The following is a 144,179-nucleotide window of genomic DNA, read 5'->3' on the forward strand; positions in this document are numbered from 1 at the left end:
GCATCCTCAGTGCCCACTGGGGGACATGGTTTGGACTTCCATTGTCCTTTTTGTTGCTCTCTGTAAGGAAGCTTGTGAGGGTGCTGTTTGCCCTGGTGGAGGTTAGGGTAAGGTGGGTTGCACACTCTCTAACAGCACTTGCTGTGTGTTCCCTGTCATTACTAACACGGTCTCTCTGTGAGCAGCCCCTCCCCCACTTCTGCCTGCTCTTTCTGCTCCCACACAGTTGGCACAGTAATGACCATAGATCCTTGGCTCACGCTTCTCCCAGCCCTCCTGTCCCCTCTGTATTTCACGACCCCCCATTTCTGCTCCATGACAGACCGTCCTCTTTTACTCCCCCACCCCCACCCCCTTTTCTGGCTATTTCCCATTGGTTTCCTAGAGCGTGCCTCTGCAAGTCAGCACACACATTATAGGCGCTCAATTGGGGCAAAGCCCTTGGCCCAGCCAGCCATGGCAGAGGAGGAGCTGAGAGATTTGGCCAACTGTTTAGCAGATGCTGTGGGAGGCCCCTGCTCCCCAGCAGGCAGGGGTGGGAGGGGCATGATTGGCATCTCCACCCACAGGCAAGGGACTGAACAAACTCCATAAAAGGGAGGTTGCCTGTTCCAAAGAAGCAAGACCAGAGGAAGAAGGCCTGGTCCCACTGACTTGTCTCTCATGTGTTATCATCATGTGGCTTGTCCTGGTCCTCTGAATTGACAGGGTCTGATGCTGACCTTACAAAGTCCCCGGGTACATACACTGCCATTTGTGCTTTCTGAGCCTGCTATGATATTTACCAAGATGCTCGTGTCACTGGGAACAATCAGACCATTCTAGAACTAATCAGAAGCACTCCATTCTATTATAAATGCCTGAACAGATGAGCCTGCAGTTCTTTTAGGGGCACAGGGGTCCCCAAAAGGGAGTTCTTGGGTTATAAATATCTCTTCCTTACAAAGGCTTCTCTCTCTCTCTCTCTCTCTCTCTCTCTCTCTCTCCTGAAATACTCTGTGTGTCTATCAGGGGCTTCCAATGTTACCAGGGGAGGCACAATCTAGAGGCTCTTGCCAGAAAACAAAACAAAACCAAAAACCTGGGGTGAGGAGCAGAGGTGGGGTGGAGAAGGGAGGGAGGAAGAGAGGAGAGGGGAGGGGAAAGGGAGAGAGAATATGCTGGTACTCAATTTTCTCTTTTATTTAATCTAGGGCCCCAGCTTGTGAGACAGTACCTCCCACATCCAGGGTGGGTCTTCCTCCTGTTTGACCTCACTGAAAACTTCACAGACACACCTAGAGGTATGTTTCCATGGAGATTCCAAGTCTAATTAAGCTGACACTTTGGATGAAGGTTAATACATAGTTATGGCATGTCTCAGCCTGTGATAACTGCCTGTGGTGTGGACTTGGGAACAGGAAGTAGAGACTGACCCCGAGGGAAGCCCTGGTTAACTGTAGCTGCTGTGTGGTCATTGTCCTTGAGCCAGGCGGGAAGGACACACGCTCACTGCACAGAGGAGGAGCTGGCGGTGCCTGCGTCTTTCCTACACCATCAGCCCTCTCTAGCTTGCTTTACCTATTGAAGCCCAGCCTCAGGAAAACCCTTGGAATATACAGGCAAAGTCTGGTTTATTTACATGTGAAGCTCGTGGCCCCCTAAGGCTAGTGCCTTAACATGCCTCCGTGGTACCATTACCCCTCCAGACTTCTGGCCACCCTCGGGGTCTTCTGTGTCAAAGCTGAGAGCATCTATGACTTGAATGACGATCGCATGAGTCACCGAGAGGACAGACACATGAAACAGGCGCATGCCATCATTTTTCTGAGAACGTTTGAGGACAGAGGGGTTGTGGAATGTTGTCGCCTGATCTTGGCAGCCATTACCACCTTCATCGTAGCAGCTGTGGCTACTCACAAGAGACCCTCAAGATTTGACCTGCTGACCCATTTTCTCATTGAAGGAGGGGTTGGAGGGGGTCATTAGACCCTTAGTTGAGATTTCAGCCAATCCCTTCTGTGTTCCTTCCTAACTGTGTGTAATTCTGGCCTGGCTGCCCAAGGCCTTGGGAGGTGCTAGAGGTTACAGAGTGAGGAAGGTTAACTGAGGGCAGAGAGGGATGCCATTTTAGTAGCTATGAGGAAGTCGTTACTCATGCCACAGGGAGACTCCCATTCTGCTGTGGTCTGGGGCTCACCCATTCTCCTGCAAGTGAGCTCAATAAACCCATTGGTTCTCCAAGGTGGACTTTGCAGGGATCATTCCTTTGCTCTGATGCTTGTGCACTATCTTGGGGGAGACGTGTTTGTTTCCTTCAGGAAAATCAAACACGAGGTACCAAGAGTGGGCCTGATCCTCGGTGGCTGAGTGGTCCACAGGAAAAGTAAGGAATCTTGGAGGAAGCTGTGACCCCTGCCCTTTCTGCCTTGTCAAGCTTCTTGTAGGTCATCTGCCCTGTGAATGATCTCGTTGCTTCAAGTGGGCCGTGGAAGAGAGTGCTATCTCAGGCTTCCTGTTCTGCCACCAACTCTCTACGCCGCTCCTTTTGGATAAAGCTGGCCCTTTATGGGCAGCATCCAATTGTCCAGACACACTCACCATACGACTGCGGGAACATTTGAGGTTGTGTTCAAAACAAGGAGAACCGGCTTGTCATGAATCTGGGCACGGCTTGGAGAAGATAGACCCAGTCACGTGACACAAGTTCTGCAGACATAGACCTGTATGTCACCACAATCCATTTTTAATGGAGGAATGTCATTTCTACCACAGTTATTTCTGCTAGCTTAAGATCTCTCAGAGCTGGAGTATACAGCCCCAGGTCACTCAGGGGCGACCTCACCTCATTGTGTGTGGCTGACTTGTGGCTATCAGTAAAGATGGTGTGGGGTTATTCTGGGAGGACCAGGGGCTGGTAGGAGGCAGAAGAGACACATTGCATAGAGATCCTTGTTTACTTTCATTTAAAAAATAATAAATAAATAATTTGTGTGTATGTGTGTGTGCGTATGTATGCATGTATGTTTACGTGTGGTCAGACATATACTACAGCATGTGTGGAGGGCAGAGGACAATTTGTGGGAGGAGTCAGTTCTCTCCTTCCATCATCTGGATCTAAGGATCAAACTCAGGTCATCAGACTTGGTGGCAGGTGGGTGCCTTTTCCTGCTATCTTGCCAGCCCCTGTTTACTTCCTTTTAACAAAATTATCCCTGCTCGAACAGTTCTAATTAATTCTTGTTTTTTTTTTTTTTCCACACAGAGTTTAGTAAAAAGGAAACATTCATGTAAAAATCTGGATTTTCCTCTTCCTGGGCTCAGCCATTCCGGCACTAATTGCTGGCCAAGAAGGGCCCAAAATAGCAAGGCTGCCAGTCCCTGCCTGGGCCTGGAGCCAGATCCTCAGAGAGAATACAGGATGGAAGGGAGAGACGACTTGGGAACAGCCAAGCTCCTTCTAACGGTCTTGCTGTCTGCAGAGTCAGGCATTGCCACCTGTCCCCAGTGTTTCTGTTTAATTACTGTGAGGCTGCTCTGTGATTATCACCAAGGATGCTGTTCTCAGCATAGTAGGGCCTGAAGCAGGCTCAAGAAAGAGAGTTAATCCTAGGTAGATTTGGCCTCATTGGCAAACCCCTGTAGCATCCTTTCCCTGGGATACAGTACCAAGGACTTCTGGCTCCATCCAGGCACAGGAAGAACCTGCATCTTTGGTGTCTGAGAGAAGATGTTGCCTGGGGGAGGGGTGGAACTGGATGGATGGATGACATCAGCTGGAATCTGTCCCTAGTGAGGATGCTGATACTAGTTAATAACTAGCAGGATCCCAGTGGATGACACCATCTGCAGCTGAGCTGACGAATAAAGGCCTAAGCAGTAGGGGCTAGAGAGAACATTCTGGAAACAGGGCTGACAGGGATGCACACGTGAAGGGAATAGGGCTTTTTAAAAAACTGAACTATTCTCAAAGGCATTCTGTTCCAGCCAACTCTGCTAGGCTGTGGCGTTGTGCTCTGAGGACACAGCAGGGCAGACTGCTGTTGATGAGTCTGGGATTGTGGAATCTCATTTTCACCTTAGCCTGAAACGGTAAAGATGTATGAATTCGAAAAAGGTTTCACAAACATTTCTGGACCTTGGGGATTTTTGTTTGCTTTTTGTTTTGTTTTAGTTTTTAATTATTTATAAGATGAAGGCAGCAATGTGTATCCATCAGGATTTTTAGATTAGCATAAGAGGAGATGTGTGAAATCATCATTTCCTTTTGTTTAAAACAGCAAGGTTTCTGTCCTTAGGCAGAATTGGGGAGCAGTGTCTTAACTGGAGGAGGGAGCAACCAGCCTGGAGTAATAAATGTAGCTGCCTTGTCACAAGGGTCCCTGCACTCAGGGTCTTCCATGCTGGCTGAGGTTTCTTCCCATCTCTTACCACCCCACTTGAGGTGTAAGTTCTATGCAGACTAACTTCCTCTGCAAGACTGTTTTCAATACTCAAGTCAAAGGACAACCCTCAGACCTCCCAACTCATCCCTAGGTGGGTAAGCAGAGAGACAAGATTCTTCTGCTCCCTTCTCAGGAAAAGCATCTGATTGGCTCGTTCTTGATCAGGTGACCAGTTCTTATCCAACTAAATTCCCTGCAAGCAGTACCTCTCGGAGAGATACTACATCCCAAAAGCTTGGTAATGGATCCAGAGGGTGAAGGGCTGCTCTGCTCAGGGCTTCGTAACCTACAGAGAGCTCACTGGACACGAAGCCCGGGTGGCAATTACACCAGGACCTTTGGCATGGGTTCCTGCATTTTTGTACTTGTGCCTTTAAGAACTATCACCAGTCTGAGTTGCCCTCAGTTTAGGGGATTGACCCCCCAAGAGAGAGCCAGGACCAAATCCCTGCTCTGAATGTCAGTTGGAATGTGGACCAAGACACTACTCTGACTAACAATCCGAGGCACCGAGAGGTTTGCGCTCCAGGGGAGACATCAGCTTCTTGGTGGACTAGACAACAAAGACCCTCATCCGGAGGAGACCCTGGGCTTAGGCGCCTGTACCAGGAATAGCACTGCTGTGGTGGCCTCTACCTGCTGTCCTTCCAAAGGCATGAGCTACCAGGAAATTAGCACTTTGCAAGTATAGGGAAGAAGTTTGTGGCTTTACTGCTGGCTTCAGGGAGCTGAGCTCACTTCCTGCATAGCACGCTGGCATTTCATTCCAGTAGGTAGGGCCTGGACCCCTCTGAGCATTAGCCTGGGCACTTTGACCTCTGTTTCTCCCATGGGTTGGTTACTTTTCTCTTCTCTGTGATAAAGATCTGGATAAAGCAACTTGAGGGAAGATATATTCATTTTGGTTAAAGGGAAAACAGTCTTGCCTGGCTGGGAAGGTTCCCTGGCTAGAACAGCTTTGGCTCTGGTTGGAGGACCTTGAGGCTGATGAGGAAGCAGAGAGGGGACAGGAAGCAGAGTCTCAAAGATCTGTGCTCAGGGACCACTTCCAGCAAGACTTCTTCTCCCAAATGTTCTACAACCTCCCCAAAGAGCACCATCAATTGAAGATCAAGTGTTAAAATACAGGAGCCTGAGGAGAACCCCGACACTCTAACCCACTTGTGTATGCCCGGCATTCCCGTGGATGCATCCTTCATAGCTCAGGAACTGGGCAGGAGGTGGGTCCAGCTTTTGGGATGCTCCTCCTCCTTCTCTAGTAGATTGCCTAGATACTAAGTATCCAAAACAGTCCATGGTTGTGCAACCTGATGCTCATTTAAATACAGAAAAATAGACACAATGTATATGTCGGAGAGAGTGCTCAGGCCTGAAAAGTGTTTGTCAGGACCTGGGTTAAAGGCACAGAATCCATATGTAAAAGTCCAAATGTGGATCAGTGTTCCTGTAACCCTGATAGTAGGAGGTGCAGACAAGAGGCTCCTTATGGCTTACTAACCTCCATTCTAGCTGAGCCAGTAAAGTAAAATCAGGAAAAGTAAAACAGAGACAATGTGTCAAAAAGTTAAAAAAAAAGGTTGCAGGACAACACCCAAGGTTGCTGCTGGCTGCCACACACATGTGCACACATGTACAATATTCACAGGGCAATATCCAAGGTTGGCTGCTGGCTGCCACACATGTACACACATGTACAATATTCACAGGGTAATATCCAAGGTTGGCTGCTGGCTGCCACACATGTACACACATGTACATTTATATTTGAATACAACACAGACATATATGATCCTTTAAACTAACAATAACAATGGATATTTTAAAAACTTAGCTGAAAACTAGAAAGTGAATTTTAGCACCTCGATTCTAATATGGTTGGGCTCCTTCAGGTGGTACAGCTGTAGACAACACTCCAATCTTAATATTCAGCCTACAGAGGCCTTTGGAAGGGCATGGTAATATGCCAGCCACTCACAGTGCCCAGCCCTACCAACATGTCCACCATATTCTTGCCCTTACACCCTTGATAGACAATAGGAAACGGGACCAGTGCCCAGAAGGGGCAGGGCACCATCTTTGGTATCAGTCCAACAAGACATGGCCCAAAGCAGGAACTGATCATTTGGGCACCAGTCCTCACCCCACCTTCCCACCTGGACCAAAAGCTGTTCACAGAAGACCATCTGGACACTGTGAATATGTGTGGCCACTGAAACAGGGGATAGATGGGCATCTAAGGAAGGTTCAGAGAGGAGTAGCCAGGAACCTTGGAGGAGGGGTACTGGGACTCAGCTAACAGAATAGTGGAGCACAGGAAGGGTGAAGAATCCTATGATGAGTAGTTACCACACCAGGCTGATGGCAGAGGCTGGCCCTGTCACGCCTCGGGGGTCTGTGGAATGCAGACAGCCTAGGACCTGAGTTAAATCCATAGAATCCACAGACCTGGAGGTGAGCAAACAGGCCAGAGCCTGCTTAGGGTGACATTTCTAAGCACTGAGTCTGGATAAACCCTAAATGCAGACCCAAGGTTATCTCTGCAGGGAATGCCTGTAACTTTATTCTTTATTCAAATCCTACTTTTAATGATGGTTCTTAAATGCTTTAACCTCCCTTCTAATCCACCACCCACGAGAGGTAGTGGAAAAGAAAGGATATGGGAAGTGGGCCTGTATAGAAAGGTTCTTTGGAGCAAGTCCCGTCTGCGTTGTCAGGAAATCAGCAGTTCAGTTGGCAGGTCATTGGCGGCAGCAGCTCCACCGTCTTACAAACATGGCAGGGCGCTGATACACCAGCCGTCCAGTTCAACAGTGTCAGGATAGCAGCACGTGGTACGACCTAGCAGGAACAGCTAGGCAGGAGGGATCCAACCAGCAGGGACATCAGGAGCATTTTTTGGCTGTGCCTTTCTCAACAAAACAAAGACCAACAAAGACCAGCTATACGAGCAAGCCAAGCTCAGCCTCCATCACTGTCTCTGAGTCCTTTTTATACTTCCTCCAAACATCACGTGTCCTCCACGGGTCTTGCCTCAGCTGATATCAATCACTCTGTCAATCAGCCTGAGTCTGAGGAAGCGACAAGAAACCACAACACACCACCAGAAGCTTTTTGATGCATGTGTTGGGTGGGTGGGTGGGGGAGTTGTTCCTCTATGGCGTTCCCACAAATGCAGCTCAACTACACAATGTAAGGCAGACCAATACATGTGTATAGTGTGGTTATTGAAGAATCCCTCGTCACATGTCCTTTTGCGTGCTTGCTTGATCAGAACATTCATTCACTTGTGGCTGCTTCAGTAAAACGTTCCTTCAGGAATCGGCCTTAGCCTTTCACCTGTGTCCCCTTCAGGAAAATCCCCCTTCACGTTTGCCCCAGCAGAACACCACCCAACACAACTTTCCATAGAACCCTTAAGTTTCCACTTGAAATGCCAGCATCCTAGTGGGTGTGGTCTGGGATCCAACATCAGTTATCTAGTAGGAGGTTCTGCTGGAGAAGGGCCTGTGGCCTGAGCACATTAGCTGATAGTATACAAAGCAAAGATCGAGACAACTCGCTGAATAAAAGTGCCTGCCTAAAGAAAGAGGTGTTCCATACAGAGAGGGCAGGCACTCTCCAGGGTACCACCTGTACTGAGGCCAGTGGCTGAGACAAAGAAGAACCTGAGGTTCCTTAGGGAATATCTGGAGATGTGTCCTTGCCTTCAGATCCATCACCCTTTGCCTCTGGACAGAGACCCCTGCAGCTGAGAACACAGGACCCCGGCTGCTCCCACAGGTCTCTCTGATCTCTAAGCTGCTCTTCCCCATTCAGGTTTTGAGCCAAGTGCTATTTTTGTTGCCAGTACCATAAAACAGGAATGATGAATTGTTTGGTGCCAGGAACAAAATAAAGAAGGACAATGGAGGTGAAACCAGCCCCCACTGTGATTTATGGTGCGTCTTAGCTTCCTGTCTCCTTCCCATACTTGCCCAACCTCCATGCTCTCCTCAAACATTCCCTCCTAGCCTCTCTCCTTACTTTCTAAAGTTTGTTTTAGAATAAATATCTTTTCCTCTCGTGGCATAGTCTCTCTCTCTCTCCCTCCCTCCACCCCCCCCTCTCCTTCTCTCCCTCCACCCCCCCCCCCCGCTCTCTCCTGCACCCACCTGCAGTCCCAGAGAAGAGGGTGCTGAGCTCCGACACCCCCACCCGAACTTCCTGCTAACCCACAGGCTCTGTGTGTTCAATGTGGCTCAGCTTCTCTGTGTCTGCCTTGAGATCCACACTACCCCTCCCTCTCTCTGACTTTCTCTCTCCTCCCTCTCTTCCCCCCTTCTCCCCCCCCCCCACGTGTGTGCCTGTGTATGCTCATGTGCAGGCCAGAGGCTGGCAGAGAATGGCTTCTTCCGTTGCTCTCCATCTTAGTTTGAGGCAAGGTCTCTCACTGAACTTGGAGCTCACCCATTGGCCAGATGCCAGAACATCTGCCTGTCTCTTCCCTTCCCCCAGCACAGAGTTACAGGCATCTGCCTCCAGGCCCTGATTTTGATATGGGTGTTTGATTTTGATATCGGGTCCTCAAACCTTACTCACTGATATGCGCTAAGCAAGTCCACACTTAACTCACCAAATTCCTGCACTCAATCTTGTTCTTATTGTCAAAGTCAATTAAACAGGGGAGATTTTCAATCATTTATTGTTTTCAATGAATATTTTCTAGAAATTATGTGTCTCAGCAGATCTACTTAGTATTGGCCACTGTCTAGGGGTCTGATAACCTGGTGATAGATACAAGAAAAAAACATGACTTACTAGTCTAGGGAAGAGACACAGGAGGTGTCTGCAAGAGGCGCTGCATTGTCTGTGGAGAGAAAAGGCAGGCAAGGTGTAAGAGCATCAGCTGCTTCTGCAGACACCAGAATGAAGTGCATCCATCGGCGGGGAGAGCAGAGGAAAGGACCTCTGGGAGGAGGTTTGTGAGGGTGAATCCCTTTGGACGGGGGCGGGGCCTATGGGGGCGGTTCCCTCTGGACGGGGGCGGGGCCTATGAGGGCGGTTCCCTCTGGACGGGGGCGGGGCTGTGAGGGCTGTTCCAGGGAAAGATGCACCCCACTCTTCTAGGTGCTGCTCCCTTGACTGCACTGGAAACTTGTGGGTAGGAGAGAGAGTGAGGACAGGCAGGACTGTGACCTTACTAGAGAGCAAGAAGCTGTCTAAACCTTTGCTCAGGAATGACCATAGTTCCTCTAGCTCACCAGAGGCTGAACAGTCAGGAAGGGAAAGGCCAAGGGGCCTTGTTGGCTAGGCTGGGAGCAGCCAGAAGACTCCAGGTTTCCTCCCAGGGGTGCTCAGGCACTATTCATCTCTACAGAAAAGAGGCAAGCCTGCTGCTACAGGCCCCAGATTCGGGGTGCCACACCCAACACCCACCAATGCCTCCGCCCACGCTGGCACTCCCCGGCGGCTGGTGCCTGCCTCCCCAATGAGCTGTAATGAATTAAGAATAAAAGACGACTACTCTTGGCCTGCTGTATTCTGTACTCGACTTCCAAGCGAGCCAGCGGGTAGTAAATCAACCCCAGACCAGATTTAATGGCTCCCGGTAAAAGCCGATTTACTCACCTGCCAATCCTGAAGAAGCCAGTTGCTTTGTCAGAGGTGGGAGTTTCATTCATTGCAGACTGCACGGGCTGTACCAGACGGAAGATCACATTCTCCCGATTTAGATCAGGACGATATATCAAAGACAAGCCAAAATAAAATAAATAAATAAACCCGCCCAGGAGCAGCACGCCTGCAGTTAATAACAGCAGTCATTATTATTCGTTGTCTACTCCAGATCCAGTCACTGGGAACTGGCATCCTTCCGGAACTTTTAGTCAGAGCCTCAAAAGGCAGGGAGAAAAGACGGATAAAGACAGGCTCCTAGAAAAACTACAGCCTTCCTTCCTGGCTGTTGAGCCCTCTAGCCTCAGCCTCAGGGGAAGTTTTGGGCTTTCTAAGTGACATCTTACTATGTGGTGACCTACTGCTGAGTTTCCGGAGGACCTTTCAACCTTGTGACTTCTGGATTGACCTAAGGGAATTATGGGAATTTTTTCCTTCCCACCCAGTGATTTTGGCCCTGTGCTGTAAATAAAGGATTTCTTTGCCTTTTATTTCCAGACCCTAGTCCTTCATTGATTGAAGTCAGGACAGGAATTCAAGCAGGGACCATGGATGAGCACTTACTCAGAGGTTCATGCTTTCTTTACTGGCCTGGACTGTCCCTCAGGGAATGGTGCCACCCACAGTGGGCTGGGCCCACCTCCATCAATTAACAGACAGGCCGAATGGTAATCTGAGTTGAGCGGATCCTTCAATGGAACTCCCCTTCACAGGAAGCTATGTCAAGACGGTAGTTAAAGCTCTTTCCACCTGTCCTTTGCTTTGAGAGCTTCAGTTGTTCCAAGGGAAGATGAAATGCTTCTTGCCTCACAGCTGGGAAGGTCCTGTACCTCAGGCTGGGGAGCTGCTCACGAGGCTGACACTCGCTACACACCAAGGGAGCTGGGTTCCATCCCTAAGAACTGGCATAAAAGTTGGGTTTGGTGCCGCACACTCGTAATGTTAGCTCTAGGGAGGTGACATGGATCTCGGTGGCTAGTGGGCTGGTCATCCTAGCTTAACCGACAAGCCCCAAGCTAATGAGAAATCCTATCTTAAACAACAAAAGAAAGCAAAACACCATAACTGATGCTTCCTGACAGAAGGCACTGGAGGCTATCCTCTTGCTTCTCCATGTATCTCCATATATGTCCACACAAAAGCATGTGCACCTGCCTATACAGATCTATTCAACACACACATGTGCCCCTCCCCATCTCCTTGGCCATAATGTCCTTGAAAGTCTGCCCAGGAGACAATCCACAATTTAAGACACAGTGAACAAGGAACTTGGGGCCGACAGTGTCAAGACTCAGAGTACGGGTTGGTGTCCACAGTTACACACAGCCTGTGGACTTATATCAAAGCTAAGCCCAAGCTTAGCAAAGACTCATAGTCAACTTGCTGATCAGAGTTACACACATTTATCCCTTGCATTCTAGGCTTACACAATAGACCCTAAGGCTCTTTAGAATCTGTTCACAGCTGTAAACAAGAGGGTGTGGAGTGTGTCAGACTCTCTATTTATAGTAAAAGTCATGGTTCATGCAGAATTTTCTCAGAGTATAGTTCTCTACAGAAGATGGTTAAGCATGGCATTTCTTAAATTAGTCTGGGATGATACATTCTCAGGGGCATTTAAAGTGTTTTATTACATTAACCGGTTAATTAATTAACCAGTGCATGTGTGCGTGCACATGTGGATGGCTCTGTGCTAGAAGTCAGAAATCTCATGGAAGTCAGCTCTCGCCCTCCGCCGTGTGGGTCCCAGGTCAAACCCAGGTCATCAGTCTTGACAGCAAGTGTCTTTACCAACCAAGTCATCACAGCCTCTTTCCTTCGGATCTTATGGCATGAGATAGCCTTTGTTTGTAAAGGTTTCCTTCGTTTTATTTTATACATATGAATATTTTGCCTGCATGCAGGTCTAGACACCACATACACACAGTTTCCACAGGGGCCAGAACAGAGTGTCTGGTCTTCTGGGACTGAAGCTACAGTGGGTTGTCCTCTATGTGTGTATTAGGAACTGACCCTGAGTACCTAACCACTGAGCCATCTCTCCAACACGCAAGGTGTGGCATCTCTTAACTACGTCACCATTTTGCTCTTCCGAGCATGTGTCTTCATTACCAGTGTGGCACTTGCTCAAACTGGGCTGCACAGAAATCGGGACATGTGGTAAATACTCAAGAATTACAGGAGGTTACTTCCACTCTAAGTACACCCACACACCCCTTCAAGTCACAAAAGCACAGACTCTGGAACAACTCAACCTAGCATTCAAAGCCAGACAAAGCTCCCTCGGGTATGGGACATGAGGGACATGTCTATTCTTTTTCCAGCACAGGTGCAGTTGAGGACAGGGGTGCTCCTTCTTCCCCTGTGTAGGGCTTGGCAATTGTCACCACACCTGCCTTTTTATTGGTGGCTGAGTGTGGAACATCATGGCAAGAGCTTAGCCAAGGGAGCCATCTTGCCAGCCCTTAACTCTGGTTCAGCAAAATTGTTCTACCCTGTGACCTTGTATTCTACCATGGGACCTCATATTCTATCACTTGATCTTGTATTGTACCGTGTGACCTTGCATTGTACCATGTGACCTTGTATCCTTCACAGCTCTCTGGTTTCTGTGTTTCTACACCTTAGAATACGGAACAGAAATAATGTCGTAGCTAGGGCTCTATGAAGAGCCCAATTCTTAGTTGCTCCCACTGAAGACAAGTGTGGCAGGCCAAGGTCACCTACAATCTTCTATGTTGGCTCATTAGGCCAACTCCCTCAATATCATGTTTGCCTAGAGCCTCATTTTAATTAAGAAACAGGAACTAAATTAGGTTTTCCAGGAGCTGATCCTACCGGATCATCATATCTGGCCACGGCCTGTTTAGCCCTCTCTTTCGGACACCTGCTCCTTGTAATCTAGTGTCTTGTGGGATACTTTAATCTCCCTTTTCTAAGAGATGAGTCATATCCCAGAGTATCCCTTCAGGGGTAAAAAAGCCACAGCTGGGTGAGACGCGTAAGCAACTTTTTCTGTGATGAAGAGATTTGCCAACCAGCAATCTGAGGCAGTAGGAACTCATCATTATGTTCATAGGCGCCTGGGTACCAACTGGCCTGGGGACTCTCCTTCCACCAGTAAGAAAATAACCTTCATTAAGGTTCTGGGAAGACAAAGCCTGAGTGTTTGCCAGCCCCCCCCCCTTTTCTGTTACTCCCCCCTAGACACATACACAAACACACACACACACACACACACACACACACACACGTCCTAATTTTGATGCAATGACTTGCATTTTAATGTCTGTGGCCCCATGTTCTTCCCTAAGACCATTAACTTTGTTGAGGCAAGGGACCTCGGGTCAGCCGTTGAGACGGTTCATAGCTATTTTTTAGGACACACACAAGACATAACAAAGGCTGTTCCCTAAGTTCTCTATGCTGATAGCCACACATACATTTGGGTGGCCTTAATTCGCCGGCCTCAACCTCCCAGCCTCACCACACCTGGATTTTGGGTGGCTCTGGGGAACTGACTCAGGTACCAGCACAGCGAACACGGCACTGTCTGAACCCCCCCTCCCACCCAGTCCCTTCCCCTGAAACTGCAGAAACATCCCAGTTGCTGGGGGCAGAGTTCAGGTCTTTTCCTTGTCAGCCTGGCGAATGGAGTCAAGAAGAGACAGAAATGAGCAGAGCAGTCTGAGCAATGATGGGGTTAGATTCTGGGGTGTTCTCTAGAGTAAACACAAATGGAGCCCTGCTGCTAAATAAGGAAGTGTCAGTGACAGGCCAAAGCCGCCACAGTGAAGTAGAGAGTCCCAGGGATGGCATCTTTCTGCCTCAAGCCTGTCCCACTGTGGTGCCACGATGCATTTACCGATGGACCCTTCTCAAGGCCTCAGGAGCCTGCGAACAGATGCCCCACATCGTGGAGCAGACATACCTGTGCTGGAGACCACCCCTTACTCTGCTCTGCTGACTCCGAGGACAAGGCTCAGGACTCAGCTGGAGCTATGCTCCCTTGCAGGGCCACCAGCTACTGTGCCTCATGTTTGCTCAGTGCCATGAGAGGCCCCGTGAGAAGAGAGATGCTGTTTCATTATTGATGGCAACACCGACAGCTCAGCTTTCCTCCAGCTGTGCCACTTGTCCCCTTGAGCGGGCAGTGGAAAAGGTTGCTAACACAGAGAGCTGAGCTAATGTGGCCTCGGGTGGCCTGGCTAGGATGCACGCCCTGGGCCTGAGTGAGATGCTGGCTACCTGGATCCTTTTCCCCCCAAACATCCAGGACCTGACAGGGTCATCATGGGAAGAACCCCATGGGCCTGTTGGAGGGACAGATCTGTGAAAATATGGCCAGCTAGGTGTGATGGCCAAGTGTACCAGGCAGTCTCCTGACACTATCCACCCAGGAAGATTAATTTGCAGAGAGAGAGGGGAGGTTTTCTTTGGTTCAGTTTAGATGGTTCCAGTCTAAGATTGAGACCCAGTGAGGAGGTAGCCCTTGAAGGCGGGCGCCCATGGCCCTGCACAAATGCTCACCTCACCAGAGAAGATGCCAAAGAGAGAGGAAGGGGCTGGGTTCCCACAACCACTTTCAAGGACGCATCCCCATGACCTGAAGTCCCCGGCAGCTCCAGCATCACATGGGTGTGTGTGGGGAACCAACCCCTTTACATGTGGTCCTTTGGCAGGGCGGCCGTTCATGCATATTTGCCCCATCCCGACAGGTCTCTGAGAGGTCAGTGCACATTTGCTGAACTACTAGGGAGTGCCAGACACCTCCAGTGACAGGGATGCTGTGGAATACCGCAGGAGAGCTTTCGGATTCTGTGAGGTGTTCAGTACCTCCTGCAGCTGACAGGTGCTTTCCTGCATGCATTCCAACGGGACCCTCAATTCTCACAGCCATATTAGGAAGCAGTTACCATTATCAACTTTCCTTATACAAGGGGAAACTGAGTCACCGGGAGGCTAAGCATCTTGCCCAGCATCACAGAACTCTTGAAGATCAGTATCCTGACCTGAGCTCTTAGCATGGGGCTGGGGGTGGGGATTGGGGGGTGGAAACACTGTGCACATTGTAGTTGTGGTGGGGGAGGGGTCAAACCATTTTCCAGAGTCTGGTGTCTCTCTAGCCTTGCTGCTGAAATAGGGGACCAGCGAACTGGTCCCGACTCTCTCTTGTTCTGACCTCTCCTTTCTTCCTGGAGATGAGGAGGAAGTCAGGCCACCCTGGGAAGTTTGGTGAGCCATTTTGAAGCAGGAAGGTGATAAGGTTGAATTTGCAGAGGCAGAGCAGGCATGGGGAGGAACCAGGGTCTGTGAATCCAAATGACTTCCCAGAGGAAGCCACTTCTGAGCCTGCTGATCGGTCCTGTGGGCAGCAATGCCCCTGGGTCCCATCTGTTTAACCTTGGCATCTGCTCACCACGAGTAAGGCAGCTGCAGTGGCCCGGAAGAGAGCTTCTGCCCCTGAAGCCTGATGCTGGCACACAGGGGAGCCATCCAGGTGAAGGGGAGCTGGCGGAGGGGCATAGGTAGACAAGAAAAGTGGTTCCATGTGGTGGCTTCCTGATCCCAGTAGAGATTGTGACAAAGGTACTGAGGCAGGTATTTAAGGACCAGCGGGGCGGGACTAAGGGTATAAAATACCCAAGCTCTCTCCTATCCCAAGGGATAAAGCAGTTAAGTTACTTTCTCTTTTACCCAAGCTTGTCTGCACTAAGGAACTAACTCAGTGATCCCCAAACTGACCACCCACAGCAGTTACAAAGGACTCCACAGAGGACCTGCCATAGCAGCTCCTGTCAGAAGTCCGGGGCTAAGTTCTTTGAATGACAGGCACTCACTAGAGGTGAAGTGACCTTTGCCCTGTCCAGACTGAGCCAGCGGGTCAGCTGGGTCCCCAGCCATCCACGACTTTCTAGGAGCTGTAGGAGAACAGGACATAGCTTGCTGTCCTTTGACCCCACCCTGTGTTAAGAGGGCAGAGCAGAGGCTGCAGGCCCCTCTTTGCACAAGAGTGCTGGGTCATACACTCAGTTTGGTTTGAGTGTTCCTCAGGCTTCTGTGTTTGAACACTTGCTGTCTTAGGGTTTCTGTTCCTGCACAAAACATGACCAAGAAGCAAGTTGGGGAGGAAAGGGTTTATTCAGCTTACACTTCCATATCGCTGTTCATCACCAAAGGAAGTCAGGACTGGAACTCAAGCAGGTCAGGAAGCAGGAGCTGATGCAGAGGCCATGGAGGAATGTCACTTACTGGCTTGCTTCCCCTGGCTTGCTCACCCTGCTTTCTTATAGAACCCAGCTCTACCAGCCCAGGGATGGCACCACCCACAATGGGCTGGGTCCTTCCCCCTTGATCACTAGTTGAGAAAATGTCTTACAGCTGAATCTTATGATGGCATTTCTTCAAGAGAAGCTCCTTTCTCTGTGATAACTCCAGAGTGTGTCAAGTTGACAAAAATCCAGCCAGTACACTTGGTCTCTAGGTAGCGTTCTGTTTGGGAAAGGTTATAGAACTCTGTGGGAGAGTGATGCGTTTCGGTTTGATAGCCCAGCCTTACTCTTGTCCATCATGTTTCTGGACCCCAGACACAGTGTGAATGGCTGTGTCCTGCTTCTGTGGTGCCATCCCCTCCACAACGGGAGTGCCAGGATAAGTCTCTGAATTCTTGATCTGAAAATAAGCCTTTCTTCCATTAAGTTGCTTCCTGTAAGGAACTTGGTCCCCCTGACAAGAAAATAACTAATAGACCAGCTTATGTGCCCAGCCTGATCCCAAGGGTGCTGGTTTCAAAAGAGAAACACCAATTCATCGTTCCTGTGTTCAGGGGCACAAAACCCAAGTGTGTTCATACAGTTAACATGGAGTTCTGTTCCCCGAACTGGCTCTCAGGCTCGGTTTCTTCTGACTCTGCGTGCAGGAAGTCCCAAAAGGCTGAAGGTAGGGTGGCTCTGACACAGTGTCCCCCAAGACACAGATCCCGCCTGCCTCCCTGTTGGCTGTCAGCTGTGTTCAGGGCTGAGCCATGCTTCTCTCTCAGGTCTGACAGGGTGGGGGGTGATGGCCCCAGCACCTCTGAAGTGGTGACATGCCAAGAGGAGTCATGATACTCTTGCCCTTCACCTGTGCTGTGATTTCTCAGGAACTCAGTGTCCCTGAGATCCTGGATCACCCTGGAATTAAGGGCTACAGGTAGGCTCCATAAACACGGGGACCTGAGTTTTATTCCCAGCACTCCTGCACATACACACACACACACACACACACACACACACACAAACACAAACACACACACATACATACACACACACATACACACACATACACACACATACACACACATACATACACACACATACACACACACATACATACATACACACACACATACACACACATACACACACACATACACACACACACATACATACATACATACATACACACATACATACACACACACACACACACACACACACACACACACACACACACACACACCAGGCATCATGGTGGCTATAACAGAGCCCCGGACCTTGGTAGACTCACAGGCCTCAGCACACTGACTCCATGAAGGACGTACCGTTCAGGCTGTAAAACACAACACCACCTGCCAAAATGAAAAGAGTCCTAATCCATCAAAGCCTGTAGTTCTGGGAGAATCTCTAACTGGAACCTTTCCTTGAATCCCACTTCTGGCTAACTGTTCTTGTTAACGGAAGAATGTCAACCCAGAGTATGGGCTTTGTGCTTAAAGGCTCACACTGAGACAGGCCCCCTGGATCCCAAACACAGTGACTTTCTATGGCTTGAACCATGTCCCAGCAGTCTTCCTGGTGGATACTCTACCCGCAACAGTGGCAGCTCGAGAGCTTATGGGCCGAACTGGTGAGTTTCAGTCAGTGAGGCCAGATCTCAAAATGATGATGCTGGTGGTGATGATGATGTGGAGAACAAGTGAGGAAGACAGGCACCACTGGCTTCTGCACACACACACACACACACACACACACACACACTCACAATCTCTCTCACACTCACACAATCACAGACACACAAACACAATCTCACACATACTCACATGCCCACACATGAGTGTATGTGTACACAGGCACTCACATCACACACACACACACACATGTAGACACATATTTACACACATGCCCACACACTCGCACGTATGTACACACATACAAATATACACCTGATTAAATTTTGACTTACAGGATCCCACTTGTCCTAACACACACAGGTTAATCAAATTTTAACTGCAGACATTTTAGTCAGAATGCAAGCCATCAGGACTCTCTGCTCACTAGAGCTCCCTTTGAGGACTGACTACCTTTCTAACTCTCCATTCTGTGTAAATCTGGTTGTACAGCGGTGAGGACCTGTTCCTCCTGCCCCACGGTGCTCTTTGCTGTGAGCACCAGAGGCACCTCCACAGCTGGTCTTCTTTGAAGTGTGGTCCCTCTCCTCCTGGGAACTGTCTCTTATCCCCTCCCTGCTGCGTCCACATCTGATCTCACGCAGAACTCATCCTATCAGAGGCTGCCATTGCTGTTAGCTCAAATGTTAAAAGTTTAGGGCCTGAAGCAAATGTTCCAGAACCATCCCTCCCCTTCCTTGCATTAATTCACTAATTACTAAGTTAATACTCTTCAGAGAGTCCTCTCTTCCCTGTTGCTCTTCCTGTGGGCCCAGAGCTAAGCTTCGGAGGCACCCAGGGGGCTCATCAGTGGGGTTTCGGGTTTCCTACAAGTACTACCTTCCCTTCCCTTGGCTCTGCAGATCTGTTTTCTGTATACGTGATTCTGACCACTCCAGTACCCACCCTCCATGTAAGAGGGTCACATGAGGGAGATCCAGGGACACAGGTCTGGTGAGACTGCGGAGAGGTCTAGGCCGAGTGCACGGAAAGCGTGCCTTCCCACGGCCCCCCGATTGGTTCAGGGGAGCAGGAACTCTGCCTTAGGGACTCGGTTTCCACCCTGAGGGCCCATGCGTGCGTGCAGACCAAACGCTCAGGCCATTTGCCACCGGGAACATCGGAGATCCAGGGACACAGGCCGGTACACGGGAGAGACGGGAACCAATCACTGACAACAAGACCATGTATAACCACAGACAACAAGATGGCAAGAGGAAAGGGAAAGAACTTACCCAATCAAAACCAAGACAACCTGGCAACATCAGAACCCAGCTCTCCCATCCCAGCAAACAGCGGAATGCCAAACACTCCAGAAAAAGAAAACTCAGACCTGAAATCATACCTCAAGATGATAATGGAGATCCTTAAACAAGAACGGGAAGAAAAGCATAAAGAAATAGAAGCTTTTAAAGAGGAAACATGAAAAACACTCAAAGAAATCAAAGAACTAGAGGAAAACAGAACCAAAGAGATGAAGGAATTGAAGAAGGAATTTAAAATGGAAATAATAAAGAAAACACTAAAAGAGACAACCCTGGAGGTAGAAAACCTAAAAAAGAAATCAGGAGTCACAGATGCAAGCATCTCCAAGAGACTACAAGAGATGGAAGAGAGAATCTCGGGGGTCAAAGACAACATTGAAAATGTAGACAAAACAGTCAGAGAAGATGCAAAAGCCAAAAAGCTCCTAACCCAAAATGTCCAGAAGATCCAGGACACAATGAGAAGACCAAACCTAAGGATAATAGGAATAGAAGAGGACAAAGAATATCAACTAAGAGGCACAGTAAATATCTTCAACAAAATCCAAGAAAACTTACCTACCCTTAAGAATGAGATGACCACGAGCATAAAAGAAGCCTACAGAACTCCAAATAGAGTGGACCAGAAAAGAAATTCCTCCCGACACATAATAGTCAAAACACCAAGTGGCCAAAGCAAAGAAAGAATACTAAAAGCAGTAAGGGAAAAAGGTCATGTAACAAAGGCAGACAAATCAGAATCACACCCAACTTCTCAATAGAAACTATGAAAGCTAGAAGATCCTGGACAGACATCATGCAGACCCTAAGAGAACACAAGTGTCAGCCCAAGCTGCTGTACCTAGGAAAACTGTCAATCACCATAGATGGAAAAACCAAGATATTCCAGGACAAAACTAAATTTACACAATATCTGACCACAAATCCAGCATTACAACAAATTATGGGTGGAAACCCCAATACAAGGAGGGAAACTACATCCTAGTAAAAACAAGAAAATACCTAAGCAAGAAAACCAAAAGAAGAAAGACACACAGGCACGATTCTACCTCTAAAAGCAAAAATAGCAGGAAACAGCAACCACTATTCCTTAATATCTGTTAACATAAATGGACTCAATTCCCCACTAAAAAGACATAGACTATCAGACTGGATACATAAAGAGAATCCAGCATTTTGCTGCATACAGGAAACTCATCTCAGAGACAAAGACAGGCACTATATCAGAGTAAAAGGTTGAAAAAAAACCTTCCAAGCAAATGGCCCCAAGAAACAAGCTGAAGTAGCCATTCTAATATCGAATAAAGTAGATTTTCAACCAAAAGTTATCACAAAAGATAAGGAAGGACACTTTTTACTCATTACAGGGGAAATTTGTCAGGAGGAACTCTCAATCCTTAACATATATGTTCCAAACACAAGAGCACCCATATTTATAAAAGAAACCCTACTAAAGCTCAAAACATACATTGCATCCCACACAATAATAGTGGGAGACCTCAACACCCCACTGTCATCAATGGACAGATCATGGAAACAGAAACTGAACAAGGACACAGTGAAACTAGCAGAGGTTATGAACCAATTGGAATTAATAGACATCTACAAAACATTTCATTCTAAAACAAAAGAATATACATTCTTTTCAGCACCTCATGGCACCTTCTCCAAAACTGACCATATAATCGGCCACAAAACAAGCCTCAATAGATATAATAAGATTAAAACACTCCCATGCATTCTATCAGATCACCATGGTCTAACGCTGGTCTTTAATAACAACAAAGACAACAAAAAGCCCATATACACATGGAAACTAAACAATGCTCCATTAAATGATAGCATGGTCAAAGAAGAAAGAAAGAAAGAAATTAAGGATTTTCTAGAATTAAATGAAAATGAAAATACAACATACTCAAAACTATGGGATGCAATGAAAGCAGTACTGAGAGGAAAATTCAAAGCTCTGAGTGCTTCCAAAAAGAAACTGGAAAGAGCATACACTAGCAACTTGACAGCACAGTTGAAAGCTCTGGAACAAAAGAAAGCAGATACACCCAAGAGGAGTAGACGGCAAGAAATAATCAAACTCAGAGCAGAAATTGACCAAATAGAAACAAAAAGAACCATTCAAAGAATCAACAAAACCAAGAGCTGGTTCTTTGAGAAAATTAACAAGATTGATAAACCCTTAGCCAGACTAACTAGAGGGCAAAGAAAGAGTATCCAAATTAACAAAATCAGAAATGAAAGTGGAGACATAACAACTGAAACTGAGGAAATTCAAGAAATCATCAGATCCTAGTACAAAAGCCTTTACTCAACAAAGTTGGAAAATCTGGAGGAAATGAATGAATTCCTAGATAGATACCAGATAGATACTAAAGTTAAACCAGGACCAGGCAAACCATTTAAATAAGCCCAGAACACCAAGAGAAATAGAAGCAGTCATCAAAAGCCTCCCAACCAAAAAAAGCCCAGGTCCAGATGGGTTCAGGGCAGAATTCTATCAGACATTTATTGATGACCTAATGCCAATACTCTCCAAACTATTCCACAAAATAGAGTCAGATGAAACACTACCTAATTAATTTTTCGAGGCCACAATAACCCTTATTCCTAAACCACACAAAGACCCTACAAGAAAAGAGAACTTCAGACTAATCTCACTTATGAACATTGATGCAAAAATACTCAACAAAATCCTTGCAAACTGAATCCAAGAACACATCAAAATGATCATTCACCATGATCAAGTAGGCTTCATCCCTGGGATGCAAGGATGGTTTAATATATGGAAATCCATCAACATAATCCACCATATAAACAAACTCAAAGAAAAAAAAAAAAACCACATGGTCATCTCACTAGATGCTGAGAAAGCATTTGACAAAATTCAACACCCCTTCATGTTAAAAGTCTTGGAAAGAACAGGAATCCAAGGCCCATACCTAAACATAATAAAAGCAATATACAGCAAACCAATAGCCAACATCAAACTTAATGGTGAGAAACATAAAACAATCCCACTAAAATCAGGGACTAGTCAAGGCTGCCCACTCTCCCCCTACCTATTCAACATAGTATTGGAAGTCCTGACTGGAGCAATTAGACAGCAAAAGGAAATAGAAGGGATACAAATTGGAAAGGAAGAAGTAAAACCATCACTGTTTGCAGATGACATGATAGTGTATGTAAGTGACCCCAAAAATTCCACCAGAGAACTTCTACAGCTGATAAACAAGTTAAGCAAAGCGGCTGGATATAAAATTAACTCAAACAAATCAGTAGCCTTCCCCTACTCAAAGGACAAACATGTGGAGAAAGAAATTAGGGAAAAGATACCCTTCACAATAGTCACAAACCATATGAAATACCTTGGTGTGACTCTAGTTGAGCAAGTGAAGGACCTGTATGACAAGAACTTCAAATCTCTGAAGAAGGAAATTGAGGAAGATCTCAGAAAATGGAAAGATCTCCCATGCTCATGGATTGGAAGGATCAACATTGTAAAAATGGCCATCTTACCAAAAGCAATCTACAGATTCAATGCAACCCCCATCAAAATTCTAACCCAATTCTTCATAGAGCTGTTAAGAGCAATGTGCAATTTCATCTGGAATAACAAAAGACCTAGAATAGCGAAATCCATTCTCAATAACAAGAAAACATCTGTGGGAATCACCATCCCTGACCTCAAGCTATATTACAAGGCAACTGTGTTAAAAACTGCATGGTACTGGTACAGAGATAGGCTCGTGGATCAATGGAATAGAATAGAAGATCCAGAAATGAGCCCTCACATATATGGTCACTTGATTTTTGACAAAGGAGCTATAAACATTCAATGGAAAAAGGACAGCCTCTTCAACAAATGGTGTTGGTCCGACTGGCACTCAGCATGCAGAAGAATGAAAATAGACCCTTTCTTATCTCCTTGTACAAAGCTCAAGTGCAAGTGGATCAAAGATCTCCACATTAAACCAGGTACACTGAAACTATTAGAAGAGAAAGTAGGGAAAACCTTAGAACACATAGGCACAGGAGAAAATTTCCTGAACAGAACACCAATGGCTCATGCTCTAAGGTCAAATATCAACAAATGGGACTTAATGAGATTGCAAAGCTTCTGTAAGGCTAAGGACACTGTCAAGAAAACAAAACGGCAACCAACAGAATGGGAAAAGATCTTTACCAACCCCATATCTGATAGAGGCCTAATATCCAAGGTATACAAAGAACTCAAGAAGTTAGACACCAGAGGATCAAACAACCCTATTTAAATGGGATACAGAGCTAAACAAAAAGTTCTCAACTGAGGAATATTGAATGGCTGAGAAGTGTCTAAGGAAGTGCTCAACATCCTTAGTCATCAGGGAAATGCAAATCAAAACAACCCTGAGATTCCACCTCACACCAGTCAGAATGGCTAAGATCAAAAATTCAGATGACAGCAGATGCTGGTGAGGATGCGGAGAAAGAGGAACACTTCTCCACTGTTGGTGGGGTTGTAAACTGGTACAACCACTCTGGAAATCAGTCTGGCGATTCCTCAGAAAATTGAACATAGTACTACCTGAAGACCCAGTTATTCCACTTCTGGGCATATACCCCAGAGAAGCTCCAACATACAACAAAGACACATGCACCACAATGTTCATAGCAGCCCTATTTATAATAGACAGAAACTGGAAAGAACCCAGATGTCCTTCAGTAGATAAATGGATACAAAAATTGTGGTATATTTATACAATGGAGTACTACTCAGCTATCAGAAACAATGACTTTATGAAATTCTTAGGAAAATGGATGCATCTAGAGAATATCATTCTGAGGTGACCCAGTCACAAAAGAACAGACATAATATGCAGTCAGTGATAATTGGATACTAATCCCAGAAAGTTAAAATACGCTTGTGAATTCCTGCCTATTTAAGTCCTTAGGTAGGCCTGAAGACATTTTAGGTTCTATTCTTTTCTTTTTTAAAAGATTTGTTTATTTATTTTATGTAAATGAATACTCTATGCATAACCAGGAGAGGGTGTCAGATCCCATTACAGATGATTGTGAGCCATCATGTGGTTGCTGAGGATTGAACTCTGGACCTCTGGAAGAGCAGTGTTCTAACCACTGAGTCATCAGACTGAACACGGGGACATCATTGAAGGAGCTAGAGAAAGGGAAGAACAAAATTTTTAACTAACCAAACCCTCCACAGCTCCCAGGGACTAAAACACCACCCAATGAATTTGAATGGAGAGACCCATGGCTCCAGGTATGCAGCAGAGCATATCATTCTCTGGCATCAATGAGAGGAGAGAACTTTGGTCCAGCAAAGGGTCATTTTCTCAGTCTAGGAGAATGCTGAGGTAGGAGAGGGAGGCTGGGAGAGGGAGCACCTTCATGGAGGCAAAGGGAGGGGGACGGGGGATGGGGTTGGTGGAAAGGCAATTTGTAAATTTACACCTGAATTGTAAATACAGAGAATATCCAATAAAAATAATTAAAAAAAAAAAGATCACATGATCACTGGTCTGGGTAGCTGGCTTCTCTGCCTTTGCATAGTGTCCACATTCACATTATAGCACAAGGCTGAATAATGTGTTGGATGCTGTTTTCCCTCACTTCAGTGACAGAAGGGCAGGGCTATCTCAGTCTGGGGCTATAGTCCAGTCCTTCCTGGTGGGAAAGGCAGGGACAGGCTCGTGAGGTGGTGGCTGGTCACATGGCATCCATGGTCAGACAGGGAGATGAAGCTGGCGCTCACCTCTGTCTTCTTCCTGTTCAGTCTGTTCATACCCCAACCATGGTACGGCATCGCACACATTCAGGGTGCATCTTCCCTAAGCCAACCCAAGCTGGAGAATCTCTCACAGGCATGCACGGACACTGGTTTCCTAGGTGATCTTAGATTCTGTCAAGTTGACAGCATTAACCATCGTGTCTGTTTTGATTTCCCATGGTCCCTATGTGAGAGGTCTCCATCTTCCAGCTACTGTGAACACTGCTGTGTAACTATGGGGAAGTAGCTCTGAGCCTCTCTTCAATCCTTTTGTTCTATGTAACAGGTATGGGGACTGTCGTCACACGCTCCCCAAACACACCATTCTACCCTGGCCTCTCTCACCTAAGTACAATTTGCCTGAGCCACAACCCAGGAGGGAACAAACTCATATATGATGGAGTCCCAGAGAAGACCAAAGTTTCAGGTCTCTATAGCAAACGAGAATTATTACAGCTGGGGCTGCTGGGCCAGATTTTAACTAGAAATACAGAAAATGCTACAACCCACATGGGAGAAGGAAACAGGAGACTCCTAGAAGTTTTCTTCTGATCCCCACATACATGTTTTAACATGTATATAGACAGGCAGACACACACTTAATACTAGTGTAATAATAATAAACTAAAACAGAGATGACTTGGTGGTTAAGAGCAATGGCACCTTTCTAGAAGACCCAGGTTAGATTCCAAGTACCCATGTGGCAGCTCACAATTGTCTGTAAGTCTAGCTTCAGGGGATCCAACACCCTTTCCTGGCCTCCGAAGGTACCAGGCACCCACACAGTACACTCATGCAAGCAAACACCAGAAAATGTAAACTTTAAAAATAAAACTAAAATCTTCTGAGAATGGTCATACTTGCACATGTAAAACACATGTATGAATGCACCGATTTACTGTTCATGTCCAGTGAGTGTGCTCACACAGCAGAACTACCTTTATGAAGCTTCCATTTTTGCAGGTTCTGCTGGAGTGTCTCCTGTAGGTGTGCCTGTAGCCTGAATAACTTCGGGTTATTTACTGAAGCACCTCTACTCTGCACGGCCCCTCCCGGCTCTCAGGCTCCATGGAGACGTCCCGTACTGGCCACTCATGGGTTGATGGGTGACACCGTGGCCAGGACATCTAAGTCTGACTTTTAGTTACTTCTGTTCTTTAGTGACTTGAGGACAGTTCAGGGGTCAAAGGGAGACTTGCATGTGTCTGGTGGGAAGAGTTGGCTGTTTCTTGTTGGTGGTTTGGGCACAGGCAAGATTGATGTCAGGGATCTGCAAGATTCAGGCAGATCCCTGACATCAAGGAAGGAAAACATCCGGCTGTTTTCAGTTGACCCTAATGTCAGGTGAGCAAAGACTTAGACAACTTCAGAGGTCAGCATATCTGGCAAGTTAGGATGAACTGGATGAGGGAGGGCTCACACGTTCGGATGTGAAAGTCTACGTTGTTTGGGGCTAGGGAAGAGAGAGCTCATTGAGTGAAATGCTTTCTGTGCAGGTAGGAGGTACCACTTCACCCCCAGAACCTGCAATAAAGTAAGCCAGGGTGATGATGTGCAGATAGTCCCAGGGCTGGAGAGAGCTGTAGCCCTGGGGTTTGCTGGCCAGCCCCGCCTCACACTCCACAAGCTGGGTAGCATCTGAAGTACAGATGATGTTGTCCTCTGGCTGCCACACACGTCTGCATATTACCCCCCAATGTAACATTTGAGGTATCGCCTGTTAAAGTCTCGTATGTGCCTAATCTTCAGCAAGCTTATTTGGAGTTTGCCAGTGGAAGGCAGGCGTGTTTCTCTGGTTCGGGCCGTCTACTACTGTTTCCTGTTTCCTTCCTTAGAGCAGGCCCTGGGCTTGTCTGCATCCTTAGAATGAGGTCCTGGTTTTAAGTCCAAATGAAAGTTTCACATGAACCAAAAGGACAGACGTAGATTCCTTCTAACATGAAAGCTACAGTCTGTGTAGTCATCACTGTCTGTGGCTTCCCTCACCTCCATCTGGGGTGCTAAGAGCACAGGCTGACTCAGTTTCCAAGGATCCAGAGTTATGTCATGGCCTCCTGAGGCACAGGCTGACAGCAGGACTGGTGTGGAATTCTTCAGACTTCTCACCAGTGTATACATGGTGAGGTGGCATAGCTGTCACCGTGGCAAACTCAGGTTTGGCCATATATGGGGCTCCAAGGATATGAAGCTCCCTATTTGGCTGGAAGCACACAGTTAGCTCCATAGGAATCTCCACAGCTTCCTTTTCCAAACCGGAGAATGAACCAGAGCCTCCGTCTGTGGCTCGGCTTGACCGGCTGGGACCGTTACCTGCTGAGCCATCTCCCCAGCCCACATGCTCACAGACGGCCATCTCCCCAGCCTTAGGCTTTGCAGGTTAGAAGCTGTGTCTTCTGAGTCTGATCTCCTCCCTGGCGAATGACTTGTAACCAAACTGCATTTTGATTGACTGGCGGGGCCCTGGGCGTCTTCTATCTCATTGATAACTGAGCAGCTGAGCAAAGTAGGTTTCTGCTGTTGCCCTTTGATGGCAACTTGTGTTTTTAATAAGCCCTCTCCATACATAGTACAGAAAAAAAACCCAAATATGCTAATTACTTTCAACTGCCACATACTGGGAAGGTTTTGACACACAACTGTTCACCCCACAAGGTGAGAAACAAGCACCTGCTTAATTATTCTGAAATCAAAGATATTTCCTTTATTGGCCTGACTCCAGTATCAGTTTGTAGGAGTTCATCCTCACAGCAAGTCAACACTCGTAGTTAAGAGGTGTCAGTAACCAGGCATGTTTAGTGCAGTGCAAAGCTGTTCAGAACCACACGTCCCACAGGGACAGGAAGCCATGTTCAGTTAGCCTGGCTAAGCAGAAACATCACTTTTTAAGAGTAACAGACGAGTCACCTTGCCCCTGTGATAAGCATGGCCCAGGACTTAAGGGATGACTCTGTGCTGGTCTTAGACACATGAGGGAAGACTTAACCTCAAGAAGATACTGTTGTCCTGGGTCACGCTGATGCCTAAGAGTGGGAATGCTCTCCAGCAGGCTGTTTGCTTTCTCTAAGGCATGCTCCCTGCACCTGCTTGGCTGCACTTGGAAGAGCGTAGCTGCTCTACATCAAGGACTTGGCCAGGCGCGTGGCTGTCATGACTGAACTTTCAGACGTGTGGAACATGGTTAAGCTTCTGCTACTGTTTTGTTGCACAAACACTTTGAAAACAACTCCAAAATCCTGCAGTAAACACCAATTTATAGAACGAGTTGGTGTGGTGGCACAAATCTGTAAGTCCAGGTCTTGGGGTGCTGAGGCAGGAGAAGTGAGTTCAAGTGAACCTGGGCTACAATGGGCCTTGGCTTAAAACCAAACAACTAGTTTCCTACCCCAAAGGAAGCTTGAACAAGTTTTCACAGCAAGTCAAAGTTTATCTGTTTATAAAATGGGAACCTCCAGACCCTTCCAAGGATATATATTCTTGGGATCAAGGGACTTGAAGCTTAGAGTATAGTGTATGTGAAGTGTCATGGTGAATTCCTAGCACTCTGAACCAGCAAGAGGCTAAGAGGTGGCTAGACCGTTCTGGATACAGACCAGGGTCCAAATGACCTGCAGCAAGCTCACGGGGATGACGGACACATCACAAGCCACACAGACCAGGGAGCACCGCTTCTGATGCTGACTTCTTTTGAACATTTATTAAAAAAGCAGAATGTATGTTCATCTCAAATATAACAGTTAAAAATGGAGAAGCAATACAAACAATGTGTTAGCCAGCAGCATCCGGTCCTCAGCTTGCCCACCTGCTTCCGTCAGGTCCCGGCGAGCTCAGCCACTGCCTGCCTCCCGCCTTACAGCTAGCCCAGGTGGAACAGAATCATATAAAATTAACAAGTTAGGGTTAAATAAGCTTAAATAAGAGTGTTAAATACAAGACACTTTATCAGAGGTTCTGTACAAAGATAAACAGATCTAGTGTTGGACACAGGATCCTGCTGGTACTCAGCATCAGGGGCTCTATCAGGAGAGACTGAGTGCAGAGCGACTACAAGAAAGCAAACTACTCGCGGAAGTGACTACCGACAGGTCCAGCTGTTCACAAGGCATACGCATCTCTTAAAAAAATTCAGAACACTGTTAAGATTCAGGCACCATTTGCTCCTGCAAATAAATATGTCTCCACGGCAACAGCGTCCGCGCTAGTGTTAAACTTCAGGGCTCGTCTCTGACAGCTCTGCAGACTGCTTACTGCACCCTTCTTATTGCTATGATAATGTGGCCGTGGAAATAAAACTACTGTACAACCAAAAAAATAGAGCACCTTTAACATTAAAGTACACGTTTGATTATCTGCCTCCATATTTATTTTACAATCCCACAGCCCTGCTATAGTACACTGGCTTAGCATCTCTGCAGGTCACTTGCTTAGGTTAGTGACACCCAGTTCTCTCCTCAAGGGAAGCTGAGGCCAGAGCATCGTCAGGGGGACTACCCAGTCACAGGCTGTGTTAGCATCCATGACAGTTACATTCATCTTCTGCTGCAGCGACCCGCCTGTCCGTCCAGGCCCCTGACCTGCCTGCTGGGTGAGCAGTGAGACACAGACAGACAGTGAGACATCTACCTACAGGCGGTGGAAAGCACATGTAAAAACTGCACTGCTGACTTGAAGGGACCACAGGTAGGCAGGGTGGCAGGCAGACCAACCAGCCCATGGTCCCACGGTGAGGAGCCGTGAGCTGATCAGGCCTTTTTGTCAATGGTGCTAAAAAACCACTCAGTGAACTTGCGCAGCTGGGCTGTGGCAGTTTGTGACTCTTCCTGTAGCCGCATGTTGTCCTGCCTCAGGTGCTGGACCTCAGCCTGCAGCACCGCCTTGTCCTGCTTCTCCTGTGTGGACCAGAAACACAATGGTGTTACAAGGTCAGCTGCTCCCACTGAGCTGCATATGAGGGTCCCGGGGTCTTGCCTGAGTTTTGTTGTTCACACCGGGACCAGAGCCACCCCAGCTTCTTGGCTCCCTCCTATGCTCTTAAGAAGGACCAGGGCAGCTGCGTAGGAAGGTTATCACTCAGAGGCTATACTACCCCACACTACCGGGAAGAGACAGCTAGGCAACCCCTCCTGAGGTCTCCAGCTGCCATGCGAACCTGGGATAACTGTTTGGCCTCTCACACCAGCCTTCTGGTGCCGGCGTAGCTCCATGCTGGCCTTCAAAGTTTGCCCCTCAAGAGCATGTAATAAGACCTTAAAAATAACTGCTTTCGGTGCTTCTGCCATGAGGCAGACATGACAGGCTTCAGAGCTCCAGAGCTGAGGGGCCGAGCGGTCACAGCAGCTACTGTTCCTAGTGGTTCACTGCTATGCCTCTCAGCGGATGAGCAGGGGCCGAACCACTGGGAGATCTTTCCCTCCTCAGGGTGTCTACTTTCATCCTTCAAAGGCCCCCTGTTTCCCCAACTCTTTACCCTGTCCATGTGTCCTGTCTCTAAGACCTTCTCAACACTAATGGACAACTCCAGAGCACCACACAGTGCACCACACATCAGCACTGACACCACAGCCCCTTCTAGTGCAGATTCACGGTTTTACTTTCTGGCCCACTGCCATGTCCTGTTTTCAAAGGAAGCCTGGTGTCCACCCCTCCATGTTTTCTAAGCCTACCTGGATGATCATGTCCCGCTACCTGCCCCACACTGCCAGGCCTCCTTCCCAAGTGCTCCTGCCAGGAAGGATCTTGTTCCTTTGGCAAGCTGGCATACACCTCCTCAGGCAGCTCAAACTCTGTTTCTGGATGGACTCATCACCACTGCAGTACAACACCCTAATGTACTAACATGCCCCGGGACCCTTGTGTCTCAATTTCTTTCTTGATTTCCTATCTAGACCAAGTTAGTTAAGCTCAACTGCCTCGGTGTCCATGTCTGCCAAGGAGAAAGAGCAGTGAGCTGTGTCTGCTTGCCTGGGGCTGTGCTGGATTAGAAAAATGTCCCAGGGCCTGGGAAACCACTTATCCAGGCAGACTTGGGTAGGAGGTCCCTGCAGCTGACACACACACACACACACACACACACACACACACACACACACACACTGCTCCACCAGGATCACCTTAACATGAAGTGGAGAGCAAAGCCTTGTTGGCTCAGCTGAATATACACTGGCAGTTCCCCTTTGCCCTTGACCTTAGTTCTTTAGCTGGAGGTGGGGGACAGTGACCATCAGAGGAAAATGTGTCAACCCATGAGTGTGCGTGCACACACAGACCCACGTGCATTTAATAAAAGCTGTCCCAGTGCCCTTCCTAGGTCAGCTCCTTCCCCTTCACACTAGATAAGAACTTGACTCTTCATTTTCCTCACTGGTTCCTTCTGGCTAGGACCAACCCCAGACACTCACAGAATCTTCCTACGTGGAAACCTCATCATTTGAAGGCACAGAGAGGCCTCCACATGTCTGCAGGACTCTATGTGCCTTCAGGGAAAACCCCCACCAACTGCCGCTGAGAGGCCGAGAGGAGACCGAGAGGAGACCGAGAGGAGACCGAGAGGAGACCGAGGGAGCCTCCTTCCTGGAGCCAGGTCTGCCTCGGGTTCTTTTCCATCTATTTGCAGGAATGACAAGGGCTGGATGTGGGCACAGCGCTTTGTTGTGGACTCCAGCAATCACATACCTTCCGAAGGTCAGTCTGCAGTTGTCGGAGAATCAGTTCTAGCTGGTTAACTTTCCCAGTCAGTGTGGAGGGCGATCGCTCCCTGTAGAACGGTACAATTACGAGAACTTAAGAGACCTACGGCCAGGACATTGCTTGTGGTCATGTTAGTAAACTTTTCCCTGAAAATATTAAGTGAAAGTTGACGATTTGGGACAAGGTCCCTATAGCTACCACGGTGAACTGAGAACCAGTAAGACATTAAGGCTGATAAGAAAACAAAAGCTAGGCTTATTTAAATGGAGAAGAGGTAGGCCAGAGTTAAGTCCTGAGAACCATATTTGATACAATTTCTTTAACTTGCTTTTGTCCTGAAGACAGAACCAGGTTCCCCAGCAAGTTAACCATGACTCAGTTCACAGAGTTCATGCATCACGAATGGGAGGTGTGTCCCTCATGTATGCCAGTTGTAGGCACATAGTTGGATCAAGGGTCAGGGTCCAGGAAGAACTGTGCCCTCCTAGGTGTCCTACAGAATGAGTGGCCTGGCTTGGCCAAGACTGACTGACGAGGGGTCATTGCCTGGTGCTTTTGTAGTAATTAGGCAGCTGACTGGAGGTTGGCTTCTGTGGCATAGGCAGCCAATAGGCAGGGTCTGTCTGTGCAGTGTGATGGTCACACAGACCAGGGGTATTATTTCTGGTATCTAGGTCACTCCCATTGTAAGACTCTCTCCAGCTTGGCCTGGGACCCCTGAGTTCTGGGACAGCGGGAGGGAGGGTCTACATACCCAGGTGTATCCATGAATTCTTTGCCACTGGTGGGATCTACACACAAGGACAACTCTGGGGCCCCTTCTAGCTCTTGTCCATGCTGAAGGTCGGTCAGGGTACAGAAGGAGGCCACCCTCTGGTCTGGAGATGAAGAACATACAGACAGGTTGGTGAGAGGCACCAGGCCCCGTGACTTTGTACAGAGCAATTTACTGAATGGAATCTGCTGCCCCTCCTTACCACACTGCCCTGTTTGAAACAAAATGGAGAAACAGAAAATGAAGAAGCATGGCCTGCTGTGCTCCACGGGGAGGGTATGGTGCACACACCACAGCTCAGAGCAAGTTCTCCACACTCCAGGGAGCTAAGCTCCTGGGTGTGTGTGGTTTAGCAAGCTGGATGATGTGGCTGGTGATAAGCATGGGGATGGACCCTGCTGCAAGCTCCCATGAGCTCGACATCCCCGAGACAGGACAGCCAGGGCACACACCCTTGTGCACCACCATGCAGGCGTGCAAGACGGATGGAATGTGCACCACCATGCAGACATGGAATACAGAACAGTCTACAGAACAGCAAGAACCAGTGTCAGTCACCTAGGTAGGAGGCATGGTGACAGAGCAGCCCGAGTTCTTCATCTGAGTCAAGACCTGAAATAAGAGTGAGAATTCTCCTGTGAACAGGGAGATCTCTGACCTTGGGAATCTCAGGGACCCTTCTAAGGCGTGAAAGAGGGGGTTGTGTGAGTAGAGCATGCATAGGTGCTGACATTTGTTTGAATAGGTGTGTGTGCTTCTGTCTCTGAGTGTGTAAGAGACACAATCAGGTATTATGTAATCTCACACACTTCATGCCTTTTAGTTAGAAATAGGGTGGCAGTGTCTGATACAATGGATCGATCACAGATGCCATTATTTCAGACTGACAGGTACGATCCACACTTCAAATTTAAGAACAGTGGTGGTGACAGCAGCCAGCTGGGCCCTCTCACTAGAAACTGTGCGGAAGCTCAGAGGTCCCAGTAGTGCCAGCAGCAACAGCTGTGAGCAGGTGAGACTCAGGGCCTCTTACCACAAGGTATTATGAACTTGGAATTCAATGTTTCCAAGAAGTTGGGTTGGAAAGAAAAGGAAGCAGGCGCAGTCCAGCCTCTTGGGGGCTGAACTCTGACCCAGAACTCAGGCCAGCAATGATGCAAGGTAGGTAGGAAGCACCTTGTCGTTACAGAACAGCACCTTGCCCTGGACCGAGTGAGCGTGCATTTGCAGCTGGAAAGATGCTATCTGCCAGCACCGAGTACTGAGGAGACAGGCCCTGCTCACAGGGACTGGTTAATGGGAAGGAGCAGTACCCAGGCGCACTGGAAGCCCTGTCTCCTGCTGGCTGCTGCACGGGCCTCCTAATGAGGTGACCTGCCTGTTTGGTTGATGTAGGGTCACACACTACCAGTTAATTAAAAAGGGTAGCGAGGCTGAGGCTGCCAGGAACACATGATGGAAAGTCACTGCAGCCACACAGCTCTGAAGGCACGGAGAGTGCCCTGGGCCCTCGAAGAAGTCCTGCTGAGCCCACCCAGTGACTGGTCACATCAGGGTTCTCCAACTGCACGGCCCCCACTTAACACTTGCCATGGGCATGTGGATCCTTTAATTGACCTTCTGTGACACTCAATGTAACCTACACATGACAGAGATCCTGTACCCACTCAGCCCGACAGGGAACCGCATTACCCACGTAGCAGTTGATTATCAGCTGCAGGCACATGGTGTAGTGCCTGCAGCCTAATGAGTGTCGCACGTGGACCATCACCAACTCTTAGAGTTACACCAGTGCTCCTGACACAACTAACCCAGGACCTATGTGCATGTGCACGCTCATGTGGATGTAGGTGTGTGTGCATGCCAGAGGTCAACTCTGGCTACTATTCCTTAGGATGCTGTCAACCTTGTTTTTGGAACAGGACCTCTCATTGGCCTGGACCACTCGCTGACTAGGGTAAGCTGGCTGGCTGGTGAGATCCAAGGCTTCGAGAGCCTCTGCTTTCCAGGCACTGAGATTACGGTGCCATGGATGGCACAGCTCAGAGTGACTGTATGTGACTTTTCACATTGGTCTGTGGCTCAAACTCAGGTCCTCAAGTCTGCCTAACACTTTACTGACCACACCCTCTCCCCAGGCTTTACTGTTAGGACTTTTGTCCTTCCTGCCTCAGTTTCACCCACAGCCAGAATTTTCTACTTGGCTTTGATCCTGTTCATGAGGTCACACCATGTTAAACCTGGGTTTAAGTGAACACACTAGTAATACATGATCAGAAATGCACTTAGCACACTGCCTACAGGACACCACAGCCCTGCCACACAGCACACTGACGAGTGCCTGAAGTTTCCCATGATGGTCACAGAGTTAATGAAACTTCAGGCAGCACCTTGGGAGATGGTCCCAAAGCTCAGAAGAATCCAGACGCAGTTTCTAAGGGCGGTGTGCTGCTCTTGGAAAGTAGAAGAATTATTAAATACACAAGTATATATAAACACATCACAAGCAGCAAAGGGTAACCTGGGGACCACATGGCAGAGGCTAAAGGCTCTTGCTATGTCAGGCAAATCTACAGTTCTGTTGAGAAGCTCTGACAGGCAAAGGGCATTGACACATTCCACACCAAACGGAGTAGGGAATAATACTCACGCTTGGATGTGACCCAGCCAGGTCTTAAATGTGACTGTCACAGCACAGGACTGACACCGTTAGCACCTGGACCACCCTCTCTGAGACCAAGGAGATGGCTCCATTCTGACACTGTGCCTTCCGGGTTACAATTTGGTCACCTGCCTACTTCTGATTCATTTTAACTGTGCTATATTATTTTATACTGGCTATCAGCCAATTCTTAGGAATGAGATTTCAGGTTTAGGGAGGGGACATGGTACAGTTTTCTGCCCTGGCTATTAATTGTTCCCGTGCTTGAACAAGGAGACGATCGCTCTGTAATCCACAGAAGGACAGACCGAGTGTTTGTATGGCTTCCTGGAGCAGCGGAAGCGCTTTGCACACTAAGCAGGTGAGTGCCGTAGCTTGTTAGTACTGGAATCTACATCAACACCACTTGCACACTCAGTTACCTGGTGTGTTCTTCACTGTTTGCACAGTTAGTTACTGTGCGTCTTCTTCAGCGTGCCACACGCATACACCAGTTGTTTGTACAGAGGCAGTGTCATCTACTGCTCACACACACACTGGACACATTCTGACATTAGAAACTTTTCTCTACACTTCACATGTTCCTTTTAAAACTTACTCTTTCAGGCTCATGAAATGTTTAATACTTACACATGTTTTTATCTGGCCATATTATATTTTACATTTTCTCATTGTTCTGTAATTAAAGCTTCCAAATGGTGATATTGATTATTATTCAGTTTTATAAAGTCGACTTTTCTAGTTTCTAAATCTAAATGGTGTATATAAATTGCTTTCTCACTTAGATGTTAAATACATTCTGATGCCTATGTTCTTTATTTTTTCAAAGGACTTATTATTCTATTTTTGAATCATTATTATGCTATTTTAATTATTATTGATTTATAATAGGCTTCTTGTTGAATACTGTTCATCTTTTTTAAAATGGGTGCAATTAAGTTCTTAGCATATCTTTAGATAGCTGTATTGGAACTGCACTTATCTCAAATTAATTCAAAAAGGACTGTCTCCTGTCCTTGTCTATATAAAGACTCTACACAGAACAGAGGCTCGGTTTTCTCATTGTGTTTCTAACGATGGCTTGATTTACAAAGAACACACAGCTGGATCTCACTGATTGGCTTAAAGTGTCCTTTACTGATGCGCCTGTGACTGCATGTGGGATCTGAGCCAACCAGACCTTCCTCTGCTGTGTGAACATGCCACCCCGCCATGAGGTGTTGGCCCCAGCGCCAGCCTTGTGTATGACTGTCCTTGTGTCCTGACTGGCCCACAAGGACAGCAGATATCACAGCCTGGGACTGCTCAGATCAGACAACAAGCCATCACAGAACTGCCATTATCCTTCTGGGGATCCCGTCACATATGACAAAGTGCCATGACCCCATGTGGGTGCAGAGATCAGCCAGGGTTCGCTGTTTCAGAGACACAGGAGTGGAGTCCTCTGGATGAGCCCCACAAGGCAAGCCCCATGCACGTGCTCTGGTGGCCTATGAAGCAGAAGAACCAGCTCAGCTGAGCCACAGCCAACGCACAGCACTGGAAGGCGCAGAGCGCCAACCGCGGCGGCCACACATTTTGGAACGACTTGATATACAGAAAAAGCAGCTAAAAAAATCAGGAATACTTCGAAAAGTTGCTCATCTAGTGAATTTTAGATTTTTTGTTTGTTTTTTGAGACAGGGTTTCCTCTGTGTCACCCGGGCTGTTCTGGGACTCAATTTCCTGAGTGCTGGGATTAAAGGCATGCACCACCACTGCACGGCAATTTTAGAATCTTTAACACTTTCCATTTGGTCCTACTAGATATATAAGTATCACTACAGTTTTAAGCCACTGGAATTTATTTCCCCCTTTCCACATGATGTGGTTGATGTGTTAAGGGTGTGCTTTCAGTGGGTTCCTGTTGTGGTTTGCATGACTGTTCTTCACAAGGTCACCTGTGTGAACATTTAGTCCCACTGCTGGGGAAGGCGTGAGGAAGCACCTTTAGGAGGTGGAGCCTCGCTGGAAGAGGAATCTCTGTGGGCCCTTGGATCTAGAGCCTGGCTCTGTAACCAGTTCCTGTGGGGCAGTGGACTGTGCCACGAAACTTGGTAAAGTTTGAGCGGGTTGGAAGCCCTGAAACCCAGAGAGGACAGTAGGAGCTTCACCTGCTTCCAACCAGACCCTGTCACATGACCACACTCTCCACATACGAACGTGACCTATAGTCACATAGATCAGATCAGAGTTCTCTATGCTAATGAGATATCTAGAGGCCTTGAGGATTTAGCCAGTAAGCTTCCCTTCTTGGAAAATGTATTTAATCTCTGGGAGGTGGTATGCACCCATTTACTACGATGAGCACTCAGTAAACAGTTTGGAATCAAGGAGAAAATCTTTGTCTACAGAGTCACAACATCTAAGTTGCCCACAGAAGGCCTATTCATGCTCCTTGACAATTGCCCATGAGCCATGCTGGAGTTTCCCATCCCCCTGTCCCTGACACAACTCAGTTCCCAACTTCCCGAGACCCAGGAGTGTCTAATGTCCAGGAGTATGAGAACCCCTGGCCCCAGCTCCTTATCACCAGCCTGTGGACCTGGACCCTCCCTTTCAACTTCTCTTCGTGGTTTTCAGTGGTGACTGAACACCCGGGAGTCAGGGAACCCCACTTTGGCCTCTTAGGCTGTGTTTTCCCACCCCTGAGCAGTGTAATGGGGCAAAATGCAGAACTACACCACATCCAGTTCCTTGTCTTGTGTCCTGTGTGTGGACACAATAGGACCAACCAGTTTCCAATGCTGTGGGTGGTCACACCACACCTTCTCTAGTGATTGGAATATGTTTGGCCCAGGGAGTGGCATTACGAGAAGGTGTGGCCTTGTTGGAGGAAGTATGTCACTGAGAGGTGTGGGCTTTAAGACCCTTAACCCTAACTGCCTGGAAGCCAGTGTTCTAGTGGCCTTCAGATGAATAGAACTCTCAGCTTCTCCTGTACCATGTTTGTCTGGATGCTGCCCTACTCCTTCATTGATGATGATGGACTGAATCTCTGAACCTATAAACCAGCCCCAATTAAATGTTGTCCTTATAAGAGTTGCCTTGGTCATGGCATCTGTTCCCAGCAGTGGAACCCTGACTAAGACACCTTCTCTGCCACTGAGGACTATTAGCTCTTAGGAACTGTGACTCTGAGCAAACGCTTTTCCCTTACACTGCTCTGTCAGGGCATCTTATTTCAGCAGTGAGAAAGAAACTAAGGCAGCTGCCTTGTTTAACTTCTGATGAAGCTCTGCTCATTGACAGATCCCCAACTGCATCATGTAGACTATCTGGGAATAAGGATGCATCCTTCCTGAGACTGTGGTGGGATCTCTCAAATCCTATCTTTTATTAGAAATCCGTCCCAATTCCATTAGACATACGTTTAGGAAATTAGTATAATCACTCTTAATTACTTCACCTACTATAACTTACTATAATTAAAGCTTTTCTTTTATTAAACTAGTTAAACTCTTGACTGTAACAATGAATAATCTCAGTCTATTTCATGTATGCTTTCTCACTGCGATCTTACAGACCAAGGCTGTCTAAATGGGGCTCTTTTTAAGAGATTTGAAAAAGAAAGAATTCTATTACACAGAAAGCTGCCAGATCTCAGGAAAGCCTTGCACAAGGGCACCATTATTCTCTGAAACTAAAAACAATTCACTGAGCTTGGTAGTCCTGAGTGATACTTGGTTTTGGAACATTCTCGACGGCTTTTTGGTGACCTCCACACTTTGCCCTTTGTTCTTCATCCCCCATTGTCTCTTGCAATAAATAGTCAATTATGTCACCATGGAGTTTATTCCTATGCAGTTGACATTCCTCAATAACTTCTTTTAATCTTTCCTTAGTGTCACCCAGAGAACATGTAATGAGAAAGTGTGAAGGAATGAGGGGTGGGGAGAGGTGGCACCTCAAATTCAGTGCAAATGGAGCCAGTCCAGCAGAGGCCTCAGAAGAGGACCAGGTGCACTGTCTACCTTCATTGAGAAGGTGGCCCAACAGCACTGTGTTGAGGGAGAGCCCCACAGGAAGTCAGAAAGACCCCTAGAGCCCCACAGATAGTCAAGGGTGTCAGGAAGAGCCCTACTGGAAGTCAGCTAAGGCACGGGCAGAGGGGAGCGTTGGCCAAGGAACGTTCTGAGTTGCCATCTAAAGATTGTCTGGTGACAGGTTCCCATTAGTCTTGAAGCTAATTCTTGTGGAATTCCTGGGGAACTATGTCTGAGTTTCCTAGGGAAAATTCTGTTTCTTGTGATACTAGATATGAAGCCCAGAGCCCTCACTTCTGAGGCAGGATCTCCAGCTGCCCAGGCAGGTTCTGAAGCTGTGCCTCACCTCCTGCTCAGGTTTTCAAGAAGCCAGGATGACAGGCCTGGGCCAAGGTCAGTATTCTGCAGGGAACAGCAAGACCCCAAACACCTCAAGTCTCAGGACACAAGCCCAAGAGAGGTCCTGCAGAGCCTATGTCTTCTCTGGGAGATGAAGATCTGCTGCAGCCCCAGGGACCTTCTCTCACATTAATTCCATCTTGCTCAACTTCTACCATTTGGGAACATAGCTGCTAGATGTTAATCAACATTCAAAGAAAAAGTCTTTATTGATCGGTTACACAATGCACTGATACTTTAATTGCTACTGTATTTTAAAATAAATTTTTTATTACATTCCTTCTTTAGCAAGCTACTGGATCTGCCTATTTTTGCTTCACCCAACAAGGCTGGGTGACAGGCGAGTCAGCGTGCAGCTCTGACGGAGTGCTGGGATTCAAACTCAGAGCTTGCATGATGTGCAAAGCTCAGTTACCACCGGCAGGCTCCCAGCCCCTCTGCACTTTTCTGGAATCTTTTCAAGTACAGTTAAATTAGTTTTCATACTTTTTCCAATTAAAATGTTGTGGACATTGTATATTTCTTTAAGAACTACTCTTTGGCTTTAGGCCAAATATTTACCAGGTACCACCTTTCTCATGATTACTCAGTAATAAAAAAAAAAGAGAACTATGCTTTCTTAATTCTTCTCAGACAGTTATCAGAGTAATATTTCATATACTTCCAAAGTTCAGATTTCAAGTTTCATCTCAAGTTTCTTGAATTGTTTCCCTGCCTGTGGTCAGCAAGCCCTGGGAACACGTTGCTCTCTGGTGGGTGCTCATGGACTGGTGACTTATCTGGGTCTCAGTAATAGGTACCCTTCTCCACACTAACCATATTTAAACATTCTAACAGGTGTAACGGGGTGGGGTGAACCTGCTTCCCTGCCCACACTCTCCACTAACACCAGAATCCAAGCACCTAAGCTCACTGGAGATGAACACGACCTTTCCAGAGATGAATGAGGCAAGTCAAGGGCACACATGACCGCCAGAGGTGAATTCTCATTTTGATTTTCTAAGAATCGTGTTGTTTGTCGTGTGACTTTTCCTAAGCTGATGAAAGAACATGTAACATCCCAGATGCAGAGATGGCCTTGACAAACCAAAGGGAAGACCCCGTTCAAGGAGGCGTGGTGAGCCAGTGAGTTTCCTGGCGTGACTTAGGTGAAATGCCCCACCCCACACTTCTTCCTCTCATGTGCTCGGGTAAGAGGGCAGGGTCCCACTAGTCTCTGCTTTCTGAGGGAGTGCCGGTGGGTTCAACCTGGCAAACTTCCTGAGTGGCTCCAGGGCTGCTGACTTAAGACCTCTGACCCAGGAATCAGTTACCCTGATGCTTCACCCTAATAGGCTGATACATTTATTTTAAAAATCCTGTTTGCAGATGTGCCAGCTGCTGCTTACATCAACACAGTGCTAAGGTCTGAATCCACCCCTTCAGCAGTTTGTAACAGTGAAATACTGAAGGATATGGACACCGTGCAAACTACTTCTCGGAGGCAGAGATTCACTAGTGGGAGGCTGGGAGGACATGCTGACTTAGTGTCCCCTCTCAGCTGTCATGCCCCAGCCCAGTAGACAGAAGGCCTCTTCAGCAGGCTAGGTCACAAGAGGAGAGGATAGGGTACAGTACCAGACTTTGTCTTCTGTATCCTGACACCCCTCTGGGAGATGATTCAACCTGCTTTCCTGAAACCTGATGTCACAGGGGCTAATGGGGGCTCTGAGCCCTAGGGCTGCATACCCTAATTAGGCTGGAAGGCCCTGAGTCTCACAGTGGGCAGAAGGCAAGACAGCATGTTGCTCAGCTCCTTATCAATTCATCCACTGTAAAGTGGGAGCAGAAAGAATGCTGGAGTGTCATGTAGATAAGACTTCCTGTGGGCTAGTGTGTAAAATGTCCCCATGGGCTAGTGTGGAGATCTCCCATTAGCTAGTGTGTCTAAAATGTCCTTGTGAGCTAGTATGTAAAATGTCCCTGTGGGTTAATGTGTCTGAGATATCCCAGTGGGCTAGTGTGTAAAATGTCCTCATGGGCTAGTGTGTACTTATCCCCAGCCGGGGATGGTGCTTTGGGAAGTTGTAGAAACATGAGGTGGGGTCATGTTGGAGGGAGGAGGTGAGGAATGAAGTTTATAGCCCACCCACTTCCTGGCCCACTGAGGTGTGAACTAACACTCACTGCCCACTCCCCAGCCAAGGCCTGCCCACCACGCCATCAAGGGTCCTCTCAGACCACAAGCTAAGGGAGGTTTGTCCTCTCGTAAGCCATTGCTTGTCAGGTTTTGGTCAGTCATGAGAAAAACAATACACGTGAATACTAGCCAAAGTTCCTCAGAGTTGTGGCTCCATGTCCCACAAGGGGAAGCAGGTTCTTCATCTACTGTGTGGACAGCTCCAAAAGCTGGAGAAGGATGTTCCCCAGCTGGCAGCTCCAACTGGGCAGTCACTGCATTGGTGGTTACCAAGAGCAGCACAGCAGCTGAAGGAATCTCAGAAATCAGCCAACCCAGGTGGCCCACTGACCCGCGGCGGCCCACTGACCACAGGGTCAACTGACCCACGGTGGCCCACTGACCACACACTTAGAAGGAGCAAAGACCCACACAGGTAGAGACCTGCAAGCGGCAAACAATCCTGCTGGAATCATCAAACTCTGAAGCTCTGGCCTCAGTGGGTTCCATCCCATGTCATCTTCAAGGACAGTGACAATATGAAAAAGGAAGCATGTTTGCTTGTGGGTTAGGTGGCAGTTGGCTCGAGAAACAGAATTTAGGGATTTAGCCCTCTGCCAAGTACTTATTAAGTGACTGGTCACCTCTAGATGCTTCCCCTCCTGCCATTTTTAAAGATGGGCAAAGCATTCAACATTTGCCAGATGATCCAACACATAGATGTGTTCCTAAGCTGCAGTACAGGCCCTGCAGGAGCATGCTCCCTGGGCACACAGAAGGACCCTGGGTGTGGGTGAATCTTTACCTTCAAATGCCCGTGCAGCATCCACAAGGTGGGACCAGTCTAACCCTGCAGCCGTGTCTGGCAGCGGCATCAGGCCAGGATCTGCACACTTCGACTTGTCTGATAAGGACCCGTCGGAGAACCAGAACTCATCTAAGTAAAAACAAAATCAGAGTGTAAGTCAGTAAGCCTGTCATCACCAGAGTCACGGCATGGGTGCCACTGTCCCAGAGTCTGACAGTCTATGAGTCAGTCAGTCAGTCAGAACATGGGTGCCGCTGCCCTCAGAGTCAGTCACAGTATGGGAACCGTAGATCCTACATGTACATTAATAGGAGCAGCACAGGCCCCAGTACAGACAACCTGTCTCAATCCATCAGTCACGGTCTACACGTGCACTTACAACCCAGGGTCAGTAGGTCACAGCTCTGCTGCACCATCTGCACATAGCCAGTCAGAGCACGGTACAACCACCATCAGTCAGTGTGAGCACCACTGGTCCCTAAGTAGAGTCTGTTCTGTGATCTTTAGCCCATCAGTCCCTGGGTGAGTCACAGCATCAGCAGTGCTGACCCTCCAGGGTCAGAGTCAGTCAGTGTGGAAAGCATGTCCAGACTCAGTCATGGCGTGTGTTTGGTTACAGCACAGACACAACATCCACTCTCACAAAGTAGCCCAGAAACCTGTAGAAAACATGGCCTGCTCAAATAGGGACCCCTGAGATGCTATCGCCCAAAAGAGACAGAGCCTTGTCATAAGGAGCCAACCCGAGACCAACTGTTGGAGAGCAGCCAGTGGTGAGCATGGAGCCCTGTGGAGCATCCGCTCTCTTGCAGAAGCTTTCTGGAAGTGCCCAAGTCTGCGTGACCTGGGATCAGCTCCTGTTTTCTCAGGGTAGCTGTTCCCCTTTAAAAAGTGCCACAGCCTCACGCTGCCTTGAGACAGGGGACAGCACCTCTTTCCTGACAGAGTCTGAGGAACAAGGTTTGCAAAGCTGAATGGTAAAGATCTCAGGCAGTGCAAGGGCCTCTTCTCATCTGTGCACTGAGGCTGCTTCAGTTATCTGACTGGAAGGAAAGGGAAGGGTCTCATGACCTATGCGCAGGGCTGGCTGCTGGCTTACTTTTCTGACTCCACAGGACAGTCCTACCACTGTCTTACCAGGAGCCAGCCCTCCCTCACTTCCTGAAATGCAGTTCTCCGTGAGTGCTCAGGTCATTAATAACACTCATTGTTAAGAACTCATTATTCATCTGGGAATAAATTCTGAAAGGGCCTGACCGGACACCTTCAAAGTGCCTTTTCTGAACCGGCCCAGAGCACTGCATGCAGCTGCCTGTGGCTGCATCTGACTAATGAGACCAATCAAAGCAATGCCACCTGGCTGGCTGAACCTGCAATTAACTTCAGGGGCGCAATTAAGCAAATGCACCTGTGATTTGTGCACCTCCATCCTTCAGGGGCACTGTGAGGTGCTGGCATCTGGAATGGGACAGGCAGCATTTGCAAAGGTGGCCTTGAAGGACACCCACAGTCTGCTCCCACTCCACACAGTGACAGTGACACCAACCAGACAGGGCTGTTTCCAGGCGACCATGCTGAGATGTGGTGATGTCTGCCAATGAGCTTGCAGTCTCTCCTACAAGGGACACATGGAGCCTCGCTACCTCTGGACAGAGTGCGCGCCTGCGCTCGGCCCCGTGTGTGTTAAGCCAGCAGTGAGGTCCCTCGTCTGAGGCCTTCTCTGGCCTTCTCTGGGGTACAATGGAGGGGCCACTGGCCAGTGCTGGGAAGAGAAAGACAGTGGCTGGAATCATCAGAGTAAGGACACAGGCTGGCAGGCTTGACAAAGGAAGGAAGGGAAGGGACAGTGGCTCGTCCTAATTTAGAAGGTGAGGTGCTGTTAACATTCTCCTGTGGAAAGATCACTCCCTCAGCTACTCAAAGCAGCAAACAGTTGGCAGACTTGGACTAGATACGTCAAGCTCTGTTTCTGTGAGAACTGGAGCATGGGGTGGGTGACTGGGTATACAGACAGGCGTGCCTTGGCCAGCCTGGAGTCTGCTCCCAGGAGCACACAGGGCAGACGCTGCTAAGTGGCACTGGGAACTTGGGAAGTACCCTGTGTAACTAGAGGTGAGTGTCGGCACCCTCGCCTCCTCCAGCTTTTGGACATGCAGGGCACAAGGGTGGAATACCACAAAGCTGCTCAGTGTCACTGTCCCCCACTGTGAGGGGGACTCTGCCGACTGACACTGAGGAATGGAGGGACAGGAGACTGAGAAGTCCCCTCTAGCTAATCCCCTCCTGTGATGTCTTTAGATGGTGACTGCTCCATCATACTATGGGAGTGGGACAGCTGAGACACAGCTGGGGCTCAGCGCTGAGGCTATGTCACTGCGATACAGAAGACAGGCGAGGTGTTGTGCTGTGACACAGTCCTGTCTAAGGAGGTGACATTTGGCTGAGTGACAAGGGGGAGCTGGCAGACGTCTGACACACTACTGGCATAAGCTAAGGCTGAGTGTGGGTAGATTTGAACCTCTGCCTGAGGCTTGACCTGATCAGGGAGAGCCTCAGGCTCTGGCTGCCTCTCAGACAACCCAGCATGTACCTGTGCCCTTTGCAATAATCAAAATCAGGTACACTTAACAATTTTTTCTTCCACTGAGTAGAAATGATGTTATTAGGAATAAGATCTGCCTTTTAAAATTAATTTTTTGTCCAAATTTTCAAATCAGTAAGCCTGTTACGTGTCTTTAACTGACACGAACACCTCTGTCAGCATCACTGGGCTCTACACCGGGAAGCCAGCAAGTGAGCCGGCATGACAGAGGACCCGTGTGGAGGCAGCGCTGTGCCTCTGATGTCACACTGCACCTGCTCTGTTCTCCGGGCTTCAGGGCTTCGAGAGAAGACCCTCTTGCCATGGCTACCCACGGCTACTCTTCAAATCCAACTCTCTAAAGCCTTGGGGCACCTCAGGAGACTCGGAAAGTGACCAGCTGGTGACAGCACCAACAAGCTCCCTGACCAGCAGCTCCATAGGCACAATCACAGAGTATATGGCAGCATGTGACTGACTCTTAGAACAGCATCTGGGGTCACACAGAGCCAAGAAGGCCCATGCTATCTATAGAGAGATAAACAAAATGGTAACTTCCTGGGGGCCCCGAGGGGGTGAGAACAGAGCGGCATGGCTGGCCTGAGCGCATTCAAGGGTACAAGAGGGCAATGTCAGCTTAACCCTGTCTGAATGGACAGGACCTGGCAAGGTCTCTGATCATTCTTGCCCACATTGCATGAGAACCTAGATCTTGAGGAATGGCTAGTGTGAAGGCCCTGCTGCCCACCCAACATACTTTCTGTGTCTGGACACCAGTCTTGTGGATTCCTATTGTCACTCCAGTCTTGATGGACCTTATTGGTATTGTTATAAATGCTAAGGGTCCTGACAGCAACCATACCCTTGAATGTGAGCTTCATAGGTGACAATGTTGTATCCCAATGCCAAAGGTTTGGATCAGTCTAACGAAAACTGCTACCCAAGCTAGAAGATGTCACAAGGACACTGCAAGTCTTCATATGACACAATGTTTAGGTCTCTCTGAGAATCTAAGAGGTACTCCTAGGCACTTGCTCCTGGGAATCAGGGTTTACACTGTAGCAACTCAGTCTGTGGCCACATTTTCACAGGGCTGTGTCCCCTTTTTGCATCTGTGGAACAACCAGGAGGAGGGTAAATGATTTGGAGGGTGGATGAGAACAGTCGTGGTTCCTCAGGTGGTGATGAACTAGGAACTAGCTCCTTCCAACTGAATCCCTGATGCTTAAGGTTCGTGGGGATGCAGTGGGAAGGGACTCGGGTTCGTGGGGAGATGAGTCACACGTGTTATTTCTCATTTATACACTTACACATTTCAGCTCTCACTTGTCCCAGAGCAGTGTCTGAGCAGCTTCAAGCTCCCACATTGCCAGGTAAGAGAGAGCACCCGAGAGTCAGGCCCTGAGAGGAGCCACAGGGGCGGCGCATCTGTCTCTTTCCTCCTTAGGCTGTGCACAGTTCCAGGAGCAGGAACACAGGAAAACTGTAGTCTTCCCTGCTTAGAGACTGTGAAAACCTAATACCTACATTGTGATAATCACCATCATCACCATCACTATTGATTTTAAGAAACTGAACCCTAAGACACTCTGTCTGTCATAGGAGAAAAGAAAGAAGAGCTGAATAGAAACTCTGGCTACACAGAACCCAAGGGTTAGTCACACTTATACTGTGGAAAATGGAGCTTCACAAAAGCTCTCAAGAGACACTCAGTGGCCATCCTGAGCTATGGGAGACCCTGTCTCAAAAGAGGCAGTGGGGGTAAGATGGAGGAGTGTAGGGAACTCCGGGGACACAGGTGTGTCTGTCTGAACTTTTGCTATTGAGAAACTCAGAGGCTTTATAACGGGCAGGGCACCATGTTCCACTAAGCAATGCACAAGATGAGGTTCACCCCAGCTTGTTAAACATTATTAGAAGCCTTATGTCAGATAGCCTGGGATGTTTACATACACTGCAGAAATTAAACTGGTTCTCAAGACAGTTCTTTCTATGATAAAGTTTTAAAAACAACCTGAATATAAATTTATAGTTCAACTGCCATCCTCTCTGTAACAGGAATGGAAGCCGGGGATAGAAACTAACGCATGGAGGCTGCAGAGATGGCTCAGTGGGTCAAAGGCTTGCTGTGAAAACAGGAGGACCCAAGTCTGGGTCCCCAGTCCCCACGTGATGCATGCCTGCATACACAGTGCTAGCAGGGGAGACAAGTAGATCCCAGGGAACCGGTGGCCAGCCAGGATAGCTGAGATGGAAAACTCCAGAATCAGTGAGAGACCCTGCCTCTACACATATATGTGCTTGTGTGTGTATGTGCGTTTTTGTGTATGTGTGTTTTGTGTATGTGTTCACACAGATATACAAGACAGTAAAAATTATAGTTTTTAAATGTGACCTGTAACCATGGTGCTGGGGTGAGCTGGGACACAGGGACACAGGTTATATGCAGAGGGTCATAAAGCTGTAGCTAGGTCTCTCAACACCCACCTGTTACCACCTGCTACCTGGACCATGAAGAGGAGGGCTAGAATGCTTGGCACAACCTGAAAGGTCACCCTATGCCTTTGTTCCTCTTTGAAAGCGTTACTGAGTCTACACATTGCTTCCTTCAGAGATAAAGTAAAAGCAGCATTTGATAATGTTTAATGTAAACCACCTTGAAGTCTGCTACTTGGAAATGACTTAGGAAACGGAGAGATGGTGCCAAACGGTTGACAACACACCCCACATGTATACCTAGATCTAACTCGAGGATCACATGGAAACACAGGAACCCATGAGCACTCCCACACAGCCTTCACTTACTCCTTAGGCTCCCCATGCTGGGTGCAGGGTGGGTTCTCGGAGGCAGCGTACTATGGTAGGGTGGAGTTGTGCTGAACAGAATGTCGTTGGGCAGAGCCTGGTCCAGGATGGAGCTTCGAGAGCTGGCGAAGGAAGAGCCCCTCCTGTTGCTGCACACACTCTCATCAGACAAGGTTCGGTACAGTGACCTCCGTGGAGACAGGTTCCCGTAGAATGAAAACTAGGGTCAGAAAGGCAGGGTGTTGACAATGGGAAGGTCTGAGGAGTCATGCTGCACACCTATAATCCCAAATACGTAGGAAGCTGAGGCAGGGCCACTGCTGAGAGTTCAAGGCATCTTGGGTTATATGGCAAGTAAAGACCAGTTTCGGCTACCAAGACCATCTCAAAACCAAACCAAACACCCACAGTAAATATGCAATTAGAGTTATTTGCTTGTGCTATGGCTTTCTCAAGTTTTCTGGTTCAGGAAAGTCAAGCATCCTGGAAGGCTCCTGGGCCATGCCTGGATTTCAGAGTTTCCCCTCTGACAGTCTATGAAATACTAGCACTGAGTAGACAGGCATGGCTTTATTAATTCTGAAACGTTAAGTAGAGCTGTAGAGAGGCCAGTGCTCCTGGAATTACGCAAGGTCATCATTTCAGGCAACTGATATTCACAGACGCTCACACTGCACTGACGGTCATTGGAAATGACTAGATTTTAATATCGGGTAACCGACAGCAGGGAGGTCCAACTGAGTGTAAATAACTGAACTTCACTAATTCTAAACGCTGACATTTCCAGAGCCATATACATGTGCTCAAGAGAAGGAAGTTAAATCCAGCAAATCCTGTTGTCCACTTGAAAATTACCACTTGCAAATGTCTGTATAATTTCTGGAAACTGAATTACAGTTAACAGGACAAAACCATTGCAAGGGTTAGCTTTGTCAACTGACATAACTCTAGGGCCACCTGGGAAGAGTGTTTCAAATGTCTATTTTGGGATAGCTTGTGACATGTATGTGGAGGTTGTCTTAAGTTAAGCAACATGGGATAACTCAGCCCTTTGTAGGCAGTACCAATCCCTAGGCATGGACTCCCGAGAGTGGAGACACTGAGCACAGGCCACACCCACCCATTTCCCTCTGTTCTTGTCTGTGGGTGTGCTGTAACCAGCTGTCTGAGGGTCCTGCCTTGCTTTCCACACACTTGTGAACTGTAATCTGAAATTGCAACATTAAATAAATCCCCATTTCTCTCCTTCAAAAAAAAAAAAAAAAAAAAACCCAGCAAGAGACATGAGAGAAGAACAGTCAGCTATGAGAAAGGCACTGACGTCACTGTGTTAAATCTCAGATACACTAAAACAATTCCAACCAAAGAAGCAGGGACCCGATTGAACCTGCAGCACTTCCTTGGCATTGAACCACGATTGTCTTACACCAGTACTGTTTCTAACACACTCAGAAGTGGCCATTAACATTTCTGGATGTGGGCAGGAGGCTAGAGACCCTGCTATTGCCCATGTTCTACCCATTTTGTCTGGCCTCTCCAGTGAAAACTGTAAGAGGTGTGTGTGTTAGCTGCCTGGTACTGGGGAAGCAATTTGCCTTTGAAGAAAGCACACATGTCAAGCACAAGCTCAGCTACTCTGAGAAGATGCTTGCACACACAGTTCCCTAACTGGGATCTGATACAAGCATTGAGAAAAGGCCCTTGTGAAACCTTCTTTAGAGCTGAGACCACAGTGGACAGGGACAGGCATAGTGTCTGATGGCACCGCTGCTCCGGAAAGTCAAGGCAGCTAACTGTGGTAAGATTCACAGGTCAGCGCTCACGGCCATCCTCGGCAATGCCTCACTTCCCCAGGGAACCACAGAAGTCTGGGTTACAAGTGTGAGAGGGGTTCTGTGCTAGAACCAAATATTAGTGTGTGTTTCACAGTCAGTTACCAGAGTCTCGGTGACTTGAAAAAGAAGTGATCGGCCCAAACTTATTTAGGCTCTTTTAATTACTCTGCATTATTCTAAACATTGCTTTGTGACACTCATTCATGCGGGGCACGTATAGCCATGGCAGCCTGGGGGAGGGCAGTTGGTCTTTTCCAGAATCCAGGTCATCAGGCTTAGCAGCTTCTGCTTAATAATTTTAAGAAGAGACTTAGGGAGGAGAAGCTGGGGAGCAAAGCAAAGCTGTGAATTCCTGAGAAGAACTGCTGCCTTGAGCAGGAGGGCCTTCTCTGAGAGCCGCAGCCTCTGGCGGAATACAAGGCTTGAGAGACAGGGCTGCAACAACCAACCTCCATCCACCTCTGGAGCAGACGGCCTCTCGGGACGACCTGGGTTAATGAAGCAGTGTGACGGCACAGGCTGAGGCTTGATAGCCAGTTGTGTCAGGCACCGTGCTAGGCTCCTGTGTGTCACTTCCCAGCATCCCTCTGACCCTGCAGCACAGCTACTGTCACAGTCTTTGTCATGTAAGCACACAGGCCACCTGCATAAGCTCATCTGACAGGTCAGCTGGAGCCAAGACCTGAGGGGAGCCTGCCTGGTATTCAGAGCAACTCCAAGAATACAATGCCCCAGTCTCCTCGGTTTGTCGTCTGAAGGAACTGGAGTGGCAAGGGTCAGGGCTGGGCTGCAGCTCTTGCTGAGAATGTGCAAGGCCCCGGCGTTCCATCCTCAGTACTAAAACAAACCAAACCAACACCCATAACAGGGCAATGGCCACTCTACACTGGGCTGTTGGTGGGAGCACATGAGTACCCACAGTTGCACCAAAGCCCTCACTGGTCACTCACCTTCCGTCTTCCCTCCTCCACTAAGGGGCTGTCTGGCAGCATCAACTTCAGAAAGTCATCTTTGGATAGGACATGTTGAGTTTCCGAAACAGAGTCTCCCACCACTGCCGGGTGCTGAGTGTCTGTGGACATGATGCCCATCTCACCATATATCCTGAGAGACAAACCAGAACACAGGCTCAGAGGAGCTACAGCCTGCCTACAAGGTGCCCCTCGGCGTCATATCAAATGTCCAGGAAGCATCTGAAGCTGAGGTGATTGCTCAGTATGAGAACTTGAATTCCATGTCCCAGAACACAGACTTAAAAAAAAGACAGGTTGGTGGTCTGCTTGGTACTGGAGAGAAAGGAGGGGAGTGGGGAGGGGAAGGGGAGGAGGGGAAGGGAAGGGGGTGGAAGGGCAGGGGAGGGGAGAAGGGGAGGGGAGGAAAGCAGATCCTTGGGCTCACTGCTCAGCCAGTCTAGACTTAGTGAGCTCCACACCAGTGACAGACACTATCTCTAAAATCACAGTGGGTAGAGTCTAAGGCACATCGGTCAAGGTGATTCCCTGGCCTACACGTACCTACACGCATGCACACACTCCACTGTGTGGAGGCCCATAATTCTCAGCTGTGGCAGTTCACTGTGGTTATGCACACGCCATCTCTACAGGGTCTCATATCCGTGTAATGCACTTAAACACAGTTAGATCTCCAAGTAATTCAGAGACACCTCAGATCCCCAATGCTAGGCCAACCCTGCCCCCAACCTTCAAGAGTCTGTGCACTCTCTCATAAGCCGTGCACTCAGAGGCACACGCAGCCCACGTCCACACCATGGCACACTCCTATAGCAGAGCATATGATTCAGACCTACAATACAGGGTTTCTTGGGCTTCTCTAAACAATACCAAACCTTCTGTTTTTCCACCTTTTTTTCACAAACATGGGTATCCTCCCCCACTTGCCCACAAAACAACCAGGCATTTGCTTTTATGTTTTCTACAGTGGGGTTGATGCTGCCCTTGGCCTTGAGACACCACTGAGACTACGCCACCCCACCCTCAGCTGTTGCCATGACTCCACTACAAACAGCTTTCTGGATATAGGGTCAAAGACAGCAGAGCTTCACACTTTGCTAAGGGCCAGAGAGGTGGCTTAGCAGGTGAAGGAAGGGCTAGCCTTCTCCAAGTTCAAGCCTGATGAGCTGACCTCAATTCCAGAATCCCTATGGTGGATCGAGGGAGTCAACTCTACACGCACAGCAGCTTCTGCACATCATCAGAGCATCAGCAGTACCACCACCACCACCACCACCACCACCACCGCCACCACTTCCACCACAGCTACCACCTCCATCACCACCACAGCTACCATTGCCATCACAATAAAGTGAAGACTTTAAAGAAAGAAACAAATCCCAACATTAGAGTTTAAAGCAGAGGCCAGGAATGAAGATGGCCCATCGGGTAAATGCTTGCCTTATAAGCACAGAGACCTGAGTCCCAGCCCCAGTACCCACGTGAGCAGCTGAGCACGTGGTCTGCACCTGTAACCTCAGTGTTGGGCAGATGGAGACAGGAGGGTCACTGGGGCCCAAGGGCTGGCAAGCCTCACCTGCCTGTGTGTTCCAGGTCAACAACAGGACCCATCTCAAAGAAGGCAGGCAGCACCTGAAGGGTCATATCAGAGGGTCTCCTCTGGACTCACATGGCTGTGTACTCTGTGCTGGCTGGTTTTATGTCAACTAGACACAAGCTATAGTCATCTGAGAGAAAGGGTCATTGACTGAGATGGAAATGCCTCCATGAAATCCAGCTGTAAGGCATTTTTTCAACTAGTGATCAAGGGGGGAGGGTCCAGCCCACTGTGTGTGGTGCCATCCCTGGGCTGGTAGACCTGGGTTCTATAAGAAAGCAAGCTGAGCAAGCTAGTGAGCAGCACTCCTCCAGGGCCTCTGCGTCGGTTCCTGCCTTCAGGATTCTGCCCTGCCTTCCTTCCACGACCAACAGTGACGAGGAACACTGACGTGGCAGTGTAGCCAAATGAACACTTTCCTTCCCAAGTTGCTTTTGGTCATGGTGTTTTGTTACAGCAACAAAAACCCAACTAGGGGACAGATGGACAGACAGACAGTAGGAAGGGTATACAATGAATATAGTTACAGACAGGAAGCCACTTGCCTGGGGCATTCAGTCACTTCAGGTTCCTCGGGTGGTGGGCTGCCGTCTGACTTTTTCCAGCCAATGACATATTTGTTTGCTGCCCCTTGTCTGTGGTAAGGCTTTGCCACAGCTCCAGGTAGCTGCTGACCGCTGCTATGAGTGACAATATAGACTTTGGAGCTGTCCAGAGACCCAGTGCTTTTGGAGCAGTGAGCAGAGGGGCTTCCTGAATGGTGAGAGCCACTGTGGAGACAGGCAAAGGTGGTGTCATATCAGTTGCAGCAGTGACTTGTGGTCCCTGGCCACTGAGCTGGGAAGGCAGGTGACCTCTCTACCACATAGCTTGCTGGATGGGAAGCCTCCATGTCCAGAGGCTCCCTGTGCTCAGATGTGGGCTCTCTCGTGGCAGGAGCAAGCTAAGAAAATACAACTGGAGGAAATACAGAAGAAAGGCAAGCAAGTGGCAGTCCGCTCACTCAGTGCCTGGCCTTCCAACTCCAGTCTCATGAGCACAAAAGCCCTAGGCCAGCTCCTCATGGGCTCTAACCCCCTAACCAGTCAAGTTAATAGACAGCTGCTGTAGAACTCCCCTGAACACCCGTCCTCTACCTAATGAAGGGTGTGCAGCAAAGGTACGTGTCCAAGAACACTGGGCAGTTTCCACTTAGTGACATAAAACTCTGCCACACATTCCAGGCGTCCCCGATGTACCCTACTCTTGACACCAGGTCTCTTACAAGTGGCCTGAACTTTGAAAAGATGCTACAGGGCTACAAGACCCCAAGGTGACTTTTATAGAATGGCCAACTTTTATCCAATCCTGAGGAGGGTGGGACTCATCCAGAACTAAATTTCTGAATGCAATGTTATCTCGAACTGAACTTCATTAAACAGCAGAGTGAAAAAAAAGCAGGAATGTCTCCTTGGCACACAGCCCCATTCTCTGTTCCCGCCACCCTGGCCAACAGGGGCTAGCTCTGGGCTTTCTTCCCCTTCCCTAGCATGGTGGCTGTCTCACCACAGCACAGCAACCCACCCCCAGCAGAGGTCCTAGCTGTCCTCTGAGAGGTCACCTCAGCCATGGTGGTTTAAAGCCGAGGATAATGGAGAAGACACAAGGGTGTTGGGTGTGATGTTTAGTTTTGTCAACTTGACTCGATTTGTGATTTCTGAGGTGCAGGCATGTCCATCTGAGATATGTTGAAAACCCACCCTAAAAGTAGCCAGCACATGGGTCCTGGACTGACTAAAAAGGAGACAGTGGGCTGAAGGCCAGTGCTCACCTCTGCTTCCTGATTGCAGGCACCATGTGACCTTGTTCTGCCTTCATGTCTTCTCGCCACAACAGACTGTATCCCTCACACCAGCAGCCACAACAAACCCTTCTTTCCTAACTGGTACAGGAACCTCTCTCTCAAGGGAGTCCCGTGTCCTCTGTAGACACTAGAGAAGAACCCCTTCTCACTTGGGGACAGCCATGAACACAGGGCCAGCAAGTGACAATAAGTTTTAGTCACAAGGGAAAAAAGACAGGGAACCTGGTGTTGAGCAATGTCACTTGGCCTGCTGGGCCAAGCCGAACCTCAAGACGTTTGGGTTGGATGAGTTAAACTCACAGAAAGTTACCCCTTGGTTACATGACCTACAGGACATGGGCTCACTCTGCTGACTGTTACCCAGCGGGCACTGTGCTTCCATGAAGTTCAAGAAAGGGCAGAGGAGGGTTCCTGGGAGAACTCTGGTGTCCTCTGCTCAGGATCAGAGGCCTATCACCAGAAACTAGGGGCTAGCAGGCACCACCCCTTGGGGACACGCCTATCAGAGTTCTAGGTCCCAGCGGACTGTCCCATTATGGTTTGTCCAGCCATGTTCTGTGGTTGGAGGCTCTGAAAAGCCAGGGAATGACCCAGAATAGTACCAGGGACAGGTCGGGAATGTGAGTAGGTCACATCTCCTGATTAGATCCACTGAGACACACTGACACCAGCTTCTTCTCTGAGTCTAAGAGAATGCAGAAACCTGAAATTCTAACCTTTTAAACCAGCATATAAATGTCTGTCAGGCAGGGGTACAGAACCATACACAGACATGTATTATGTATATATCTATATTTAGAGTATAATTCCTTATATTTAGCTCTCCTTTACCCCCAACACCTGGAGGTTGAATCCCCAAAGCCTCCAGCTACTTTACAAACAAATCAATTACATTTGAGACAGGTAACTCACTAACATGCCTGAGTTGACCTTTAAATGGGATATGCCCCAGGAGGCCTTGACAAAGCTCTGAGTTGGGATTATAGGCCATCGGGCTCAGTCAGCTGTTCACTGAGGGCTGGGGAGACAGTTCAGCATTAGGAGTCTGCCTTTCCAGAAGACCCAAGTTTCGTCCCAGAACCCACACTGGATGTATGACAACTGCTTAAAACTCCAGCTCAAGGTGGTCCAACTCCCGTTCTGCTCTCTGAGGTCAATTTCCTATGCGCACACACCAAACTAAACCCCAGATGTACATGACCTGCTATGAGGCTTCGGGGACAGGGACGGGGATGTGCTCACAAGCTTACACAAGGGGGTGAGGTGAGTCCCCAACAAGGAGCCTGCTGCTATTCCTTCCCTCCTCCAGGGTCTACAGCAGTTTGTGACAGGTGAGATGACATCATGTACACGTGAGCTGCACTGTGTTCACAGATGCACTGGGCAGGTGGCCTGCAGGCGGATTAGCCAGTGCACAGCTCTCGGTCACAGGCTGAGTGAGGAGAGACAAGGGGCATTATCCTCCAATTAAAAGGAAGATTAGAGTCCCAGGACAAGGTAAACATGCACACCTTGACAGTTCAGGAGATGAGCTCTCTGTGAGGTCAGACAGCTGGGTAGCCAGCAGTGACAGCCTCAGACCCTGCCCATACTGCTCCAGGCAGAGCAGGTGCAGCTTGGCACATGTGGCTCACCTGGAGTGAGACGAGACCTCACTGAGGTCACCCATGCTGCCATCTGCAGCGCTGCTGGAGACGGCGGAGGCGTAGCCATGCAGGGTGTACATCTTGGCAGGTTCATCATCAGCTCCCGGGACGTCAGCAGCATCTGCCCACTGTTCGGCCCGGCTGTGGATCAGGGACCTGCTGCCCGTCAGATGCACTGGGCCCAGGATGGTGGCTGGGATGCACGGTGTGGTATCGATGCCACTGTCAGTGGACGCGCCTTTGATATAGGTCAGTCCCAGCATCTCGGGGTCCATCAGGTCCCCTGACCCAAAGTGCTTGTCATCGCTGTTGCTAGAGGTGTTACTAGAGAGGGTGTTGCTGCTGGAGTGGCTGGAGCAACTCTTATCCCCAATCTGGAGAAGAGGACAGATGGCTTTTGGGTAAACCCCATGTACTGCCCTCCCCAAGCATTAGTCAAGGCCTGGGCTGAATTCTATGTGCTTCCTACATCAGCAATCAAAATAGAAATGACTTGTCTTCTCAATAGCCTAGTCATGCGTGTGTGTGTGTGTGTGTGTGTGTGTGTGTGTGTGTGTGTGTGTGTGTGTACATGGTGTCTGTGTATGTATGTGTTTATATGCATGTGCATGCTTGTGTGTTTGCATCAACAGTCAGGCCCTGCTTTGATCCTGTGGGTACTAGTCTATTTCCTTTTGGAGTCAGATTCTCTGACTTTTACCAGTTCAGCTGGTGAGTCCCAGAGACCTGCCTGCCTCCCAGTGCTGGGCTTACACATGTGCACCCACAACCAGCTTTCAGAGGGTGTTGGGGATTGAACTCTGGCTCTCAAGTTCACACAGCAGGCACTTCACCCAGTAAGCCATCCTCCCCACCTCACGCAGATGTCCTGCCTCCAGTTTCCTCCCATCACTGACAGGAGCTCAGCATCCTGTCTTTAGTCAGCCACTGAGAAGGATTATACAGACGGAGAAGGATATAAAAACCAGGTAGAGGGGATCAGCTAGTACAGCCTTTCTTGTAAAAGTTTAGAGAGATTCTGCCTGTCACCATCTGAGAACCAGCAGGACCGGAGCCTTGGGGCTGGGACAGTGTACCCTGGCCAGACCATTTCCTGGGGTTTGGATAGCTCTCTCTTTCCTCCATACTACTGGACCCTTGTGCAAACCCTGGATTCTCTGGTGTCAGCCTGGTCCCCCCATACTGTCCTCTACAGAACTGCTCTGGACGACTGTAGACATGGGGGTGAGTGCACTTGGGAAGTGGGAAGAGGCGTGCCCAGGAGTTTGTAAGTTTCTTTCACCAGAACATTTTCAAACCAAACAACTGCAGCTCCTTTGTATGGGGTCTCACTGAAAGCTGTTTCTCCTACAGGACTCGCCTCACAGAGACTTCATAGGGTAGATAAGTCAGTGTGTGGGATTAGCAGTAGACTGTTAGCATGCTGCTCGGCCGCTATGGTTACGGACATCTGAGTGACGTCAGCAGAGGACCCTCGCTGCAGCCCCTCTGGCAAGATGCCTCTTTCAGTTTCTACTACTGCGCTGTCCATTAAGTAGCTAAATGGTTGACCCGCTAAACCTGGGGGCAGGATCTCATCTCTATCACCCTGGGCAGCAAGGTTGGGGGGCTGATGTGCGTGTACAGCCTTTCTGCATACTTCATGGACTGAGAAAATAAAAACAAAAACTTTCCCATTTCCCTTCTCTTTTTATCCTTTCATGAGTGTCCTGTGTGGAAAACAACATGCGCTCAATCCCTGCCACAGGTGTGCCACCTACTGTGTGCTGGAGTGTGTTTATGTTCTTAATCCTTGCTACAGGTGTGCTGCCTGCCCTACTCTGTACTGGGATGTACCCCAGGCTGCACTGAATACCACATGTTCCCCACACTCCCAGGCAGGGAGACACCATATGGAGTCCTACTATGCACTGAAACACCCTATGTTCTTGAGCACTGCGGACAGGTGTGCTGACATACATCAATCCTACTAAAGGGGCGCTCGGCGGTAGGACTTACATGAGATAGCTTATTGGGGGAATCTTTGCAGCTTCCATCTTTCTGCAGTGCCCTTTCCTTATAGGAGCTCAGGACTTTGGAAGGTGGGCCATGCCATTTGGTTTCTGTGACATAAAGAGAAACTCTCAATTTCCAAGAATTAGCAAGAGGGAGAAAAGCGGGGTTCTGACAGTTTGGAACAATCAAGCAGGCTAACTTTACTACAACATCCCTGGGTACCAGGTACACAGGTGGCAGCAGAGCTCCCACACAGGGGCTGATTTCTCCAGGCGTCAGAGCCAGAGCCACACTGTAACCATAGCTACCCCAGAGCCACTCAGTCACACCAGAGCCAACCACGGGCACTGCCTCTTATGGTGGGAGTCAGCCAAGCCCTCTCACCTGGCTCACGCAGAAGCTCATCAACTATGGTAGTCCGTGAATGAGTGGGGACAGGGAAAAAGTACAGGTCACGGGTGGCCCTGGAGGCCGGGTCCCCAGGCTGCGTTACCTGGAAGCCTGCCTCCCTCCATGAGGTCCTCATGCTCCGTGGTTCCATCGCACTCCACGGAGCCTGCGCCCTGGTGCTCCAGCAGGAGAGGGGATGGGCACCTGCAAAGGAGTCCAACCGTTCTTATCTCACACCACCAGCCAGCAGAGGACAGGACACAAGGGCTTAGGTACAAGATGGTGAGGTTTCCTACAGAAGCTACCACCATTCCAGGGTGTCATCCCTAGCCAGTGGAAACTCAGTATCCTGGCTGATCTTTCCAGAGCACAGGATGCTGTTTCACCAGGGCTGACACACAACAGGCTTCAATAGACAAACACACACCACCAGCACAGGGGCTACAGGTCATCCTGCTCTGGTGGAGTACAGTGATCGGCCTTACTTTTGACTAATATGCGTGGCAGTGATACATCTGAATACCAATGCTTTTAAAGGAAAGAAAACCTGACTGAGTCTAGATTCTGCCCATTATGGAAACCGGAAAAGGAAAACATAACTTAGAAATAAAGGAAGTGAAGAAAATGTGTTTGTACTGAAACATGACTCTCATGGACTGAATCCAGGCTGTAGATCTGAAACTATACAAAAATTTCCATTTATATAAAAACAAATTAAAGCACTACTCTCCTTGTTTAACCATGGCTTCATTTAGAAAAACGCTGATATTTAGCTGTTAAGAACTCTGTCTACCATCTGAGGTAAGAAGCGTCATGTCTGCTTCCAAGCCCAAACTGGACAGCACAATGCCTGGACTCCAGTTCTGCTCCGTACCTGAAGACAGCACCAGGATCCCAGGGTCTCCCATGGACAGGCGTTTTCTGTCCACGACAGCTGTGGCCTACACGGATGACTGTGGTCTGTCCACAAAAGGGCCCAGGTGCCGACCATCACGAATGGACTGTCGTCACCACACACACATCCAGAACCTGACTGCTGTGCTACATGCCACCTCAGGAGTCCCACAGAAGGTCAGCGTGCTTGTGCGCGTGCGTGTGTGCATCCACAGGGTCTCCAGTTGTACCCACACTGCTGACTCGTGGAGGCCTCTCTGGCCAAGGGAGTTACTATGTCGCTTCTCCAATAGGAAGTGGAGACGCTTCAATGATAACCTCATTCTCTGGCTCTCGGGAGTGTTTCCTCTTAGCAGGTTGAATGAGGGGAACTCCCTGAGAGTTCTTGTCCATAAAACCCTCAGATCTTCTCTCGTGATCAAAAGTCCATTCCATGTCATAAAGAAAACAGGGAAGACCTCAAAAACAGGGTTTCCTAGCAGGGCATGGTGACACACACCTGCCATCTCAGCACTTGAGAGGCTGACACGGGTAGATTACCATGAGGTAAAGACAGCATAGGCTACAGGGTGAGCCTCTGACTCATCAGAAGACTCTGCACTTGCTAAAGTACTTGTTACAGGTGGCCTTCCATGCAACTCATACACAGGAAAGCTTGTGAATAAGTCCTAGGTACAGACGCAGGCTCCCCTAGGGATACAGAAAGTCAGGAAGGAGCCATACCCATCGTAGCCCACTTGTGGTCGCCAAGGTCCGCTCCCACCAGGTCCTGGGTCACTGGATGATGACTGGTTGCTGGGAGAGCTTCTGAAAGGGGAAAGACAAGCAGCAGGGTTATGGACCCTGCAGTCCCAGTCCAGCTTCCCCCCCCCCCCAGCTGTTTACAAACAAATCCCTACGCCATTCACATCACAGTGGGAAACGGAACTGATCATGGATAGATAATCTGAGTATTGGGGAAGCCCCAAGATTTCTGGGATTTATGACAGAAATCCACCACAGGAAGGAGATGTGAATAAGTGGATATTTGTTGTCTAAAGAGAAAGGTGCAAAGATGAGTCCAGAGGACCGAGACCAGGCACACGGAGGGAGCATAGTCAGAACAGCTCTCATGCCTGTTACAGAGCCTAGTGCAGGCCATATCTGGGTCCAGTGCACAAGTCAGCAGGAACAAAGCTGTAATGTGGCAAAGCCATTGACTTTCACATACCTATTGTGAATTCTATAGATCCTTTTCCACACACTCTAGAGAAGCCACTTGATAGAGATAATACTCACCAGGATCCCTCTGGTTTCCTCTGGAATTCTCTAGACTATGTGATTAAGGGGGCTCTGCTGACTCTTGCCCAGGTGTTACTGTGTGTGCCTTTAGTGCAGGGAGGCTGCATTATAAACCCTGTGATCTTCAAGTACGAGGGCTTGGAGCTCAGATGACTTGATTAATGTTAAGTTAAAAGATTTTGCACTTACTGGGAGTACAAATTAGAAGAGGCAAGAAGGGCTACATGTCTTTTTAGTTCTGGTAAATACTTGAATAGGTGTACAGTGTGTGCTTGGTTCTAAGCCCTTCAATGATGCTGAGCTGGATGTTCTTTAGGAGGTCCTGCCCAGGTCTGCATCTTTCTCCTTATTTTCCTGATGAGGGAAATACATCAGAGAGGCCCAGGGGACAGCCCAACAGGCAAGCAAGACCCTGGCTTCTGGTATGTACTGACAGGCCTACTAGATCAGAGAGCTCAGAGCTCAGCTGTCCAGAGTAAAGGCGCATCTCTGTGGTGTAGGCCACACAAACGTTTAGACAGGAACCACACACACACAATAACCTCAAACCATGAAATCTCAAACATAACCCATGCAAGCTATGTGCCCTGAGCTCTCATCACTTCCTCGTATTACTGGATTTAATTTTAAAAGCTGTGTCCCGAGAGGGCAGAGGACATCTCTGACACCAGGACAAGGCTGGACTCTGAGCACCACTGTGCCTGAAGCTACCCCATTGCGCTGCTTGCCGAAACTCTCAACAAGCCATCACAGAACCGGCCAGGCTGCTTAGTTAGCATCTGAGGAGGGCTGTGGTGTTACCTGGTGCCGTCAGGCAGCTTCCGATCAAAGGATGTGCTTCGTGGGATGGCAGCCTGGGCCTGCTGCAGCAGTGGCTGGCACTGTAGTCGGTCAGGTGTGCCAGGCACAGGTGAGGCTCTGGAAACTGGCTGTAGGGCAGGGGTGGGCACGCGATGCCACGTGGTGTTCCTCCTAAAAGGTGTCTTGTACTCACAGGGCGTGCCCTCGCTGTCCAGCTTGTACTCTACCATGGGGATCCGGCAGAGCTCCGAGCAACCCCTGTGGAGCCAAGAAGAGGACCCAGGTCAGGCCTGCTCATGGCTGAGGGGATTCTCCTGCAAGTGCACTTGTGTTTACTGGGGCCTAACTGGATGGGACCTTACATCCGCCCTAAGAAGCATCATTCTCTCAATGCTCCAAACTGTTCAGCTGCTGTCTGGCCAGCAGTCAGACAGATTCTAAAAGATCCAATTGTGGCTCTCTCCTGTCTGCTGACATACCACAGACTGGTTGGGTGGGAAGCGATGCGCAGTGGGAGGGACCACAACCCTTTGGATGCCATGGGTTATTAGTTGTTTTCAAAGCCCTTCCGTGCTCCTCCACGTTCTGCCTACTGTCACGACACGTCAAAGCTGCAAACCTGCTTGGTATTAAACGGCAGGGTCATGGCCAGACCACAAGTGCTACAAATGCTGTCCACAGAGCTGGACATGGACACGACATTGTTCACCAGGGCCCGGGTATCAGTGCCATTACCTGAGTGGCCAGGCTGGCTCAGCAGTCAGCTCCTAAGAAGGTGATGGCCCTCTAGACACTCAATGTGAAAAACTGTCTCCTAGCCAGCCTTTGAAAGAGCTGCTCTAAGAACACCCATTCATTAGCAGATGCTGGAGTAAAGCTTTCCGGTCCCCTTCAGAAGCATTGCAGAAGAACAGCAGGAGCTTAGAGCACCACCCAGAACCAGCATGCCCTATACAGCCCAGAGGCTCAGGGAAGAGATGGCAGCATGACCCGCTGGCAGAGGGAAGGCAGAGACTTTAGACAGAGAGCTGCTGAGAAAGCAGGTCCATGAGAAGTTCAACTCTAGGCCCTGAGGTCCAATGGGCAGGGAACCCAGAGGGTCCTGGAGAGCAGGGCTCTTCAGTGCTCTGCAGAAAGATGGGTACTTGGGTCAGTGGCACTGAGTGGATAGGAAAGAGAAAAATTGAGACTCAGTCTCACAGCTTTTTATGTAAATCTAGCCTGAACAGCCTGAAAGACTGAACAGGGACCATTCCCAGCAGAAAGGCAACAGATGTCTGTTCCAGTCTTAGAGAGGCTCCCCAGCAGCCATGGCTCTGACACTGACAGACATTATAACTGGGTATTAAAGTCCAGAAAAAAATCTAGCCCAACAGTAGAATGGTAAAATGAGGTACTCTTCCGAAGTACTTAGAGCCATGGGAAAATTCAAGGTGATTCCAAAACACCCATCTTTCACCAAAAGTGGGGGGGGGGGTGAAGGGAAGGTAGGAAATTAATAAGAAACACTACCAAAAGGCCAAACTATGAGAACCAAAAAAACATGAAAACTAGATTTGAAGGCCATAGGGCACAAAGTTTGGATGGACAAAGAACCAACTATACTATAACTCACCCTGTGAAGTTCAGATCCCCGATCAAAGGTTGAAGCCAGGACTGAGAAAGAAGTGCCACAAAGAACAGCCTGGTTTGCATCTCACAAACTAGAGCAGATGACAGTGCCGCCCTTGGGGCAGCAGCATGGAAGAAACCCACCAGGAAACAGATCCACGCTGTCTTCCCTCATACCACCACACACCCATTCGCCACCATCTAACTCCACTGCCTTCCCCCAAAGCCAAGCTTGGTGCATATGCTAGCTTAAATTTCTCTAGATATTCTGAGTTTGAGTCAATGTTTAAGTTCAGATTTGTCCTGGATTGTGTTGTTTGATTCTGAATGGAATCTAAGGGATATTTACCAAAGAACTTTAGTTTATGAATATTTTGCTATGTATCTAGATTCAACTCCTGCTGGGTCTGCAGATTTGTCCACATGGCCAACGACCTGACTGAAAAACATAAAATGGGATAATACAGTAGGAAGTACTCAGGAGGGTCACAGCTGTGTCTGTTGTCACTTTCCATGAGTGGTCCCCTGGTGCAGGAGAGCCCAGGCTGTGTGTCTCTATGACTCTGCCCACACTTCTGAGGCCTATGCTTGCAAAGAGAAGGTAGATGGCTGAGAACAGGGTGGTGTACTTAATTCATGCCTGTGGAATCTAGCGGAAATCCAGGAAGCAAGAACTGATGGGAAGTGTGACTGCGCCTTGTCTTTGAGGGAGCGTCATGCATAAGGGAAAGTGAGGGCCAGCAGAGCTACATTTTTCCAAACACTCCAAAGAAAGTTCTGTGCAAGAGGCTTTTCAAATGCAAATAAATAAATAAATAATAAATAAGTGTGCAGTCTTCTGCCATGAGAGTTAGCCATTCTGTCAGACTGTAAATAAGGCTCAGTCATTGAGGTGCTCACACTGTACAAGCAAAGAAGCCAAGGTCAACTCCTTAAACCTACCCAAAATGCATAGGAGGTGGAGACCGGCAGCCCCTGGGCTGACTGACCAATGCAGGGGAGACAGAGATAGTCAGGCCCAGGACTGACTGACCAATGCAGGGGAGACAGAGATAGGCGGGCCCAGGGCTGAATGACCAGCTACTCTAACAAATCACTGCAGGTTCCCTGAGGGACACTGTCTTAAAAAGCAGGGCAAAGAGCACTGAGGGAGAGATCTGACATGGACCTCTGGTTTCTACACACATGTGCATCCACATTTATTCATTTACCTGTACACATATGAATACATACATGTGCACACTCATGTAATTGCTATTAAGGGAGAGTTTTTTTTGTACTAACTCTAAAGACCAAGCCTTTTTTTTTTTTTTTTTTTTTTTTAACTCTTGTGGCTAATTTGTCAAACTTCATAGATTGTAATGGAAGTTACCAGACCTGCTCAACCTTGGCTCTGTTCCACAAGTCTGACGGAATTGTCAAAGAATGCATATACAGAAAAATTGCAGGGTAGCCCTCAGAGACCCCCTTGCAGAGGTGGACCTGTAGAAGCCTTGACTTCATCATCCCTGCAAGTTTGTGTGTTTGAACACATGGTCTCCAGGTGGTGGTGCTGTTTTGGGAGGTGAGGCCTAATGAGGAAATGGATTTCCAGCAGACAGGCCTTGAGGTTGATGGCCCAGGTTCTATTTCCTGCTCGCCTCTGCTTCTATTCTGAGATGTGAGGAGGCCTAGAGTGTTCCTGCTGTATCTCCTCAGACCATGAGCCAAGACAAGCCCGCCTCTCTTAAGCTGCACTGACCAGATGTTTTGCCATAGTGACAAGAAAGCAGGGCTTATGTGGCTCCCACAATGCACTTCAGGGACATCCTGGGTCCTCTAGATGACCACACAAACTACTGTAGGTGGCCAGCAGAGATCCACCTATGTCAAAGAGACCTCTCAGAAAATGACATTTGTTAAGGGAGATGGGAGAAGTTCTACTACTCTTGTGTGTAAGTGAAATCTCTGTCAAGCAAAGATGGTGCACACACTCAGACAGCATCAGTACATGGTGGCTTCCTTTCCACACAGAGAACCAAATCAATGGGCAAGAGCACACTGCCAGCATTAGACAAACTGTGAGCTTTCTTGCCAATGAGATGCTATAACATGATGGCTTAGGCTATGGATGTGATCTCTAACTTATCAACACACCAATTTCGTCTTTGCTCCACAACATCCATACACATCAGCTTCAGCATTCAATTCCCAGCCTAGGTAAAAATCAATAGAGATGTAGCCTCTGGGTTAAAAATAAAGTTGATTTTAACATTTTTCTTTTCTCTCCAGTGACTTCTCTGACTGAAATTTCTTCACCATGCAACCTGAGAGCCAATGCATTGCAAGCCAGGGTCACTATGATACACTGGATAGAGTGGGGGCTTGCAGGGGGCTTGAGAAGTACCTGCACTTTGGTGTTGTATTTAAAAAGCAATACTGACCTCAGAACTCAGCATGAGGACTTTTGGGATAGTATCAGCCTGTACAGGAATGCCTGTTGATGCTCTCTAACACTGGGTTCCTGTTGACTAACATCAAAGGCCCCCCTGCTCCTAACACTGGGCTTCCATCTTCACCACTTCTTTTTCCTCATTGTTGACAAAATACCTGAAGAAAGCAACCCACAGAAGCTTCCAGGTTTGTTTCTCAGGTAACTCCACATTCTGTCAAATTGACTGTTAACTTCACCCTATAGAAGACTTCTTGGCTCTATAGTGACCTCCCTCCAGCCCCTCACATTCCCTGACTTGTACCATATCTAACAAAGAGGGGACGTACACTGCCAGTCATGGGTGACAGACACCCACACTAAGTGCCTGAGCACAACATGGCTTCAGAGATTCAGAAAGGCCCCCATAACAATATCACCCGCACAGCCTCCCTACAGCAACCTTCCTTCCTAGCAGAGTCTCATTTGCCCTCCATAGTTTAAGCACTTGAAACATTGTCACCAATGGTCAAGCTGGACTCTTGGATCTGAAGTAGGGTCCCATTATTCACAGCGCCCCTCAAGATGACCAATGCATCCTAAAGTCTCTCCCACTCCCCCTCAGATACTCAATACCCTGCAAGCTTCCCCCTGAAGAGTGAGTTTGGACTTGGGCCTAAAATCCTAACCTGCCAGTATATGATACTGACAATGACTTTAGGCTGAAAATGTCGTGGCAGCAGAGAGCAGTCTGGACTGGATCATACAACACACAGATGCCGGACATGCCAGCAGAGCTCTATGGAGAGAAGTCTTCTGAAGGAAGGCTGCACTGGGCAGCAAGCAAGAAGCATAAAGAAGATAGAGCTGCCTCAGAATAAAGCACAGCACTGCACACAGACAACCCACTTTCAGTTTCTACACAAGAGAGAAAACACAGACCCTTATAAAGTTCTTGACCATGAGTATTTCTAAGTTTATAGAATTGCGGAATATATATATATATTCCCCTCCCCCGGAGGTTGGAGAGAGACAGCTCAGCAGTTCAAGATGCTTGCAAGCCGGGCTGAGTTTGAGCCTTGAAAGCCAAGTAAAGGTTTCAAAACCAGCTCCACAAGTTGTCCCAGACCTCCACATGCACCCAAGAAGCATGGCTACGTATACACACATAAATATGAATTAACAACTGTGTTGCGCTACAGTAGCTGTGGCCTATGCTCAGTTACTTGATAGTGACACCTGACCACACCTGGCACAGGTACTGGCACCAGTTAGCTGACTGTCAACAAGTGTTCCTCAATGACTTTCCCTGGTGCTCCTGGGAACCCAGTGCCTCACCTCATGCAGCACACATCACATACTATGTGTGTCATGTGTGAGTGTGAGGGACCAAGGAAGTCATTAGAGTTTTCTCAGAAAACTCAAGAGCAGAAAAAAAATGTTTACTGCATTGTAATACCTAAGTTACATGGAGAAGGCTCCTGGTAGCTACAGATAACGAAGGGTTATCTAAGAAGGGAGCACCAGCTGTCCACCATCTAGGCCATGAGTAACCTGGCTGGCATGGGATGGCCACCATGTTGTCCCTGCATTCCTGTTATCAAGCAGTAATAGTGTCACGTAAAATACAAGATGGAGCTGTCCAACAGGAAGGTGGCAGTTTCTTACAAACAGCTGCACAATCTGTTATCAGGTAAAGGGTGCTGTTCCAGTTAGCATATCCCTGTTTTAAATAGACAAAGCATGCAGCAGAAGAACTAACTGTGTAAGAACATTGGGCAGACTAAAGGGACCACTCAAAGTGAAGACGAGGCTGTCCCATCAACAGAACAAGTGATCGGCAATTTCTGGCACCTGTTTTTGGGAAATACAACTGAATGGACTGAACCAACCAACAACTGCACAGATGAACAAGTGAACAGATGAACTAATGGATAAGCAAATGGACGGCAGAGGAAAGGAGTGAATGATGAAAACACGCAGTGTGACAATGGCTCTGGGATCCCAGGCTCACACTTAGGCACGTGTCTCACTGCACTGGTGGGCACACCAGGACTGAGCATGTGCCAGGTGGCTGGGCGGCCGCTAGAGCTCAAGTCCTGAGCGGCTCTACATTTTACACCAAGACTCATTAGAGGGTTAGTAAGGCAGGAATGACACAACAGCCATTTTATTATCTATATAAACAGTTAGAATTGTAATCTAAAATCTTACCTGAGCCCAGATTCCCCCCCCCCCACACTACCAAGCTGTTAAAACAGAATTTTCTTCCTGTTTCTCATTTCCTACCCTTCCTTCTCCCTGTACTTCAGGGAGTTGGGCAGTCAGGCAACAGATAAAGGCATGGTACACAAAGCTTTAAGATACTGTGAGGAATCATTGTGGCTGCAGATAACTCATGGAAATCTCTGTCCTGTGTCGCATGGAAACGTGGACCTTTGTCAACAAAGCACAAAGAATCACAGGAGCTGGATGCACAGCCCGGTGGACTCATTACTTTTCACAGAAAGTGGCCTTTGAAGGAGGCCTCTTCCTGCCCAGTAGCCTGAAGGAGCCCTTTCCTCATCTCATTTCCATTTGAAGAGTCATCCCACAAATTTACTCAAGGGTCCTGGCCCCAGCAGGAGATCCCTTAACAAGCTCCCACCCTTCCTCCCCATCAGCTTCATCAAGAAACCAAAAGTGACCCTGGTTTCTTCCAACTGGGAGCAGGGTTGGGGCAGGCAGCTGGACTGAGGTTGGATCCTTGAGGTTGGATCATGGCTTTCGATGCACACAAACACCTTCCCCACAGAAGACTTCAGTGAACTCAGCAGTGAAGGGCTTAAGCAGACAATGCTGACCTGAGGTTCAGAAGGAGATGGGTTCTCAGTTAAATTATTGTAACTGATACCCTGTAAGACTATTACTGATCTGATCTGTCTGCCTATCTATCTATCTATCCATCCATCCATCCATCCATCCATCCATCTATCTATGAACAAAGCCCTTCCCCCAGCAGTGAGGTAAGATTCTTTATAATGAGCTAGTTTTGCCATGTCTGTCATCCTCGTGGAACTTGCACAGAGGATCATCACTGCATAGTAAAAAACTCACACAGATGTGTGCATATGCATATAACTGCTCATTTAATTCCTTTCATTCCTGACAGGCTCTAAGAGCCAATTTATGAAAGAAGATGGAGGTAATTTTCACACCACAAATCAAATGTGATGTCAGAGCCTCTGGCAAATCCTGTATCCTTAACTATAGCACTATGGAGCCAAAGTAAGCTGCCCTTAAAAAGAGTCTCCACTTTATTTAAAAGATTTATTATTTATTGGTGTGCATGTGCATGCAGACATCAGGCGGACACCGGGGAGGGCACTGGATCCCCAGGACAGTGAAAGGCAGTTTTGAGCAGCCACATGGGTGCAGGAAACTAACCTTGTGTGTCTTGCAAGAGTGACAGGTGCTCTAGCTCCCCAGCCCTCCATGTTGTCATGCCCAAGTTTTTCAGATTATAAAGTGAACTGAACCATGGCTAGGATTCTAGCACTTACGAGGCTAAGATGAGAAGATGGAGCATTTCAAGCCAGTCTGGGCTAATATGTAGTGGGCTCTGTTCTCCACTAAGAAATGCAAACCAAATTAAACCCAAACACGGAAAAGCCAACAGCTACACATTCTCCTTTCAGCAACTCCTCTGGTTTCTTAATGTTCACATATGCAAGTTGGAAGTGTGGGGTGTAGCTCAAGGCCAGGGCGTCAAAACTATGGGTCTGGGGATGCAGTTGATACTTGCCTAGTGTTCCTGAGGCCTTGGACTTGATCTCTAGCAGTACATGCACACAGATGCGTGTGTGACACACTATGCACACAGCTGCATGTATGACACACATGCACTCCCTCTTTCCAACAGGGCCTGACTGTGCCTAAACATGCTGGAACATGCTAGAGCATGACTGGGGCACACAGAACTACACTCTTGCTCAGCTAAGAGCTGGTGTAACAGGGCTGCAGGCCAGAGGACATCTGAACACAGCGTGCACCATTATCTGACCCATACATATCAGAAGTGAAAATGAATCAGGAAGAATAAAAATACTAACTTTTAAAAAGCCCAAATTAAGATTCACAAAGAACAAGGAACAGCAGAGAATCCTGCTTATGTGGGCTAGGTTAGCTCCTTCCCTGGAGGAGGTGAGGACAAAGAGAGGGTGACTGTGTGCTCGGGGAAGGACATCAGCAAAGGCGGAGTCTCTGAATAAGTATCCTGGCTATTTTCAATTGCATTTAAAACAGAGAATTAATTACAGGCAGATCCAGGCAGATAAGAAAGTCTCTTTAGAAGAAAAATACGCTCTTGAGGAAAAGACAGCAGCAAAAATATCCACTCTGTAGTTTTGTTTATTTTAGCTGAAAAACAATTCAATATTCTTTAGGAAATTCTATTCTTTGAAATCATGTGCTCAAAACACCAGGCATAATGCGAATGTTACTATTTTTATTATCCCACATTCTTCGAAGCTTCTAGAGTTTCTTACAGAGCAACAGCAGACCGAACCTACACACGCTCTGGAAACGTTTTTATTCGGCTCTGCAGTGGTCAGTCTCCAGAAGAAACTGAAGACCTGACCTTGACTGACAGAGGAGACACACATCTGTATTCCCAGCACAGATGTTCTTCAAAGTTGCTGTCAAAGATGTTCACTTACAAGATACACTAACTTCTAGAAAGGCCGAGAAGAAGCCATGCTCTTACTTAATCTGAGTCTTGTTTTATGAAACAGTTTTTTTTATCTTCCATTGTGTCTTCTTTATCTGAAGTGTGGCTCCTGGGGTCCTGGGGCAAGGCAGTGGGTCTAATGGGCAGAGTCTGGCAATGGGAGGCTGTGAGAAGCCCCTTGAGGCAGCTTTAACACCATGAAGGATTTCAGCTCTTCAAACCTTTATTCTATAAACCTATTGGCAAATGTAGGAAACATGGCCCCTGAAGACTGGAGGCCAGGGCTGCAGCTCAGGGGTGGAGTCCGTGCCTAGTGTACACAAGGCCTCTGGTCCTATCCACAGCATCACACAAACAAACACTCCAGGCTGGGAGCAAACGCTAAGCAATCTCACAGACCTTACAACTGGCAGGTTAACCACAGAGACCAAGATGACACAAGAGGGGTTTGTTTTCTAAAAGCTCCCCATTTAGGGATGCGCTCCCCAAAAGGGAAACCATTAGAGCCACCTGTGGTTAATTAAACTGAATTAATTAAAGTGAAAAACTCAGGCACACTTCAAGTGTGTGGCAGCTGCCTATGGCTTGGGCATGGCACAGATGTGACCAGGTGTGTGCTGCTCGGAGTGTGTCAGGAGTCCAGAAGGTAGATACAGCCAATACACTGCCCTCCTAAGAGGGCCCCCCTTAATATGACAGAAATTTGTTGGGGGAGGGGACCAGGGAATGGGGAAGGGAAACTGAAGCCGGGAAATAATAAATAATTAAAATTAAAAAGTGACAGAAACGTGAGCAAATTTAAAACAATTGTTCCCCCCTCACCTAAATGTAGAGGGAACACTAATCGTGCTAGTAAGTCCTGAGGACTCTAAGAGGTTAGGGTCCCTATGATACAGATGTGAAAGGAACTTTAGGATGTCTTGTTCCTCATGACCACACAGCAGGGCCCCAACCTCCACCTCCTGCATCCTCCCACCTCATGACAAACTGGGCGGGGCCACGAGCTGCACAGCAAGATGGCCCCCAGAGCCCCACCACACCCGCCTGAGGGGCTGTGGTCTTTAGGGAGCACAGTTTTAACTAGAGTCCTCTGCCTTATGGTCTGACTGGCAGGCAAACTACTAACACTGAAATATGACCTCGACATCCATGCACAAGCACTAAAAGACACACACAAAGAGTAAAATGTCAGTGCCCCTTCCTACCACCTGTGTGTGGTGCGGATGCTCCTTCCCCACCCCAACACCTCTGAGGCTTCAGTGTGAGAACAGCATGGCCCCCAGAATCTGCCTGCTGTCCCACATTCCTCCAGCAGGCAGCCCTGTCTTGTTAATCATCCTGATTTGAGGTGTGCAGGCTGCGAAGGCTGTACTGTGCATACTCACACCCAATAGGCCAGGTAAGTCAAATGGACCCACCCCCTGGTCTTGGTGACTCAGGTTATAGTCAATATATGGCGTCACTCTTCAGAGTGTCAGTGATGCATGTCTCTGACCATCTGAAGCCTTAACTATTGCACTGATGGCTCTTGTGGTTCACAGAGACATCTCACTAGCTCTTTGAGGATCCTGCAGGCAGGCAGTGGACACTGCCCAGCCTTCTGGTCTTACCTGCGGGGAGAGCCATCCTCGTGGGGCTGGATGATAACCACTTTCACAGTCACAGATGTCCGCAGTAGGTCAATCATCTGCTCGTGGGTCAGCGTGGCCACAGCCACCTTGCAGATCTCCACGAGCCGGCTCCCTTGGCGAAGGCCTGCCTTCCAGGCAAAGCCAAAAGGTTCCACGTCGGCAACAATTCCTTCAAAGTTCACATGGAAGCCAAGCTGACCGAGCCCATTCCTTCTCAGGGTCATTTCCACAGTCTCGCAGCCTCTCGTTACTATCTAAGGGGGAAGGAAGCTGTTAGGCAGATTTGGTCTTTCTTCCTGGCTACCATGGATGGGACCCTACTGGGGACCCACATGCACATATCTAAGCAAGCCCTTCTCCCCCTTGGCTCTATCCTCAGCCACCCCTGTCCTTCCAAGTGATCAGGAAGGTATCTGAATCCAAAGTTCACCATGGCTGCCCGTGACAAAGAACAGAACCAAAGCTTGGTGTCACCATGGCTCAGCGGGCAGGCTGCCTGGCTGGAGAAGCCACTGAGCTGCAGCCTGGGAGCTCTGCATGCATTCTGCCATCCCCCACTTCCTGTCATTAAAAGGACTCCAAAGCACTTGAATTCCTCTCTTCTGGATGCAGGACAGGAGAAAGAAGGAGGAGACTCAGGCCTCCTGGGTACTTTTATCTAACTCAAAACAGCCACGCGTGGCCTGAAGTGAGTCTGGTCTCCTACTCAGTGACTGCCCCTGTATTCAGGAATGGCCCAGGAGAGACCAGACTGTGGGAAAAGCCCTAACTGCCCTCCATGCACTGGCCTGAAGACTTCCTAGCCTGTCCTACTTGGCCTCCTGGGAGTGACCACCTATGTCCATCTGGTACCAAGGGCCGTTCTGAGCAACGTTGGGGCTTTTCAGGTAACAGAGGAGCCTTCTGTTCCTGAAGTCACCCTTCCTTCTGTCGCTTGTGCCATGAAGGCTAAGGGCCATCCCAGGAAGTTCCAATGACACTCCTCTGGAAGACTAGGAGTCTACACAGTAGCCCAAGAAGAACATGAAAGAGCCAGTTTGGCGGCTCAGTGCCACCGTGAGGTAATTAGCTACTGTAACCCTCAGAGGCACTGATGGAATGTGGCTTGCAATGCCATGAAAGGAAAACATGGGTCATTAAACATCATTTGAAGACGATGACATCACTTTTTGTGAGAAATTTCAAGTTGGGAGGTATTATCCTCCATCCCCAAAGCCCTAGGGGCAGTGTACAGGAGTTTCAGTTCAATAAAGTCTCCCGACCAGGAACCTGGCTCTGAACACACACATTCCTATTATCCAGCCCCATGGCTGTGAGCACAGCTGGGGAGCTGCAGCTTGCTCCCCGCATCAGCATCTGGCCTAGGTTTCCATGGTTACAAAAGTGCACACACTGCCAGTTGGCTTCTCCCAGACCAGCAAGATGCTGATGCCAGGGACTCAGCAGAAAGGGAGCGCTGGTGCCAGCCAGGAGGGAAGTTCCAAAAGGTTCAAGTTTTCAGTGATCTGAACTGTTAACCAAGCAGTCTCTCGGAGTCTAACATCCATAGATACTTTCTCACCTCCTTTCTAGCTTGGCTCTAAGCACCCCACCCCCTCAACACAGGTGGCATCTAAGATGCCTATGTTCTGGCAGATGAGAATGTAGCTGCTACCTGAAACTTAATTGGGGATACCTGCTAAACTGCATCAGCTGGTGCTGTCCCTGACTTCCTCCCTATTGTCCTCACGTCATCGCCCCGGCTTTCAGACATCCCGAAGGCAGAGCAGACTCTCCTTGTCTCTCAAGTGCCCCATGTACTTATGCTGACTCAATAACCCTGTGAAAATAGCAGTCTCCCACCCACGTACCTGGGATCAGCTCTGTGATTCGTGGGGCCTACTGGACGGTACAAATAGAGGGTCTTCATTCAAAGTCTGTTAGGTTGAAATGTGATGGGGAAATGTCTATTCAAGCATGACCCTCTGAGGATGGCTTTCCAGGACTCAGGTGGCATGCCCAAGGTCCCCCTGGGAGTGAGCTCTCCTCCTGTATGTACTGAGTACACCTCTGGCCATGCTCTGTGGGGTCCCTACAACCTCTAACTTGACGGTCTCATGTAGGCGTTGCCTGCAATGACTGTAGCCACTCCAACACCGACATACCGGCTGATTTAACTCTCTCACGCTAGCCTTGCTAATAAGGAAAGAGACTCACTCTGTGGGAAGAAAGGACAGGAAGTGTAATCCACATCCCCCTTTAATGATTCTCAGTTGACTCTGGGAGAGGATTTACCAATGAGATGTAAGCAGTCCACACAGCAAATCATCTCTATTGCTCTACTGCACACCCAAAGAAAATCTGAATGTTGCTTTGTTAACGTTGGAAACATAAATGTGACTATTTCCCAACTTGGGCACATGCTGGAGTTTAGTGTTAAAAAAATCACATTAAGTCATGGTGGCACACACTTGTAATCTCAGCACTTGAGAGGCTGAGGCAGGAGGATCTCAAGTTTGAAGCTGGCCTGGGATATACTGTAAACTCCAGATGGCCTGGGTACATGGAAAGACCCCATCTTTTAATCTGTGTGGTGTGTATGCGAGCATGCGTGTGTGCATGTGTGTGGAGGCCAGAGGTCAGCCTTGCACGTCACCCCTCAGATGTCCACCTTGATCTTGGCTAGCAGGCCCCAGGGACTCTTGACTCTGCCGGCTCCGTGTTGGGCTCACAGGTACACAGCACCACGCTATCCAGGATGCTCAGGAGAAAATGAGGTCCTCGTGTCTGTGCAGCAAGCGCGTGCTGCCTGACTTACTGGCCTTGTCCCAGACTAAAGGGCCTCCTCCTCTTTTCACAAGTCTCCTGATGAGGACTGTTTTCATTTTCTAACGTAATGTCCAATTTTGTGAAAAATGAGATATTAGAATCACATTTAACATTTTTAAATGAAAATATATGGTATACATGCAAAAAAAGGGGAGGGAGGGCCCAGTCATCAGTAAACAACAGATCTGTGTTTGTAAGGGTGTGCAGTGCTCAGCACACTAACTTATAATCTCCTGGTTTTTCTTCAACTATTACAGAAATAGTTCCTAACACTTTTTGAGGTTGGCTCAGCTTTCCTAGTCACATGGTTGTGGGTGTTGTTCACTGCTTGTGTTTGCTGATTCTTGTTTAAAAACAAGCAAGACTGTAGGTTGTGGATGGTCAGTCAGTGGATTGCTCAACTACCATGCAATGAGCGCACCCTGGGTGTGGTCTTCAGCACCATACAAAATCGGACACTGGAGGCTACAGCTGGGATCCCAGCACTTATGAGGGGAAGGAGGCAGGTGGATTACAAGTTCAAGGTCACCCTTGGCTACTTGGTGAGTTCAAAACTGTCCTGGGCCTTGATAGACTGTCTCAAAAGAAAACCAAAGTACTCTCTGGAATAGCAGCTGCTTTCCCAAGCCCCGGGACTGCGGTGGGTTCCCGGTACAACCTGCCAGGGCTCTGAGGCTGAAGCACAGACAGGGAGACACAAGCCATACTTACTACCAGTCGTTGTACTATTTCTCGGATGTCTTCGGAACAGTTATCCACTGAGGACAGCAGGATACACTCTCCCCTTTCATAGAAGACTTTGATGCTCACTAACCCTGAAGTCCAGCCAATCACATCCCTACAGGAACAGTTAAACACGACATTCTTGGAATCCTTCTCTATCAGCATGATGAACTCATTGGAGATCCCCAGAAGACACTCAATGTCTGCTGACTGGCCAAAGTCCCGTGCCACCACGTGCCACATGATAGCCCCAATGCTGAACAGGTGCGCGTCTTTCCTTGGCTTTACCCGCTCTTTCTTCTTTGCCCCCAGGGTGATGAAACTGAATTTTGCAGAAGTGTCCACTGTGGCAGTTGTAACAAAGTTTTCTGCTAAATCCTTCAAGTATTCTTGCCTTGTTCGGGTAGCCATGGCCCGGAATTTCTCTGACTTATGGGCAGCGTTTTCTGCATTGATCACTTTGGCTAAAAGGAAGTCCCGGAAGACAGCTGACTTTGGAAAAGTTACACCTTTGGGAATTGGGGGACCGAAGGGAGGGACATCCTTTGACCTGGAAACTCCAACGCTGAGGAAGGAAATGACATGGGATGAGCTATGAGGTGACATATTTCCCCACCCGCTGCACAAACCTGATGACCAGAGTTTAGACCCCCAAAAACCACATCAGTGAGCTCAGGGCTTTACTGAGAGCTCTGTCCAAGGAAAAAGAACCACTGAGAAGGAGTTCTGACATTAACCTTAGCCTTCATATGCATGCATGCACACAGGAATTGTGCACCTCCCCCAGCAGGTGTGTACCCATACGTGCTCGCTCGCGCGCGCACACAAACACACACACACACACACACATTATTAAAGTTAAGAAAATAAACTCCTATATTCCTAAGACAAGCAGTCAGGTAGGAGTGTTCTTATCAATGTACACAGAACAGTCATTCATCTTAGTGGCCTCCTAAGGCACAGCCCCAAACAGAAGCAAGGACTCAGGGCAGGCCTAACAGATGGCCTTGGGACTCTGAAGCCTTTAAAGTCATCAAAGCAAGTGTGGGCTCTGGGCCCCAGTGACCCAGCCTGGAAGTCTCTAGGATTTCGCTTGCCATTCACTTCCCTGGTGGCGGTGGATGGACCGTACCATCCTACAGAGAGGCTGGTGTCAGCCATGGGCCCTGTTTAGCCTCTCAGGAAAGCAGGAAATTGAACCCCACTCCCTTGAGTCACCATGCACTTCCTTTCTCAAGGGAAGAAGGCAATTACTGCTTGCAAAAATATAATAGAATATTATGAGGCTGGCTAGGAAATGTAGCTTCAATGGTGAAGCATGTGGATCACATACACAAAGCCCTGGGCTTAATTCCCAGCACTACCAAAAATAAATAACAATTATTATCAGGCAGGCTACAGTGCCAGCACTTGAGAGGTTGAGTTCCTGTCCAGCCTAGGCTATGCAAAGTGAGAGGAAGGAGGATGGAAGGAGGGAGGGAGGTTAGGTAGCTATGAAGCTAAGAGAATTGAAAGCCACATGGGAGGGGCCTCAGGCTCACCTGTAGCACACGCTTTCTGTGCAGGGGTTGTGCACCTTCACTATGACGAAGACATGCTGGAAGTGTGAACGAATGTTCTTGGGGGTGAATGGGAGGGCGCCTGGCTCTTGGAAGACGATGGTGACGATGTCGTTGCCGATGTGCCTCTTTCTCAGAAGCTGTTTAGGGAAGGGACACCCAGAGTGACATAAAGTACACTAATGTATACAGCCTGCTCCTCTCTGCTGAGGAAGAACAGAGACAAGCAGAGCCCTTCCTGGGGTCCAGCAGCCTTGAACATCCTGACAACCAGGTGGTCCACAAGCAGAAGACCCCCAGAAAGAGAAACGCAACATACAATGTTATCAGGGAGAGAGCATGGTCCTAAGAGGGAAGTGGGCTACCCTGGGCTACATCCCAACCTATCCCTTTTACGTAAAATTCTGCTTCTATTTTCTCTCCTTTTACCCAGCTAGTTCTTTCATCCTACAATCACACTCTAGTGACCCAAATGCTTTGTAAGATATGCTATAGTTTAAGCATGTCAACTTAGAGAGGTGACAGCTCGAGGAGGAATGACCTACCACACAGAGAGCCCTGGCTTAGACCACAGGCTCCCAGGCTGGCTTGCATTTCTGTAAAACAACAAACAACAAAACACAAAATAGGAGGCTGCCTCTGGGGGCAGCCTGGATCTTTGAACTAATTAACTCAAAGTTGGCCTTTTGATGCAATCTAGATTAATTAATGAATCCAGAATTCCACTACATTAAAAGCCAGAAAACCTAATTTTTTGTAATCTTGCAAAACTCAAAGTCCAGGGGAGATCTCAGAGCGGCAATCTAAATCCACCTTTGTTTCTGACTTACTTCTGACTGACAAGAATGCGCTCACTGCAAGCTCTTCCGGGACAGTTCCTGTCTGTGTGGAGTGACACCTCACCTGGACAACCCTCTCTGTTCTTCAAGTTTGGATCTGAAATGTCTCCCAAAAGTTCATGCAGAAAAGCTTGGTCCCTATACAGCAGTGTTCACCATGGAACTCTGGCAAGTCAGGGAAGCCTCAGGGCACTGAGCTCCAGTAGAGAGATCTACAGAAGGCTTCATGGGAAGCACTATGGAGATGAGGGGGCCTGGCTGGAGGAGGCAGGCCACTGGGAAGTGCCTTGGAGGCAGCTTGTGTTCACTTGTCTCCCAGAGGCCAAGGGGGCACAGAAGTTTCCTCTGATAGACCATGGGCTGTGACAGTAAATCTTTCCTCACCCACACTGATTTCCTCAGATGTCCTCTCAGTGAGAAGTCTGTCACCTAGGTGCCCCAGATCCCTATTGGCTGGTGCACATTTCTATAACTGCACCTTCCCAAGGACAGGAGGTATGCTGGCTGGCTTCCTGCGTTCCAAAGGCAGTGCCCAGCACCAAGGAGGCACCCAACCCAGGTTCCTTTTACTGTGGGTTAAAACCACGCTCGCTTCCCTGTGACCACATGCCAAGACCTGCACAGGAGGCCCCCTGGAAGTGCTGGCAAGCATCGTGTAAGTGGGCACCTGCACTTCAGATTCAGCCAGTGGTCCTCAGGAGAGCTGGTGCTGTCACTCCAGGGATGGGCCTGTCTGCGGCAGTAAGTTGTCCTTCACTGGCAACAACAAAGGCCGTACCTTTGCCCTTCAGCTTAGTTGTTACCTACAGAGCATGTCTCACTTTCCAGAGCATTAAGTTCAACTTTTAGGAAAATCAATAGGTCCACAGTGAGCTCCCCAGCTTAGGGAGTGAACAGGAACTGTTCCTCCAGAAGGAGCTCTCCATGGCCAGGGATGCCCATGGCACGGCCGGGGAGCATCCTGCCTGGATCCTGTGGTTAAACCTCTGAGCACAGGGGAATCACTGTACTGTGAGAGGAAAGTTTTGAAGCATGTTTTAATATACAGTAGCAGATTCACTGAACTCCCCCCTGTTCAAATCTCTAGTTTTAACAGAGTTTTATGCACCTCTAAGTAAAATGTACCATTTCACATTCATGTAAAAAAATACAGCGAAAACTATACTCGGCAAAATTGGCAAAACAATTCTCCTTCTTTTGTGACATCTGAATTGCTTATTTTCATATGTTGTGACCAGACATGGGAAGATCAGAAATGAAAGAACTACTGAAGCAGAGCCCAGCCTCACGCTGTCGTTGGGCAAATCTGTGGAACACAGGGCGGTACCTGTCCCAAACACCACTCATTCAGAATCCCCAGAGAACAGGACTCCTGAGAGTGCTGTGAGGAGAGCCCAGAGATGTTGGGGTGACCTTTACTTTTACACAGAGTGAAAGCATGCCTCTGATTGTCAGTGGTGAGCTCTGTGTCAGCACCAGCAGAGAGCTATGGGATGGCAGGACTGTGTGTAAATGCTTGTGTTCCCACAGCTGCTCACCTGGATGCCTACAGGCAATCCAGAATGGATCAGAGATGGTCTCACTGTTGATTGGTTTGTAATAAAGATTGATGGACAATAGCCAGGAGGGGGCAGAACTTCCAGGCAGAGAGGGGAAGAAAGCAGAGGAGATTAAGAGCTCAGATTTGGAGAGGAACAAGCAGACCAAAGGCCAGCAGAGAAAGGTATAGAGCCTAGGAGTAGCCAGGAGACTGCCCAAGAAAAGGGCCTTGGCTTTGAACCATAACAGAAGCCTCCTTGTTATCATTTATACGGAGAATGTCCCACGAAGAGAACCAAAGGCTGGGCAGGAGGGCTCTGCGCCACCTGTGTGCAGAACCATTGTGTGCACTGTGTTCCTGGCACTCAGACAACTGACCTATGGGCATGTGGCAAGACCCTAACTCAAAGCACCAACAAACTAAGGGAGGCAGGCAACCTCTGTATAGTTGAACAAGGCCTTTAGATCCAAAGACAGCCTTCTTGCTCCCCACAGAAGCACACAGTGAGCCGGCAGCTCTTGCCTCCCACCAAGCCCACCACAAACTTGACTGATGGCTCAAACATTCCTCAGTGACTTACTGTCTCCGATGCCACAGTTTGCTGACAGCGAGTAAATACACAAACTAGCTAAGCAATGGCACTCTACAGTGAAGATGAAGACAGACTGAAGTTTGGTTAGCCCAGCCCTCAGCTTCCTCAGCAACCTCCAGCTGTGTCATTCCTACCCAGGGGTGGGGAGGAAGCTGAACACAGAGCCACCTCTGCACTTTGTCCTGGCTGTGACAGCAGAGGGGACACAGACAAAAGCACAACATGCTGAGGAAGTGCTGAACCGCCCGGCTGCTCTGCCAACCCACAGTCCTCATCAGCTGAGGCAACCAGGACAACAGCAGGGCTTGCCGCCAGTCTCAGCAGCCCAGGCCCAGCCCAAGCATCGCCGCCTGTAAGTCCGCTTTGAACATAATACTGAAACCCGCAGGACCTGGTCACTCCTCAGGTAATTCATGGGTGCAATGCCCCTTCTCTGCAGGGCCACACATGCACTAGGAAAGAAAAGGTTATGGTAGTCTAGGCACTACTCCGTCTCCTCTTTTATGAGCCTACTCTGAAGAAAGGGTGTCTCAGCCAAGGTGAAGTTTGAAGTTGCCTTGTGGAGTTCTTGGTGATGATATCACATGATGGCGGAGCTGTGATCTGCTCAGAGAAGGGACACACAGGAAATACAGCCTCAGGAGAGGCCAGTGTGAGCTTATCTGTGTGGAGATGTGGGATACAGGAGCATCTGTAATCCCTGGGGCAGGTAAGGCTTCCTCTGTGGGAGGGGGCACAGGACACAGGCCTGCTGAAGACTCCCAGGTCTTTACTGCCTCAAACAAGCAGTTCCTGGACGAATTTATTACAGGAACAAACCCATGAAAACAGATCCTCTGAGGAGTCTGGGTCAGTTAACAAGTACGCACACTCTGGGGCTAATGCAACCAAGGGTATAGGCAGGGCCGGGTTCCAGCTGGGCTGAGTCCTGTGGCAGTTGCCAAGAGTCTGGCTGGTCCTTCAGACTTTCCTGTTCTTGGTATTATGTTTGTGGGCGTCATTTGTGGGATAAGAGACATAAGAAGAGTCAAGAGGAATCCAGATCAGAGAGAACCACAGCTCAGCCACAGACAGAACAACGACAGGCTGCTATCAGGTCTATTAGAGTCAGGGTGAGAAAGTCTCCAGAGTTCCTGACGTATCCAGGCCTCACCTTTACACACCATTATTAGAAATGGTGACAAAGCCAACAAGCAAATCTAGCCACCTAAAAATACTGGGATCATACAATAGCATCCATAAAACTCGGGCACACTGCACAGGACACTGTTTTTGGGGCTCAAAGCCAGAACTGGTAGTGAAGGCTAGTGATCCCAAGAATCTAGAGACAGATCTTCCAAAGGTGAGGGGAGAAGAAAAAAACATACTAGAAAATACTGTGGATAGTTCAGGAAGCTCGAGGGATGGAGCTAGGAGCCTGAAAGAAAATGTTCAGCTAGTGAGCACCAAGAAAGATGGAAAGTGAAGTCGAAGCGTCTGTGCCTCCCGTGCTCCCCAGTGGTCTTCCCAGTGGAAGGACCTTTAGGGCTTAGAAGCAGTGAGAGGGAAACAGGCGTTGGCTTCTTCTTTGGGAAAAATGTAAGTTTTGACTCAACCCATGCATTTCACAAGTGTTTAAGAAATTAGAGAACTCAGGCTGGGGAGCCGGCTGCTCTCCCAGATAATCACCTGGGTTGGGCTCCCAACACCCTTCATGGTAGCTCATAACAATCTGCAGTGTCACCCCCAGCAAGCACCATACACACTGTGCTGGTCTGAATAAAAATGCCTCAAAGGCCCAAAGGGAGTGACACTACTATGAGGTGTGGCCTTGTTGGAGGAAGTGTGTCACTGTGAGGGTAGGCTTTGAGGTCTCAGATGTTCAGTGTAGGCCAGTATGCCAGTGTTTTCCTGCTGCGCCATGTCTGCCCGCATGCCGCCATGCTTCCTGCCACGATAATGGACTAAACCTCTGAACCTATAAGCCTGCCTCAATGAAATATTTTCCCTTATAAGAGTTGCTGTGGTCACGGTGTCTCTTAACAGCAATAAGACCCTGACACCAGCAATAAGACCCTAACTAAGACACACATAAAATAAAATAAGCAGGTCTAAACATTAAAATAAAATAAAAAAGGAAGTGAGATCGTTCTTTGCCGTTTACCATGTTCATCCTTCCGATGCATCACGGCCAGGCCACACTGTGCTCTCCGTGCCCCCATCCACACAGGAAGGCAGGTGTGGTACCCGGAATGTAGGCACCCACGCTCAGAGACAAATGTGTCTCAGTCCCCCCTTAACTCCAATACAAATGCCCTAAGCTACATCCCGACAGCTCAGGCCCTTCCCTAGGGGGCTCCAGACATGCGGGCAGCACTCCTCCCTCTGTCCATCTTTACTCATCTTGGACAAAGCACAGACTCTAGAGGTGCTGAGGGTGGAGCTGCTGCCCCAGGGGACCACCTTAAACCCCCAAACCAAGTTCCTGGAGTGGCCACACCACTGCCAGTATTTGCTGTCATTTCTACAAAGCTCAACTCATCTGATAGCCATGGAAAGCAGCCTGCTAATTACCTCATGATGTTTTAGGCATCGTTAAGCTTTCAACATTTCCTAAGTCTGTGGGAGTGACGGCCAGCACAGTAGAACCCTCTCCTCACACAAACGGTCAACACTCTATGTCATCAGAACAAGGAACTAACACCCTGGTGAGGAGAGAAACAGCGGCAACAAGAGCTCCAGGCTACACTGCAGTAACTGTTCTCTATAAATAAGCTATGAACCCACGTGTAGAAACCTGTCTGGTCGGCTCAGCTGTTCTCATCATTAGCACGGTCAACATGGGTTCTTGTAAAGAGTCTGTGATCTGTGTAGCCAGCTCCTCGGTTTCCTGATCAATGGAAAATACAGTAACAGCCCAATGAAGGCTGAGATCCCAGGCACCAGCCAGAGATGGTCGGCTTGCCAGGAGCAGCCTACGACATATAAACTGAGTCTCAGTCTCACTCAGGGTCACCTGATGGCGGACATGGGAAGCTGGAAGGATGGACCGGCGGACACAGGTTGGGGGAGGGGCATACCATGATGTACACAGGAGGCCTTACCTGCTGCCTGTTGTTTGGCATATACGGAAGCAGTGTGGACACATGGAACATGAGTTCGAAGTCTTTATAAGTGGTGTAGAGGGAGTGAGTCCCTGTGGAATCCGCTGAAAACAAAGTAATTATAAAACTAGTTAGGCAAGCACAGAATCTGGGCTCTTCCACTTGGATGTGATTTCTGCAGAGGGTGTTTGGGTTGAAAAGCACAAGGCACACTGTGTGCAACCCTGAATGTAATGCCTTAGGCACACTGTGCTCAGCTGTCATCAGCTCCCCTGGAGCTGCCCCCACCCCTACTTTCCAGTCAACTCTCTACTGAGTATGAGTCAACTCAGGGACCAGGAGGAGAGGCTGTTCCCTTTCTGTCTGTCCTTCCTGCACCAACACACGTTAAGATGCTAATGTGAGGCTAGGGAGATGGTTCAGTTGGTAAAGTGCTTGCCAAATGAGTGTGGGGACCTGAGTTGGAACGGCAGCACCCATGCAAAAACTCATTGAGGCAGTGAATGGCTGCATGTGATGGTGTGGAGACAGGCCGACGCAGGGTGCTGCCTGCCAGTGTGACCTTCTCAGTGAGTTCTAGGTTCAGAAAAAGCCAAGTGGATGGAGCAGTGAGATAGTCCACTGAGTGACAGACACGGCCACACAAACCAGACAACCCAAGCCGGATCTCTGGGACCCTCGCAAACTAGCGGGGTATCAGCCTGATGCACCCATAACATGTCTATGGCAAGACAGGATGTGGAACAGAGCTGCCCATACACAAGGGTCAGAGAGCCTGGGATACTTCATGGAGCAATGGGAATGAGACATCCTTTCTCGGTAACATGGAAAAGAAAATCAACTGCTCAGAGTTGTCCTATGACCTCCACAAGCCCCTCATAGTGTGTGTGTGTGTTCAGATCCAGGAGGATACTGACATAACCTCTGGTCTCCACATGAACATGCATGTACCTACCATAATGTACACAAACATGTATCATATTCCGCACATAAATATTTTAAACAAGAAATGGTGACATCTGAACTGTTGACTACAAAGCTAATCATCTGTTGTTTTTAAATGTATATAAATACACAAATGTGTATATCATAAGCATACAGGCTACTCACATACACATGCATATAAACATGCACTCACACAAACACACAGAACTTGCACACATGCTTACTCTTATTGTCCAACTGTGCACGGTACTTGCTGAAGCCCCTCAGCCTCACTCTCTGGCCGAGGAGGTCCAGGAACTCCTCGAAGGCCGGCCCCGCTGTCTCGTTGTTGTACATTTCCTCTTCCGTGCTCTGTCCAGCTTTGCAGTACAGGATCCCAATTTTGTGCTGGAAGCTGAGCTGCAATGAGAGGAAACACGCTGAACTTGGCAGGGACTCCAGACCCACTTGCTTCTACCAAGTCCAAGCTGCGGAAGCCTGGGATCCGGTTCCCAGGAAAGCATGCTGGAAACAGTCCCAAAACCAGCTCTAGGAGTGAAAGCCCTGAGGAGCAGCGTCTGTGGCCCGCGCCACGTGGGAATGGAGAAAGAGAGTGGGCAGCCCTGTTGAGACATGAAGCTAAAAATGCTGCTACACAAACACCTCATCTAACACACTGAAAGGCATAATTAGGATTCCCTTCCAACTGCAGAACAGGGAAAGGCCAAGGACTTAGAAAAATCCTCTCTGCCTCTCCTCTCTTTTTGTTCTGTAATTTATTTGAACATGCATGAAAAAGTCTTGGCTCAAAGGAGGGAAATCAAATCGAATTAAGGTCGGGTAAGAAAAGAATTCCAGCGAGGATGTGATACGTGTGTGTGCATAGAAAATGTTTCTTTCCACCACGGTAAGTTCGGTTGCACAGTCATAGTCATTTCTCACATTGTAGGCTATTCGGAAGAGAAGACGTTGGCTGTAGACACAATACTCCAGGAAGAGCTGTGGCAGCCTTTGAACAGTTCCTGTCGCAATTCTACCTCAGAGTCGATGCTGTGCTGAGGTGGAAGCCACAGATGTCCTCCAGAACCAGAGAGACTAGCTACAGCTTCAGCAATTGCTTATTTTCCCGAAAGACCTACTTCTCAGCCCTGCCAGCAGAGGCCTTGAGCATCCTAGCAGCAAGGAGCCTGAGAGACTGGCAGGCCTTAAACATCACCAACTCGCTGCAGATGCAGATCCGTAACATGCTGGGCTCCAGTACTGAGACGGGAAGCTCGGCCTCTATAGACCCCACAGTAAAGAAGGCAGAGGGACAGGAAGTTCTTGGAACAAGAACACAGAATGGGTTGTCTCATCCACCTCATTATCCGTGGCAGACAGTGCTGGCGGAAGTCTCCCTAACTCTTTGATGGGTGCCCACAGCATGACAGAATCATCTTTCTCTGCTGACAGACACTAGGGTGGGTGGGGAGTGTGGGGCCACAGCTCCTTCTTCATCACAAAGATGGCAATGATGACTCTGGCCTCGGCTGTGGGCTGAGAGAGGCTGTGCACCAGCTACTGAGCACCTGGTATTATGGGCTTATTCTTTGCTGTGCTCAAAAAGAAAAAAAAATCCCCCTCAAAAGAAGAAATATCACCTAATTTAAAGTTGCTTTGTTGTTTCTTTATGAATGGCAGTTGGGCCTAGGTAGCTTGGGAGATGGTTTAGGACCTTCAGAACTTTGGGGACACTGAGGGAGATGACTTAACTGGGAGTCCAAGCTGACATCAAGATGCTACACACATACACAGTGGGTAACCATTAGCAAAGGGTCTGCAGTGTCCACTTTAAGCACCGGAGCATCAGGTGCCACGCCCCGTATCCCGAGGTGTGCTTCAGGCGGGCCGAGCAGAGCCTCCACGGGAGTCACTCCCTGATTCCCCACACCTGGCAGACTTAATGAATCCTTGGGACTGAGAACCGGGGCGGCTCCCTGCTCAGTACTGGCCGATTCTCCCTCTGCCATCCAGGCACTCAACACCCTACTGTCTAGATCCAAACTGAGAAGGCGGTGGAGTTTCCAAACACGAGGCCTGCATCATGGGTACCAAGACCGCTGGGCACAACAACAGTTAGAATTTTGATCTTGCAAATGCAGGGTAACATACAATGTGAACAGGGATAGGGCTGTACCCTGGCTGTCAGCACCACACCTCCCTCACTTGCTCTCCAGTGAGTTGCCAGCAAGATGGAACATTAGGGAGAAATTGTCACAGGAATCCAGAACTACTGCCAACAATGTAACCATATCTGGGAAGCGACTTACTGTCACTTGGACTCTTAGGAAACTAAAACACGGTTAAAATGGCTTCTCGTCTACTAGAAGGCAGCAGCAGGCTCTGCTGCTCACTGCCACAGACAAGCAAACATTGACTCCCTTCTTCCCAGATCACTCTTCCAGCCCTCATCTGCTCACCCCAGGCTGATCTCAACACTTCTGCAAACTCCAGGCCAACCTAACCCACAAGAGAAACCACAGGCAGGTGTGAGGAAAACAGCAGATGGGACCTGAGGGCAGGGCACACTCACTGGGACCTGAGGGCAGGGCACACTCACTGGGACCTGAGGCCAGGGGCACACTCACTGGGACCTGAGGGCTGGGGCACACTCACTGGGACCTGAGAGCTGGGGCACACTCTCTGGGACATGAGAGAGTGACACACTCAAACACTAGATTGCCAGTTTCCCAGGCTCAGGGCTGAGAGCAGGAAACACACAGAGACAGCAGGGGACTCAGCCACATCTCTTTCTCCTGGGTCGTGATCAAGGCTGGCCACTCTGTTTCCACCAGCTCCCTGTTTGAATGCTTAGTCAGCAGGGGTGGTGCTACTGAGGAAGGTAAAAGAGGCGGTGCAGCCTTGTTAGAGGAAGTGTGTCACTGGGGTGGGCTTTGAAGTTTCAAAAGCCCACACTAAGCCAACCTCCCCCTCCCCTCTGTTCATGAACCAAGATGTACAACACTCAGCTCCTTCTCCAGCACCATGTGTCCCAGCATGCCACCATGCTTCCTGCCATGACAATTGAATCTGTAAGCAAGCCCATGATTCAATGCTTTCTTTTACAGGAGCTGCCGTGGTTGTCTCTTCCGAGCAGCAGAACAGTGACTAAGACAGTTTGTCATTATCAACAAGATTTAAACACAAATGAAGGGAACAGGCAGGCTACACAGTTTCTGGGCTCCTCCCCACGGCTCAGTGGGCGGGGCAAACGTGATGTCCGTCTGCCATGTCTGGGCCATGTGGCCAAGAACACTAGCCTTCAGGACAGACTCTGTCACAGACGCTATACTGAGGTGTGTGTCCGGACACTATCCCAGAAGACCAGCCTGTGAATCACCTGCTGTGTAAACTAGAAGAATCTCTTTGAGAAGGAAAAGAAAAAAACAGTGTAAAAAGCACTTGTTGCCCGTACAGAGGACCCAACTTCAACTCCTAGCACCCAGATCACCACTCAGAGTCACCGCTAACTCCAGTTTTAGGGAAATGATCCCCTCTTTAGGTATCATACCCACACACAGAAAAAGAACATTTCTTTAACAAACACAGGGAGAGGGGCTCCACGCCATGAGCACCTGCTGCTCTTCCAGAGAAGCTCAACTCCAGCGCCCATGTGGGTGACTCCTCGGGCTCTCCATAGCACTCCGGCCCCTGCCTAAAACATCTCAAACTAATGAACAAGCTTCAGTCTCCACACTGTGTCCTGAAGGGAAATATGGCCAGAAGCCAATCACAGAAGACCAGCAAGGCTACAGACCCTGAGAAAGAGGCGCCACAGCGAGGTTAATTACTGCGTAGATATCTGAACTACTTTTTCTGTGTAGGTGCCCTCACAGACAGATTTGCTTTCAGGAAAATAAACACAGCAGCCACAGCCAGTTAGAAGCGGGGAGTCAGCTGGGCGGTGCAGACAGTGTTTCTTTCAGGGGTGAACGTCTCAAAAGCTGTTTCTCAGCAGCCCTTTGTTTCCATGTTGCAGGAGGAGCAGTCAGAGCCGAGAGGTCAGCTGACGCTCAGGTGTATATGTCACCACAGAATAAAGCCACGTCAGCATGCAGCAGGCAGGAAACAACTGGAGCCTGTGTCCATGACTGGCTCCTTGTCATCCAATTCTCACACAGTGTCGCCCAAGGGCTCACAACACCAGGCAAAACTTCTTTCGGGACCTGCCTGGCTTATGGCCTCACCATGGGAACACAGCGGGCTCCAGCTGTCATGTGGTCTGTTCCCACAAAGCAAAACCACATGGGTTTGGGAAACATGGAGCCTCTGTGGAATTGGCTAGAGTGGTCTTTGGGGCCACACACTTCACTTAGAGGCATTTATTATAAATGGATTCAAAGGAAAGAACATGAGAATCCAGTGTGACAGCTCATGTTTCTAATTCTGGCTACCTGGGAGACTGGGACAGGAAGGTTCTCAGTTCAAGACCAGCCAAAGACACAGTAAACACTTGTCTGGGGGCGGGTTACACAAACAGAAAATTTCATTTTTACTTGTGCAGTCCAGGCTTGCATGAGCTTTCTGGTCACACACTTTACGTACCCCTTGCTCGTCCAGCTTGAGCAGCTGTTCTGGGACCTTGGGGGAGTTGGCTGCTTGCCGCAGACACTGGATACTCAGCTCCGGGATAACATACTCTAGGACTTCCTTGAGGGGCAGGCCCCGGGCGGTGCCGTGCCGGGCTGTGGAGGGGACGGCGTCTTCTAGGATTGCTCCTCTCAGAGTTGTGAGCTGTGGCAAATGAGACTCCGGTTAGTACTGGTTGCTGGTTATTCACAAGGGGATCTAACAGTTTATCAAATGGAAGCAAGGTGCTCTATCTGAAAACATAAAACAAATATGTCTTTTATCAACAACATCCCTACAGAGGGAAGGGAAGACATCAGGAGGGCCAAGACAAACAGATGAGAGCCTAAGAAAGGAGTCAGAGCCTCACCAGACAATTGAAGCTCTGAAGCCCCAGCACATCCCCCTCCTCTCATCTGTGCACTTCCGTTTATCCCTTCCATGTCTTCTGTTGAAGACTAAACCTACACGGAACACCCCTGGGGCTGCGTGTGGGTGGCTAAGAGGAGGGCCATGGAACCCAGTCTTGTGTTTTGTTCTATACCTTGGAAGCCTGGGGTGGTGTTCTGGATGAGAATATAGGCTTATATATTTGAATGCTTGGATCCTGTTGGTGGAACTGTTTGAAAAGGATTAGGAGGTGTGGCCTTGCTAGCCTGGAGGCAGGCTTTGAGGTTTCAAAAGCTTAAGCCTTTCTGTTAGCCCTCTCTCCCTCCTGCTTATAGGTCAAGGATGTGAGCTCTTAGCTACTGTTCCAGTGCCATGCCTGCCTGCTACCATGGTTCCTCCCATGATGATCATGGACTCTAACCCTTGGTAACCATGAGCCCCAATAAATGTTTCTTTTATACTGTCTTGGCCGTGGTGTCATCACAGAAAAAGAAAAGTAAGGAAGACACCTAGGCCACCATCCCAGCTGTCATAATAGAGAAAGCCACTGCCCTGTGGTCTAAGAGATCTTACTGTTTGACCATGGGAACAGAGTGTCATCCCAGAGACACATGGCACACACACTAGCCATGCTGTCAACAGATGGAAAGAAGGTGACTAGTGTGAAAGCCATCATGACAGCTGGGTTCATCAATTATTTAAATTCAGTTACTATCCTAACCTTTAGTGTGCACAGGTCTCTCTTCAAAGCTGTCACTCAAGGAAGGGTTTAGCTCATATGAACATAGTCAGCCTCAGGTCATCAGCATCAGCACCTAGTCAGTCTAGCTCAGCAGGACATCTGCAAATACCAGCTGAGACACAGTGTCCCTATGCTTACAGAAGCAAAGAAAGTAGAAAAGCCTCTTTTGTGTCTGACCCGAAGTGGTGAGCTGGCACATTTTGAAAGATATGCCAAACAGGTCCCACTCTGATTATGTGGGTCAAAGGACCAAGACCTGCTATGCAGGAAGCCCTGAGTCCTTGGGATGATTGGTATCTGCTGTTTAGCTATACAATGTGTGTAATGACCTCAGTTTTTACTCAGTATGAGGTCCACGGGCACAGCAATCTGCTCTCCAGGGTGTGGGCTGGAGAGACAAGTGGTCACCTTGGTTATGCCTGCCTGTCACACACCAGTCCCACTGCAGGCTGCCTCACCTTTTGCATTTGGTTTTAAACTCATCTCTACCTTCTATGTAGATCTCATCTGTTCTCATGTCTCAGCCCCAGAGCTGCCCACCTTCACCATGCTGTCCTGCTATGCAATGTGGTGAGACTGTGGTCACCTGAGATCCAGGACAGGTTTCCAAGTATTTACTTACTTAGGATGAAACCACATAGCCACCTCTCAGTGTCCTTATTCAGTGACAGACATCAAAATTAGGCTTTCTAAAACATAAGTAGTGTGCAATGGCGGGAGAGCTCTGACAGCAGCTTCTTACCTCACTTGTCCTGAAGGCGACCCTGTAGTTGAACTGTGATCCTTCTTTCTCCCTGGGATCTTCCACCTTCTCCCTCCGGATACTGACTGCCACAGGGCCAAGATTTTCATCTATTCCGAAGTAGTTCTGGTGCTCTGTGAATCAGAGGAGCAGATGGGGGAGCGGTGCTGTAGCAGCAGTTAATGTTGTGAGTCCGAGAGCAGGGCCACAGGCTACACCATGATCCTTCCCACAGCCGGAATCTACTGGCTTTCAGATCTAGGCAAGCCCGCCTAGCTTGTCCTGTCCCGTGGGCTACCCCTCTGCACTCCTACTCTGCTTCACGCTGCCACAGTATACTCAAGTCCCACCTCAAAGCTGCTGTACTGTACCAGCACCGTTAGGAACACGGGTCAGCATCCTCACACTGTGGAGGGGGAGGAGCATGGCTCCTCAAGACCCAGCAAGGAGTCTGCACTCCGTTCCATATGGAAGGTGACCTCACGCTGAATGAGACTCCTGAGGTCACCCAATGAGCCATTCAGACTAGTCAGAGTAATCTTAGCTATCAGTGGAGTGGCAAAGGCCACCATGCCATTAAACTGTCCCTAATGTCTGAGGAGAGATTTAGAGACAGGAAGCACATGTGGTCTCTGGGCTGTGAAGGTCACTGCTCCTGCAAATCCAGTAACTCCCTCCGCCAAGCTGTCAGTTCAGCTTTGCTTTCCCATAAATCCCTGGTCCTTGAAAAAACACCCAAGTCCATAATCCCATGGCAGGGATGGACCTTGGGGTGTCCCATCTACCAAACAGAGTATATCACAGGACACATCCATTGGAGTATATCTAATGGACAGTCACCAGCCTGCACTCTTCTGTATACAAGCCACATGGAAGGGGACATTTAGCAGCGTGGACACAGGAGAACATTCTAGGAAGCAATCCCCACTCACAATGTGACCCTTTTCCCAGTAACGGGTACTCCCTGCTCTCTGGACAACTCTCTGGAACACAGAATGAGGAGTCACCATGTCTCACTGTAGCTTCCCTACTGACATTTCTTCGGGAAGCTCATCTTACCACACAGCAGAGGCAGTCGGGCCTTGCCAAACACAGGAACAATGGCCAGGTGCCCATGATACATGTTAAGAGAATGTCTGTCATTAGCAGTCACATCAGACAGATTCATGCAGAACCGGGGGAGGGGTAGACAGGACCCCCAGGAACTGTTCACTCACCCTCTGGAAACCAGCCTGGTCATTTCTCTAGGGGCCACATCCTTCAACCCTGATTGTCCCCCACCCTAACACAAAACACCACATTTATCCCCTCTAAATGCTACCTTCAAGCTTTTGGCTTCTCTTGCCCAACTCTCAGGTCAGAGTTGGGAAGCCTATGCTCTGCAAGGGTCCTGGCTGTGCTTCTGTGCTCTGAGAATGTCTGGAGCAGCCTGAGGCCAAAGGGGCAACTGCCTGCGCTCTGCTCCGGCCGACACTGCCTAGTTGGGTCTGAAATACAGGCCGTTTGTTTTACATTTCTTGGGGAGCAGACTCCTGTAACACAGATATTCGGTCCCTCTAGAACCAGGCAGAGGCAGAAACCACAAGGAGGCTACTTTTGGGGTGAAGGTGGATCAGTTTCAGAATGGAGAAAGTCTGTGTGGCAGATACAGTACTTGCTGCCAACAGCCAAGGCAGTGAACAAGACAGTGTCACCAAACACACATCAGGCTTGAAGAAGCTGAACAGCCTTTTAAATCAGTAGTTTAACTTGACTTCAGTGTGTCTTGTTCTCTTGAGATGCATTCGTGATAAGGGGCCCAGGACACGGCATGAAACCTGCCTTTATGGCTTCAGTCTAGAGCGGTCCACACTGTGTCTGGTTATCCTTCCACATGTTTGGTGTTTGGCCTCTACTGCTCCTGGCAATGCTCTGTGGCACTGTGGGTTGGTCATTGGTCTGTTGTCCTGTGACGACTCCCTGGGCAAATGCAGTTGTGAACACAGCCCTCTGTTTAAATGACAGTGGCACACAATACTCCACTGAATAAGAAACCAAGTTTTGAAAACTGGGGAACTGTCAGAGATGACAAGGAGCACAGCCTAGTGAGCAGAGAGCACAGGATGGCCCCCTCTCACTCCTGTAGACCTATGTTCCAGCCACATCTGGCTTCCATTTCTGGCTCTGACTCACACACATGCATTTCTGAATACAGATGGGGGCTGAGGTCCCTATAGTCCGCGCCTGTGCCTGCAGACCCCATATTGGTTCTGCCTTACCAGTCTTTGCTAGGAACCTCCTGGTGGTGCCTTTAGTTTCAGAAAGCAGTCTGTGAGAAGCCTGCATGTGTTTCTAAAGAAACTAAAAATTTCCCAGGATTTGGGAACATGCTGTTTAGCTCTTATATAGAACATGCCCACAGACCATGAAGACGTGAACACAGCCCATGCTCTGTACCCCCCCCCCCTTTCTCCAGAGGGAACAAAGGCAACTCTTTTAAAGGACATCATGCATCCCTTTCAGGAAAGATCTGTTAATTTTGTTCTGAGAAGCCCAGCCACTCTGGACAGAGGCTCATGAGCAAGGCCCTCATAGCTGTGTGCATTCAGACCATGGCCCCCCACAGTCAATGAGCTGATGATTTCCATAAAATTGTTTCAAGGGTGAATCAAATGAAATCCTTCCCAGGCAGGGTGGAAACCATGAGGAAAGCTGTTGATAAGTTGAATGAAAATCCACACATCATCCGAATACAATAGAACATGATAAAAAAGGTGCTTAACCAGACATCAGTGTGGGAATGAGAGTCAGCATCCTGGTGTTGTTCCATCAGGACAGTGGCTGGGGGGTGGGGCAGGAAGATGACAAAGAACTGGGGGGAGCCTGGGACCCCAGCCCAATGTCGTTTCTAGAGACTTATTAATGGTAAGTCGCCAATGAGTAGAGCAGGTGAGGAAGGGGGAATGGAGAGATGGATGAGGGCAGGGCAGGTCCGCCAGGAAGCTGCTGCAGCACACGGCAGACCACAGAAGCTCTCTGCCTTTCGGCAACTGCTGGTCACTTTGTTTTCGAATGCTGACAGGGTGACAGGGCACAACTGGTCGCCTTTTCTAGTCAGCTATGTGCCTGCATTCCAGACCACCAGCTAGCACCACACTTTAGGAGCTGCAGTCAAAAGACAATAAAAGTGCAGGAAATGGGCAAATGAAAATCCTGCCTCAGAAGACTACTGTAAAGTCATACCCAACCTTGAGAAACCCATACTCCTGCTTTATGAGCCCATTCTCTAGGCAGGAAGACTGAGTTATTGGTGTCATCAAATGCCTTTGACCCAAACTTAACCAAACTACTAATAAGCTTGGAGAACCCACAGCATTGAAATGAAATAATAAAATGTTTAAAAATATTACAGTTGCTTCCTATAAAACCAATGAAGGCCCATGTTTTAGAAAGGGTCAAAGGTGAGAGGTTATGTGACCTGCTATAGGGGCACAGCAGATTACTGCTGTAAATGTCCGCATGCAGGCAGCCTGGCAGCAGCACTTCCATAACACACAAGAGGTGAAACCTAAGCCAGGGGCTGGGAAGATGGCTCTGGATAAGATGCTCACCACACCCGTCTCCATAGAAACATTCATGAAGACTGAATTCCTAAACCCACCCAAATGCCATCTAATCCCTGACAGGGAGGAAGGCAGAGGCAGGAGGTCCCTAAGGCGACATGAAGCCAGCCCAGTGGCACCAGTAAGCACTGGTTTCAGCTGGGAGACCCTGCCTCTAAAAGAAGGGTAAAGAGTCTAGAAGGACTCCTCAGCTCTCCAAGTGCATGGGCACAGGTGTGACAGCACACAAGGGACGGAGAGAGCCATCACCCGCCACTTCTGCTCGATGCGGTTCTCAGTGGAGTGATCTCAGAAGGAGGAAGAGGAGGAGGAGGAGGAGGAGGAGGACGAGGAGGGGGAGAAAGTATCTCAAGAGAGGCAACAGGCTGCTGGGGAAGCTCAGTTGTCCAGCCAGCTTCTGTGCATTTTGAGATGGGAGGGGCATGGAGCTTGGAGCGGAGCAGATGCCAAGTGGGCTTTACTAGGATCCCAGAACCTGTGGGACCGTCCATGATGGTGGCCTTCACTTCCAGCTCACTGGACCAGAGCAGAGCACCTCTGAGCTCTCCACTTTGCCCATCAAGCAAGCCTCACAGAAAAAGCAGCACCTTCCTTCCTGTTTCTCCAAGGCTGACCTAAGACCTGCTGAGGTCTGGTGTGAACAGGCCTTTGCAGGACCTTACACTGACTCCCTGTGCCCTCACTGCCTGTGCAGGAGAGCAAGTGCCTGGCATTGTGCCACTCTGAAACTCTCTGCTCTTTCAAGTTGCCTCCACCCCTGAAGAAAGTCAAGTGTCCTGTCAGGTGCCATTTTATACAGGAAGGAGGTGGAGAAAGAGGAAGGAAAGGGGAGGCTAAAAGATGGAAGAAAAAGTGAGGCAGGGAAAGGGAGCTTGAAGTTAGTGTTGTCAACCTGACAAAATCTGGAGCACCTGAAAGATGGGTCTGTGGGCACACCTGTGGGGACCACCGTGACATCAGAGGATCCATCTGGTGCCAACAGTCAGGGGCAGTAAACTTGGTTCCTCTCACACAATCTGACGTGAGACAAACTTGAGTGGGAGCTGTTAAGAACCTTTCCTCCTGATGCCCTACCTCGCCAGCACCCAGCCTGGATGCTGAGCCGCTTACAGACTTGACTTCACACGCCAGCTTCATGCTAGGACAACAGTCTTGGGGAGGAAGCCTGTTTCTCTGAGGTTGTTTTTGAAAGCCAAATGCAATTGTCTTCTTCCTTCCCAGAGCTCCTACCTGAGGGCACAGCACGAGGTGTCAGTCAAACCCCAGACTGAAACACAGTTCAGAGGTTCTGGGCTTTCCTGTGACAGGGACTGAATTAAACAGGAGAGCTGAGAATGGGGAAAGGAGCAACTGGTGGCAAAGCCTGTGTTGCAGATGGTCAGACAGAGAAAAGCAAAAATAATTTATTCTATACTATATGAAAGACTTCCATAAAAACAGCAGAAGGAACTCTAACTCTGTGTCTGCCTGTCTGACCCCGTTTCAGAACCATGCACATCCGGTCAATTCATGAATTCTTTCAGCAGGACTTTGGTACATCCAGTCTCTGAATTAACGAGGCAAGAGCAGAGAATAGTGGGAAACCCACAGTTCTCTAGTTACACAGTGTAGGAGCTACACAGAGGATAGCACAGGACACACAGTAAGAGGGGTAAAATTTAAATGAAGCTTGATGTCAGAGGGGGAGGGAGCATGTCACCACGGCCAGGTGATGGGTCTCTAACAGGCTGCAGTGGACAACTCCTGACCAAGAACCCGAGCTGTGGGCCATGGCCCTGGACCCCGAGGAAGCTGATCTAAAGTAGTGCGGCCCACAGCAGTGCCTGGACTGGAATGATCCAGCATCTTCTACAGCTCATATGGTGGACAAAAGGTCTGTAGCTGCTGCTACTTGGAAGGGTCCTAGAAACGTAACAAGGGAGAACTTAGCTGGAAGACCAGGTCACTGACGTTTGTCACCGCCTGTCTGTCCCTCCCTGCCCACTGTGTGAGGAAATATTCTTTGCACAACATGATCCCATGTTCACCCCAAGAGCACACAGACACTTGACTATGGCCTGCACTCTCTGAAACATGTCAGAACAAACCCTTCCTCCTCCTAAGCTGTCCCCTGGGGTGCTGGGTATTTTGATCACAGCGTGACTGTCCTCTGAGCTAAACTTCTGCCTTCTTCATGGGATCAGGAATGCCTGCTTCAAAAGACTGTCACAGATGGGTTTTTGGACTACTGATAACTTGTAAAAGGAATGTCAGGGAGGGTGAGGGCCCCTCACCAGGATACCCAGTCATCCATCAGCTGTGTGTTAATTCTGCTCTAACTCAGAGAGGGTTTAACCCCTCTGATACAAGGTGGGACAAGAACTGGGGAAGAGGACTCCCATCGGAGTCATCCATGCTGGGTGCAGACCTTTCCACATGGCTGCTATAAGGCACCTTGCTTACAACCTCTTCCTTACCCATGCTCTGTTAGTAAATCTAATAGACTCACTCACTGATTCCCCAGTGAATGCTGACAGAATTGTAACTTGGTTTGACCTTAGAATGTTGGGGAGGTTGTGTGTGTGTGTGTGTGTGTGTGTGTGTGTGTGTGTGTGTGTGCGTGCGTGTGTCCCAGAGCCCCTGCAGGAAGCCAGGTGCCTACCTTTGCCGTAGAAGAACTTGCGGTAGTAGTAGGCGCCAAGGTCAACATGCTCTATGATGTAGCGTTTGACCTTCTCCCTGTGGATGGGCTGGTTCTCCCGTGGCACCTCCAGGACAGAGACACCTGCATTGGTACAGTGTGAGCTGAGGGAAGACTCAAAGGAGCAGCTCTCCCCAGAGCTGAAAGAGGCTGAGCTGGCCCGAGAGAGTGCGATGCGCCTGTCGCCCTCCCCACCAGTCTCATTGCGAAAGTACGGACAGCTGAGGACCAGGTCATTGCTCTTCCCGTCGCCCTCATCAGCATCTGGGTTCTCCTTGGAGTTGAGGTCCTCCTTGCTGCCCAGTGGGGACTCGCAGCCTCCAGCTGGGCCCACGGGAACCGGGGTCTGTGACGCAGCTGAGGCCCCCGTGGTGATGTTCTTTCTCTTCCCCACACTGGCCCGCGTGGCCATGGCTTCATTGATGTTGAAGAGGATACTCTGCACATCATAATGGGCAAAGCACCTCTGGCAACTCCATGGGCGGACGCCCCGGTCCAGGCGGCCCTCCTCCAGGTCGGAAGTGAACTTGAAGGTCTCATGCTCACTCTTGACTGTCCGAAGTTTTCGGAAGAGTGAGGTTTCCACGGACTCTGACTTTAACCTGCGCTTGAAGGGCTTGTCTCTGTCCCTCCCCATCAAGAGACCGCCATCCATGTAGTCCAACCCTGAGATGCGGACAAACTCTCCTCTGGAAATCTGGGCTGCAGCATGGAGACTGGGGGAGATGGCAGTGTCACAGGGAAAGAAATCCGGAAACCCAAAGGAGCTGGTCACTTTAGGGTCGTAACTCTCTATCCGATACCCTCGGAGCATGGCAAAAACATTCTCTCCAGACAGCCCCTGCCTGTCAATAGAAGAAGTGCTCCCGTACTCTCTGTGCAGAGCTGCTCCCGTGTTGGGGTTGACTGCGTGTTGGTCTAGGACGTCCTCGGTATCAATGTCACTGATGGTGATGTCACTGTTGCTCCTCTGTCGTATGGGGTGGAGCCCTCTCTGGGGAGAATGCACAAAGATGTCTCCAATGGTGTACTTTGCCTCCACAAAGTCCAGGTCCAGCTGTTCCTCTTGCTGCCTGTCACCCTGGTCATTTTGGCCATTCTGGATGATGGAGGTGACACTCTCATAGCTGGACTGAGAACGGCTCTCCCATAGTGTCTTACAAGCCAGGTCCTTGGAGCAGTCCTTTTTAGGAGGCCACTCCGACACTCTGGCCCTCACGCCCATCTTGGGCACTGCTGGGGTACCATTGGCTGGCCCGCCACCACCTCCACCACCCTCACTCGGACTGGAAGTGTTTAAAGTCGCAGGTCCCATGCTGCCATTGATGGCTTTAAATTTCCGAGCAAAATAATCATCAGACTGCATGGCTCTGGAAGGGTCCTTGAATTTGGAGGCAGCTCTGCCAAGCTTGTGCTTCTCTGCCTGTGGTGGCCTTGGGTCACTCATGTCCACAGAGGCAAGCAGCAGTTATCAGCAACAGTGGTGCGAGCCTCCCTCCATGGTTATCACACCACACTACAACAAACACAGACAGAAAGGTTGGCTGCCTAAAGTCTCTTTTTCACCAAAAGCAAACAGCATCCTCAAAGCTCGGTCTCTCCAAAGTCACGGCAAGTGCTTTCCGAAGGCTGTGGTGACACCGTCCTGCCTCAGCAACACTCTGTGACTTGTCTGCCCATTAGCATTGCTTCGTCTGAAACACAAGACAGGAGTCGATTGTGATCAACACAGCTGAGGTCAGTGACAGTCTACAGGACAATTTCTCATCTCTCGCCCCTGCCTCTGCTGATATCCCCCCTCCTTCCACGGTTCACACAGCACAGGTGCGCCTGATGATGCTCTTGTGCAAGGCTGACTGGAGCCCTCACAGAAAACCAACACCACCAGTCTTAGAGAGACAGGATACAGGATTCACTTCAGGCCCCACACATGAAGTGCTGTAGCAGATACACATGTACGGAGCAGAAATGTGATCAAATGTATTTGTCTTTCTTTGTTTTATCTTTAACCATGCAAAACTGTTGCTAACACTGCATACTTTCTCAGCTCTGACAGGCTAGGTGACTTAATCATGGACCTGAGGAAGAAATAGCTCTGTCCTTCTGATAAGTACATATTCAACTATGGTTCAGTTGGCCAAGATTAAAGTCTTGATCAGCTAAATAGTTTGAGAACTTTTGGACTCCTGGTGGCCAGGATGAACAGACAGCATCCTTGAGATGTGCAGACGTTTCCCTAGGGTAGTAGTTGCTATGTCCAATACTAAAGAAAGCTACCAGTCTGTGCACGGCCTCATGCTATTTACCCCAGAGCCATTACGTAACCAGGGAGATAAGGGATCTTAGGATATGACAAACCAGGAAGAAAATACAAGCAGATACGCACATAGCCTGATCTGTGCTCTCAGACACAAGGGAATGACTGCCTCTTCTCGATCACCTAGAATTACTATTTTCAAGAGGATTGTAGACTGCTGTGAATTGCTGTTATTTCCTATACAATTTAGACTCTTATGAAACAGACCCTGGGAACCACGGGAGCGACAGCAGAAAAGCAATGATGCTGGCCCTCCTCAACTGAAACGCCTTTGATTCTGTGAAGCAGGCCTCCGCAGAACCCATCAGTTCTTTGGATGACTGTTTTTTACAGACAATAAGAACTTAAACTTAAAAACACTGCTGGCTAGGGAGCCGCCTTGGTGGGTGTTTATATGACAGCATGAGGACCTGGACTTAGATCCCGAGAAGCCGTGTAAAAGTAGCCACGACTGAAGTATCTGTAGCTTCAACAATGGCAGATGGAAGCAGGGGCGTCTTGGAGCCATCCCTGCTATCCCTGCCAAAATGGCAAGCTCCAGGTTCAGTAAGAGATCTTGTGAGAAGAAGTGAGCTGTTATACTCCTTTGTCCTCTCAAGAGCACTCCTGGGCACACACCCACATACATATGCATGTGTGTGTCCCCACGTCCTTTCTCTTTAATGTTTGGTATAGAGCTACATCAATCCCCAACCAGGAAACTCATCTGTAGGTCTTCTGTGTAGCGCATCCTGCCCTGGTACCTCATTCTCGCTCAGTGAGCTAACTGGAGTCACAGCCGGAAGTGCTCACCACTCTGGCCTGTTTCAAGGACAACAATGAAATGTCGCAGAAGAGCCCAAGACTGTCAGAAGAGATGTGGATGGGATAAACAAGTCAGAGCTGGTTCAAAAAATAAACAAAAATGTGTTCCTTCTCCAGCTCACAGAAGACCCATACAGCACAGCACGCAGGCTTTACAGGACGAGGGAGGCATGAAGGACATACATTCAAAGCATCGATGTTGATATAAGCATAAGATAATGCCTGAAGAAACCAGGTGACAAAATCCAAAACCAATAATGAATGTCCTAGGAAAACACAACTTCTCCAAACTGACCCCGGAATGGAAAATCCAAATAGATTCACTAGCATCGAAAAGAACAGAAACTTATTCCTAACAAAGACATGACAAAATACCTACGGAATGCTAAGGGCCACCCTGACACCTTCTCTGAGATGTCCATCTTCCTATCCCTCTTCCATCCCCCATGTCCTGCACACACTGAAGGACCAGAGCCTAACCCGTAAGACCCTGCACAGCCAACAAGGAGTCCAACTCTAGCACTGCAGAGCTGAGTCAAACAGGGTCTCTTGGAGAGATGTGGGGAGTGCTGAGGCTCAGCTACCTCACAGACCCACTAAAGCCATGCCACCCAACAGACCTGCTAAAGCCATGTCAAGTATCAGCATCATGCCCAGGACTAGTGAGGACAAGATGTCAACCAGAAAGACAAACCACGAAGCTATATAAATTAGGGGCTGATCTTACTTAGAATCTTCCTGGCTGGACCATCAGCCACATGCCAGAACACTGGATTCTGGTGAGCTCTCTCCGTCATCCTCTCCCTTTCTCTGTGTGGCTCTCCAGTGTGGTTGTTCTCTCCCATCTCTGTGTCAGTGACATCATACTAAGCACCTTTCGAGTCTTCTAGCACCCCCACATTTTAGGCTGCTGCCCAGGCTGACCACATCACCAATCTCCTCTTAGGAGCTGCGTGACCAGCTAGGTTCCCAAGGTGTTAGCTTTCTCTCTCTTTAGTAGTTCATAGCAGATTTCTGACTGTGTGAATCTCCCCTCATAGCAGCCCTGTGGGTCCGGGGTTATCATTTTGTTCACCACTTCTTTTGTGGGGATTAGTACAGTTTCTAGTATGTGGTAAATATACCAAAACCAAACAAATGAATAACCAACCAAGCAAATCAACAAATAACTAAAGGAATGCACCGGGCGGTGGCACTCGATGGTACAGGAGACTCTGTTAAATTGGCTTTAACTGTCAGGGTTCAGGGCTGGGATGCAGCTCAGTTGGTAGTTTGTGCCTGGTGTGCATGAAGCCCTGGAGTGGGAAGGCTGAAGGAGCAAAAAGGTCAAGGTCACCTCAGCTACAAAGGGAATTTGAGGTCAGTCTGGACTACAAGACACTTTGGTTCACTGTAACTTTACAGACATGTTTACAAGGTCGATAAGTTTAAACACGTGGGAAGCCAGGGTTCCTCAGACCCTTACAGTGTACGAACTTAATACCCAGCAGCCATTCCACTGTGTAAAGGGTCATCCTATCCCACTGAGGTTCCAGAAAAAGACCTGCCGACAGCTCAGTGGGCAAAGGCTGCCATCAATCCGTCCACATGCCAGCAACTCCCCCTGGCAAGGCGGTGTCCCAGAGAATCAACAGCCCGGAGCCTGTCTACCCCGGGTCTCTGAGCCCTCTTCTGTTAGGTAGCTTCCTGGCAGAAACTCCCAGTGCATGCTCCGAACAGTTCCATTACAAACAAAGACTTGGAAAACTGAATACCCAGGGGACTTGCTATCTGTCTGTCAAGCTTCATGTCAGAATTAGGAGCGAAAGCCTGTGCGACGAGAAGCCCACAACCTTCTCACAATCCACCATGAGCTTACTCTTTTTGGCTAGTTACAAACACTGGCTTTGATAGCATAGTGGCAAATTTGGGGGCTCAGATGAAACATGAAAGGCACCAACATAAGGTGCTGTGAAGCACAGCAGCTTTGAATGGACTTGAGAAGGAAAAGTAATAATCTGGGAGGCCCGTGTCTTCCCCTCTCTGGGTGTCAGCCGGATAAGGAAACATTAGTCCTAAGCAGGATGGAGCGGTTAGGAGGCTCTACAGCTATTTCCTCCCTCCCTCCCTCCCTCCCTCCTTCCCTCCCTCCCTCCCTCCCTCCCTCCCTCCCTCCCCCCAACTCTTCATTGTGTCTTTTTATTTTGTGTAGCACTAGCTACCTTCAAACTCACTAATGTAGCCAAAGATGGCCCAGAACTCCAGATCCTCCTGCCTCTACCTCTCCAATGTGGGAAGACTGTTCCACACACACTTCATGCTGAGGATGGAACCCAGGGCTTTGTGCACATCAGCTGAGCAAGTCTACCAACTACATCCTCAGCTACAATGAGTTTTGCAGTGTGTCAGTCCTATGGCTCCTGCTGCCAGTCAAGAGTAAACAACCAGCCCTCTGTGGGCATTAGGACAAAGGGAAAAAGGAAGCTACATGGCCTCCAGAGCTTGACCAGGAGACCTGCAGTGAGGAGCTGGGGGGAGGGGTGGAGCCAGCTCAAGGAAAAACTCCAAACTCTGGGACTGGCCCTCAGCTACCACCCAAGGAGCCACAGCACCACACTCCCTCGCCTCTCAAGCACAACTGTAGGTAAATAAGATGAACATCCACGTCTCCCATGAGCCATCAGTGAGTCAAAGACTAACACTGTGTTTATAATTGGGCCTCTTATCAGGACTGCAGCTGTAGCAAATGACTGAAACCCACAAAACTGCACAAATTATGAGTCCCATTCATAGAAAAAGAGTGGTTAGAATTATATAGCACATTGAAAATACAAGGATAAATGAGGGAAATGCTTACTCTCCACAGCAGAATCCGATCAGAGCATGTCTGGGGAATGCGCAGAGAAACAAAGGTATACCACTTTGACCCTCTCTGTGGCCAACAGGACAAGAACTAGGCTGTGGCCTTCTCTGAAGCCTATCACCTGAGCCACTCAGATGTTCAGCCTGTTCAGCCAGGCATCATAGGGAGCCAAGGCCAAACGCTCATCAAACAGCCTTTAGTGCACATGCAGGTGTGTAGTGACCTCAGGAATGGGTTTCTGCAGTGCTCCATCTTCTCTGTCCACCTGCCTGCTTTGGAATCACCTGAGAGACGTACCTCTCAGCCTGCCTCTGAGGGGATGGATGCTCAGAGAGGGTTAGCTGAGGAGGATCCCCCTGGAATATGGGCAGCAGCGCCCCATGAGCTGGGTCCTAAACTGAAGAAAAAAAAGGAAGTGAGCTGAGCACCAACATCTATGTCTCTCTGCTTGCAGACTGAGACACAATGTGGCCAACTGCCTCACACAGCAGAGCCCACCTCCGACCGACATGTCCCCACCATGACAGACAGTACTTTCCAATGAGTTAAAACCTTCTTTAAATTGGCTTTATCAAACATTTTGTCTCCAAAATGAGAAAAGTAGCCAAGACAGCTGTTATTAAATAGCAACCATGATTGACAGGCAAGTTCAGTCAGATATGACAACTTTTTGTTAAGTCTGGGCAGGAAAATAAGTGCTTTATTCAGAGACTCCCCAAGTACAGCTAGTATGTTTTCCATCAAAGTTCAAGACTTCATGATGAACCTGGAATATTTAATCCCTAGAGAAACCCCTCACGACGAGCCCATGATTTACAGCCTTGGAGGACCAAGGTAAAAGAGGGAACATTAGCCCCAGGAATTATCAGGTGGGATAGTAGGGTGACTACAGACTAGGTACCAGCTAAGCTAGTTCCACATGACGGGCAGGTCCCTGGACTGTTACACAAACTGCCACCCTCCCTGCTGCCCTCCAGCCAGTGTCCCTTCTCACAATGTGCCTGGCCCTGGGCTGGAACTCATGATCAGCTTCCATCTAAATCTACAGGTGCAGGCCCAGGAGCCAGGGTGGAGAGGAAGTGGCGTCACACACAGGGGTCAACCTGAGGTACCATGTTTGCATCTTTGTAACTATGGCCTGCTGGCTCCTCCTCCTGGGGCTTCTGCCTTCTCTAGACTGGGAATGCATCCTGGAGGCTCCACACACCCTCTCTGTGCTGAGGGTTCAGTATTTACCCACAGGGCTCCTTCACTCAGTCCTTCCCATCTGCACGGTGGCTCCTGCTTATGGTGCAGCCTCTTCAGCCCTGTCCAGCACCACCACACAGCAAACTCTCATGCAGGTCTTCTCACGTCCACATAAAACCACAGCTGGTCAAGTTCACCATGCCGTCTTCCTTTGAGACGTGCTTCCTGCCCCCCTACTTCCGTTGCCACCAACCTAGTCGGACCCTGTTGTTGGGATTCTGTAAACCCCACTCCTCAGTTACTTAGCAACAGCCAGGTATACCCCACCTCTCAATTACCCAGCAGTGGCCAGGTATACTCCGCCCCAGTGACCTGACACTATAAAAGGGACTGCTTTACCCCTCCTCTCTCTCTTGGCCTCTCTTGCCCTTGTTCTCTTGCAGCCTTGCTCGCCCCTTTCCCTTCCCCCACTCTGTCCCACGTGCTCATGGCCGGCCTCTACTCCTCTACTTCTCTCTCTCTCTCTCTCTGCCTCTACCACCCTCTTAACCCTCCCATGACCTGAATAAACTCTATTCCGTACTATACTGTTGTGTGGCTGGTCCCTCAGGGAAGGGATTCCCAACATGGACCCCCCAGAGGCATCTCCCTTGCCCCCAGGCCTCGCCGCACCTCCATGGGCCATGTGCCCCCCACTTTCTTCATCCTTCTCCTAACATTGGTGCCGTGACTCGGATCGTTATCCTTTCACAACATTGGTGCCCTGTGACTTTTCCTTTCATTGGTGCCCTGTCATCTTTTCCTTACACCTGTCATATTCCCTCAGAACAAAGCTGCTTGATTAAGTCAGCATGGAGCACCATACCTATCCGGATCCTTGCCTTCCTGGGCGTCCTGCCTGTGTCCACACATGCTAACTTCATGTTATTATCCAGTGTGTTTTGCATGCTTCCTACTCAAAGACTCGGCAAGGCCTTCTTCCCTGTCCTTAACCATGTCTGACGATTTAAGTCCTGAATACAGCACGTCTGTCAGAAGTTGACTCTGTGGCAAGTTCTCAGACGAACTGTCAAGTCTTCTTCAATATGTACGGTAGGAATCCAGTGGGGAAAACGTTTCCAACAAGAGAAACTAGATGTGCATTTCCAAAATATGAAATTGGACCCTACCTAACTCCACATATAAAAATCACTCACAAAAAGATTAAATAGAAAAGTGCAAAAACTATAAAACTCACAGAAGACAAACACCAGGTCTGGGGAGATGGCTGGGAAGTAGTTTGTCCTGCAAGTATGAGGCCCCCCAACACTCATGTAAAAGCCACATTTCCTGGCACATGACTTAAACCTGAGGTGACCAGGGGTGTGGAGACAGGAGGATCCTTTGGCCTACTGGCCAGCCACACTGAATAGAAAAACTCCAGGACAGTAGGAGACCATGACTTAAACATTATGGAGAATGACTGAAAAGATGTGCAATGTTGACCTCTGTCCTCACCCCTCACACACACTAACCTCCCCGCTACCCCCCCACCAGCCCCCCCACACTAACCCCCCACACCAACCCTAACCTGCAACCCCCACACCCCCATACACAGAAGCACAGCTCCCGCAAGCTGGAAGTATAAATGCAGCCTTGGCTGCAGCTTCCTGGACAGAGCACCAACAGCACTGTCAACCAAAGAAAATGCTTGGGGATTGGACTTTGTGTCCAGAAGACCACAGCAGAGTGAGGGAGTCAGGCAGCCCTGGCACATCTGGGCACATCTGGGCACATCAGGTCAGGGTAGAGGCCCAGGGTGTCCAGGTCCCAACCACAGCAGGAAGCCTGTGCCCCTTGCCAATAGGTCCAAGTGCCTCTCTGGGAGTTCCTTGCCCTCACATCTACGTGGTCAGTGGTAACTGGGAGCCCCACCGTCACCGTCTATGGCCTTTTAAACTCACACAGACTGCACACTGTGACATGACACAATCTCATCTACCCACAACAGTCAGTTTGATCCTGCAGGAATGTGCAACAACCACCAGACTGCAGACCATACGTTTTGGGGTCTGGTAAGTCCAAAGACAGATACAAGAATGTTTAATAAAGGCCTCAAACATCAAGGAGACGCCTTCTGAGAAGCGCAAATAGCATGTGCCTTTTAGGCCTCTAACATCTACTGTTTAATCTAATTCTTCTTCATGAAATGTCTGGCTTTGGCTCAAATTGAATCAGCATTTCCATTATAAATCTCTATTTCCACATTTTCCAGGTTTGACTGTAAAATGTCTTTTGTATGAAATCAGACATGAGCAGAAGCCTGAATTTTAATGCTTTCCATTGGCAAAACGTGTCCTCCCCTCCCCTCCCTGCCAAAACCAGAATCACAGTTTTTATAAGTCAAACACCTGGAAACGTGTCTACAAGAGAAAGAGACCCAGAGCGGATCCTCCAATGTCCAATTCCTACTGAGTTCTAAAACTTCTGCAGGTTTCTATCAACACCAGACATCCCCAGACTCATAAACGGACGTGGCCTCCTGTCTGAGCGATGAATGAGTGCCGAGGCTGCGCGGCTCTCCTGAGGATGGGGACACACTGCTGCTAGACCAGGGGTTCCAGCTCTAGGGGCTGGGGGATGGGGTGGGAGGTGTTCTGGCTTCTAGGTCAGAGTCAGAGCTATAATATAACAAAATGGGTCTTGGTGCCCAGAGGATGGAGCCCAAAAGGGAGGGAAACAGAGACCAGTCATCACTACCTAGAACAAGCCAGTCTCTCTCAGGACGGTCAGAGAAATTTCCCATCTCTTATCCCAAACAATGGTCTCTGATAGCCACACAGCCAAGACACAAAAATTCCCCCGATGTTTTAAACATACAGTGTTGCCCACACATGAGACACCTATACAGAGAACCAGAGGAAATCTGCTGAACCAGAAAAGTCTGCAGACACTTAAGGCCACAATGTGGCTTTGAGGATGAAACCACAGCTCTGCAGACCTCTTTGGTCACTCTACTGAGGGACAAGATCCCTTCACCAGCTTCACATGATACCTGTCATTAACAAAAGCTCTCAGGATAAGAGAAAACAGGTGTTAAATCCCCCCCTGTATCCCCCCTCCCGCTGAGGAGGCTCATGTGCTTCAGAGCACAGATAGCTCTTCCAGAGGTCCTCCAATATGAATAACCAGAACCTACTATGGCAGCTAACAACTGTCTGCAACTACAGTTTCATGAGATCCAACACCTTCCCTGGCCTCAGCACACATGAAGCACACATGAATACATGCTAGTGAGCACTCAAGAAAATAAAGGATAGGCTTTAGCAGAACTAAGAGACAGCCCACGCCACCCCTATAAAACTGCATGGATAGTTTTCAAGAATCAACGCCATAGAAGTCCTTGGCTATGTGTTCCCTTTGTGCAGACTATAATCACATTACTTTAAAAGTCAGTAATCAATAACCAACTTTTTCACAGAGGTTCACAACAAGTGAGAGAAGAGTGAACCAACAGAAAGCAGATGTCAGAACCCATCTTCTCTGTGTCCCAATGGCTGAGCAGCCTAACTTCTCAAATGCTTCCAACCAAAGAAAGGAGGTGTGAGGCTGCGGGCTGGCCAGCCTGACAGGTGAGGCTTCTCTTACCTCAGGGCTGAGGACAAGAAAGGAAGAGAGAAACTGCAAGAGAACCGGCAGGTCTCTTCCTCCCTGTGTGGTTGTGAGCAGTGAGTGAAACACACCTTGTTTGTACACACTGGAAGCTGCACGTGACAAAACCAGGCTTCACCACCTACTATTTTTGCAGACACGGAGAAACAGCCAAGCTGTCCAAGAATCAGTAAGAAGCTATTCTAGGGAAGCTTGTGCTCTCCGGCTGTGCTGCAAGAGGCAGCATTGTGGTGTCTCTGTCTAGCTCCAAGTGTCCCCACTGCCCAAAGGACAATCTGTAGCCACACAGTACCATGAACTGAGGAGACACATGGAAGCCAATACCCTTCTATGCCTCCACTCCAGATGGGTCCCACTGTGTGGTCTACAAATACAGTCCCATGACCTGGAGAAAACTTTCTGTCATGAAAACCAAACCAAACCAAAAAACTAGTATTAATATTCAAGATGATTTAATTCTAAGATTACTATAAACACCAAGTGTCTTAAACACATCTAAGTACACCTACCCACAAATCCACACATCTCTGTAACCCCCAACATAACCTTTCTTTTCTAAAATAGTCTTTTTTCTTGTGTACATGTGCTCATGTGTGTGTGCGCGCGCGCGTGTGTACTGGGGGCGGGGTCTGTAGAGGCCACTGTTCAAACTCGGGCATCATCCTTCAGGTGCTAGCCAACGTGCTTTTGAGTCAAGGTCTCTCCCTTGTCCTGGGGTTCCCAGATGACGATGAGGCTAGGTTGGCTGGCAGCAAGCCTAGGATCCCCCTGTGCCTGGCTCCCAAGGCAGGGATCAAGGGTGCATCGCCATGCCCGGCTTTTTAAGGTGAGTGCTGGAGATCAAGCTGGGGTCACCATGCTGGCAGAGCACATACTTTACCTCCTGAACCATGTCCTAAGCTCCCAAGTTTTGTCTTCTTATCCATGGGCAAGCAGCTGAGCTGCTCCCACATTCTAGGCCATGGTGGACTAGAAAGGACAGTACACAGGCTTTCTAATGTTGAGAGACTTAGATGGCTCCACCATCTTCTCTCCAAAAGAGCATGATCCCAGACACACCTGCTACCAGTTTGTTCAAAATAGGCCAGTGGGTAGAAGGACAACATGGAAGCATTAGCCCTGCCCACCTACCTGCTTTCCAGCCAGTACAGGCTTCTGAGGAGCACAAGAGCTGGGTCTTGATACATGAAAAGGGATATAAAGGCCTGAAATAGCAAAACTGACCTCAGCAGTCCCTACCTCACCACATAGGCTCAGAAATCAGATGGCCCCTTCTGTAATGGCATGTGTTCACATTCGTATGTAGGCTGGTGTGTGTGTGTGTGTGTGTGTGTGTGTGTGTGTGTGTGTGTGTGTGTGTGTGAATGGGTGTGTATAGGCACTCTTAAACTTCCATGACAGTGACTTGCTTGCTTATTTTGTGTGCACACAAGAGTGCATGGCATGTATGTGAAGACTTGTCAGGAGACCACTTGCAGGAGGTACTTCTCAAATTCCATTACAAGGCCACTGTAACCTCATCAGTGAGCTTCAGGCTGAATGGCAAATCCTGTCTCCAACACCCAGCTGGACAGAGCCCGAGGAACAACCCCGAAGGAGGTTGCTGTCTGGCCTACCCCACACATGCTCACTCGGGATGCCCAGCACAAACACAGGAAACACACAGACATAAATATCCAAGACTCAGATGGAAACAACAGGCAGAAGGCTGTAGGAGGAAGAGGCTGGCTTCCCCAGCTTGTGTCTTAAAAACCAGTCAGCTTTCTGTTACTGACATGAGGTTCCTGCAGCTGGTGCTCAATAGGGGAGAGTTAGTTCCAGGTCTGGAGATTTCTGAGCAGAAAGCCAGGAGCTCAGGGTTAGGGTCCCTTCTGTAACAGCTCACTCTTAAGAGAACTAGGACAAGGGCCTTGGGTCAAGACCTTCATCTCCCTGAAGGAAGCAACCAGGGATCTTTCCTGGGCCCTACCTAACCTTCAGAATTCAGATTAAGCCTCTGCTCTTGGACTGTCTTCCAATCACCTGTCTGATGAACCCTGCCTTGCAAGATATGTTCTGTGTAAAGTTGTTGGAAATTATTCTATAATTATGGTCACCTACACCCCTTCTTTTGAGACGTGCCTGTGCTTCATTTGTGACTTACTGGGTATTTCCAGGTGCTGAATTTCTTTTAGTTTATCACACACTTTAGACATTAATCCTTTATTTGATACACAGCATGCAGTTTCCCCCATTCTAGAGGCTGCTGCTCAGTCAGCTACATTGTTTCCTTTGATGTAAGAGCCTTTGTAAATTCAGCTACTTTGGGAAAAGAGAGAATAGTAATACAAACAAACAGACCCATCTGTGCCCACCCAGAACATACCAAGAAAGCTGGGTGTGGAACACACATCCCAGCACTCAGGAAACAGTGACAGGAAGATCAGAAGTTCAAGGCCAACCTCAGCTATGTAGGAAGGGCTACATGAGATCCCATGTCAAAATAAGCAAAGTAACTCAAACCTAGTTCCCTTCAGAGACAGCATGAGCCGCGGTAACCCAGCCAAGACTCAGTCTTGTCTGCAATCCTCTCCTCTCAGTCTCTCCTCCGCTTCCTTAAGACCCTCCATCTGCCTGTGCAGCACCAAAGGCTCCTGACCTGTCTGCCCGGAATGGGTGAATAAGGAGGCTCCAGGCACGTCTTCCCAATTAAGATGCAGAAAGTGATTTCACAGTGTAGTAACTGTCAGCCCACCTGACAGATACAGCTGAAGCCCAGAGGCTGGGTCAATGGGAGTGCGACCACTCCTGTATTTTGCCTGCTGAGATGTGAACATCCCCAGCCCCTGTCTAGGAACCTAAAGACAGACTTGGGGGTTTTCCTGAATCTCTTTGCCCCTCTTGCCAAAGTAGCCACATAATATGAATCTTGTTTTTCTGTTTTCCACTTTTGACACTTCTGACTGGTTAGACCTCAGGCTGGACCTAAGTGGTAACCCCCCAAGTTAAATGATACCACAGGGGCCATGGAACACCCATGCTGTGCAGAGGGGATCTCCAGATACACAACAGCCCAGGAAAGACCCAGCATGAGTCCCACAGCAGAATCTCAGTCTTTTCAAACACTAATCCCAAGTGCAAGTTGAAAGCCAATTTTCTAGAGAGGTAATTACATAATCCACTTTTTCCAGTCAAGCTTTGCTACAGCATAATTACTTGAGCAAAAGGAAAATAAATACTCAAATGAATATTAGTGCAGTAATCATGGAGATGCTGAAGGCAGAGCCTCTCTGGCTTTAATGACTTCTTGGAGGCTCAGACACAACTGTTCTGGAGCTGTGCTGGGCTTGGAGAATGATCAGGCACAATAGAGGAGCCCCACCCCCACCCCACCAGCACAGACTGCAAACAGCCCTCTGCGTCCTTCCTGTCTCCTGGCAGCCTTTGCTCAATTCACAATAAACTTGGAACCCAAATGGCTCTATTGTGTGGCAGGTACCTTCCCACAGAGTGAAGACTCACAGAAGACACAAACAAACAAGAACAAGCTCAATAAAGACACTGTTCTTTTACTCCTGCAACAAACAAGAACTAAGCCCTTTCCCAGACTGGTAGCAAGCCAGCACTGCAGTAGTGTCCCCGAAGAGAGACAGTTGCTCACGCTGTGAAGACCACATTCAAAGTGGAACACAGTACAATGCCTGTGTTAGGACAAACTGTAAGGAGGTTGCATATCACATGGGATGGCGTCCACCCAGAGAGGAGGGCTGCAAGTAGGGTTAGTATAGGACTGGTAAATATAGGCAGGTAAATGTCAGCAGAGGCATGGAGAACTGACAAGGGACAGAGATGCTTGCAGAGGGTGCAGGACGCAGCCCTGTGTGCCAAACGTGGCACAGGAGCAGAGCCCGGCACCTCGCGTGGCTCCAGCACATTCATGCCGAGGCTGTCCTCTGATTCTTCCCTTCCTTGTCCACCTGCCTGTTTGCTCTTCCAGCAGCAGCTCTAACTGTTCCCTGAAAGACACCTGCTTTGGGCTAGAGAAAGTATCCCAAATGAAAACATCTGTGGAGCCTTGGGGTGACCATCAGCTACAGAAGGGAGTAGGTCACAGAGGTGCCAAAACTGCTTCAGAAGGCCCCGGGATGAACGCAGTGCCCTATTTGTGGAAAGTTCATGCAGATAGATATTGCTTTTGGAATAAGCGAGGTCACTGTCGGCCTGACAGGGGACAGATGAGTGAACTTAAGAGAAAAACCTCTTTTATGAACCAGCACCCGGCTGGTCCAACTTTTTTTTTTTTTTTTTTTTTGAGCATGCAAAAATATGATCAGCTTCCCTCGCTGCTTCTTCGAGTTAACCTTGATTGTATGTGTTTTGCGTGTGTGGTATTTGCACATGTGGAAGGATGGTCTATCACTGTCTACAATAGTCCCTTGGAACAAACCCCTTTCACTAAGCTTGGGACTAGCCTGGTAGCCTGCAAACCCGTGAGCCTCATGACCCCACCTTCCACAGTGCCGGGGCCACAGGTCATGACCTGTGGCCATGTCCAGCTTTTACAAGAACACTGGGGTCTTTGCACTCAGGTCTTCAGGCTTACAGATGGAGAACTGTGCTTGAAGGAGGAAACCCATAGGGAATCTTTTCATGGCAGGCATGGAGACCACACATGCAAATCCTTGAAAAGGGTCTAGTCTCATACTGCAAACCCGCTGCTGCTGTCTGTCCAGCTTTGCTGCAGTGTGGAAATCCTTTCTAATAAAGCCACTTCGTCGGTTCATCCGTGGGACCTTGCTGCAGACAGAGGAAAGTGCTCACTCCTCCCAGGAACAGCTCACTGGAAGCCTGGCAGAGGCTGAAAGAACCAAGATACAGCGCAGGAGGGAGCAGGAGGAAGCAGGAGGAAGAAGGAGGGAAAAGGAAGGAGCAGGAGAAACAGGAGAGAGCAGGAGGAAGAAGGAGGAAGCAGGAGAAAAAAGGAGGAAGCAGGAAGAAGTAGGAGGAAGCAGGAGTGAGCAGGAGGAAGCAAGAGGGAACAGGAGGAAGCAGGAGGAACAGGAGGGAACAGGAGGAAGCAGGAGGAAGCAGGAGGGAAAAGGAGGAAGCAGGAGAGAAAAGGAAGCAAGAGGGAAAAGGAGGAAGCAGGAGGGAAAAGAGGGAAGCAGGAGGGAGCAGGAGGGAACAGGAGGGAGCAGGAGAGAACAGGAGGAAGCAGGAGTGAGTAGGAGGAAGCAGGAGGGAAAAGGAGGAAGCAGGAGGAACAGGAGGGAACAGGAGGAAGCAGGAGGAAGCAGGAGGGAAAAGGAGGGAGCAGAGGGAAAAAGAGGAAGCAGGAAGGGAGCGGGAGGGAGGCTGAGCTACAGCAAGTCAAATATTTACTGTTCTCAGGGTTTTAAATGTGGAACATTCTTATTCAGTCACCCATGAGCCAGACTTATCACAGCTCTTTGAGCTTGGGGTATTTTTTGTGTTCTTCTATATTTTCCAAAGCAATAGAGAAATCTCAATGCCAGGGCAGCTTAGCTTAGGCAAACAGGACAGTCAGCTTCAGGAGCCTCACAGCCACCTTCATTTGCACAAGAAATACGCATCATCCCACCAGCTAAAGGAAAACAGCTGACTGTGCCTTTGTGAGCTGTTGTCAGTCACTGCAGGCAGAAGCAGCCTGTCACTCTCTGGGGCATCACCAATGGCTCCATCAACTCCTCTAACATCCACACGGACAAGCCACACACCCAGGATGGCCCATCCTCAGGAAAGGCACAAGACACACAGCAAGTGTGGCTTAAGACAGAGGCTCTAATAAAAACTCTGTAATTTTTTTAAAATACTCAAGAGCTCGAGACATTCGAGAGTATTTCAGACGGGTGCCAGGGAGATGGGCCAGTCAGCAAAGTGCTTGTCTTGCAAGTACAAGGAAGGAGCTAAGAGTGAACCCGAGACCCACATGAAAGAGCGGGACGTCAAGCAGCTGCTCCTGATCCTGCTGCTGCAGAGAGGCTAGAGGGCCGGTGAGTTCTGGGCCAGCGAGAGACTATCTCTCAAAAAAACGAAAAAAAGAAAAGAAAAGAAAATCGCCATGGAATGGCGCACTGAGGATCAATTTGTGCTTTTGCTTCTATCACTCTGTGACCACTGGAGACATCTGAATGCAGTCTGGGAGGGACACAAAGACAAGACAAGGAGACGGAAATCTGGGAGTTAGCATAGCCTGCCAGCGAACAGAGCCTTGGACACAGGAGCTGCACAGAGATGCCCACACACACTGGCACATGCTCTTCCAGAGACCCCCTGCCCATGGCTGTGCTAAAAGAAGGGTCCAAGACACAAGTGTTTGCACTTCAGGTCCTATTTTTAACAAACTGTGTTCCTAGACTCTGTGCCAAAGCCTTTCTGTTGTGCTCCCCTAAAAATAGTGATGTTTTTACTCCTGTTCAGCATGCCGCCCCCCCCCCCCACGCTGTTTCTGCGATGGGGATGCACTCAAGAAGAACGGAGCACTTACTATTTTCATGACAACATGGTCCTTAGGTACCACACTGAGCTAATACAGCTACATTGGGAGGCTGACTTCCTCGTGGCAACACAGGTTTGCAGCAACCACGCTTGGTGTGTATCCGGACCTTGACGCTGCAGAGCCGATGACTTACACAGTCCCAGAGTTTGGTAGTCTATTTTTGTCAACAGGCTCCCAAAGTCAACTACTTTCTATTACAGTGACAGTAAGAGAGTCATTTCCAGTGACAAAGTTAAGGGAAGAATCGGCATGCTGTTCTAGCTAGCTGTCTTTCCCACAGAGCTTGACACAGCCCAGAGTTAGCTGAGAGAAACTGCCTACATCAGGCTGGACTACCAGCATGTGTGGGGGGACAGGCTTGGTAGGAGGCCCAGCCCAAGTGCTTCCCAGGGCAGGTTCACTAGTAAGAGCTCTTCTGCTGCTGAGAAAGCATTAGCTGGAGAATAAGCCAGCAAGCAGTGTCCTTCTTGGTGTTGGCTGCACTTCTCAGCCCTACAGTGAGTTCCTCCTGCCTGGGATGCCTGAGACATGCCAACAAGGAAAAACAGACTCTGATAGAGCAGCAGAGCCCTAACCTGTACTGCTGTTTACAGGGCCTCAGCAACTGTTATCCAGTCCTATCTATATAAGAGACACATATAGAAGAGAAATATGGTCCACCCCAAGGTAAGCATGATGATACACATCTGAAATCCCAGCACTCTAGATGCTAAGAGATTCACCACAAGGTCAAGGCCAACTTGGGCTACACAGTTAAATTCCATAACAATCCGAGGCACAGACAGACAGATAGACACATGAGGTGGGGGAGGTAGAGGGAGAGAGATGTAGAGGATGGGTCTGCCTTTGGAAAGGATAAGGAAATATCAAGGAAAGGACCTTTGAGACTGAGAACTCCCTCGTATAAAGAGTTGTAGAAAGTACATCACGTCCTAATTAAACTACCTCATGACTAAGTCATGTCCATCACAGGAGGAGAAGAGGGAAGATCTACCCATCACAAGGCATGAACCAGCAAGCTGACAGCCAGCCTCCTGAAGATAGCCACAAGGTCCTCAAAGGGCTCATTGAAGTAAATAACTGACCAGGGTCATAGACAGTCTTGGATGGTTCCAGTAGCACACAGGCTCAGCTAGAACAGTGGTCTCTGGAAGAATGATCAGAGCCCAGAGAATGTTGTGCTGGCCTGTTCTATGTCAACTTGACACATGCTAGACTCATTTCAGGGGAGGGAACCTCAACTGAGAAGCTGCCTCCATAAAAGCCAGGCTGTAGTCAAGCCCGTAGTGCATCTTAATCAGTGACATAGGAAGACTTATTTAGCTCCCTGTGGGCAGGGCCATCCCTGGGCTGGTGGTCCAGGTTCTATAAGAAAGTAAGCTGAGCAAGTCAAGAGGAGCAAGCCAATAAGCAGCACCCCTCCATTAGCTCCATGAGACCTCTGTATCAGCTCCTGCCTCTAGGTTCCCACCCTGCTTGAGTTCCTGCCTTGGCTTCCAGCAACCCACTAGGATTTAGAATATGAAAGGCAAACAAGCCCTTTCCTCCCAAGGATAAACTTTGATCACAGTGTTTTGTCACAGCAATAAAAACTATAACAAAGACAAGCATGCCATCTAAAGAGCTATGGCAGGGGCTCTCAGAGGTGCAGGGCCCTTTGCTACAAAGGCAGGTGTCAGAGCCAGAGGGCGATCGCCTGTCCTAAAAATCATTGGCCGATGTACTGGAGACAGACCGGGTCGTCTGAAATCCCAAGTGGCCAGGAGCCCTCAGCCTCTGATCTCTACATCTCCTTTTGCAGGCCAGCTCCAAACTGCTGCTGAAGTCAGGGTTTGTGATAGTTTAAGATGTCCTCAGAGGTTCATATATTAAGCACCTGGTCCCGAACTCCTTATCTTTGGAGGATTCTGGAAAGTTCAGGAGATGAAACCTAGTTGGAGGACATAGGTCACTGGAGATGTGCACCTATAAAGTTACACCTGGTCCCTTGTAACTTCCTTGCTGTTTCCTGTCCACCATCAGGTGAAGAATCTTTTCCCCATATGTTCTGGTCACCATAATGTTTGCTCCGGATAGATGAGGCCAAGGAACCATAGGCTGTGCCCTCTGAACCCACAAACCAAGCAACATCCTTTCTCCTCAGTGCCCCTCACTTCCCGCCATGGGCTTGCTGCCTCACCCATCCTCCTTAATGTTTCTGTCCCTCCCAAATGCTGCCTCTCAGCTGCTGTCTTTGATATGTCTCACAGCCTCAGAAAGCTCTCAGTGTTACCATTATCAATAACACACTTGTTTGCCTCACAGAAGCAAGGATTAAGAAATCTGAGAACTTTATTCCTGGCTTCATTTTCTTACCTGCCTAACACAAAGGACTAGCCAAATAAATTACTGCTAGGAACTGCTCAAGAGTGACAGAAGCCCCTGGTGCCTGCATGACCACAGTTTTATCTCCAGTCTACAGATAAATCACAAGTTCAAGTATTCAGACAAGGACTTTCTATGTGAATTACTATCCTACGTCAACAGAGCGCCGTTGGCTTGGAGATCAAGCCCAAACAAAGTAGCAGCTGCTGCCCTGGAAAAGACATACCAGACACGCTGTGCAAACAGAGTCCTGCCTACAGCTCCCACAGGGAAACCTGACCTCCTCCCCAGCACAGGACCTAAAAGGATCAGCCCCTAGGACTCCAACTGAAAACAACAAAAGCCTCCAACAGGTAAGGTAAAGACACCATCCTAAGTGACAAGAGACATATGGAAGAGGTTTGAAGAGTTGGGGAGATGGCTCAGTAGGTAGACACATGAAGACCAGAGTTCAGCATCCCAGCACTATAAAAGCCCATTTGCTCCCAGTGTGGCTCACTCGTTATCTCCTGAAGAGGCAGAAGCAAGTGGATCCTTGGGGCCTACTGGACAGCCTAGCTGAACTGGTAAGCTCAAGGCCAAAAACTCAAAAAACAAGGAGGTGTTAGGATGGCTGAGCAGTTAAGGGTACCCATGCTGTTCCAGAGGACCCAGGTTCGGTTCCCAGCACACACCACGTGCTGCTCATAACTGCCTGTAACTCCCCTCTGAGGGATCCAACCCCTCCCCTGCACTCCGCAGGCCCTGGCACTACATGAGCAAATGCACACACAAATACATAAAGAATTTAAAAATATTGGACAGTGAGAAACCCAGGGCTGATCTCTGGCCTCTACACACGTGTGCACACATGTATATGAATAAACACACAAGACAAGACAAAGACTTGAGGCATGGACAAAGAACAAGTTTTGGCATCCAGACAGGAAGGGACCCTGGGTGGGCAGTCCCATCCTGAAGCCTCTGCACAGCTGACTTGTGTCCTGGCCTTCAGGTGCACAAGTGACGCCATGCACTGCGGGTCCCGATGCAGGCGTTCTCATCAGAGTCAAGACACCGAGCTTCACCACCACAGCAGAGATGCAGACCCACCTCAGAAGGAGAACCAGCCTTTCTTTCCTAAAGGCCCTTAGTCAAAGTCTCTCAAACCCGTTTCTTCCTTTGCAGCCCCTTCTCAGCCTCCTCCTCCTGTCCACTGTCTTAAGTTGTACAGGGCTTGCTGGAGTTTCACTGGCCAAGCCTTTCCAGACAATGGCTTTTTCTTCCTTTTAAATCAAACAGAAAATTTACACAGCCAGGGTCCTTCATTATCCTGGAGTGAAACCACCCTCCCTCTCAAGGAAACAGTTCAGTGTCAACAGCACTAAATTAATGCTGCCTTTGCTGGGCTGACGCTAATTTCTGCAAAATTTAATTTGCAAAACCTAGCCCAAGGCTACTGCAATATCAAATTCACTTGATGTGTTAATTTCACACTCCAGGGTCTTCATCCCCTGGGTGGGGGGAGGGGAGACAGTAATTATATAAAGTAGCATAGTGCCTGACCTTACCCAAGAGACTCCAGAAAGTAGTCCTCCCAGCCCAGCGGACAGCCAAGGCCCATCTTGCCTGCTGCCAGCCCCTGGGAGCAGGGAGAGCTCCAGAAACCCACCAGGCTGTCAGCCTCTGTGGAGCTCAGCTCCGAGGACCAGCATCCCACTTATTAAACGGTCTTTCACCAAAAGAATTCAGTTTGCATTGAAAAGACAAATGCACAGGCTTCCTGGATGGCTAGAGGGGCAGGTGAGCCTGCTGCACAAAATGCAGAGCTGAGTTTGCAGCTGGACCACCTACGGCTGTGATCCCAGCAATTGGGACACAGACCTGGGGCTATGGCCAGCTACCCTAGCCTCACCAATGACCTTAGACTTGATACTCTCAAAGTATAAGCTGGAGACCTTCCAAGAAGAGTCTTAGGCTCTTACCTCCAGATGCACATATATGAACATATATACTCATACATGAATATGTACACACACCCCCCAAGTTCTCAGTTCTGACACAGGTAACTTTGGAGGCTGCAATGTCATCCTCCAATGGAGACTGTTGAGGAAGATGTCACTTGTGTACCACAGACCCTTCATATGAACCTCCTAGTTGTAGACATGAATCCAGAAAGTCAGGCAGAAACTGGAAACCTGACTATCAAAGTGACTTATTTAGTCAAATCAGACCTTTCAAAAGTTTCTTCAGGGCTGGAGAGATGGCTCAGTGGTTAAGAGCACTGACTGCTCTTCCAGAGGCCCTGAGTTCAATTCCCAGCAACCACATGGTGGCTCACAACCATCTGTAGTGAGATCCGATGCCTCTTCTGGAGTGTGTGAAGACGGCTGCACTGCACTCATACATAAAATAATAAATATATTAAAATACAGTTTCTCCATTGTCATATTGTATCCCACCAGTCATTGAGACTTCTCAGCCTTCCTAAGGCTGTGTCCCTTCAATAGACCCCAACCATAAAATTATTGTGTTGCTATGTCCTAACTGTAATTTTGTTACTGTTATGAATCATAATGCATATATATATATATTATATTGTATATATAATATATATATTATATATATATATAAATCAGGTAAGATTTCCGAGGCCATCTTTACTGCACCTGCGCACTGAGCTGGTGCTCACCTCAGGCCGAGGCTCAGATGGAGGCTGCTGTCCAGGGCTCTCAGAGGAGAACAGCAGCCAGTTGCCTCGGCCTCTCCAAGTGTCTCATGTGGGCAGGAGGCTAGCTAGCACCAAGTGGGCCAGGCCCAGACAGAGCCAGAGGCTTCTACTGGGTGGAAGTCATGGCTGTAGGCCCTGTTAGCCAGAAATGGAAGAGAGGACAGAGACAGATCTCTGCAAGAAAGAATGGAAGTGAGCACGGCCGAGAGATAAACACAGCCAGCTGAGGTGTGTGGACAGTGTGCGTTCCAGAGTCATCCACCTTTGCTCCTGAAATGTCATCCAGTCATTCTCGGTGGCACAGGCTTGTCAGCTCTGTGACTCTGAAGACAGAAGCAGGGGAGCAAAGGCTGGTATGACCAACTCTGTGGTATGCACAACTCTGTGAGACCATCCTCACATTTAAAACACGGAACAGTGTTTTCCTAGCGTGTGCCTAAGTTCAATCCCTAGCAGTAAAGAAAAAAAGCCAGCACGGCATCTTAATGTGCACATCCTTGCCACGTGTATAAAGAGTCATTCCCAGGCGTCCCCACCTCCCATTTTCCAGGAGGAAGGCCGTCTCCATGTGACAAGGTCAGGACAACGCTGAAAGGGAAAGAACACTGGGTCCTTCCCACCACATCCTCGAGTGTCTACCCCTCTCCCTAAGCTCATTCAAGCTAAGATAGAGTGAGGGTCAGATCAATGCTGAGACATTGTTCTTTGATAAGCTAAACAGATTTATAAGCTAGGCATAGTGGCTTACATCTGGAATACCAGCACCTAGGAGGCTGAGGCCAGAGGACATTTATATTTGGGGGGTTATCCTGGGCGACAAACTGAGTCTTTCTCAGCAAACAAAAACAATCAAAAATGTTTTGAGTTTTTGTTTTTACAAAACAAAATACCTGTCACCATGAAATGTAAATTAATCTACAGTTTAGACATGTCCCTAGCAGGCTCTGGATCATCCCGAAGTGGACCTATGTCTTCTAATAAAACATGTTCACAGTTCATATAAAAGTGAGCACAACAGGAGACACAAAAAGGCCAAGATGGTGGTCATAGTATGACCACTACCAGCAGTAACTCAGCACACAAACATACTCAGTGAAATTCTACTCAGCCTGTAGTCTGGGGCAGAAGGACACCTACACAGTCACCCTGTGTCACAGGCTCTCCAGAAAGAGAAAATCCAGACAGGCAAGGCCAGACCCCCGAATCTGGGTGGGCAGCTAAGAAGCCTGTGGGCCCTTCTGCACTGCAAACAGGTATGGAGTGAAGAGACAGTAGGTCTGACCTTCCATGCCCTGGGGTGAGTTACTTATCGTCCCAGGCTTTTATGGTTGCCCTGTCTCATTTTCTTTTTGATTCTGCTGAGATATGGTCTCACAAAGACCAGGCTGGCTTTGAACTCACTGTGCAGCCAAGTGTGACCATGAACCTGTCATCTTCCCACTCCTACCTGCCAAGTGCTGGGATGTCAGGCCTGGGTCACCACCTGATTTACATGGCACTGGGAATGGAATCCAGGGCTTCCTTCAAGCTAGCCCAGTATGCTGCTAACTAAGCTAGCCACATCCCTGCCCAAGTGGTCTTTTAAAAACAAATGTAAAGTTGGTCACCAAGCAAAGTCAATGGGATCCCTTCCTTAGAGAAAACAGCGCAAGACACAAAAGACTCGGAAGAAGGAAACACCTCCCTGGTTCACTTTTCCCAGCAGCACCACTAACTGTGCATATTGTATCACGTTTTAAAAGGAGGAGAAATAAAAAACTGCAACTTAACTAGTGTGTGTGAATCAGAGCTGGAGAAACTGCACAGACTGCTCCAGACACCAAGTGATCTATCCACAGACACCGGAGTGCTCCACAGACACCGGAGTGCTCCACAGACACCTGAGTGCTCCACAGACACCAGAGATCTACAGACGCCTGGCACAGCCAGTCAGGACCAGCAGACCTCTGGGTCTCCAAGTACTTTCCAAGGGAGAAAAACAAATAAATAAAAGAAAGAAAGAAGAGATGATGTAGAAGAAAAGAAAGTCCTACACACCTGAACGGTGAGGCGGGAAAGCCTGCTTGTAACTCAAGCCTTGTCAGACAGAACACAGCAGGCTCAAAAGGTTCAATAGCCTTTTTATAAACCTATTGTGTGAAGAAGTTCCTAAAAATAGTGCGGTTCCCGGGTAGGCAGATCACTGCATGCTAAGCTTCACACAATAGACAAAGGACAGGAAAGGAGGGCAGAATGGAGCTCCCTCAGTACCAGGCTCTTGAGGCTGGCTGCCTTCCTCCCCAGACACTGCCCCAGGATCGGTGTGCTCTGACAACTGGGTGAACTGGCAGCCCTCACATCCTCTCCATGGTGATGAGATGACAGGCAGGTGATGTCGGAAGTCAAGTCAGGACCCATGACTCATTCATCCGTGGCCACCAATGAGAACTTTCTAGTCCCTTGAAGGCAATGCCTGCGCTATGACTATTCCCATGGCTCTTGGTAGTTTTCCCTTGAGCCAAAGCAGCTTTTCCACCTTCACTGCCTGTGGGAATCACCCAGAAAAGCCTTGGAAAATACAGATGGTGGCAGTTCACTGGTGATGATTTGCTTCTCAAATACCAAATACAGGATTTTCAAGTTTCTTAGTGGCAAGATGGTTCAGCAGGTGAAGGTATTTGCAGGCCTGATGACACGGTTGGGTTCAGAACACGTAAAGGTGGAAAGGCAGAACTGACTATGTGGTCACATACTGCCGCACACACTGGCATGAGGTTTCCCTTCTCTGACACATAGACTGTACTATTACATTGATTCCCCTCAGCACAATATGCTTTTAAAAAGCATCTAGATTGAGCAACTAAGAGCTTAAGGCAACATCAGACTCCTGACCAATCCAGCAAAGCAGGTAACAAAACACTTGGGTCTAGAGCTCTCAAGGTGCCTACCATACAAGGACCCATGTTAAAAAGCCCAGCACGACACACACACACACACACACACACACACACACACACACACACACACACACACACACACACCAGTCCAGAGTGAGCCATTATCACTCAGAATGTGGAAGCCTGTAGATTCTACACAACCAAGAGAGCACTAGCACTGCCTTTGTGGAACACTGGCCTTGTGGAGACCACAGAGGGACTGAACAGATTCCATGCCGAGAAGCAGGAAACACATAACAAAGTAAAAACTTAAATACACATTTCAATAATCCGACATCCCTAATACTAACTTAATATTCACATTTTCTTGTTCTCAATACAGAAGTTGGCATCCTTGCCATGAATTCGTGTTAAGGAGACAGGGTGTGCCCAAGATGGAGAAATGACTGCGCTGAAGCTCTCTGAGCACTTCATTTGTCTGCAGTAGGAAGCTGCAGATGGTCCACCCCAAGCCCTGGAGGATATCCTGGCCCTGTGAGCATCCTGGGACAGGCTAATGGGGGAATTCTGTAGATGCTGTGTCCTCGTCCCATGTCCTAGCTATCAGAACCCTGAACGAATGGACCCTGAGAGACTGGAATTTCTAAGTAATCTCATGAAGGAAAAGGCTGACATCCCATGCCAGCCAGAGGGAAGAGCTTGTCTCCCAGGTAGAGATGTCACACAGCTCTGACAACCTGTCAGATCACTGTGCAGGGCAGACTGGAGCTGAGAGGAGGACCGTCAGTGATGTGCAGGACCACACATGGCCAGCACTGCTAAGCTACGCACACCCGTGTGTCCTCACTTCAACCTAAACCTCCTGTCAGGGCTCTGAAGAATGGAAGCTGGGAGAAGGGGTCACTGGACATCTGGGTCCTCTTCTCCCTCTGTGCGGCAACATGGAGTTAATCTTCTTTCTTGGCTTTTCCTGTCACTTGTCCCTCTAAGTGGTCTAGTGAGGGACAGTAGCCCAGCTGAGGCAGCCTAGGGCCTCCACCCCTAACATTACCATAACAGTCCCTTCAATGTGGAATGCTGCAGGTCCAGAGCCAAAGTTATCCTAGGTCTTTCAAAAGCAGATTAACTTTTAACTTCTGTGTCAGAAGTTACTGAATCTCCAGGCTTAGCAGCTCCAGACTACTCCAAACCCAGAGGACAAAGACTCTGAGACAGCCCTGGACACCCTGGAGGCTCTCACCAGGCTGTCTCAGCAGAACAAATGAAGGCCATAAAATGCAAGTCATCTCTTCCCAGGTGGAAGACATCATTCAGGGTCACTAGTGCTGGCTGCCTGTGGTCAGTCCCACCTGCCTCAGACTGAATTCTCACCATATTCCCTCAGAACAGCGATTATGCCCCATGAACATACAGACCACCTTAAGTGTTCTTACAAGCAAGTGAGATATTTTCTTTCCAGAAATTAGTTAAATAGCCATATCAGTAGTGCCAAGTGCTCCCATTAATAAACTCATCAGAAACCTTCAGAGTGACAGCTGTATAGGTCCTTCTCCAAGCTGGGCATGAGCATTCCAATCCTGAGGCCCAGCAGCTGAGATCACCCACAGAAGATGCTACCCACCCCCACCCCTGTCAGGTATGTTCTGCCCAGTTACCTGACACTATAAAGGGGGGTGCTTACCCCCTCCTCTTGGTCTCTTCCTCTCTCTCCCTCCTCTCTTACCCTTTGTCCCTCATCTCCCCATTCCCTTCCCCCCCCCATGTGCTCATGGTCAGCCTCTACTTTTCTACTCTTCTCTCTCTTTGCCTCTACTGCCCTCTTAACTCCCCTCCCCATGCCCTGAATAAACCCTATTCTGTACTATACCATCATGTAGCTGGTCCCTCAGGGGGAAGGGATTCCCAACATGGGTTCCCCAGAGACATCATCCTTGTCCCCAGGCCTCGCTGCACCTCCATGAAGCATATCCCCACCCCCCATCTTTTTCCTAACATTGGTGCCAAAACCCGGGACATCTCTTTTCTTTCAGTAGTTCCTCCAGCCAGAAATGCAACCCTTCTGTCACTCTGAGGCCTTGGCAAGATTCCAAGCATCTCATCTCCACCCTCCAAGGTTTCGGAGCAGAAGTAGCAATGCCAAGCACACAGAGATAGACTTAAAGCCAAAGATGATGGCTGTTAAGTGCAGTGTTTAATGTAAACAGAGAAGCTTGTCAGTCTCTGATTCCAGGCTATAGTCCCCAGGCTGGACCACATGCTTAGGTGAAGGTCCATTTACCCTTCAAAGTGGGGGATGGCCAGGCAGGTGTGGAGGGGACCAAATGACCCAAGGTCTCAACGACTTCACCCTGGGCTGGAGAGATGGCTCAGTGGTTAAGAACACTGGCTGCTCTTCCAGAGGTCCTGAGTTCAAATCCCAGCAACCACATGGTGGCTCACAACCATCTGTAATGAGATCTGATGCCCTCTTCTGGTCTGTCTGAAGACAGATACAGTATACTTATATATAATAAATAAGTTTTAAAAAGAAAGAACTCTGCCTCTAGAAAGTCGGAGGCATAAAAGCCTGGGATGGAAGTACTCGGGATGTGGCAGATTCCCCAACTGCTCTCAGACACATGGTTAATTAACAGAGACAAGCCTCCATGGAACAAAAACAGTTATTTCACCAAGGAATCAAAGTCTGAACGCTACCCATTGTTCCTCAGTGAATGCCTCCTTCAGGAAACCTTCTACTGCTGCTGCCACCAAACAAACGCTCCATATAAACAAACAAACCAAAGAAAGGAAACAGCTTATGAAATTACAATGTGTTCTGTGACAGAGCCCAGCCCTGGAATTTGTAAACCCAGAGCCGACTCAGCGACTCAGCTGCTCTTCACAATGGGAGAACACAACAGTCTGTCTTTATAATGCAGGACTGTAAACACCTTCCCAACTGAAGCACACTAGAAGTCTGGTATGTCCTTCCTTATATTAGAATATATGTGCACACGTGTACATATGTGTATAGAGGTCAGAGGGGGCACACATGTGCCACTGCATGTACGTGGAGATCAGAGTTCTTTACTTCAGTTATTTCTGGGGGCTGAGCTCAGGAAGTCAGGTCTGCATGGCGTGTTCTTTTAACCACTGAGCTATCAGTCCCTCTGGGGACGGGTTGGGTGGGTGTCAATAATTCTGGCTGAACTCAAATGGAATTCAATATGCAAATCAGGCTGGCCTTTAACTCACCTTCCTCAGATTCTGAGAGCTGAATCAGAGGTCAGCAAAACCACACCCAGGTAATTCCACTTTATAAATTTGTCTGGATTTTAAATGTGACTAGATTTACAGGAAGTCTATGGGTATCTTTGAAGAGTTATCCTCTATTGCATGTCTGGTTGTATGATGCAATACTCTTATATATATATAAAACACAATAAACTATGGTCTAACACACTACAGATGCCTAACATGTCAAGAAGGCATCAAAACCACTCACCTTCAAGTACACATAGGACCTGCCCAGGTCCTCCCATCCCATGGTGGCCCACTAAGCACTGATCTGGAGAAACTCAAGCACAGTGCTTTCCACAGCTCTCCTAGGTGAGAAGACACCAAAGGGTGCTCAGCTGTGTCCAGGGAGCTCCAGCCTCAGCCGGCCACCTGGCTTTGAAAGCACCAACTTGTCACCCAGCTGGAGAGGAGCTCACAGCACTGGAAGGACAGATGCAACGTCACAAGGTTCCTTCCTTAAAGTAAAACCCTGCAGTCCTGCCTACTTCCTGTTCTGGAACATTCCTCACCTCTCTGCACTGTTACTTCCACATCCGAAATAGGCTGAGGCTCGAGGGCTTCCCTGAGCACAGGAAATGAACTGGGCTTTCTGGTTCCCATCAGGAGGGAACAAGGCCATGTCAGAAAAGCCATCCCGGCCTCGGCTGCTCCTCAGCAGTCACTCCTTTCTGTAGAGGCTTCACAGTCTCAGCACCCATGAGCTTCGTACACTGACCCCGTGCAATGTGGTGATGCTGGCATCTCTGATGGTGATACCCTGTTCTTACTCAAACACCTGCCTGACAACATTATAAAGGCAAGCCCAGCTACAGCTGCCAAAGGCGCACACAGACTGACAGACCGACTGACCGACACACACACAGAAACCAACAGACAGACAGACAGGCAAACAGAGGAAACATAACAGTTACGCGTAGCACCGAGCCCTGGACTGGTCACTGGATGGAGGTGTATGATGCCAAGCAGGACAGGCACTGTGTGTCAGACGAGGAACTGAACTACACTGGTAACAGACAGAGCACAGATGGGTTAGTATGAAATAACTCAGGGTTGATAACCGAACTGCTGTGACCCCACACGCACAATTTATTCCTGAGATACACACACTGATGTTCTCAGGGGCAAAGTGTGGAATGTACATGTGAGGTGCAGATGTGCCTGTGTGTGACTTGGCATGAGGCAGGGTGGACACGGGCTCCTTCAGAGACCTGTCTCACTCCTGCTGTTCCCATGTGTTCTGTAATTCGTGTGAGGAAGGGGGAAGCACCATCTTCACTCAAGGCTGAAAGGATCAGCCGATAGTCATTCCCATGGGGCCCATCCATCTTACAGCCATTCACCGCAGCACCCCCTACCATGTCCTAGACTCTCCGGACTGTGGACTTCAGGCAGCCCTTTGCCCACAATATGCTCACCTGGTCCCTGTTACCTAAGGGACACTCTCAGCACAGATATGCACAAACTGATTATAAAATGGATATCCTCAAAAACACACCAAAGAACACACAGAAACTCGGTGACTTAGTTTGAACACCACCACACCCCATTAGGTAACTCGAAAGTTCGGAGGAGTCTGTGTGAGTCCTGCTCACCAAACCTGCTACAGCATTCACTGCACCAAAAGATAACACAACCTTTCCACAGAACCATTAGAGGGATGCAGGAGTCCAATTAAAACATCAACAGCTGTAGAGGGAACTTGGTCTCCATGGTTTGTACAGCAGCCTGCAGCAACTTACCTAAAAAGACTGCAACTTCCAATGGCAAAGCCTGGAGCTCACACAGCCCTCAGCAAGAACCTGCAGGAGACAGAAACCTGGTCAGATTCCTGAGGGAAATTCCAACAATCGTTTGTAGTGTTTTTAGAATCCCTGGGTGACCAGATCTCCTTCCAGAGACCTCGGGATGTCAGATCCAGGCCAAAGGCTGACCAACAGTAGGTAAGAGAACCCAGCAGTCTGCTCTGCAGCCAGGGCAGAGGCCTGCAAATGCAGTCTCTCTGGGCAATGCCACTCTGGCCTTGGACAAGTTATTTTTGTAAAGTATTGTTTAAAACAGAAGGTAAAGGGCTTGTTGTCAGTTTTTCCACACATCCCTACTGTTCACTGTCATTTCAGGAAGTACTTGAAAGGCTATTTATCTGTGTATGAATGTATTGCCTGCATGTATGTGCATAAGCGCTAGAGGTCAGAAGAGGGCGTGAGGTTCTGCAATTATGTTGTTGTGTGACATATGTGGGTGCTAGGAACCTGTTAAATCACAAACCCAGGATAAATGGCTGAGGGGCCTATTTAACATATGAAAGCCAACACTGACCACCAGGTTCTCCCAGCATCCCACAGTTCCTACCTGTTATAGGACCCTTCTGGCTAGCTAGGACCCTGCCCCCTACCCTGAACTCTCCAGCCTAGGGAGCTGCGCTGCTTCTTCCTACATAACCCAACCATTTTGGTTACTTGCTCTTTGTATCTTTGGGCCTCCAGGCTGTTGTACCTGGTTCCCTCTCCCCACAGGGCTCAGGGTCAGGCCCACTCTGGACTCTCCCCATGTCCAACTCTGGTTACACTCTCCCTCATGTCTGTAAAAGACGTTCTCCTCCATCATCCCTAGGAGTGATCATGTATCTGTGCTTTTTCTTTCTTTCTTTCTTTTTCCTCTTTCAGAACCTAGACCCTTATCACTGAGCCATTTTTCCAGCCTCAGCAAATACTCTTAAAACACCTGAGTTCTGGTTCTACCACAGGAAACTAACACAAATCAACCAATCATCCAACAGCCTTTGGGAATGAAGTCATGTCTAAGTGTTAGGGAGGCAGCACCAAGACCAGAAGGAGAAGGTGTTCCAGATTAGCCTGTTAACCACATCTGCTTCTAGCAACAGTTCTGATGCTGTCTGTAAAGTCACACTTACTATAAAGGAAAGGAAAGAAGGGAGTGGCAGAGTGCTTACCTAGTGTGCATGCAGCCCGGGTTCCATCCTCAACCTCTCCTAAACCATGCACAGCAACACACACTTGAGATTCAGCACAAAAGGGGTGGAGACAAGGGAGAAAGAAAGGGAGAGGGAGAGAAAAAGGGAGAGGGGGAGGGAGAGAGGAAAAGAGGAAGAGAGAGGGAGAGGAAGAGGGAGAGAGGAAAAGAGAGAGGGAGAGGAAGGAGAGAGGAAAGAGGGAGAGGGAGAGGAAGAGGGAGGGGGAGCGGAAAAGAGGGAGAGGAAGAGAGGGAAAGGAAGAGGGAGAGAGTAAAAGAGAGAGGGAGGGGAAGAGGGAGAGAGGGAGAGAGAGAGGGAGAGGAAGGAGAGAGGAAAGAGGGAGAGGGAGCGGAAAAGAGGGAGAGGAAGAGAGGGAAAGGAAGAGGGAGAGAGTAAAAGAGAGAGGGAGGGGAAGAGGGAGAGAGTAAAAGAGAGAGGGAGGGGAAGAGGGAGAGAGGGAGAGAGAGAGGGAGAGGAAGAAGGAGAGAAGAAAAGAGGGAGAGGGAGAGGAAGAGGGAGACAGGAAAAGAGAGAGGGAGAGGAAGAGGGAAAGAGTAAAAGAGAGAGGGAGAGGAAGAGGGAGAGAGTAAAAGGAAGAGGGAGAGGGAGAGAGGGAGAGAGAGAGGGAGAGGAAGAAGGAGAGAGGAAAAGAGGGAGAGGGAGAGGAAGAGGGAGACAGGGAAAGAGAGAAGGAGAGGAAGAGGGAAAGAGAGGGAGAGAGAGAAAAGAGGGAGAGGGAGAGGAAGGAAAGAGGAAAAGAGGGAGAGGGGAGAGAAAGAGGGAGAGAGGGAGACTATGAATGAGTATGAACTGAAGACAGGCTGCTCCTCCAATCACGAGCTCCTCCATCCACAACTCATTTTTAAAGCACTAGTTATAAGAGTTTCTTTGAAGTAAAGCTTCTGAAAATCCACGCTCCTGTATGACAGCACAAGGACCCAAGATGGCACATCGAGGGGACACAGACCAGAAGGAACCCAGGAGCAGGCTTCCTGCATGATGGGGCAGCTGCCAGTAAGGAGACTCCCACTGTTCTGTTCAGTAGCTGCTGAGCTGGCTTGGTACCATCATGAACCACATCCATATGACATAAAGACAAGCTTGTCACTTACTCAGAAAGCTGTCACTGGCCTGTTTTAGAAAGCCGACCTTCCTCAGTCTGCCTCCATTTTTAGGAAGCCTGAAGCAGCCAACGAGGTGCTACTGAGGCCCCTCAGTAGCAGCTGGATTTCTCACTGCATTCAGTGACTTCACTCAATGATATTCTGAGGTTCAGAATCAAAAGCACAGTCAGCAGGTCGCTCAGCCTTGCTTTGGAATCCAGGATTTGCATCTGAAGAGCTTACAGGCTCTAGAGTGAGCAGTGGTTCTCAACCTTCCTAATGCTGCGACCCTATGACACAGTTCTTCCTAATGTGGTGGCCATACATTTTTACTGCTACTTCGTAACTGTCATTTCGGTACTGTTATGGATTGTAAACCTCCGTGTTTTCTGATGGTCTTAGGTGAACCCGGGGAGACGGTCATTCGACCCCACATGGGTCGTGACCCACAGGTTGAGAACTGCTGCTCTAGAGGTATGATTCCAGCCATTGACAACAGCTCTTTCCAGTCCACTTATACAAATAGGCAGAGTATGACCCATTCATAGGACAGAAATACCCAGCCTTAAGGAAGAAGGGAGTCGGAGGTCACTGCGGCTGAAGCGGCTAAGATGCATGAGCCACAAAGGGACAAAGGCTGAGGCACAGGTTCAGGAGGGAAGAAGAGGAGGTTCAGAATTCTCGGACAGACGGACAGATACAATGACTACATAAATACATGAATTTACTGCAGAACTGCGTATTTTACAATGTAATACCCCAAATACCAAAACATGTGTGAAACATTTCCTATCTGAGTGTTCACTGGCCTGTCTGTCTGTCTATCACAGGCTGCCTCTTGGCCTCTAGCTGTTGTAATAGGACAAGAGCACACTGCGTGTGTGATGGTCTCTGCCAGAGGCTGTGCAAGAGGAACACTCCGTGTGACACACTGAGCCGTCACCAGGGAAACACCATATGACCTCCCAGACTTTAAGAGAGAGGCGCTTCTGAAGCATCCATGTTTCTCAAAAATCAATATTCTTATTCTCCTGTAAGGAGGGATCTGCTCTTGCACGTCCTTGTGTGCACTGTGAGATCCTGACAAGTTCGCAAAGTCTTGCTGCTAGAGTCAGCTTCACACACACTTCTGGGTTACTGTCTGTAATCTGTGGTGAGGCCCCCTACAGGATGAACATTCTGGAAAAGCTCCTTCCCTTCCCTGACGCAGCAAGCATCTCATAATGAGCAAAGCCCACTCTTTCAGCTGCTTTTGTTTATGGCCCAGAAAGGAAGCCACAGATGCTCTGAGTAGCAATGAGGACTCAGGAACCTGGTCACACTTCCTCCTTTACAGGTGGCGGAAGGAGGTAAGGGCTTGGTCTGGGGGTTGGGGCATAAAGCTGGGTTTCCAGCAAAGCAGTCTTCCCCAGCAACTGTTAGGTGCTAAGGCACAAGGGAAGGGGCAGGAAGGTCCCCATTCCTAGGTCTGAGCTGGGACACATCACAAGGTGCTCTGCATAGAAACAAACCATGCAGACACGCCCCTCCCCCATGCCTTGTTCCTCCCATCAGGCTTCCTGATGAAGTGAAGTTCTGAGGAAGTGCAGTCAGCACCAACCCACAGTAATTCCTTTAGCTCTTCCTCCAACTGGTAGAAAGACAACCTGCCAGTATTCAGGGAAAGCCAACACCCAAGCACAGCTATGTTTTGTTTTGTTTTCTTGCTTTAACAGTAAAATTCTTGGGGCTGAGTAGAGGGCTTGCCATGTAAGCCTTGAGGCCCTGAGTTTGATCCCCAGAACCCAGGAAGAAAAGTCAGGCATAACAGTGTGCTTCTATAAACCCAGTGCTGGGATTTAGAGGCAAAGAGACAGGTAAGGTAAGAGCCCAGCTGGACCGTTGAACCCCAGGCCAATGGGAGACCCTGTTTCATAAAATGATATGAACAGAATCTAAGGAAAGACATGCTTCTGCACGCCTACACGTTAAGAACATTCACATGTACATACACACAAAGGAAAACCAAAGAAACCAAAGTTCCTTGTCAATATACTGAGATCACTCCAAGACAAGGCAGGCGGAGTCATCCATCTCGGCCCCCAGCCCGGAAGCTCCATCATCTCCCCCTGAGCATCCTGTGCAGCTGTGATGGCGCCACACTGCCGTCATCGCTGAGATACAATGACACCAACCCGGGCTTAGTCCAGCTTGCTCAGTCCCCATGAGCCCTCAAAGCCCAGTTCACACCTCAGGAGACAAGTTGAGAACAGGAGGAACAATAGGAGCTGGGTATAGACCACACACACTAGAACTGTGGGTACCTGGGGACTTTAGTACAACAGGTGACATCAGTCTTCCTGGAACTGTGCTTTGAACACTAATGTTCCTGATCATAGTATGTGTTCAGCATGCTGACCTCTTGCATGTGCATGTGCGCGTGCACATGTGCACACACACACACACACAGTGCACTGAGGCCTATCAAGATCTTGTGAAATTCCCAAGTAGATTTGGCTGGCTAACGTATAGGATTACTCTGGTTCCTTTCAAGTTACTCAGGAAAAGGAACAGAAACTGGACACAGAGACCCTTTGAAGCCATTTAATATCCAACAAATATTTATGTAGCAAATCTAGCACCAGCATGCAGCCCTACATGCTGTCTACATCAAGATGAAATTCTTGGCACCAGAATCACTGCTTAGAGCCTGGCTTCCCACAGAATAAATCCAAGTGTCCTCAGATGGCACCAGAAGAGATTTCTGGTGGGTTACTCCTCACTGGAGAGGAGGAAGTCATATTTGACTTGGAAGATACAGAGAAAGGGTAGGGAACAGCAGACAGGCCCCCATTCCTTCACCTGAAGACTGTTAGGACACGACCAGTCACACTCACACTGACTTTACTATCCTCCTAGTAAATACAGTCAGACCTGCCCTTTCATCTCAGCCCAGAGCTAATAAAGACACACTGGGACCTGGATCACCACTCACGCCTCAGACACAGGGCACTCTGAGCTCCAAATCACTTCACAGGACACTTTTAGTCTGAGAGCACCAGGGTTACAGGGCATTCTCTCAGCTCTTCAGTTCTTGACCACACAGAGCAGTCTCTCAGGCCTACAGCTCACCTCACAGGGCCTCAGGTCTCTGTAACATCCTCCATGGCCTCAAAGGCCTTCACTCTCTACTTCCCTGGCATCTCTAAGGGAACACGGTTAAAGAGCTTCCTGGTACCTTGTTCCACACCGCACTCCAAGGATGCTGTGCTTTCTGCTCCAACATTTTCAGTTTCTAACATGAATCCTTTTAATGCCTATGCCACTCGGCTGTGAGTTTTTAATAGGCAGTAGCCTGAGGTGCATTTGGCAGGAATCAACAAATAGTTGTAAAGTCAATTAACAAAAGCAGGCAAGCTTCTTAGACTCAAAAACCACTGTCTGCTACCACTGTTTTTTATCCTGTCCCCAACTTTATGATATTAACTCTTTTCAGGAATTAGTGTATTATTATTACAACCATATGTGGATTAGGAAATTCTCTGCCTCTTTCAGAATTTACTATACACAAAATGATAAGGAAAACTTCAGAACCAAAACATTCCTGCTACACTAATGTTAAATACATTCTTGCTACGCTACTGCTAAAAAGCTCTATCCCATAATAAACACAAAAGGCAAACAGCTCAGCCCTGCAGCCTTCCTACCTATGCTCTGCCCACCAGCTACTGACCCACACTCTGCTTCTCCCGCCCAGACAGTGGGAAAGGCCACTAGGCACCTGGGAATCCTCATCTCCACCACCTGGAAAACACTACGGACAGGTGCCATTTTGGTAATGGGCAGCAGGCTCACGCACAGGATGTTCTGTGTCAAGAAGGCAGCACCACACAGGCGCCCCTACCTGGGGACAGCAACGGACCTGGCATGCGCAGCTGACCTAGGTTTCTGAAATCATCTGCTACTTTGCATCAGCACCTGCTTACAGACAATGGAAACATTAGAGACGAGAAGGTATCATTGATATTCATCATCTAAAGAGCTGAGCACAGTGGGAGCCATGCTGTGCTGTGCTCTGTGCAGTGCTGATCCCAACGCCAACTGAACAATGTCTTTAACGCATTCAGCCCGAGCGCTCATAACCTTCAGTGGTGCTCATTAAATCAAGGAGAATGAATCAGACTTGTGAAATCTAAGTGTATTTTCTATTTTAAGGATGCAAATTAAGAGCAACCATAACAAACTAAGAAAAGAGCAGCTTAAACAATTGCCTGTAGGTGTCCCACACAGGCACTGGGGCTGCGGCTGACAATCTTCCCAATTCTGCTGCCCCTTCGTCTATGCACTCAGTGGGGCAGAGCTCAGGCCCCATGAATTTCCTGAACATGGCCTGCTTACCATTCCCTCCAAACACAAATGAGAATCCTTGAGCTCCCCATGAGCTCCATGAACAAAAGGAAGGTAGAAAGAGAAAATAAGCTTATATGGCTGTGTCCCCACAGGCTGAACCACTCTGGGGAAAGAGTCAGTGTTTGAAATTACAGGAAGGTGTTGGCTGAGGAATACTGAGTATTTCCTCACAGAACAGGGTTCCTAAGTTCAAACTGCTCACACTTTAACCCTGTGCACACCTAGGGTGTAGGCCATCACTTACATACATCCCCAGCGTCTGCAACCAATTACGTGAGAGAAAAGTTCCAAGAAAGCTTTGGAGATGGAATGCAAGAGTCAGCTTTTACATCGTTTGGTAGCTCACTGCATCAGGGACATGCTAATTTTATCCCGATCTCCCTGTAACAGGTGAGTACTCTATTGCTCTGGTGAAGGTAGAGAGCTGTTTTCTCCTCTGGATCCTGTGCTTTCTTCCACTCCCCACTTCCTACTCCACAAAGGCTGGGCAAAGCTCGGAGTGTCCACCAGACAGCAAACCGCAGCACCGCACCAATCCAGAGCAGAGAGGAAGAGGGAGCCTGGACCACTCAGCTTCTGAGGAGGCTCTCAGCTTTAACGACCCACCGAGGGAGAGCAAGTGGGGCAAGTTCTGCACTCACTGGTGGGAACATGCAAATCAAAGGGCTTCGGGCAACTTGGAAAACAAGGAGGCAGGTTTGTAATAATGCAGCTACCGTGCAAACACCCCATAAACACACACGGAACTGAACTAAACCTCTCCCAGCTTCAGTTAGGAAACTGGGATAAGAAAGACTAAGAAAGGCAGTGCCTCGAACTGCAAAAGGAATGACTGCACAGCCAGCCGGGAGGACAGCCACATTGGAACATCTCAAAACAGCACGAGGCCAACACCAAAAGCTAAGGATTCAGGAGCCAGCCCAGGAAGATTCCACAGGAAAGAGCAAGTGAGGCTCACTGTGCCTCAGAGCTGCTGCTGCTCCTCGCAGTGTGTAGCCAGGGGACTCACGCTCATGTCCTCTCACAGGGAACCTGTTACCACAAAGACTTCAAGACATATGATAATACCACAGCACAGGGTGACGGCTTTGACCCACAAAAGAGCAAATTAACGACTGCCATCACCAGGATAGTCTGTCAAAGGCGGAGGAACCACAGAAACACTGACTGAGAAATCCTTCTAGGAAAGCCACACACAAATAGAGTTCCCTCCTCTGTGCACACATGCAGACAGCCCACAGAGCTGGTCACAGGGCAGAAACATTACGGAACTGAGAGTGAGGGCAGCGGTCACCAACAGGAAGTCCGTCACGCTCGGTGCATCCCAGTCAGAATCCTATGGCCGGTTTGTCTTGAACTCCAGGAGAGCCCTGCACAGCTGCTGCAGGTTAGGGGCCGTGGTCAAGACTGAGCACCTGAGCACCCAGGAAAGAAGACGGAGCCAGAGGAAGCTGGGGGCTGGGCAGGTGCCGCTCACGACACTTATTTTATTGCATAGCATATTTTACCCTTGACTCATTTTTACGCACTAACACAAAATTGATTTTTTACACCCTCCATCTGTGGATCTAATTCCCTCAAACTGTTCAGACTTCTAAAGATATTCACTGGGTCATGTGCCAGGCACTTAGTCACTGCCCAGAGCACAGGGCTGCTGGCACCCTTAGCAGTTCACAACTCCTGCTGCTATAACGAAAGGCCACAGACCACATCATTTAAAAACACAAGTCTATGTGCCTCTGCATCTGCAAAGTCCAGGATCCAGTAACTATGCTGGGGAGGGCTCCGTGCTGTCACACAGCCATGGAGGTCACTCAGTCCCCACAAGATAGCATCTGTTCAGCAGCTACCCCTAGAAGGTCGCAGGGGATTGGGGATTAAATGTCCATGATGTAGACTCTTGCCCACAAAGGGACACCAGATTTCTAGTCTATTTCTGTAATACTGAATTGATACATAGTCAAATCCTGATCTTTTCACTTACCAAGCCTCCTATGTGCTTTTGTATGTGTGTTTTACATGTGTGCAGGCTAATGTGTGTGTGGGGTGGGGTGGGTACACGTGTGCCCAGCCTGGTCGCACTGACTAGCCAGCAGCCTCAGAGACCTGCTGCCCTGTGCCTCCAAGGTGCTGGGATCATAGGCACCATTGCCCCAGATAAAGCTCCAATTAAAGTCCTCCAGCATCTACAGTAGATTTACCAACTGTGCCATTTTCTCTAGCTGCTCTGAATCTGAAGGTAGAGGCTCTCAAACCATGTGCCGTGGACCACACTTTGGGATAGATCTAGGAGTCACAGAGCTACTGTGTCCCAGGACACTGAGTAAACTATTGAGCACGTACCCAAAGAGGCCACTCAGAGACAGTTTAAAGAGAAGGAATGAAGTGCCTATTTTAAAGGAAAATAGAAGTGCCATGTTTCTTGTACGAAACACAGCCCTTCTGAAAGGTGACACCACCCACCAGGCCCCTGGCTGGTACCTGACATCTGGAGCCTTGCCTGGGCTCTGCAGTGCTCTGACTGGACGGGTGCTGAGTCTCAGCCTTTCCTCACACCTAAGCAAATTATTTCCAACATGATGTCCACTGACACATCTCACATAAACAAAAAAATCATCTGGAGGTCCTCAATCATTTGTAAAGATGGAAAAACCCCACAAACAAGAATCTGCGATTAAACTGGCCAGAAGTCGGTATCCGGAAACATCATTAAGTTCCTGTGAGGAGACACAGAGAGGTGATGAATGGGAAAGGCTTCGTGGTGAAGAGAGGGAGTGAGCAGACATTTTCTAATTGTCTGACTGACAATGCAAAGGTGGTCCCATTTTAATTCACCGAGTCAGGTATATATTCACTGAGGCTTCTCTCAGGGTCAAACGCTTAAGAGGTTTGAACGTCTGGGTCTCTGAGTCTCAGACAGATTTCCAGCCTGACTAGCACCTTAGGGCACTACAGAGCATGCGGTATGGAAATTCATCAATTAGCTCCCTGCCCCTGGTGCTGCCTCCCAGGTTCACAAGCATATCTCACTGCTTGGCTCTGTCACCACTGACTGAGAGACTTCTCACTCAATTATTGATTTTTCTGCCAATTAATTAACATAGCAGGAATCACTGAGACTTAGCTTTGCAGGGATCTTTTCCTCAGTCTCCTTTCTGGAGTCGGGGGAGGGAGAAGGCATCAAAATAATTGAAACCCTGAGGATAAGACAAGTTCTAAAAAACATCTTCTGCATAACCTGCAAACAGTTCAGTTGTCACCCAACACTTGAGTGGGCGTAGACTTGTTTCCTACTTGGTCCCAGGCTTGGATGTTTTCCAGGGAGAACTTTGCTCAATCCTGCCAACAGCTCTACTACACGACTCTCTCGGGAGAAACGAGGTTTCTGAGTCCCAGGGAGAGATGCTAAGACTGTCTTGTTCCTAAGACTGAGATGCATGAGGTGTGCACGTGAGAAAGAGAAATAACTTCTCATTATCACCTCCAAAGGAAAGGCAGCTTCACTTCCTGGAGTAATAACTGCACAGCCAAGGGTGCTTCCTGCTGTGAGACATATGGGGTGACAGGGATGCCACACACGAAGATTTGCTCTGTCTCCAGCAAAGGCTTCCTCCACAGGGTCTCCTGAGTTCATGAGGTATGTGTGATCCAGACACCCACTTCCTACTGTCCAGCTCTCTGCCTCACCAGGGAACTGAGACCCCAGGACACTTTACAGAACACACAATGTGACAGGCCACCCCATCTCCTGAAGGGGTTTTATTGTGAAATGTGCCCCACAGGCTCAGGGATTTGAACATCAGGTCTCTAGTTGACACTTTGTTTTGGGAGGTTGTGGAACCTTTAGGAGGCGGGGCCTTGAAGGAGAAAGCAGATTTCTAGGAGCCTTGAGGTTTACAGCCCAGCACTCTTCCTGTCCTGTGTTCATTTCCTGGTCCACTGAGATGTAAGCAAACAGCTCTGTGTTCCTGCCGCATGCCTTACTCCCGTGATGGACCACATCCTGAAACGGTAACCAAGAGTAAGTCCTCACCCCACTAAGTTGCTTCTGTCTATATCCACAGCAACAAGAATAGTAATGAACCTCACCACCCACCCTTACACTCAGTCCAGGGTCTTAGCACCGCCTGCTTCTGCAGCCTGTCTCAGGAACGCCCACAAAGGACTATGCCTCAACAACTGACTGCTAGATACAGCAAGGGGAAATTATGTTTGCACACAGCCTGAGTTTGCAGACAGTAAACAAGTTACACCAAAGCTCAATACAGCTAAAGAGAAAGAAACTTAATTCAGTGAGAGCAAGCAACAGCAAGGCTAACAGAGGAGGAAAGCAAGCCTGTGTTTTCAGACACTCTTCTGGGGGGAGGGCACAGAGAAAAAACACAGAGGACTTGACAGCTAGTGAATCCAACTCCAGCATCTCTCCTCCAGATGCAGCAGCCAGTCTGTAGACGCAGCCACTCACTAACAGTCCCTCCTCACCCCTCCCAAGGTCTATCTGTTCCACCTCAAACTGGAATGAGACCCTGTAATTCCTGCACACCAGAGTGAGACACTATGTCCAGTGTGGTACACATGTACCAGGACAGTAACTGGAGGGAACCAAGCTCTACCAGGTGCACATGCAGACAGACAGACAGACCGGGCTCCTAGGTTCTATCCATGTGATTTACAATACAAGACAGGCAATTGGGCTCATTGAAGGTCTCGCAAAAAAAAAAAAAAAAAAAAAAAAAAGGCCAGCAACTCAGTGTGTGTGTGTGTGGGGGGGGCTCTTGGTTCTGGACTACAGACAACAGAGGGGAAACTGCAGAGCCCCCAGCCTTGTGTGGGCCCTACCTTCAGACACTGGTCTAAAGGAGAACCAGGAGCATCTCAATGGGAAGAGTTAGCAACTGCCTGGAGCTCAAGTGTTTGGGGCTCTCCCACTTCCCAGACCAAACCAGAAAGTGGCCCAGCTATTTGCACTGCAGAGCAGAGGTTTAAAGAGCTGTCAAAAGGTGGTGGTACATTTTCCACTAGAGCAGGTCAGAGGTGGAGTCAGCCCTGTGGGAGGTGCACTGACCAACCCAAGGCTGCTATAACTGCACAGCAGACACGAGGTGGCCAGCTCTGACCCTGCCTGCCTCATAGGCTTTGGAATTCCCAGGGCCAACTGTCTCCACAGCCAGGACGCAGTTGGTTGGGTCCTCGGGGGCCAGAGGCAGAGTTGTGCTTGATTTCTAACCCATGCCTGGTGGGACCGAGTGCTGCTGTAGTGTCTTGTCTGTAAGCCTTGAGCTTTCTCTTAGCTGTGTGTGTGTGTGTGTCCATCTGTCCGTCCATCTGTCTGTTTGTCAGAGAGGGGTGCACACTAGGTCAAAGCATAAGAAGTCCAGGAAGCTCCTAAATCCCGGGGCTACCACAGTGGGGGGAATGTCACACCACACCAGTTTCACCTGCTGGACCAAGAAGAACATGTCCACTTTTCATGTCTACACACACACAGGTGTGCACACTCATATGGTGAGGTCACCATAGGGTGTTGTTCCCCATTCAGCTTGCTTTCTGGGACAGTCTATCAATGGACCTGGGGCTCAGGGTTAGGCTAAGGAATCTACTTGTCGCTGCCACCCAGGACGTGGCTTTCTATTTGGGTCCTGGGGCCAGTCAGCGCTCACACTTCCACAGCATGCATCCTACAGCCTTTCCAGGGCTTTCCCATCCTCACTTTTCATTTCCTAACATGCGCTCCGACTCTTACGAAGAAATACAACACAGTTGAAAAGGCAAGAGCCCTGGCCTCTGAGGGCCACCGGTCACAGGAGGCCACTCCTACAGGAGCTGAGCCAGGGACTGCGTCCTGTGTCCTCTCTGAAAGAGTATTCCCATAAATTGGCTACTGGGAACAAACCATGGAGGAGGAGGGGGAGGGGAGGAGGAGGAGAAGGAGGAGGAGGAAAGGAGGAGGAGGAGGAGGAGGAGAGGAGGAGAATGAGGAGGAGGAGGGAAGGAATATAAAATTATTGGTTCTCACACACAGGCACGAAACCTGACTGGAGGCTGTCTGATAGCAAGAGGAATATTTAGCAGACATTCGCAGACGCTTACTGCCAGAATTAAAAATGGGAAGCTGGGCAGACAGAAGTCACTGAGGAATGAGCAGCCAAGACACGTTTGGTCTGTACTCTCTGCTGGAGCAGTGAGTGGTAGTCATGTCTCCAGAGGTGAACATTTCTAAACTGGTGTAGCGGAGCAGGGCCACCTGCTGATGGCTTCTCAAAGGTTCTTATTTGGGGAAAAGACTTACATCATCTAAAACATTCACCTCTTTTAAAAACCCAACAACAACCACAAAAAAAGTGTATTTTATTGTACGTAGAGTCTACTGGCTTCAAATGGAAATAGTTCCTATGTAAAAATAAAACAAATGGTGATTCCTTAGGCATTCAACAGACTCCAGGCCTTCAGACACAAGAGGATCAGAAAACCTTTCATGTTTGTGTCTGTGTGTGTCTGTGTGTGTAATGTTGAGCCAGGGAAATAGCTCAGTGAGTAAAATGTGTGCTGGTCAACCATGAGGACCTGAGTTTGGGTTCCCAGTACCCAGAAGAAATCCAGGGGTGGTGGCATGTGTCAGGGAGCTCAGGCTGGGGTGGGGCTGAGACAGGCGGATCCTGCAGGCTCCTTGGCCAACCAGTCTGGCTGACAGAGCGAGCGCCAGACACACCAGAGATCTTATCTCAAAAGGCAGAGCTAAGAGCAGAGAGCCATAAATGACAGCTAAGACTGGCCTCTGGCTTTCATTTGGACTCTCACACAAATACTACACATGAACACAGTGTAAACTCACACACACATATGGAATGTTTATTAACAAAAAATTAAGTAGGACGTCTTCTAGAAGATTTCCTGTAGAAGAAATGATTATTAGATCAGGATTCCAGTTCTGACATAGGTTATGGCCCTGTAAGTAACTGGTTCCAAAGGTCCCAAAACAATACATGCCACTACTATTGTTCTAGGTCACCCAATAGAACCAGATGGTAAGACCTAGTGCTAAAGACACAGCATACTTGGTTGCAGTCTATAGAAAACTCAAGCTATAGCTGCTGTGAAAGTATCTTCCTGCTACACACCAGCTTTCAAAGTACTGGAGAGTGTTGCGCAGGCCAGCGGGGGAGAGAAAGATACATCAGTGGTCCTACCCAGCACTGTACCCTGTGTTCTACAATACCAACTGAATGCTAATCCCTGCCAAGCAAGATGTGCAATTACAACAGTGACAACGGTCCTGGGGACAACCGACTGCTTTTGTGCTGCATTTGAGGCCTGCCCCACAGGAGGAATCATATGCCTTGTACCACAAACCTGGTCTAACCATGATCATGGCTCAGGAGATCATGGGCCCTAGAGGGGAACCTATTATAGTTGATTTGGCATATGACAGATTGTCAGACTGCCTTTGAAATATTTATGTTTATACCATAGATCAGTCTTTCCCTCAACCATGAAGAAGTCTCTCTGCACTAGGCAGCACCCAATGCCAAGGATCAGAACTGGTCCAAATGCTGAGAATAACTGCCTACGGAGTGAGCCCTAAGTAGGACAGCAGTCTCAACACTCATCCTACCAAGGATCGGGAACATCATGGGAGATGGGAGTGGAAGGACCAGAGGAATGGCATACTATCTTCTGGGCAATGCACGTGACTGTGTGAATGGACAGACTGCTGTGTTACCTGTACAAGATCCAGTCAAAAGCATCAGTCAACATCAGTCAAGCACTCATTAAGCTCAGGTTATTTTTAAATGGCACAGGGGGAGCACGTGTGGAGATGCCTCGGCAGTTTATAATATGTATTGCTCTTGCAGAAGATCAGGTGGTTCCCAGTATCCAACACTGGGCATCTCACAAACATCTGTAACTGCAGCAGCAGGAGGATGGGATCAGCTGTCTCTCGTCTCTGACCGCTGCACATCTGTCCACTCACATGTATACACTCACTCATGGGCGCAAACACATAAAGACTTAAAGCATTTCAGGAAAAGAACATGAAGAGGGGGTGACAGGCTGGGAGGCCTGAGGAGGGGATGGGTGTGAGGATCGAGGCGATCAAGACCGTTGTTTACAAGTATGAAACCATTAAAGAATAAACAAAGATATTCTGTTTTTATAAAAGCAATCCTCAAACTTTCCCTAGAAAACTTTAGAAACCTAAAAAAGATTAATTAATATAAAATAAAACTATGCACTAGTATTTTAAGACTTAGTTTTATTGGGAAGAGAAGAAAAGGGAAGAAAGTAAAGGAAAGGGGACGGAAGGGGAAGGTAGTTTTTAAATATGTCTGTTTCTGACATGTAACAAGAAAACGGAAACAAATTAGTCAGGGCCAGTGGTAATAAGAAAGCTGGTTCCTTGGGATTTGGCTAAGCTTGGGAACTCCTGTGTTAACTGTGCCGGCCCACTGCACAGGCCCACTGCACAGGCCCAGGAACTGCACGCTGCTGCCTGGACTGGCTACACCCAGGAAGTGAGCAGCAGCCTGCTTCCTTCAGCTGGTCTGTACGGGACCACGTGGGAGCCGTGGGAGCTGCCCCATCTCGTGTCACTCGCACACACACCAAAGCAGCAGTAAGAAAGCCAAGGCACTATTCTTTCTGACAGTCCTGTCACGTGCTCAGCTTTGCCTCTGAGCTGTCTTCACACTGTAAACTGAGGCCTTTGGTCCCACAGCTCTGAGTCCCTGGGAAGGAGGCTGGGGAGTAGCTAGGCAGCTCATGCAGGCTGTGCTCTGACCTCCAGCCACAGCAGCCCCACTCAGGTGTGCTGTGGGGCAGGACTGTCCTTAGGCGGCTCCTGTGTAGACTGCATCTGGGTCTGCATTTTATTAAAAAGGGAAGCTCTGCTGCACAAGAAACCCAAAACCCAGCTCAGAGTTCCTGTCCCCAGGGTTCTCTTCATAACATGACTTATTATAGTTTCATTAAAGAGATTAGAAACTGTCCAAACTGTAAAACGTTGCTAGGCATCTCCAAAGTCAGCAGAGCAGCAAGAACTGCCTAACGAGTTGTCAAAATTCAAGTGGCAAAAAATCTCGGCAATGCACAGGACAGGTGCAGATGTCCCACATACGAGCCTTGTCAGAGAAGCTGGGTCTACAAAGTGGGCGTGGACCGTTCCGCACACACTGCAGCACCGTCCCTGTGCAAGCATGACACTCAGGTCCTGGGCCAGCTCCACAGCATGCCAACAACTCCCCCAACTCAGGCGCTCAGGACACAGGACCTCCAGCAACCCGTGTGCAACAGGCACTGAGACACAAACTCTGACAGACAAACAGGGAAAGGGGCCATGGCTAGGCAATAAGGTGGCACCGGAACCAGCTGACGGATGCTCAGCAGTCCAAGGCCTGCAGGACATGCCACACACATAGACCCAATCAGTCACCCTGGCTTCCCCTAAACTGACCAACCCTAAGTTAGGAGGAAATTGTAAAAAAGCAGACAGACAGACAGACAACAAGCCTCACCCTCAAGCCTTTAAGTCCTCAAGAAAAGAGCTGACTTGGTTGTTGGTGGTAGTTTGGTTTCTGAGCCCAGCCTCCGATTGCAGGTCTTCTCTGTGTTTGCTTTGTTTCCTCCCCCATAAATCTTTCACTGGTAATTGTTTGCAGTGCTTGAGACTCTGTGGCTCCCTGTTGGGTTTCAGGTCTCTCCTGCCTTTTAATTCTTTAACTGGCAGAGAAAACGAATCCATCTGACCCTGGCCAGGCACACTAACTCCCCTCCCCTCTAACCTTCCTATGACCTCATCCTTGCTTTCTGCCAACTAAAATGACTCGTGTATGTGACTCTGACAGATGCCACATAGCTGACAGCACTGAGCCTCAGACCAGAACAAGAAGGAGAGAGGGCAGGAGAGAAGGTAGGGCCGCCATGGGCAAGAGGGGCTGAGTGGGGACACCATCTGACCCGAGGAGCTACTGCGGGAGTGGGAACTGTGGGAAGAAGCTGGAGAAAGGCCTTCGACAGCACTGGCCAGCCAAGCTTGGTGCTCTTTCACCTTACCTCAAGTCTCACACTGCTCTGGTTTGAGATTTTTAGAAAAACAATCCCAGCACTCATCTTCCCACAAAAGCTTTCCCAGCCCCAAATAGCCCAAGATGCCTAAATTTAACTCGAGCCATCTTGGAGCTAGTCAGAACCTCTCCTGAAATAATCTAACATCATGGAATCATTTTAAACTCTAGTCCTGGTACCACACAGAGACCATACAGGGGCCGTACAGGGACCATACAGAGGCCACCAACTCTACAGTCAGTGACAGAGGAGCAGAGCAGGACGCAGGTCCTCACCTAAGGCCATGTCACTTCCTGGCAGACTAGGTGATGGCATCTCACAGCACCTCTGACATTCCTCACAGGCGGCAGAATGAAGGTGAGGACGCAGTTCCCAGAAGGCAGTGCAACTTCTCAAATGCCTGGTGATTCTCAAGAGCAGCCTGGCTTGAGAAGATTCCAGAAGTATACAAAGGGCTCACCCAGAGGAGCCTGTGTCAGACAGGCCACTTCCCAGGTCCTACCTCACTCCCAGCTCCCCAGGGGCCTCTCTCACTCTGCATGATGGACATCTGGGTGACAGCACACAAGGCCGTCCAGTCTCTCAAGGACTACATCTTCCCACATGGACACCTAGCCCACCTTCACTGGCCTCCAGTACACTTCGAAACCTTAGAGACAACCATGCTGCATGCCCCACCTACATCTGAGGAGAAAGCTGAGGGAGCAGCCTCTCTCGACTTTCTCTTTAGAG

General features: G+C 48.8%; 1 protein-coding gene across 2 annotated transcripts; it reads right to left on the reverse strand.

Annotated features, from left to right (window-relative positions):
• Positions 1-28,770: 28,770 nt before the first annotated feature.
• SIPA1L2 (signal induced proliferation associated 1 like 2) lies at positions 28,771-97,963 on the reverse strand. 2 transcript variants are annotated; one of them, XM_080936611.1, is made up of 21 exons: positions 96,354-97,963; positions 90,111-90,244; positions 88,213-88,401; positions 83,874-84,048; positions 82,705-82,808; positions 76,633-76,790; positions 75,080-75,656; positions 71,540-71,814; positions 61,201-61,458; positions 59,842-59,925; positions 58,328-58,428; positions 57,838-57,941; positions 55,828-56,213; positions 52,896-53,120; positions 50,733-50,886; positions 47,948-48,167; positions 42,559-42,690; positions 33,068-33,121; positions 32,489-32,612; positions 31,720-31,801; positions 28,771-29,936 (listed from the first exon to the last, which is right to left on the reverse strand). In XM_080936611.1, exons 1-21 carry the CDS (start codon positions 97,837-97,839, stop codon positions 29,790-29,792), a joined length of 5,169 nt encoding a protein of 1,722 aa, XP_080792737.1. In that variant the 5' UTR covers positions 97,840-97,963; the 3' UTR covers positions 28,771-29,789. The 2 variants fall into 2 exon arrangements, with proteins under 2 accessions (XP_080792737.1, XP_080792738.1); XM_080936612.1 differs by lacking the exon at positions 33,068-33,121.
• Between the last annotated feature and the right edge of the window lie 46,216 nt (positions 97,964-144,179).

The sequence above is a fragment of the Micromys minutus genome (assembly GCF_963924665.1).
Source record: "Micromys minutus genome assembly, chromosome: 24".
NCBI classification, from domain to species: Eukaryota; Metazoa; Chordata; class Mammalia; order Rodentia; family Muridae; genus Micromys; species Micromys minutus.

Bases quoted from the DNA above. Each gene is read 5' to 3' on its own strand.
- SIPA1L2 (XM_080936611.1), bottom strand. From the start codon at position 97,839: ATGAGTGACCCAAGGCCACCACAGGCAGAGAAGCACAAGCTTGGCAGA. The intron at 57,942-58,327 runs GTAACGCAGCCT...TTTATGTCACAG, and splicing joins GGAGGGAGGCAGGCTTCCAG to AAACCAAATGGCATGGCCCA. The intron at 48,168-50,732 runs GTGAGTGACCAG...TTCTGACCCTAG, and splicing joins TGGAGGAGGGAAGACGGAAG to TTTTCATTCTACGGGAACCT.